Here is a 144,179-nt window from a genome sequence, read left to right on the forward strand (position 1 = left end):
TGTGGGAACGGCGCTGTCTGCTTCCTGCAGATATCTGTTCCGGGTCGGCAGACCTGTGCTGATCTAGTATTGATGGCCTATCCCAAGGACAGGGCATCAGTGGTTTACAACCTCCTTTAAATAGAAACCATACAAACTAATGCTCAGGTATATGCAGCAGTATATTAAAGGGACTGTCCGATCCTGGAGAAACAAAGATGGCCGCACTGCTTCTCTGGTTACCTGATGAACACTATGCATTAGTATATATCATTAGTCTGAGATACTACCCAGTACTTTGATTGGTCAGCTTGAAGCTGGAGATGTCCTATTCCTTGTCAGTGTTTTTAGACTACCAATACATACTGTACAGTGTGCATCAGGTAGTCAGAGAAGTGGTGCGGCCATCTTTGTCAGGACCGGAGGGTCACTTTAAACACTTTTGATACATTTCCGTTCTCGGATGTCTCCATCCTGAGTTAATGAGCATTACAATGTCTTCACTGCAAGGTAGAACCTTCATTACAGTTCATTTTCTGCTACGCTACAAGGTTGGAAACCATAAAGGAGTTGTATCAAAATTGAACTTTACCACTTATCACCTATCCTAAGGATAAAGTCTGACCCGTGAGGGGTTTTTCCACTGCGATTCCCCCTGATCCTGAGAACGGGCACCATGTCCCCTCTCTTCCTCATTGTGGGCTCACTGCTCCCTCTGTAGCAAGGAAATGGGTTGTGCATGTGCAGTACTACTCCACTTATCTTCAATGGGACTGCTGAAGATAGACAAGTGCTTGTAATCAGCTGTTTGCCAGACTCATTGAAATGTTTGGCGCCCGTGCATGTGTGACTACCACTTTATTCAATCTACATGTCGCTGTGGGTGGCTGCAGTGACCAGAAGAGTGGGACATGGGAACCTCGTCAGACTTTTATCACCTATCCCATGGAAATCAGAAGGAGTGCCGCGCTGCTCCTACTTTTTCTGATCAGGACCATAGTTGGGACATCCCTTCATACCCTGAGCAGGAAGCGTAGCGCTCCCATTGATTTCAATGGGAGTGAAGGTATTGCTCAGACAGTGATGTCTGTCCCTGCTGCACTGACAGCGTGTCGGACGATTAGCTGATGGGTGGGGGTTCCGAGGGGCGAACCCCCCCTGCCCCATCAACTACTGATGACCGTCCATCAGTTTAAAAAAGCTGGAATACCCCTTTTAATAGGACTAATTGCAAGGAAGTGGTCATTAGAACAGACCGCCATTTAGAATATCTGATCTGTACAATGTTTCAGGGCTAAACTAGCGGGTATATAGTGCCAATTTAAAAAGTCATAAGGCACCTTTTGACGTTGAAGTGTCCAAACTCCTCAGAAGGGTTATATCAATGTTTTATGGACTCCTTTTGACTATGAATGGAGGTGGGCTGAATGATGCCCGCCTGGTCCACCTGCATTCACGACTATCGCTGTAGGCCACCCAAAAGTCGTTCCATTTAAAGGGGCTTTGAGCGGAGACGTTCTTCATACGTGCCCTCTGACTTATTAATAGTAAGGCTGAATTCACACGTCTGTATGTGAGTTGCACCCAAAGAACTCTGGGGCAACTTACAACGGACACCCATCCATGTGCTGCCTGTTCTCCTCAGACATGTTAACATCGCATGTTTGATCTCATCCGCAAAAATGAATGAGGTGGGACATGCAGCGATTTTTCCAGCCAGATTAGAACATTTTCCATAGACTGAACATGGGTTACAATCATGAGATACGCTGTAGGCACCTTAAAGATCCCCTGCCGTGTATTCCTCTGTGTTACCTCTGTGTGATCGCAGCAACCAGTCTCTGCCCTAATAGGTGCAGATCATGGCTGAAGCGTAACTAAGACCGTTCCTGTTACAACCAATACCCAGTTTGCTAAACGAGGGCTTCTGACAAGTCTCCGCGGTTTTGTTCTTGGCTCGCCTCTAAGTGCAGACTTGACTATTTTTGTCTTTCAGCCTCTTAAAGGGGTTGTCCCGCGCCGAACCGGGTTTTTTTTTTTTTTCAATAGCCCCCCCCGTTCGTCGCGAGACAAACCCGATGCAGGGGTTAAAAAAGAAAACCGGATAGTGCTTACCTGAATCCCCGCGCTCCGGTGACTTCTTACTTACCTTGTGAAGATGGCCGCCGGGATCTTCACCCTCGGTGGACCGCAGGTCTTCTGTGCGGTCCATTGCCGATTCCAGCCTCCTGATTGGCTGGAATCGGCACACGTGACGGGGCGGAGCTACGAGGAGCCGCTCTCCGGCACGAGCGGCCCCATTCAGAAAAGAAGAAGACCGGACTGCGCAAGCGCTTCTAATCCGGCGATTAGACGCTGAAAATTAGACGGAACCATGGAGACGGGGACGCCAGCAACGGAGCAGGTAAGTGAATAATTTCTGTATGGCTCATAATTAATGCACAATGTACATTACAAAGTGCATTAATATGGCCATACAGAAGTGTATAACCCCACTTTGTTTCGTGGGACAACCCCTTTAATTTTCTGGAAATGTTTAACGTTAAACGGCAGTTTTTGTTCTGCACAATTGGAATGTGGTTTTTCTTTTCTGTTTTTGATCTGTAACTAATTCCACGTGTTGGAATAAATGTTTTATCAAGTATACTGCCCCGCAGCGTGATAATGGAGTCGTCACCCCCCCCCCCCCCCAGCTGGATTCGTACATCCAAGCAGCCAGGTGGTAGTCGGTGCACCTAGATATTCGCTACAGGTGTGTAAAGTGGAAATAAACTTTTTCAAAACTTTTGGCATATTATGGTAACATATCAAACATTTTGTAGTCGGCGGGTCCATGGTGCAGACGGATTTTTGCCCGTCAGCGGTTTATTTGACCCTACTGCACATTTGGCTGTTAGTGTGAGTGGTGTACGGCTCCGCAGGCTTTCTATGGAGCCTGTATATACTCTAATAGAAATAGCCGAACAGGCACAGTGCTAAATTGAATGCTTCTGCCTGTTCCTTTTAGCAATCAGTGGGAGTCTCAGCAGCTGGACGCTCACCGATAAAACCTCGCGCCACTCTGTCAAAGTTTGTAAGAAGTTTACTTTTTTAAAGCGACATTCCCATCTCAGATATTTATGGCATATCCACAGGATGCACCATGAATGTCGGAGAGATGTAACTCACTCTTTTGGGATTCGCACTTATTCTTTGAAAAAGGGGTCCACTGGCCGCTCTCCTGCTTCGCTGCCGCAGCGGTAGGGCAGCAACTGCCAGACTTGTCACTGAAATCTACGGGAGTGATGACTTCTGTTTCTGCGGCTCCTTATGGTCATCAGAGCTTTACCTGTAATAGAAGCTTCTCTCTAAGCCCTTGCCTACCGCTGTGTGATCTACTTGGCGCCGCTTATCTCTGACCTATCTGGCATCAGCTGTATTCATGCGGATCTTCCATGTCGGGCTGTAGATGTTGGCACGGATTTTGGTGTGAATCTGCACAAAAAAAACCAAAGTGCAGACTATGCTGTAGATATTAGCACAGATCCGCACCTAAATCCTCTGCCCGTTTCTCTGCCGATGCCCCCGGGTGCTGAAGTGACCTGCTTTTATCATAAAGGGAAGATCCCACTGGCTGATGCTAGATGGATAAATACAGATGGATAGATGTAGACACGGCTAACGCACGCAAGGGAGTCACACACATACGTACGGCCGGGGGACAGCAGCAGAAGCGTGGATTTCTATTGGCTAATAGAAATGTATTCTGCCTGACAACAATGTCAGGGATACATTTCTATTGGCCCAGTGTGCACGTGTAAAGCGCTTCCAGGCGAGCGTCACAGCCTCGCGCATGCACCGTTGCGCCATTGTCTCGCGCGGCTGCCTTCATTCTGCGCTTCCTGACAAGGCAATGTACGCATACGTGATTAGTGACGTATGCGTACATTGACCTGAAGGTAGCGCAATGTACACTACATGACCGGATGGAGGAAAATCGTGTGGCTGGAGGTCACGTGACCGAAGTGACAAGCGGCTCCAGGAGAAGATTTGGGAGAAGAAGAGGTAAGCAGGCTGCCTGGGGAGCAATAGGTAAGGATATAATTTTTTGTTTTTAATGACAGAACCCCTTTAACCCTTGGTATGCTGCAGCCAATCACGACATCAAGGCAGCTCGCCACAGAGAAGGGATTGCCTCGGTCACCCTGATGGCCTGGCGTGCCTTCTCCATGTCCTAATAGGCATACAGCCGATCTTATAGGCTGCCTGTCAGTTTGTGTCCACCAAGGCAGAGACGAAATACAAATACAGTTCAAGAATTCCGTACAAAGTGCTTGTGGAGTCCTCCGTACACAGAACTACATCTGCCAGCCGTCTGCTGCGACTTGTAGTCCCACACATTCGCTCCCACCTCCGTTTACTACCTTTTGATGCGATTCCAGCAGTTTGCCTCTACAAAGATGGCGGCTGCTGCACTTCCTTTTTCCGGTTTGTTGGGCGGAAGTGATGTCAGCGAGAAAGATGGCGGAGAGCAGGAGCGGGCCGCAATGGCCCCCCGAGACCGGAGCGCGATTGGCGGCAGTGCGGGTACCGCAGGGTTGGGCCTGTCTGCTTGGGATATTCTCTCTGCTCTTGTCTGTGGGGCCCGCGGGGGCCACAACACACTGGGTGGTGACCGAGGACGGCAAGATCCAGCAACAGGTAAGAGGGCACGATGACAGGAGGGGGGAAGGAGGAAAAGGGCACGCTGACAGGAGGGTGGAAGAGGGCAAAGGGCACGGTGAGAGGAGGATAAAAGAGGACACAGGGCACGATGACAGGAGGGTGGAAGGAGAGACACAGGGCACACTGACAGGATGTGGCATGGGGTACCTGACAGGTGAAAACGAGGACGAGGGAACTGACAGCAGGGCGAATAGGAGGGCACGCTGGCATTAGGTAGCAGGGGGCGCAGGTAGGGGCATAGGGGGCACCTCACAGGAGGTGAGGACAGCGGTGGTCTTGGGATGAGTGGGGGTCCCAGCGGTCAGACATCTGCCCCGTGCTGTGGACATCCTGTGGGGGGGATGTTTATAACGGGAAAGCGTCTTTCATTAAAAATAGAAAGTTGGTGCTCGTAGAATATCTGTTTGCCCGCTGGCCGGCGGCCTCCTGGGTGCGCCCATGCTGGCCGGCGTTGCATCAAGAAAATGACATGGGCATGTAACATAAAAGATGACCCGCAGCCGGACCCCCACCGCCACCAGTTGTGTCCGAGACCCTCAGCTGCACCGCGAATTGCAGAGCGCACAATAGGACAGTCATCCGTTGAAAATGCCTGGAATCCCCCTTTAAGGGATCCTCTGGAGAAAACTGATGCCCTGAGCCCCGCCAGCGGGACGGGATCATCATTTATGGCTGCAGTGTTTTCGGCCCCATTCTGGTGTCACATTAACCCCTTAGTGACCGGCCCATTTTGTGCCTTCAGGACCAAGCACTTTTCACAATCGCATTGCAAGAGCCACAACGCGTTGGCATCGCTGGATGAGGGCTTGGTTGCTTTTGGGGACAAATTGTATATTTTCCTGGCCGCACTCCGGGGGCCACATAATGTGCAGCAGGACTTTAATTTTTTTTTTGTTTGAACCCCCCACCATGATTTCTGCCGTTGTTCTTCGAGTTCTTTTCACGACGTTCACCATTCAGTAACAATAATATAATTTTCTTCTTCTGTCCGTGAAGCTCCGTCGGGGCTGCTCTGTGGGAAGAGTCGGACCTCAGACTGGTACCAATAAAACTATGTGGAATTTGGGAATTGGTTTTTATTGTTTTTTTTTTTTGGGAGGCGAACAAAAGAAAAATAGCAATTCTGGCGTTCGTTTTTAAAATGATTATTATGGTGTTCACCAAGGGAGAGAAATAACAAAATATTGCCTATTAGCTGCCGGTTCTTAAATCATTTTTTTTCATATATCCAGTTAAAGGTTTTTGTGGGAAAAAAAGTATATATATATTTTTTTTAAACTGTTTTTTTACTTAAACTTTATTGAATTTTTTTGACACTATATTTTAGTCCCTCTTGAGGACCAGAAGCTTGCTAGAAGCATTCTACAATGCCTATGACATTGGCCTATCACGTTTGCCTGGGTCTTTTAGGCTGAGTTACATGGCAGGCATGAAAGCCTTTGGTCAAGGCTCCGGCTGCCATATTGGTACCAGTTGGTACGTTGCGATTGCGTTATCCCTTCTCCTTGTCATCTGCTTACAATCTGTAGTTGCTATTGATTGTGGCATGTAGGGGGTTATACTACCAGGGTCTGAGGTTTCTCCATTCCTGGGTGTTGGAGCAGGAGCCTGGCTGTCAGTCAGTCAAGCTGCTACCATAAAAGTTGTATGTGCAGGTGTAGTAGCCCATTATCGACCGCTGTAAAAAGGTGTAATGCCATCACTAAGGGGTTAACGGCATGTTCACCATTGTACCTTCTGGGTAACTGCACCACCACTAGAGGGAGTGTGATGGCCCTTGGTTACACATGAGAAGAAGTAACACGTTGTCTATATCTGACCTCTCCTTAGTGGTGGCCGCAGGGGGTCAGAATATTATCACTTATGTCTATACTGATACAGTAGATGTGAACAGAGGTGAGTTATATACCTTCCCTATACATCACTAATTCCTGGGTCATCACCCAAGGGGTAACACCCGAGCAGCTCAGATTGTTTTACAAAAATTTGCACATTTGTTCTACAGGAGTGCAAAATTTCGTAAAAATCCTAGATGGCCGGATGTTACCCCATACGCGATTTGTGCTGGAATTACCCCTCTATAGTTCCTGCCTCGCAGCAGCTGCCGCCGTGTCTTTGGGGGATAATACACTTTATTAGATAGTTCTAGAATATTGGGCGGCACTGATCGCTCTCATCATGGCAGCCAAAAAAGGAGAAATCCAGACAAAAGACAAACACCGCCATGTAGATTATAGAATTCTTTATTTATTAGAAGAGCAATAAGCAACATTGTAATGAAATATTACCGGCCCTTTAATAAATGACACAATGATCACAGTGACTCTCAGGTTAGGACCGCTGGAGACCACAGACCTTCTGACCAGTCCACCGATGTCCTGAGATGAGAGCCGCCGGACCCAAAGATCCAGAGGAAGGCGAAAAATCCCCCCGGAGAGTTCTACCTCGGGGGGGGCAAAAAATTCCTTCCTGACCCCAAATGTGGCGATCGGCTATCACCCTGGATCCCATCTGTCCTGCTGCATATTGCTGTATAGATGTCTGTAGTTGATGCTGTAGAGATAAATACAACCTGCTCCGAAGAGCTTACAATCTAATGTATAACAGATTCCTGCTCCAAAGAGCTTACAATCTAATATATAATCGACATTCTGCCACAAGAGCTTACAATCTAATATATAATAGATGTCCTACTCCCAAGAGCTTACAATCTAATATATCAGATTCCTGCTCCAAAGAGCTTACAATCTAATATATAATCGACATTCTGCCACAAGAGCTTACAATCTAATATATAATAGATGTCCTACTCCCAAGAGCTTACAATCTAATATATAACAGATTCCTGCTCCAAAGAGCTTACAATCTAATATATAATCGACATTCTGCCACAAGAGCTTATAATCTAATATATAACAAATATCCTACTCCTTAAAGACCTTTCACACAAGACGAAATATTCCACAATAGTGCACCAAAATCTGCCCCCATCCTCATGAGGCCCTCTGTTGGTCTGCCTATGCTACACCCGTCCTCATGAGACTTTCTGTCGGTCTGCCCATGCCACTCCCGTCCTCATGAGGCTTTCTGTCGGTCTGCTCACTCCACTCCCCCCCCCCCCCCCCCCCCCCCCCCCCCGCTCTCATGAGGCCCTCTGTCGGTCTGCCCACTGACCCATGTCCTCATGAGGCCCTCTGTCGGTCTGCCCACGCCACCCCCGCCCTCATGAGGCCCTCTGTCGGTCTGCCCACGCCACCCCCCGCCCTCATGAGGCCCTCTGTCGGTCTGCCCACGCCACCCCCGCCCTCATGAGGCCCTCTGTCGGTCTGCCCACGCCACCCCCGCCCTCATGAGGCCCTCTGTCGGTCTGCCCACGCCACCCCCGCCCTCATGAGGCCCTCTGTCGGTCTGCCCACGCCACCCCCGCCCTCATGAGGCCCTCTGTCGGTCTGCCCACGCCACCCCCGCCCTCATGAGGCCCTCTGTCGGTCTGCCCACGCCACCCCCGCCCTCATGAGGCCCTCTGTCGGTCTGCCCACGCCACCCCCGCCCTCATGAGGCCCTCTGTCGATCTGCCCACGCCACCCCCGTCCTCATGAGGCCCTCTGTCGGTCTGCCCACGCCCCCCCCCCCGCCCTCTGTCGGTCTGCCCACGCCCCCCCCCCCCCCGCCCTCTGTCGGTCTGCCCACGCCCCCCCCCCCGCCCTCTGTCGGTCTGCCCACGACCCCCCCCCCCCACCCCCCCCGTCCTCATGAGGCCCTCTGTCGGTCTGCCCACGACACCCCCCCCCCCCCCGTCCTCATGAGGCCCTCTGTCGGTCTGCCCACGCCCCCCCCCCCCCCGTCCTCATGAGGCCCTCTGTCGGTCTGCCCACGCCCCCCCCCCCCTCCTCATGAGGCCCTCTGTCGGTCTGCAACCGCCACCCCTGCCCTCATGAGGCCCTCTGTCGGTCTGCCCACGCCACCCCCCCCCCTCATGAGGCCCTCTGTCGGTCTGCCCACGCCACCCCCCCCCTCATGAGGCCCTCTGTCGGTCTGCCCACGCCACCCCCGCCCTCATGAGGCCCTCTGTCGGTCTGCCCACGCCACCCCCGCCCTCATGAGGCCCTCTGTCGGTCTGCCCACGCCACCCCCGCCCTCATGAGGCCCTCTGTCGGTCTGCCCACGCCACCCCCGCCCTCATGAGGCCCTCTGTCGGTCTGCCCACGCCACCCCCGCCCTCATGAGGCCCTCTGTCGGTCTGCCCACGCCACCCCCGCCCTCATGAGGCCCTCTGTCGGTCTGCCCACGCCACCCCCGCCCTCATGAGGCCCTCTGTCGGTCTGCCCACGCCACCCCCCGCCCTCATGAGGCCCTCTGTCGGTCTGCCCACGCCACCCCTCGTCCTCATGAGGCCCTCTGTCGGTCTGCCCACGCCACCCCTCGTCCTCATGAGGCCCTCTGTCGGTCTGCCCACGCCCCCCCCTCGTCCTCATGAGGCCCTCTGTCGGTCTGCCCACGCCACCCCCGCCCTCATGAGGCCCTCTGTCGGTCTGCCCACGCCACCCCCGCCCTCATGAGGCCCTCTGTCGGTCTGCCCCCCCCCCCGTCCTAATGAGGCCCTCTGTCGGTCTGCCCACGCCACCCCCGCCCTCATGAGGCCCTCTGTCGGTCTGCCCACGCCCCCCCCCCGTCCTCATGAGGCCCTCTGTCGGTCTGCCCACGCCCCCCCCCGCCCTTATGAGGCCCTCTGTCGGTCTGCCCACGCCCCCCCCCCCGCCCTCATGAGGCCCTCTGTCGGTCTGCCCACGCCCCCCCCCCCCCGTCCTCATGAGGCCCTCTGTCGGTCTGCCCACGCCCCCCCCCCCCGTCCTCATGAGGCCCTCTGTCGGTCTGCCCACGCCCCCCCCCCGTCCTCATGAGGCCCTCTGTCGGTCTGCCCACGCCCCCCCCCTGTCCTCATGAGGCCCTCTGTCGGTCTGCCCACGCCCCCCCCCCCTCATGAGGCCCTCTGTCGGTCTGCCCACGCCCCCCCCCCTTGTCCTCATGAGGCCCTCTGTCGGTCTGCCCACGCCCCCCCCCCCGTCCTCAAGAGGCCCTCTGTCTGTCTGCCCACGCCCCCCCCCCCCCTGTCCTCATGAGGCCCTCTGTCGGTCTGCCCACGCCCCCCCCCCCCCGTCCTCATGAGGCCCTCTGACGGTCTGCCCACGCCCCCCCCCCCCCGTCCTCATGAGGCCCTCTGACGGTCTGCCCACGCCCCCCCCCCTGTCCTCATGAGGCCCTCTGTCGGTCTGCCCACGCCCCCCCCTTGTCCTCATGAGGCCCTCTGTCGGTCTGCCCACGCCCCCCCCCCCCCCTTGTCCTCATGAGGCCCTCTGTCGGTCTGCCCACGCCCCCCCCCCCCCCCGTCCTCAAGAGGCCCTCTGTCGGTCTGCCCACGCCCCCCCCCCCCTTGTCCTCATGAGGCCCTCTGTCGGTCTGCCCACGCCCCCCCCCCCTTGTCCTCATGAGGCCCTCTGTCTGTCTGCCCACGCCCCCCCCCCGTCCTCATGAGGCCCTCTGTCGGTCTGCCCACGCCCCCCCCCCCCCTGTCCTCATGAGGCCGTTGTTCTGTTATTGTTTGTTAATTTCAGACATAAATTATAGCAGATGTGGCGGGCCATAAGCAGCACCACATGATGCTAGGCCATGCTCAGTCTTTTAAAAAGCAGTGGGGCCAATAGAGGATATCAAAAAGTGACACATTTTGGTGCACAAGATGCCATGCGCCAAGTTTTGTGACTTTTACATGCCAGAAAACTAAAAGATTTCAATAAATCTGCCCCATTGGTCCAGATATGCACATTCTCCCCGCTACACCATGTGTGAACCGGGCCTCCGCACATAGGGAGGAGCTACATACCTGCAGCTCCCTTCTACAAACCTGCACCCCTCCCCTACGTACGTGTGCCCCCTTCTCTACTTCCTTGCACCCCTTCTCTACAAACCTGTACCCCCTCCCTTACATACCTGTGCAACCCTTCTCTACATACCTGTACCCCTCCTTTACATACCTGTGCAAGCCTTCTCTACATACCTGTACCCCTCCTTTACATACCTGTACCCCCCTTCTACATACCTGTGCCCCCTCCTCTTCTTCCTTGCACCCCTCCCTCTACATACCTGTACCCCCTTCTACAAACCTGTACCCCCTCCCCTACATACCTGTGCAACCCTTCTCTACATACCTGTACCCCTCCTTTACATACCTGTACCCCCCTTCTACATACCTGTGCCCCCTCCTCTTCTTCCTTGCACCCCTCCCTCTACATACCTGTACCCCCTACTACATACCTGTGCCCCCTCCTCTTCTTCCTTGCACCCCCTCCCCTACATACCTGTACCCCCTTCTACATACCTGTACCCCTCTTCTACATAGCTGTGCCCCCTCCTCTTCTTCCTTGCACCCCGCCCTTTACATACCTGTTCCCCCTCTTCTACATACCTGTGCCCCCTCCTCTACTTCCTTGCACCCCCTCCCCTACATACCTGTTCCCCCTCTTCTACATACCTGTGCCCCCTCCTCTTCTTCCTTGCACCCCTCCCTCTACATATCTGTACCCCCTTCTACAAACCTGTACCCCCTCCCCTACATACCTGTGCCCCCTCCTCTTCTTCCTTGCACCCCGTCCCCTACATACCTGTACCCCTCTTCTACATACCTGTGCCCCCTCCTCTACTTCCTTGCACCCCTTCTCTACATACCTGTACCCCTCTTCTACATTCCTGTGCCCCCTCCTCTTCTTCCTTGCACCCCGCCCTTTACATACCTGCACCTGTCCTCTTCAAGATGTCACCGTGAAGTGACACAAGGTGGTTCTGGTTAGAGCTTTGAACATTCTGAACCACTTGTGACATCATGTGATGCTTGTAATGTCATGTGATTTGTGATGTCATCATAACTGCTGCTGGTTTTCTGTGTATCCAGATAAAAGTATTAAAGCTGGGCTGAATGTATTGTCCTTATTGCAATTAACAGTCATTTTATCACCTACATGTATCCCTACAGAAGCCAATTATACACTTTTTCAAGGTTCTATATGTATGTATTGTATGCCGTTTCCATACTATTGACACCCCCACCTCCTAGTTACAGAACAAATCATCCAAGCGGGGTAACACTCCACCATCTCCGATTTTTAAACTTTGCACTTTGAAACTTTGCACATAGTTTGTTACTAGAATGTGTGCAAGAATTTCAGTTTTCAGAACCATCGGGATCCGGGGATCCCGACCAAATATTACCAAAAACACCTTAATATGCATCACATCATGAATGGGTGAGAAATCTGCTTTTGGACAGGCAATTTGTTCAGCTAAGCAATTATTAATTAATGTCCTCCTTGCTCGTGTATCTCTTCATTGAGTTTCGGCCAAGGTTCAATCGCTAGGCAGTTATATCACCTGCCAGTATCACTTACTATGCGTTGTTTTATTGGCAAAGGTCAATTCATTTTTTTTTTCTAAAAAAAAAAAAAAATTATATATATATATATATATATATATATATATATATATATATATATATATATATATATATATATATATATATATATATATAAATCATATCTATCTATATGATATCGCATATATTGAAGTTTCTTACCACAAAAATAAATTTTTTTTCCAGCTTTGACTCCAAAGTGGAAACAAAAATTGAAAAAAATTATCCTTGGGGGATATTAAACCAATATTACTTGTAGTGTTAGGGCTCATTCACATAGACGTAAGCATATTTTGATCTGTGGGTACGTTGCATATTACTCACATACGCACAAACTGAAAATCGCAGTCCCATTCACTTCTACGGCCGATTTCACTCCATAATATGGAATTTTTTTGGCAATTTTTTCACATGACTGAAAATTGCATGAAAAATATGCAGGTGAGAATGAAGCTATTGAAATCAATAGGTTATATTGACTTTATATTACGTGTACAATACGGATTGTAGTTATGCCCATATGAATGTCCTAAATCTTCATTGCACATCCTCCTACGTACAATGCTGTAAAGATATGAATTATAAAACATGATGGTTCTCGGTGGCATTCGGAAAATTGACACCCCTGTAGCTCTTGACCCTATTATCCCATTGGGTCTGATAATTAAGATTTGTATGTGCATTGTTGTAATGAACAAATGTTCACATTTCTTGAAAATCAGAGATAGATGAGGTAAAGCCCCCTGGTAAAAGCACCGAGTCATGACTAACTCCTAGGAGGACGTCACATTCTGTCATTTTCTTGGCAGGGGGTTTTTGTGGTTTGCCATTGCCTTTCCCAGCCATCTTTTACCCCACAAAGCTGCGTGCCCAGAGATAGTCAGGTGTTAACTCTTAGGTGCTTTGTCCTGGAATGACTGTACTATAATACTGCCCCCTATGTACAAGAACATAACTACTATAATACTGCTCCCTATATACAAAAATATAACTGCTATAATACTGCCCCCTATGTACAAGAATATAACTACTATAATACTGCCCCCTATGTACAAGAATATAACTACTATAATACTGCCCCCTATGTGCAAGAATATAACTACTATAATACTGATCCCTATGTACAAGAATATAACTACTATAATACTGCCCCCTCTGTACAAGAATATAACTACTATAATACTGCCCCCTCTGTACAAGAATATAACTACTATAATACTGCCCCCCCTATGTACGAAAATATAACTACTATAATACTGCCCCCTATGTACGAGAATATAACTACTATAATACTGCCCCCCCTATGTACGAAAATATAACTACTATAATACTGCCCCCTATGTACGAGAATATAACTACTATAATACTGCCCCCCCTATGTACAAGAATATAACTAATATAATACTGCCCCCTATGTACAAGAATATAACTACTATAATACTGCCCCCCCTATGTACGAAAATATAACTACTATAATACTGCCCCCTATGTACAAGAATATAACTACTATAATACTGCCCCCTATGTACAAGAATATAACTACTATAATACTGCCCCCTATGTACAGGAATATAACTACTATAATACTGCCCCCTATGTACAAGAATATAACTACTATAATACTGCCCCCTATGTACAGGAATATAACTACTATAATACTGCCCCCTATGTACAAGAATATAACTACTATAATACTGCCCCCTATGTACAAGAATATAACTACTATAATACAGCCCACTATGTACAAGAATATAACTACTATAATACTGCCCCCTATGTATAAGAATATAACTACTATAATACTGCCTCCTATGTACAAGAATATAACTACTATAATACTGTCTCCTATGTACAAGAATATAACTACTATAATACTGCCCCTATATACAAGAATATAACTACTATAATACAGCCCACTATGTACAAGAATATAACTACTATAATACTGCTCCTATGCACAAGAATATAACTACTATAATACTGCTCCTATGTACAAGAATATAACTACTATAATACTGTCCCCTATGTACAAGAATATAACTACTATAATACTGCTCCCCTATATACAAGAATATAACTACTATAATACTGCCCCCTATGTACAAGAATATAACTACTATAATACTGCCTCCTATGTACAAGAATATAACTACTATAATACTGCCCCTATGTACAAGAATATAACTACTATAATACTGCCCCAATGTACAAGAATATAACTACTATAATACTGCCCCCTATATACAAGAATACAACTACTATAATACTGCCTCCTATGTACAAGAATATAACTACTATAATACTGCCCCCTATGTACAAGAATATAACTACTATAATACTGCCCCCTATGTTCTATTTTAACACTAATCAGACACAGTTGTGGTCATGTACCATATAGATGTTGGTTCACAGCTCCATTTTTGCAGTACCGTTGTGGTCTCTTTGGGATGTTTCTTGTACGTGGAGTCCAAAATGTACGGATGGAACTAGACCTTCACCCTGCCTCTCGCTGAGGGTCACCTTCTGTGTTAGTATCACAGCCTTCGTGTCTTGCAGGTGGATTCACCCATGAACCTGAAGCACCCCCACGATTTAGTGATTCTTATGAGACAGGAGACCACTGTTGGCTACCTGAAGGAACTAGAGGTGACTATTCCCTTTATTTCTTGCAGTCTTCCCTTTACCGTTGCGTCTCGCATCTCACCTGTCCTTGTCTTATTCCTGCAGAAACACCTTGTAGCTCAGAAAATTCATATTGAGGAAAACGAAGACCGGGACACGGGGCTGGAGCAAAGACACTACAAGGATGACCCGGATTGTGTCCTGGCCAAAGTGCCTCTGGGTGACATGGACTTGTATGATGGCACGTACATGCCGCTGGAGGACAAAAATATCAAGTACTGTGTCTGCTGCTCTATTAACATTGTAATTTATTGTTGAAAGGTTGGGTGGTCTTACAGTGGTGGTACCAATGCCCTCCTTTGGCCTTTTTGCATGAGTTTGTGTACATTGCCTTAACCCTTTCCAATCCAATGTCGGGCCTGCCCCGACATCATCATTTCCCTCCACAGCTCCGATGTCGGGGCAGGCCCGACACTGCAGTGCAGGAGTGGATCTGCACCCGATCGTCAGACACATCAGGTGCAGATACACTCCTGCACTGGTCCTCATTGAGGACCCCCGAGGAGAAGGCAGAAAGGGTTTTTAACCCTTTCTGCCTTCTACTTTACACATTACATAGCGCTCAAGTAGCGCTATGTAATGCATAGAGATTCCGGCCGGCCGGCGATCATGTGACCGCCGGTGTTACCTGACCCCCGGCGGTCACATGAACTCCGAGCCGGGAGCCTGCACTGTGGTACCTGCTTACCTGACCGGCGTCTTGCGTGTTCTCCTTCTGTCTCCCGGCCCGGCGATCATGTGACCGCCAGGTGCCACCTGACCCCAGCGGTCACATGATCGCCGAGCCGGGAGGCAGAAGGAGAATGCGGAAGACGCTGGACAGGTAAGCAGGTCCCTCCACGGTGCAGTGAGCACCTGCACCCTCCTGAACTCTGTCAGTTCAGGAGGGTGCAGGGAAAATGTATTTTTTCTCACCCATTTTCCCCAGCTGCAATTTATTTGGAGCTGGGGAGAATGGGTGAGAAAAAATAAATGGATTGGAAAGGGTTAATCTCACTGGTATCTTGGTTTCCTGTAGTTACTAATGATACTTCCCTCTACCTGTACTAGCTTAGTTGTGAGCTTTTGCTTTCACAGAGCTGCAGTGTAAAGTAGGGAGGAAGGACAGAGCAGCAGCCTGGGCCTTTAATGAGACAGGAGGTCTGTTTTAGGCTACTATAGTCTTCCTTTACAACTAAATCTAGAGAGGGTTGCGATTGTTAATGCGATTTGGTTACTTCTCGCGATGTGACTTCAGCTGGACCCTCATAAAAATTCCCAGCCTGCTGGTTGCTGATTGTAAGTTACTTATCCAACACAGGATAGGTCATCAGTAGCTGATCAGCAGTGGTCTGCTACTGGTTGCCAATGAGCGGCCTGAAGAAGCCACAACACTCACGCTAGTGTCGCGGCCCCATCTCAATCATATGGCGTCACGTTCATTGGTCACCTGGCCTGAGAACACCTCAGTCCCATTCAAGTGAATGGGATTTAGCCGCTATACAATGAGCGCTGCTGTGCTGTCACTTCAGTCAGCTGATCGGTTTTAAAGGGTGGACCCTCACTTGTCAACTGTTGAAGACCTATTTCCTGGTAGCCGCCTAAATCCGTATGATAGATCTAATACCGTGTTTCCCCCAATATAAGACCTACCCTATAATAAGCCCTACCTTGGGAAGGAGGGGGAGGGAGACTTGAAATATGAGCCCTACCGTAAAAATAAGCCCTAGCTACACTAAACGGAAAAAAAGCAATACTTACCTAGCAAACTCCGTTCAGGTCCCTCCCGCTGGGCTGCGGCCGCTTTGACAGGCTTCCCTGCTGCCCTCAATGCCGACGGAGCATCACTTGTTGGTGACAGGGCTTGAATACCGGCGGGCGATGAACCAATCACAGCCATTCATTGAAATAAATCATTCAATGGCTATGATTGGTTCAGAAGCACCACCTCAGCCAATCAAAGCCAGCGCTCGATGAACCAATCAGAGGAATTGCTTACTGGAGGCGGATTATTCAAGCCCTGTTACCATAAAGAGATGCTACATCTGCATTGAGGACTATACGGAAGTCTGCCGGAGTGCCACAGCCCAGCGGGAGGGACCCGAACGTAGCCTGCTAGGTGTGTATAAGACACCCCCGAAAATAAGACCCTGTGTCTCTTTTTGGAGCACAAATTAATATAAGACAGGGTCTTATTTTCAGGAAAACACAATAGATATCAGAAGTTGGCTCAGCTTGGGCCTTGTAATTGTATACTCAAAAGTAGGCCTCAACACTTACCTCCTCTAGGCCTTGGAGAATGACAGGAAAGTTACAGGTAGTGAATGAACCTAACCTGAAACCATCAATGACTAAGCTAGGTGTGTGCGTGCCGTATATAAGTTTAGCACCTTCTACTAGCATGTCACCGATTGGCTATGTGTCTGGAATTATAGCTGAGCCGATTTAATTAACCCATACTGTACTATGTGGGTAAGAAGCAGCCGCCACCTATACATAGAAGATACAGTGGGTAATACACTAATAGACATCATGAAATTGCTGTAAAAACGCTACAACATGTCACTCATAAAGGGGAACTCATTTAGTGGTAATAAGTCCCAGTTAGCAAAAAATGTTTAATGCGTGTTGCAGATCTTAAATTACAGGTCACTCCCAGCCAAAATACACCCTAAAATAGTCATGAGACTTGCGACAGCAAATTGCGCACATTTTTTGGTGGTGCGACTAAAGTCACCATTCAGCGATATGTTCACTTGCTCATGATTTGTGTGTGGGGACTCAAACTTATTTAGAAAAGAATCTGTCAGGAATGCGAAGTCCACACGTGGATTACTGCTGCGGATGTGCTGGCATTTCCGCACAAGAGATAGCCTCGTTGTCCGTCAGTTGGACTAATCCTTGGCTCTTTCATAAAGGACCATTTACACGCAAAGATCTTTTAAAGGATTGAACGTTTTATCGATCATTTTGCATAAAGTGTTAATGGACACTAATGTCCATTAACACTTTATCATCTTCATTTGCATGTTAAAGGGCCTCTGAGAGCTGTTTGCAGAGCCAAGCATGTGGGCTGGGCTCTGCACACAGCTGCATTGTTCTCGTCAGGGCTGCCGGCAGAACACAATGTAATCTCTCGGGTTCCACTGAGAACACAGCATATGGTCTATTGAGAGATATAATTTTTCTCTCTGCAACTGAAAGATGGATTTTAAGCTCACCTTAAAATCATCATTCAGATAAAAAATGCACGATGCCCGCGTTTACACGCAATGATTATCGCTCATTTGTTTGAACGAATTTTGAGTGATAATGCGTGTAAATGGACCTTAAGGAATCTTCAAGAAGCATGAACATGCTTATTAGTCTTGCAGATGACTCTTTCCTCATGGCGAGATCAAAATTCTGAGCAGAGTTTTCTGTGAAGCATGTGAGCAGGGAATAAAAGGGGGGGAGGCGTGGCTTGAGTAACCAAAGCCCTAACAATTATAATTAATAATTTTTTACTTTCTAACAATTGTCTTTTTAATTGTCCATTTTCCAGATCTGAGCTTTCTGTCAGTGAATAGATAAAATATATATTGTTCAGACCCTCGCCGGTCTTGAGAATAGAAAACTTGGCCCCCAACTCTGGTGTATAGAACTTCACTCCCCCATTAATGTCTATGAGACGGCTGAGGGCGCTCGCTTCTTGGTGCTCTGAGTACCTCCTATAGACATCAGTGTTGAATGAAGGCACCTTGCAAGATTGGCTTTTAAACGGCTACCATTTAACTGCTGTGATACCCAGTGAGCGTCGGCTGCTTTAACATGCATCGGCCACAATCAGATCTAGCTCCAATCGCAGCCATTTAACTACTTGGATGCTGCGGTCAAGGCTGACTGCAGCAGCTAAGCAGCTAGTGGAGGGGATTGTAATGGGTGCACCCTTCAGCGCCCAGATCCCCCACCTCCCCCCTGCCAACACAATTGTGTGGTGCCGATGAATCCACACGGCAGCTTAGAGCCCAATGGAGGCTCACAGATTTTCCATGTATTGAAGACGGCAACCGATGAGGGGATAACTTGCTTTCTTGGGCAATCCTTTTATAGTAAGGGCTAATTTCCACGGACGGATTTCTGCCGCGTTTCACGCAGCTGTTAGGTTCTATTGAACCTAATAGCTTTTTCCCTTGCAATGTTCACGCTGCGGGATTCTACAGCGGAATTCCGCAGCGTGAAAGAAATCGCGGCATGTTCTATTTAACGCGGAAAAACGCACAGCCGGCTTCCATTGTAGTAAGTGGAAGCCGTCCGTCACGTGATACTTCCGCTGTAAGCACACTGGAAGTATCGCGTGATTACGCATCACCGCCCATCGCCGGCGCGTCTTCCACTGCACATGCGCGCCGGCCTGCCGGACAGGACTCTCCTGGCAGATCCGAAGAGGTGAGTATGGGGTCTTTGTGGGGCGCCATGTCGGACTCCGCTCCGATATCCTGCTGGCGGAGTCTGACACGGCCGTGGGTAGGAGGCCTAAGTGTGGAATAAACTTTTACTTTGTTTTTAACCAAATGTAACTATGTTATTTATTTTTGAAATGTTTCTTGATCCTCTCGTTTTAATTCACAGCTCAGAGGATTACGTGGACATACATAGTCCGCTACCCCCAGACCTGAAGCAGCCAGACTGCACCCGGATCCTAGAGCTTCCGTTCAGCATTCACGCTTTTCAGCACCTTCGGGTACAAACTCTTAACATTTTGACATTGGATCATTAGTGACATTGGGCCTCATGTATAAGAAGTAGTGCAGACGTAAAGGTGAGCAGCACCTCATAGGCCCTACAGAGCTGCCTGCAGCCGTAGAGCTAGAAGTTATCATTAAAGGGGTTGTCAGTTAAAGGGGTTGTCAGTTAAAGGGGTTGTCAGTTAAGTTTTTTTTCATTGTATTGGAAAACGTTCTGTAACTTTCTCCTGAAGAAAAGGTAAATTAATGTTACACTTTTTTCTACATCTCCGTTTGCTGTCAGTGGCATTTTTGCTACATTCAGAGACTGAGAACTTTTTGGGATATTGATTAAGAAAAACAAATAAAAAAAGGAGACAATCCATGAGATAAAGTTATGTCCTATTCAAAGCATAGGGACTAAAGGCCCATTTACACAAAGCGATGATCGCTCAAAAACACTAAAAAGCGACTGTTTGAACGATAATCGTCTAAACCCGCGCCCATCGTGCACTGCTAGCTGATCGTTAAATTTAGTCCAACCTAAAAATCGTTGTTCAGCCTTATCAGCAGTTCTCCGCGGGGAGTGCTAATAGCATTGTTTCCCACTGGAGAACAAAAGAACTGAAAGCAGATAAGAGCCCCCAGGCTATTAACTGCTTTCAGCTAAGGCTTTATTTGCACACTTAATTGCCTTTAAGTAGCTGAGTAGCTACTTAAAAGTTTATGCAAAATGATCGCTTAAAGCTGTCACTCAAACTACCGTTTGAGCGACCTTCGAGCGATCATCGCTCCGTGTAAATGGGTCTTAACTTGCTGATCGGTGGGGGATCTCACCACTGAGACCACCACTAAACCCAAGAATGGTCGTCCAGTGTGTCCAGGGATTTGGTGTGGTGTTACATTGATGTCAGTGGGACAGCTGGAGATAACCGAGCACTTGACTTATTTCCAGCAGTTCCACTGAAATGATTGAATCAGCAGCACACATATGTGACTGCCGCTCCTTTAGTGCCAGACACATTGGACCCCCGTCCTCAGGATCAGTGGGGGTCCCAGCAGTCAGAATCCCCCTCCCCTCATCCTGCAAGTTATTCATTATCCTGTGGGTAAGGGATAATTTGCTTCTGTGAGAGAACCGCTTTATGAATATCCACTCTTGGAAAGCATCATGTTTTTGTGTAACCCAAATAGACTCAGATTCCCATGCTGATTGATTTATAGTCTCAGTATTTTAGAGGTTGTGACTTCATTCCACTGATACAAGGCTCTAAATCCCCCGCATGGTCATAGGGGCAGATCAGATTTACTCATCGTGTCTCTTATTTAGACAACATAAATTTACTAAACTTAAAAGAGCCACGAACTTTTCAGACAACTTCTGCTCATCTACTAGCTTGTGTTAAGGCCCATTTACACGCAACGATTATCGCTCAAAATTTGTTCAAACGACCGAAAATTAGCGACGATCGTTACATGTAACTGCACAATGCCTTCGTTTACATCTAACGATTATCGCTCATTTTCATCCATTTGAACGAATTTTGAGCGATAGTCGTTGCATATAAAAGGGCCTTAAGTGATTACAATGTCAGAGCAAAAGAATCATTTATTTCTTATATATGCTCTACTACCCTGTTGTACCGCCTCTAGCTTGGATACAAGATGTGATACGGGCAGGCATGGAGACTCTAGTACCCTGTTGTACCGCCTCTAGCTTGGATACAAGATATGATACAGACAGGCATGGAGGCTCTAGTACCCTGTTGTACAACTTCTAGCTTGGATACAAGATGTGATACGGGGGGCATGGAGGCTCTAGTACTCTGTTGTACCACCTTTAGCTTGTATACAAGATGTGATGTGGGCAGGCATGGAGACTCTAGTACCCTGTTGTACCACCTCTAGCTTGGATACAAGATGTGATACGGGGGGCATGGAGACTCTAGTACCCTGTTGTACCACCTCTAGCTTGGATACAAGATGTGATACGGGGGGCATGGAGGCTCTAGTACCCTGTTGTACCACCTCTAGCTTGTATACAAGATGTGATGTGGGCAGGCATGGAGACTCTAGTACCCTGTTGTACCGCCTCTAGCTTGGATACAAGATGTGATACGGAGGGCATGGAGGCTCTAGTACCCTGTTGTACAACTTCTAGCTTGGATACAAGATGTGATACAGGCGGGCATGGAGGCTCTAGTACCCTGTTGTACTGCCCCTAGCTTGTATACAAGATGTGATACGGGCAGGCATGGAGGCTCTAGTACCCTGTTGTACTGCCCCTAGCTTGGATACAAGATGTGATACAGGCGGGCATGGAGGCTCTAGTACCCTGTTGTACCGCCTCTAGCTTGGATACAAGATGTGATACAGTTGGGCATGGTGGCTCTAGTACCCTGTTGTACCGCCTCTAGCTTGGATACAAGATGTGATACAGGCAGGCATGGAGGCTCTAGTACCCTGTTGTACCACCTCTAGCTTGTATACAAGATGTGATACAGGTGGGCATAGAGGCTCTAGTACCCTGTTGTACCGCCTCTAGCTTGGATACAAGATGTGATACGGGCAGACATGGTGGCTCTAGTACCCTGTTGTACCTCCTCTAGCTTGGATACAAGATGTGATACGGGCGGGCATGGAGGCTCTAGTACCCTGTTGTACCGCCTCTAGCTTGCATACAAGATGTGATACAGGCGGGCATGGAGGCTCTAGTACCCTGTTGTACCGCCTCTAGCTTGGATACAAGATGTGATACGGGCAGACATGGAGGCTCTAGTACCCTGTTGTACCGCCTCTAGCTTGGATACAAGATGTGATACGGGCAGACATGGAGGCTCTAGTACCCTGTTGTACCACCTCTAGCTTGGATACAAGATTCCATATGGTATTTCTGCATCCATAAAATAACTGCACAGCACTGAACTCCGCTTGTTTTAGTCACCCCGTCTCCAAGAACATTTTTTGTAAAAAGCGATCAATAAGCTGCATGCACTCCAGCACGGTGCCAGTAGAAACTACCCGGACGGCCTCACACAGCTATATTGACAGAAAAGTAGGGGAAAAAAAAGCTACCGGTTTGAAGGATGGCGGCCGAAAATAAATTTGTTTTCAGTTATTTTATTTTTAAAGAAGTGCAGCAAATAAAGAGTTAGAGGGATCTGGTATCGCCATAACCCTACTGACCCACAGAGTAAAGTTGTCGTTTTTTTTCTGCAGTGTGTAAGCCATAAACCCCCCCCCCCACCCAAAGATGGCGACATTGCGTTTTTTTTCCATTATATTCCACTTAGAATTTCCTTACGTTTTCCAGTACATTCTATGGTACTTTAATTGGAAAATACAACTTGGATATTTTAAGAAATCGGCGCAAAATATTGGCTGAAAACCGCACAGTGTGAAAAAGTGAACCAGACAAGACTAGAAAAGTGAAAGTTGATCCTGATTTGTTGCAATGAGCGCCCCTAGTGTTATCTGTGAGGCCCTCGTGTGTCTGCCATCATCTTCATTGAAGTAATGATTTTCTTGATCTCTCTCTGTAGGGTATTCAGGAAAGGAAGAACCTTTCTGCGCCGCTGCTACCTAAAGAAGATCCTGTGTTCAGCTCCCTGTCCCAGAAGATGGGGAAGAATGTGGATGACATTGGTCACCGACTACATGAGGCCCTTGTGAAGGTATGGAACAGACTGTGTAAGTATATATGAAGCTTTATATACCTGCACCAGCGTCCGCCCAACCTGCGGCGCTCCAGCCGTTGGAAGACTACAACTCCCAGCATGATCCTGACCGCGGCTCGGACTTTATAAATCTACTGACAGATTCCCTTTAAAATCAAACACAAATCTCCTGATGAGAGAGATTAAAAAAGTCAATGCAATTATTTAACAATTGATAAACTTTATTAACCCCTTAATGATGCGGCCCTTTTTTTCCTTCACCCTTCTAAAAAATCATAACTCCTTTATTTATCCATCGGCGTCGCTGTATGAGGGCTTGTTGTTTTTTGCGGGACAAGTTGTATTTTGCAATGGTATTATGTAATGTACCCTACAATGTACTAAAAATGTAAAAAATGTTTAAGTGGAGTAAAATGAAAAAAAAACACGTCATTCCGCCATCTTTCAGTGCGTCTGGTTTTTACGGCACACAAACTGCAACAAAAGTGACATGATAACTTTATTCTATGGGTCAGTACGATTGCTACGATACCAAACTTGTATAGGTTTTTTTTTGTTTTTTTTTTTTGCTGTACTACTTGGGTTTTTTGGGTTTTTTTTTTTAAAGAGATTTCATTTTTTAAAATTATCTTCTGCCACCATCTTCTGCGCGCAACAACTTTTTTTATTTCTCCGTTGACACAGTTGTGCGAGGGCATATTTTTTGCGGGACGTCCTGTAGTTTACGTTGGTGCCATTTCGGAATACATACAACTTTTTGATCGCTTTTTATTGCATTTTTTTCTGGGAGACAGGGTGACCAATAAAGCGCATTTCTGGCGTTCTTTATTTTTTTTTCTGTATGATGTTCACCGTGCCGGGAAAATAATGTGCTACTTTGATAGATTGGACTTTTACGGAGGGAGCGATACCAAATATGTATTTTTGTTTTATTATTTAGATTCTCTTACTGTATATATGGCAAAAGCGGGGTTTTTTGAACATTTATTTTTAATAATTAATAAAACTTTATTCTGATTTTTTTAATTTATTTATTTTTAGTTCCCCTAGGGGACAACAACCAGCGATGCTATGATCGCTCCTGCAGTAGGATGTAAAGCCATAGCATTACATCATACTGTTATCCGGCAGGCGGTCTATCAAGCCACCCCACGGGGATGTCTTGATAGGCATTCTGCCAAGACAGCCCTGTGGATCTCATCACGGGGGCCCTGTACGTGACCCTTGAACATCGTTCGGTGTTTTTTTTAATGACTCTGATCAGCCGCACAGCTGATCGGAGCTATTGCCGCAGGGTGTGGGCTGTAATAAACAAGTGATGCCCGCACTGTATGAAGAGATCGCCAGGCGATCTCTCTTCATACATATCCTGACGCTACATAACGTAAATGTATATCTATCCTGTGATAGACCCCTCAGTAGCTAGATATGGCCTGGCAGTGGTATCCACGTTTAAATATCTTGGGATAAATATAACCCGAAACCACAACAAAGCCTTGGAAGAAAACATTAACCCTCTATTTGAAACCATTAGACACAAACTTAAACAATGGTCCAGGCTGCCCCTATCAGTTGCAGGACGCATTAACCTAGTCAAAATGGCTATACAGCCGAAATGCCTATATATACTACAGCACATGCCTACGATAGTCCCCAAACGGTACTTCCATTCCCTAAACTCCCACATCTCCTCATTTATTTGGGGCTCATCGAGACCCAAACTAAGTCTAATGTCACTGCAGAGACCCAAGAACCAGGCTGGAATGTCCCTCCCAGACCTCAGACTATATTATCTAGCTGGCCAGCTTCGTAATATCCGTCCGTGGTTCCAAAACACAGGAAAACCCACCACAGACCAATACCTTGAACATCAAGTGAAGGGCGGCAATCTGTTGGCGTATCTGGAGTTCCCTGATTGTTCAAACCCCTCAGATTTATTGCCAATCCACAGACTGGCGCTGAGTGTATGGAGAGAAACAAAATCTATCCAGAGATTCGATGATACGGTATCCGATCTACCTCTCTGGAACAATCCAGGCCTGGCGGCTTTGCAGTCAGTCCCAGACCCCCAATACTGGAGGAGTCTGGGGGTCATCTCGCTGAGAGATGTATACACAGACGGTATACTCCCTACATTCACTCAGCTGCGCGACTCAACACAATCCCCACACCTCCAGCTGTTCAGATTTTTTCAACTCAGGCACGCACTGACCACTCCGTTCCCCCCCAATTCTACTCAGATATCCAATTTCCCTACCATCGGAATCCTTAAATCTCAGGGCCCCAAGGGCTTGATTTCGGCACTCTATACACATTTGCTTTCAGCCAAAATAAGCCACAACCCGCTTCCAGTCTTTAATAAATGGACCCTCGCTATCCCATCTCTTACAACTGATGATTGGACAGACATCATGGAATCCCACCTGTCTGTCTCTCCTGCCGTGAATAATAAACTGATCCAACTTTATATAATCCATCAAGCTTATCTCACCCCTAGCCGATTACACAAAATGGGCAACATCCCATCAAACTCATGCCACAGATGCCACCAACCCGGGGCGAATTTCTGGCATCTAATCTGGGATTGCCCACCAATAAACAACTTCTGGTCTGACATTACAGCCTTTACAAACTCACTTTTACTATCCCCATTTACTATATCAATGGATCCCAGGATAATTCTATTTGGTTTACTGCCGGAAGATCAATGGCCCAAATATACACGCATCTTTCTCAAGAAAATACTGTTCCTGGCCCGCAAGGTGGTGGTACTGCACTGGATGGCTGCAGATCCACCCCTACTAACACAATGGATAAAATTAATAAATGATGTCACTCCATTTGAAAAAATTATCTATAAGAACAGGGGATGCCCGGGTAGGTTTCAGGAGATCTGGGGCCTTTGGCTCATCAACCGACAAACTTTATCAGCAACCTGAGCTTTATCCAGACTCTTATCCTTCCCCTCCCCCATCTACACTCCGCATGTCCCTTATCCCTACCCACATTCCATTTGTATCTCTGATATATCCCCCTTGTCTTTTTCATAAGGCATTGAGCGACTGCCCGGCGCGGGCTTTCCAATACTCCCTCCCCCCCTTACTGTTATTCAACTGTTCAGTAAGCAACCAAGTAAAATTAAACAAAAAAGCAATATTTTAATGACCAGTTTATGTAGGTGCAGAACAAATTTAGTTGTATTTGTACGCACATATATTATTCACAAAAGAAATACTCAATGCTATGTACAATGCTTTTATCTAAACAAATGTGCTCTGTACCGTGATTCTGTATTCTGTTAAATAAAACAAAGTTAAAAAAAAATGTATATCTATAGCGGGAAGGGGTTCAAGGGAACCTGTCGAGTCCATTGTTCTGCACTCTCTGGACAACGCAGTGTAATGGCAGACATGCTGGTTTCAGTAGTCTATCACATGTGGATCCATTTTTTTTTTCTTTGAATTTCCATGTTGAAAGGGTTGTCCAGGGTTAGAAAAACATGGCTGCTTTCTCATAAACACAGCGCCACCCTTGTCCATAGGGTTGTGTGTGGTATTGCAGCTCAGCTGCATTGAAGTGATTAGGGGCTGAGTTTCAGTAACAGACACAACCCTATGGACAAGGGAGACACTGAGTTTGGAAGAAGCAGCCATGTTTTTCTAACCCTGGACAACCCCTTTAAAACTTTTCAGTTTGTGGCCAGTGCTGCCAGAGAAGAGTGCAATGATATTGACACTCCCTGCAGCCGCTGATTGACAGGTCCCTCTCTATTACTGTGCACACAGAGAAACCTGTCAATCAGTGGCTGGAGGTTGATAGGAGTGTGCGTTTCATTGGACTCCTCTCAGGCGATGCTCGCTGAGCACTACAGAGTTTAGTTTGTGTATATTGAAGAACTGCACTGATTTACATAAGGGACAGACTGCTAAAAGCGGCGCGTCTGTCACTACACTTTGTTGCCCCCAGAGAGGGAAGCATAAAGGACCTTACAGGTTCCCTTTAACTACAAGTCCCAAAGGTTAGGGGAAGAATATCTGATTGCTTAGGCTTCGATCCCCCATAAGCCTGACAGGTGGGATCAGTAAACTTGGCACTCTTCCTGTCTCATAGAAGTGAAAGGACTGGTAATCACACATGCGCATCACAGCCCCATCCAAATGGAGAACTCGGGGTGTGCAGACGTGAATGCTATGTATCCCAGCGGTTGGACCCCCAGCGATCAGGCATTTCTCCCCTATTCTTCTTGTGTATTGTGTGCATCCCCCTCCTTCACCTCTATAGAAACCTTTAGTGCGCAAATACGTAGAAAGATAAAGCATGGTCTGTCTTTTTTTGCGCGACCGAAATACGGACACTAAAATACGCGTATATGAACAAACCCAATAAAATCAATGGTTCTATTCTCTGTGTATAGCGCACACAAATACATCCGTGTGAAGCCGGCCCGAGGGATGAGTGTCATTGCTGGGAAAACCTCTTTAACCACATTTGAAATATACTCACAACATAATTGCCGATCAGTGGAACTGTTTTGGGGTTTTTTTCTTTTGCATTTTTGTTTTTTTTTTGCAAAAATAAAAATGTATATAAATTGACTGCTCGTGTGTATATACCGAAAACTGCCACCTATGTAAAGTCCAGCTTGTCCTGCAAAAAACAAAGCCCCATACAGCTATGGCGAACAAAAACGTTAGAAAGTATGACTGCCGGTACACAGAAAGGTAAAATAAATTACTGTTTGTCTCGGTCATCAAGGAGTTAATGTTCTATAGAATACATGTCCGTGCCGCTTGTTACTATAAACTACAGGAAGTGGTCATGGTAATCATTGCTTCTTACTGTATATTTTGCAGAATACAACTTCCTGGGTCCTTTATAACTTGGCGTCGTTCTACTGGAGGATAAAGAACGAGCCGTTTCACGTGGTTGAATGCGCCATGAGAGCACTGCACTTTTCTTCAAGGTAAGCCAGATTTCATGCTGGTTGATATTGAAACTGTAGGAAAAAATGTTCCAGTGTTAGGTGTATATTTTACTAAAGCTTCCATCGGTAATCATACTACTAACGAGGACCTGTCCGTCCGTGAGTGAGTGAGTGGGTTTGTAAGTGACTTACATGCTCCGCCCCTGATCGCATGACGATTATGTGATCAGGGGCGGAGCATTTAAGCCATTCACTTAGGATGAGTGTCACTGTCGTGATCAGGGAAGGAGCATGACAGTGACATCATCACAGGTCCTTCATCTCTAGTGCTGTGTTGCCTCTGATTACTGCTGTATGGGATGAACAATGTATGTAGCAGTGCTGTGTGTGAGGTGCATGTAGCACAGCTGGGTGGTGCAGTGCGCCACCAGAAGCGCGGATACTATAATTTCCTAATAATTACTAGTATAAGTCTCGCACAAATATGAACCCCATTCTTTTGAATGTGGTCATACACGCTTCGTACAAATCGTGGCATGTCCTGTATCTGGACGTGTCTTCGCATCTCCCATTGTTTTCAATGGAGCCGGTGATGGCATCACATGCTGTGACAGCAGCTGAAAACAGCGTTCTGACAGAGTTTCTGAACAGGAAAAAAAGGAATCATTCACTTGTATTGTGAAATGGACACATTTTGGTGTCCGTTTTACAAGGTTTCCGTTTGTTTGCAGTTTTATTTGGAGTAAAGAATAACGTATTGGGGGCCGTGGCCAAGCCCGGCGTGTAGAAGGACTCGCTGTGTTGAGGGAAATACAGAGGATTAAAAGCCATTATCTTTACATGTAATTTTATGCAAAATTGTCAGAGGTTCGTTCAGTCGTTCGGCCGTTATAGCGAATCATTGTGTGTAAAAGGGCCTTTACAGAGAGGAACACGACAGGGGTGCTTATCGTCCCGGCTTCATTTTGCAGTAGTATTAGAGCCCCCGGCAGTAGCTACTAGGCAGCATGAAGGTATTAAAGGGTTTCAATATGGGGATCAGATGGAAAAAGTGGCACTTTATACCTGGTATTATTTATGGGGGATACTGGCCCTTTCTTGGAGAATGTTAGGACCCTGATAGATCATTTTGGGCTACTTTCTGGGTTTAATATAAATTGGAATAAATGCACCCATTTACCAGTGGATCCACTGCAGGCTCCGCCGACTGTGTCTGGGAGACTGATCCCAAAGGTCTCCCAAGTCGAAGTATTTGGGATTGGTGGTGTCCGCATCGCCCCAGGACTACGAGATCCTTAAAGGGGCTGTCCCGCGCCGAAACTTTTTTTTTTTTTTTCAATAGCCCCCCCGTTCGGCGCGAGACAAACCCGATGCAGGGGTTTAAAAAAAAAAAACGGATAGTACTTACCCGAATCCCCGCGCTCCGGTGACTTCTTACTTACCTTGCGAAGATGGCCGCCGGGATCTTCACCCTCGGTGGACCGCAGGTCTTCTGTGCGGTCCATTGCCGATTCCAGCCTCCTGATCGGCTGGAATCGGCACACGTGACGGGGCGGAGCTATGGGGAGGAGCAGCTCTCTGGCACGAGCGGCCCCATTCAGAAGGGAGAAGACCGGACTGCGCAAGCGCGTCTAATCGGGAGATTAGACGCTGAAAATTAGACGGCACCATGGAGACGGGGACGCCAGCAACGGAACAGGTAAGTGAATAACTTCTGTATGGCTCATAATTAATGCACGATGTACATTACAAAGTGCATTAATATGGCCATACAGAAGTGTATACCCCCACTTGCTTTCGCGGGACAACCCCTTTAATGTTCATCCTCTGTTACTAACCTTTAAACAAAAGATGGCGGTGTGGTGTAAGTTGACGCTCTTGGTGATTGGCCGAACAAAACTCAAAATAATGATCTCAATGCCTCAATTACCAAACCTGCTGCACAATTCTCCAGCGTGGATGTATTTTATCATATAGATGCCCTATTTAGAGACCTGGTATGGCGTGAGAAATCTTGCCCAATGTAGCATTTCAGGGGTTGGGGTGTATAAGGAGTGCTTAGATCTGTCCTCGGGCACATGGCAGGTTTGAACCCTTGTTATCAGCATTAGAGGTCAGTAAATTTAGTAACTGCCCACACGCAATCTAACTCAGAAAGTATGGGATAAGGTAAAAGTTGTGTGGTATAGTGGGCTGTGCGGAATATCCGGTGCGATAGGTCGGAGAATGCAAACTTACCTTAGTGTAATGCTTGCTGGGTTTGACACTTGGGGGGAGGGGGGGGGGCGGCTATGTACGAACACCAATTATTTTCCTCTGGTGGGGGTTTAAGTCTTTTGAGCAGTTCCAAGACTATTATCAGCTACCCCACAGGATTTCACCAATAGCTACAGCTCCGTCATGCCTTCTCTATATATTGTAGAAGGTCTGATCTGCGGGTTCAGGGCAATGCTGCCATAGATGTGCCATCTGCAATCATCTGCTCTCTCCTTCAGGACTGTTTGCCCAAATATCCTTTGTTGCTTAAAACTACATTGGAGGAGGACGTGGGACCTACGTATCACTGGTGAGCAACGGATGGGCATGTTGGAAGCTGGTCTTACTAAGTGGGGGCAAACGCCTATCACAATTATTCCTTCTCCATGGAGTCTACAGAACACTCGGTTTTCGATGTATGTGCCGACTCTCGCTGTCAGGTGGAGCAGGCAGAGATATATATGTTGTGGACTTGGACGTGTTTTGCTAGTTACTGGCGTACTATTGTAGAAACCATCAGCAGAATATTTGAAGTTGCTTATCGCCCTGGATCCTGTAACACGTATCACACGCTTCGGACAGGCTCACATCAGCGTGTGGGCTGCAAGATATACGGGCACGGCACGCAACGAGTACACAATAGTGTTTAGCGTCCATAATGCGCGCCAAGATAGAACGCACTGTCAGTCCTTAGACCGTCAATTGATGAATACAGAAAGACGGCTGTAGGATGACTTCTATATCAGGCAAGTAAGTTAATAGCCCTGCACTGGTTATCTGATCCCACCCCCCCCTTAGGTCAGGCTCACACGGCCGTATGTGGATTCCAGCTGTGAGCCCGGCCGTGACCCTGCTTATGGCGGCGTAATGTACTGCGTATGATCACATACTGACGCAGGCGGTCTTGCACAGTACACCCTTTCTTTATAATACATATATATTTCCTGCGCCGTCGCTTAGCGATGCCACAGGCAGCCGCAGCCCATATGCAGTGTAATTGCATGGGAACTGCGGGTATATCCGCGGGCAAAGACCATAAAGGGGAACTGTATCGTGAATTCCGCGGCAAAATAGTACATGCTGCGTTCTATTTTCCGCGAGCAGATTACACAATTCCGACCCGGTAATGTGAGCAGAATTGTAATCCAATGCATTTGGCTGATCAGCGGATTACCGTGAATCATACAATCGCGGAATCCGCAATTCAAATCCGGTCGTGTGCGACGCCCCCTATGGGAATGTGTCAATAAAGTGAATGCTACTCTTGTGTTGGAAAAAAAGAACACCCCTCCCCTCCTCCCCAACAAATTTGAGAAACTCGTGGCCCCCGTGGCTGGACTCTCCCGGTATGGCCTCACTTTCCTTGCTTCCCATGAGGGGTCTTCCTCACCTATTGACGAGGCTTTTCAATGGGGGTTACGGTTACCTGGGGGTTTGTTCAGACTCTCTGGTGGGGTTCAGGGGTCTGCATGTCACATTGCACAAGGCGATTTCCTAGTATTGTTTCTAAATAGCGTTTTGTGAAAATCTTTGGATATGTGCCGCTTGTACCGACCGAGCGGAAGATAGGTCCATTTTTGCCAAAGAGCTGGACCACAATCCACCACCCGTCTGTTGGGGTTTTTGATTTATTTGTACTTTTAGTGGAAAATTAGTAAATATCTGATTTTTAAAAAAAGTGGTTGATTGCGCTATTCTATACTCCAAATAAAGCGGAAACAAGCGGAGACCAAAGAGGTGCCGTTACACAATAACAGCGAATGGTTCTTTGTGTTTCCATTCGGGGATTCCTTCGCTGTTTTCCGCTGCTGTCGCAGAACCCCCAAGCGTATTACACTGTGTACGATAACGCTATATGAACGCCTCCTTAGGCCTCCTTCACACATAAACGCAGTAAAGTGCCGCGATTTAAATTGTGGCGCTTCGCCGCCTTTCGTTGCGGCCGACGCTGGCTTTTAGCGCTCCTTATCATTGATGAGGAGCGCTAAATGCCCAAAAATAGAACAGACTCTGCTGGTCTCCTGCGTCCCAGCCGGATCTTCTTTCTTCTGCACGGTGGATGTGCAGTGCTTTTTTTTTTTTAATCTCCTGCTTGCCCGTGCCATGGATTGGATGGCTTCCATTGTTTGCTTCCATCCATGTGTGAATCTGGAGAAAATTGAAAATGCTGCGATTTTAATTTTTTTCCCCTGCACCCTGGGGAAAAATGATATCCGCATGCTTTTAATTGTTTTGTGGACCTACTGCATCCCTATGGGTGACTGGATTTGCAGCGCGAGTACCGCAAATCAAATCCGCCCGTGGACATTGGGCCTTACTGCGCTGTCTGGGTGTAGTTACATGCCCTGTCCTCTAGTGGTCCCCTGGAGCGTGACGTTCATGATCATTTTTCCTATTTACCTGCCTGTGCAGATGAACTTGGAAAAACCAAGCTGTGGCCGCGAATTCTTCCCGTTTGCGTAGGGTTTTGCTTACGCTCAGTTCACACCCGCGTTAAGGCTTCTGTCAATTCTGTTTCTCTGTTCCATTTTTTAGCGACGCAAATAACGCTGCCGGCTGCGCTGTTTGATCTGTTAAGAAAAACGGAAAACAAAAAACAGAAGCAAGCGGAAGCTTCCCGTTTTTTAAAAAACCCCATTGAAATCATTGGGGGAAAAACTGATTAGTTTTTTTTCCATATGAATTCAGTTTCTGTGCTCCAAAAATGGAACAGAGAAACAGGATTCTGTCTGAAGTCCTAACGCAGATGTGAACTGAGCCCTAGTGGCGGGTCAGGCTACTGCACCTAAAAGGTCCTAGTCCTGTTTGCAGGATATCCTATGGTAAGAACACCTGGGGCACTGACCATAATTACATCACCCGTGTGAGGGCCTAAACACATAGCCGTGATTACATCATGTTTTGCGGGCGTGAAAACCATGGCCGCAAATGAAACCATTGATTACAATGGTTTCGTGTTGACTAACGCGATTCTTGTTCATGCACGAATACGCTCCATAGCTTTGATCACTCGTCGGCTTAATCCCCAATACTTTGGAAATCCAGAAAACATGACCTGTTGGGGTGGCGAGAGGACTGGCGTTGGGAAGCGCTGCAGTAGGGGAATAATGTCCGCTGACAGCACTAAAGCCCATCTGAAAAGATCAAGGACTCGACAGACCTCAGTTATTGCATAAGTGATGTGATGGCGGCTCGCGCATGGTCGTATTATGGTTGTCCCTCTCTTACAGGCACAACAAAGATATTGCACTACTGAACATGGCGAATGTCCTGCACCGAGCGCATTTCTCTGCCGACGCTGCTATTCTAGTTCATTCGGCGCTGGATGTGTCTCCGGGGCTGGATGTGTCTATGGACTCCCTGGTTAGTCACTACACCCTGGGAAATATATATGCAGTGAGTATTTTTGGGTTTCTCTGTCAACGATGTCTTGTCATGTTTTGATCGGCCCCATTGAAATGAATGGAGCAGCGCTGCTCATGTGCAACTACCGTTCCATTCAGTCTCCATGCACCCACATTGCTGGAGAGGGGAACAAAGAACCCCCGTTCTTGGGATTGGTGGGGGCTCGGCAGTGAGACCCCCCCACCCGTCAGACTTTTATCACCTATCCTCTGGATTGATGATAAAGGTTGATTTTAGCAATACCCCTTTAACATTTTATGAGGTGTTGGATACTTAGACTGTCTTTGTTGTAGATGCTGGGAGAGTATAACCACTCTGTATTGTGCTACGACCGAGTCCTAGAATCACGGCCTTTCTTCTATGAGGCTGACAAAAGGAAGAAGGCTGTCTTGTGCCAGCAAAAGCTGGAGCAGAAGTTGGAGGCACAACACAGGTGAGTGGCTACTCTATAATACTAATAAGGATCTGTGTATAAGGGTGCGTTCACGTGTCGCTGATTTGCTGCAAATTTTGGTGCAGATCTACAGCAGATTTCAATCATTCAATTAAAAGGGTTAAAACTGCTGCCGATCTGCACCAAAATCTGGAATAATATCTGCAGCAAATTAGCAAATTGTGAATGCACCCTTTAGGAATTGTATGTGTTGCATTGGCTCTTCCACTATCCATCTGATCGCAGGTCCCTTCAGAGGACTCTGAATGAGCTGAAGGAATATCAGAAGCAGCATGATCATTACCTGAGACAGCAGGAGGTTCTGGAGAAGCATAAGCTGATCCAGGAGGAGCAGATCCTCAGGAACATCATCCACGAGACTCAAATGGCTAAGGAGGCTCAGCTAGGTAAAGCTTCTTTCAATGTCTTTCTGGGAAAATGTAAGAACTACATGACCTTAGATGTCAGCACAAGGTGAGAACATTGTCCTTGCATGAGAACGGTTCCTAGGAAGGAGTGATGGGTGGAGTGATGGAAGAAAGAAAGGAATTGGGGCATGGCTGTATTGTGGGAGAGCAAGGTTGGTGTTGGGCTGTCCTGCCGGTAGTGTAGGGTCAGGGCTCAGCCAGTCCGTCCGGTAGGGTTGAGTCAAGACTCAGCCCATCCCGTTGGAGGGGAAGGGTCTGCGCTCAGCCCATCCCGTCGGCGGGGAAGGGTCTGCGCTCAGCCCATCCCGTCGGCGGGGAAGGGTCTGCGCTCAGCCCATCCCGTCGGCGGGGAAGGGTCTGCGCTCAGCCCATGCCGTCGGTGGGGAAGGGTCTGCGCTCAGCCCATGCTGTCGGTGGGGAAGGGTCTGCGCTCAGCCCATGCTGTCGGTGGGCAAGGGTCGGCGCTCAGCCCCTCCCGTCGGAGGGCAAGGGTCGGCGCTCAGCCCCTCCCGTCGGAGGGCAAGGGTCGGCGCTCAGCCCCTCCCGTCGGAGGGCAAGGGTCGGCGCTCAGCCCCTCCCGTCGGAGGGCAAGGGTCGGCGCTCAGCCCCTCCCGTCGGAGGGCAAGGGTCGGCGCTCAGCCCCTCCCGTCGGAGGGCAAGGGTCGGCGCTCAGCCCCTCCCGTCGGAGGGCAAGGGTCTGCGCTCAGCCCCTCCCGTCGGAGGGCAAGGGTCGGCGCTCAGCCCCTCCCGTCGGAGGGCTAGGGTCGGCGCATAGTCATTAAAACAGGTTGCCATACATATTAAATACATGTCAGCCAATCTTCAAAAAAGGTCCTGCGCTCTCGGAGCGCTAGTGACACACAAAGAAATTTTCACGTCTGATCCTGACTGACGACGTGCTTTTGCATCATCCAGGACACTTCAAGGAGGGGGCTTCTGTCACCTACACACCCCACTCCTCCTAAGTAAGTGTCATTTGGCTATTGATCCGCTGATACTACACTGTGTTCTACACTCTTTCACGATCACTCAGAGAGCGCAGGACCTTTTTTTGATGGTTGTGGTTTATGTCTCCTTTTTCATCTGGGGGAGCTCTTCTTTTTGAGAACCCCCCCCCCCCTAGTGTTTCTTCAGCTCTCCTTTTGAAGACAAGAGGATTGGAGTGACCTAAGTGAAGATTTTGCAGAATTAATTGTTGCTTCCCATTGCTACTACCACACTCCGGGAATACATACTGATTGTACCCCCATGTTGTTAGACCCCTGAGGCGCTCTCTATATTTTGTTCTGCATGGGAGTATGCCGACTGTCCCCTGATTTAGGGATAGAATTAAGTGATAATAAAAGTGTGTTTGCGGCGGACGGTGAAGTGTTTAGGACTCTGTCAACCTGGTATTTCATGACTTCTCTTATTGCCCCATCTGAAATTAGTCCTTTTTTTCCTTCTAATGCGAGCCGTAAGCTTTGTTATTTCATCAACACAGGAAACCATCAGATTTGCCAGATCGGTAGCCGTAAGCACAGTCTGCACTGCCCGTGGGATCTACCAGTACGTTACCACCGAGGAGATATTTTTGAAAATGTGGATCATGTGTTGGTAAGTTGGGGGTGGGGACTGCAGAACAATGGGCTGAAATCGTCTGCGCTAAAAAAAAAAAAATAGTCAAATGTTTCAGCTTTTTACATGTTTTTCAGTATTTTGCTTTCTCCTTTCTTTTCTCATTTTTTTCAGTTTGGTGATGACACTTCCTCAGCACTGATGACATCGATCAATTTAGACCTCCAGGCAAATCAGAGTATTTTGCTGCAGCGCTCCCCAGTGTCACGTTCTGCAATAAAAGTTTGGGGCTTGGATGCGGCCTCGTTTCATGTAAGTTGCATCATAGCAGTTCTGTCCTTTTGGAGGGCAATTGTCACTAACGTGCAATAATAAAAGTGCACTTCCAACTAATTTATAATAGTTGGAGCTCGCTTTTACTGTTTTCTGCTCCAATTTTGTATGTCCAGGACTATTTTTGCTGACACAGCAATTTCAATGTTGAGAAAAATATTTTTTTCTTTCAGCAAGAAACAGACAGTCTATGGCCCAAGAAGACAGATTGTGCCAAAAGGTTTCCAACGGTGCCTCCACCTGAAGAGCTTCCAAAATACTACCTACCTCCCGGGCAGCCCGGTCTGAGGCAAGTGATGAAGGGTTGTCACTGTACATTATTCAAAATAATAATGGTAACACTTAGCGTAGTTTCACACTGGCGATCGTGATATCGCCGCCAGAAAATCGCAGCAATATCTCAACTTTGCTCAGGAGATGTCTGAGCGTCAGGGCTGCTTTTTTTCTCGCAAAAACATATTGTGAAAAGATCATAAATGTGAAGGAAACCATTGAAAAGCATGGGCTTCATAATTCTGCATCCTCACATGATCGTGCGAAAATCATGCGATTTTTTATCGCCCGTGTAAAATCAGCCTTAGGCTTCTATTACATGGCAGTGCTCCTCCTTGTGAAATACAGACAGAGAATCCCCTCGTCTTGGGGATTGTACTGCTGAGTACTGGTGCTGGCTGCAATCAGCGGAGCTCCACGTGTGTTTCACAGCCGACAGACGCTCTGTGTAAGAGCACCATTAGGCATCATAGTGTAATTCTAAGCCACTTACACTTCAGCGATACCAGTTGGCCAAGTTAGGAAGCAGAAGAGATCATGAATTCATTTCACCTGCTTTGGTGCAAATGAAGTCACAACAGATGCACTGAAGAGGAACAGCAAGACCCCCCCAAAATAGAAATGGAGACAGTTCTTCTCTGCTTCTCCTTCCTGACTGATTCTTCTCTAGTTTTGCTGGTGTCCTTGTCACTACTGGAACATAAGACACTACCTGCACCCAATCAAATTATACGGTAGTCCTGCTCCTCCAGGATGGTAGATCGTTGCTTTCTACTAGCACAGTCTGAAGAGCATAGAGCAGACACAAGGACTTGGCTCTCCTTGTGTAGCTGGACAGGGCCATAGAAGGGCATCAAACTGGCACCAGAACCGGAGGAACACTAGGAACGCTGTCAGAGACCTACAGGTTTACCTCCAGAGGGCTACTTACCAAACTGTCAGAAATGGCCTCCATGAGGGCCTCATGTCCTGTAGTGGGACCCGTGATCACAGCCCAGCATCTTATCATTCATCAGAGGCCAACCAATGGTTTCATGTGACAGACGTGAAAGAGTCTGGAGACACTGTGATGAACCTTATGTCGCCTGCACCATCATCCAGTATGACGGGTTTGGCAGTGGGTCAGCGATGGTCTAAGGAAGTATATCCTTGGATAGCCAACCTGATAGCTAACTGTACCCTGACTGCTGTTAGGTAGCAGGATGAAAGCCTCAGACCTTACACTTGTTCATTGGGCCCTGGGTTTCTCCTGCAGCAGGACAATTCCAATTCTTTCTGTTCAGTTGTGTCCGCCTCTTGGATACTCTGTAGGCCAGTCCTCTTCATACTTCTCTATTCTCTACGGCTGCTTTCAATTGCTTGATGTTCATTCCTGTGTCCTTCATGGTGTCCAGCCAACGTGTCTTGTCTTCCCTGTTTCCTTTTACTACTGAGCATTCCAAGTAGCATCTCTTTTTCCAGAGAATTCACGTTCATCGCGTGTTCATAGTAAGTCAGCCTCATGTGTCCAGTATGCCCGTCCATATCACATCTTGTATCCAAGCTAGAGGTGGTACAACATGGTACTAGAGCCTCCATGTCAGCCTGTATCATCACATCTTGTATCCAAGCTAGAGGTGGTACAACAGGGTACTAGAGCTTCCATGCCCATCCATATCACATCTTGTATCCAAGCTAGAGGCGGTACAACAGGGCACTAGAGCCTCCATGTCAGCCTGTATCATCACATCTTGTATCCAAGCTAGAGGTGGTACAACATGGTACTAGAGCCTCCATGCCCTCCCGCATCACATCTTGTATCCAAGCTAGAGGCGGTACAGCCGGCTACTAGAGCCTCCATGCCCACCCGTATCATATCTTGTATCCTACTGGTAGCTACAGACTGTACAACAGGGTACTAGAGCTTCCATGCCCATCCATATCACATCTTGTATCCAAGCTAGAGGTGGTACAACAGGGTACTAGAGCCTCCATGCCCACCTGTATCACATCTTGTACAGCCTCTAGCTTGGATACAACAGGGTACTAGAGCCTCCCTACAAGGAGTCACTTCTCCACAGTAAATGAATGGGACTGAGTGGCTCATAGGCCACATGGTGAATTAACAAGATGTCAGTAGCCTGGGAGGAGGACGCAGCGCTCACCTGGGTGCCACAGTCTCTCCAAACAGTTGACCAGCGGGGGTCCTGAGTGGCGGACACCCATCTATTGGATGTTGATGACCTATCCTGAGGAGAATATTAGAATTCCAGAAAACTCCATTTAATGGCCTTTGATATAAACTTTATTTGTGGGATATCCCCTTTAAGGAAGAATTCCTTAGCAGTTTCGGACACGTGTCAAGATTTCACAGGTAGCGCATCACGGATCTGTGCCGTCCTGAAATATTTGTCTTGATGTTCCCTCTCCTCTAGTGTCAGCCCAGCTGTCCTGAAGCAGATAGATACAGGGAGTGACCTGCACACGCCGGACTGCACTTCCCTTCCAGAAATGCGCAAGAACGAGAGTCTCCAGCGACTGCTAATGGAGGTGGAAGGGCGACTGGACCTGCAGCAGCTGAAGCCAGACAGACATGCACAGCAGGTATATGCAAATGTCTTATTGCTGTATACATGGCCGCTCTCATAGCTACAGAACAGCATCTCAGGCGTCCGTGTTCTTCCCTTCCAGGCCCTACAGTCTCTCCTCAATAACCTCAGCATTTCAGAAGATGAACTGAAGCTTTCTTTATATCATTCTTTTGCTCAGGTTTGTAGAATTATGATGTTTTACAGTAATGGCATCTTTATTGCATTGGGAAAAATTGAAAAAATGCAGTAGATTCCCCCCCCCCCCCCCCCCCGAAAAAAAAAACAAAGCAAAACAGTGCCACACCTGTCCACAGGTTGTGTGTGGTATTGCATCATTGTAGTATAGCTTCATTCACTTCAATAGAACCCAGATGCAGTACCAGAAAACACTCATAAACAGGTGAGCGTTGTCATCAGTATATTACAGCTGGCATTCTGCTGCTATGGGAGGGACCAAGTATAATGCAGATTCCAGCCTTTTAACCCATTAGATGATACATTCAATAGGGGCCGCAGCACTTAAAGGCGGGGTATATTACCTACCGTTCTCATAGAATGGTAGAGTTGGAAGGGACCTCCAGGGTTATCGGGTCCAACTTCCCTGCTCAGTGCAGGATTCACTAAGTTATTCTCTGCTGATGTCACTAATCCACTGGCTTAAGATCCTGTATGCAATCATCCAAGATGGCAGATGTAATTTTTGAGCTACCTAGTGCACACTGTTCACTGCTCTCTGATTGGGCAGCACTGATCATGTGAGCTGTGCTAGCCAATTAGAGAGCAGATATAGTGCATTGGTAGTCTAACACTAACAGTGCACTGTGTGGGGCTTAGGTAACCCGAAGACTGCGTCGGCCATCTCGAATGGCTGAAAAACAGGACCCAGAACAGGACCCCACTGTGGATCAGAGGGGCATCAGCACGGAAGACCAACAGTAGGTAGTATTACCGCCTCCTCCAGTCCCAGGACAGCATTTTGTCTTGAAATCAGAGAGTTGCTTTATAGGGGTTGTCCAAGGTTAGAAAAACATGGTTGCTTTTTTCCAAACACAGTGCCACCCTTGTGGGTGGGTTGTGTCTAGTATTGCAGCTCAGCTCCCATTCAATTCAGTGGAGCTGACACACACAACGGTACGGACAAGAATGGTGCTGTTTTGGGGAGAGAGCAGCCATGTTTCTAAAATCCTGGACAATCTCTAAGTAGTTTACAGACTGTCGCTCCCACAATCTAATCATGGAGTGATGATGGGTTTTCATGGCTGTTGAGATACTAAAGAAGGATAAGCCATCAATATATGATTGTTGAGGCCTAACCCTCTGGAATCCCACCAATCAGCCGAGCAAAGGCAAAGAGTGCCTTCTATACAGTACACTACACAGCGACACCCATACAAGTGTGGCTGAACCTGGTACTGTAGCTCAGTGGCAGACACTTGTAGCAGGCCCAGTATAGTGCCAACATATACTGCAGCGATTGTCGACAATCACATCAGTCCGCACTGGGGCTCACAGCCTAAATTTTGAATCTTAGATAGACACAGGTTGCCGGTTCATAGGAACTGATGAATCAGTATGGAGTATAGGAGGAAACCAGATTGTGGTGCTCCAGCAAACGCTGCTGCCCCTTCTTTTTACTGATGGCTGTGGGTCCCAAGGGTCAGACCTCCACCAATACTATAAGTGCAGGCCATCACTTGAACATCCTGGAAACCCATTTAATGATGCACCAGATCTGCTGATCCACTGTCTATATGTGACAAGTAACGGTTCTCTCTTTCCCGATGCATATTATAAGGAACCTAGTTTAACATGTTGGTTATTTTTTAGCCCGCCGGCCCTGTGTGGTCTGTCCTGAATGAGGCGGCTCTGTATTGGCGGGCCATAGGAAACTATACACAAGCCATCACTTGCCTGCGCCGAGCATTGAACTTGGCTCCTACTCAGAACCAACATATCCCACTGGTGAATCTGGCCAACCTACTAATGCACCACGGGTTTCACCTGGATGCCAGCAAATTACTGGTACAAGCAAGGACCTTAGATCGCTCTGAGGTGAGTGCCACAGAACATGTAGAGGTATATGTCCTCTTTGGACGGTTAGTCCTATAGTCTGTAAGGCTGTGGCAGTTTATAGGAAAATGAGTTATCTTGCAGTGTGGTAATTAGCCTTGCAGCACACTATCATTAGGGCGCTAATACATGAGCGCAGCTAACGCTCGGGTAATAGCGTTAATTTCCTACCTGCACCTGTGCCGCTGGTGCTCCTGTTAAAGCACCCCTACATCTAAACCTAGCCTTAAAGGGGTTGTCCCGCGCCGAAACGGGGTTTTGTTTTTTTTAACCCACCCCCCCCCCCCCCCCCGTTCGGCGCGAGACAACCCAGATGCAGGGGTTAAAAAAACAAACCGCTCAGCGCTTACCTGAATCCCGGCGGTCCGGCGTGTTCATACTTACCTGCTGAAGATGGCCGCCGGGGTCTGCTCCCTCCGTGGACCGCAGCTCTTCTGTGCGGTCCATTGCCGATTCCAGCCTCCTGATTGGCTGGAATCGGCACGTGACGGGGCGGAGCTACACGGAGCCGGCATTCTGCACGAGCTGCTCCATTGAAGAGAGCAGAAGACCCGGACTGCGCAAGCGCGGCTAATTTGGCCATCGGAGGGCGAAAATTAGTCGGCTCCATGGGAACGAGGACGCCAGCAACGGAGCAGGTAAGTAAAAAACTTTTTATAACTTCTGTATGGCTCATAATTAATGCACAATGTACATTACAAAGTGCATTAATATGGCCATACAGAAGTGTATAGACCCACTTGCTGCCGCGGGACAACCCCTTTAATAAAAAGTAATTCATTAGAAAGGTGAAACACCCCTTTTTAAAGGGGTTGTCCAGTTGTAGACTATTGGTAGCCTGTGCTCAGGTTAGGCCACCAATAGTAAATCAGAAGGGGAGGGTCTGTCACCTGTGCCCCCCACTGATCAGCTGTTACCACTCTGGTGTTCTTTGTGCACTGAGCTGATTTCTGCTGCTCCTACTATAGTTTGCCTGCATTACCATACCTGGCCACTGTAGTGAGAACGGAGCTGTCTGCTTCCTGCAGAAATCATCTCAAGGCACAAGTGCATTAGCCTGGTGAACAGCTGATCGTGGCAATCCCAGGCAGTGGACCCTTGTTGATTTACTACCGATGGTCTATTCTGCCGATAGGCCCTCAATAGTTTATAATTGGACAACCCCTTAACACCCGGAGTGTTCTGGTTCTGTGAATGTGGTGTTTTATTGGCCTTTTTATTTATTTATAGAGATTTTTCCCTAGTTTTATTAGGGGGAAAGTTTCCAAAAACTAAAAAAAATCTGTTTTAATTTATAGTTCTTTAGATTAGTTGATAAGTGACTTATGCAAATAAGTACTGGAATATAATCCTTCACAGCATCACTAATTGGATTGGTAGCTTCCCTGTAAGTCAATATTACGTCCTGCGTGTGCGGACTTTATAGGGAGCCAATCCTGCTCCTTACGAGCCGGGTGCCAGCTGTCTCTGAGATCAGACATCTGCCTGCAACAGCCACAGTCAGCGATAACGGTAATCGCAGCTGTTAACCCTCTAAATGCTGCTTTCAGTTCTGGTAACGGCATTTAAATACCCTGACCGTTATTCAATGGTCCTGGGGTTCTGTTCGGTTTCCATGACCTTCTAAAGGCCCTCCGGACTGCCATGAATAAATCCTTATCAATCTGTCACGCCTCCATAGACTCCCTGTCAAAGTGCAGGAAAATAGAATACCGTGGAATTACGCAATATTTTATGAGTGATCAAACAACCACAAATTCAAGTCCGCTATGAGAACTTTAATCAAACTTTTTTTTAATTAATTATTGTAAAAAAAATTTTTAAAAATTCAAAAAAACAAAAGGTTCCCATATTTATAATAAAAAACCCACAAAAGCATATTTGGTATTAGCGTGTCTGTAAAAGTCCGATCTATCTACACATACATTTGGTATCGTTGTAATAGTACTTTACTACAGTATACAGTTGTCATGTCATCTTTGCCGCAATGTTACAACGTGAAAACAAGACCCCCCCGACCCCCCCAAAGATTGCGGAATTGCGTGTTTTTTCCATTTCACTCCTCTTAGAAATATTTAAAAGTTTTTCAGTGCATTATATGTACTGTACGTTAAATAGTAACATTGTAAAATTCAACTTATCCCTCCAAAAACAAGCCCCCAAGCAGCTGTCAATAGGGAAAATAAGACGTAGGATTTCTTTTAAAAGTAAGTAGGAAAAAACAAAAATGGATAAGAGAAAAAAAAAGGCTGTGTCCTTAAGAGGTTAAAAGGCCTAGGGATATATCCAAACCAGAATATCCGTGTAAGGGCTTATTCAGACGACCGTATATCGGCCGCGTATTCACGCCGAGCCGATATACGGGGTCCCTCTCTGTAGGGGGAGGAGGCTGGAAGAGCCAGGAGCAGTGCACTGAGCTCCCCCCCCCCCCCCCCCCCTCTCCACTAACTCTCCACCCCCTCTCCGCCCCTCTGTACTATTTGCAATGAGGGGAGGCGGGATGGGTGCGGAGCTAATTCCTTGAACTTAGCCCCACCCTCATCCCGCCTCCTCTCATTGTAAATAGTGCAGAGGGGCGGAGAGGGGGCGGGAGCTCAGAGCACTGCTCCGGGCTCTTCCAGCCTCCTCCCCCTGCAGAGAGAGACGCCGTATATCGGCTCGGCGTGAATACCCGGCCAATATACGGTCATCTGAAGCCGCCCTAAGACAGCTGTTTTGTGGTTCTTGCCCCTCATCACTGGTTGGCTGGGTGCTATGGCATCACTGTTGCTCCAGGGTAATGAGTTTCCTTGTGGAGAGCACCACGAGGGTGTAGGAAATGTTATAGGTCTATTATATGCTGATAGTGCCTTTCAAGATGTGTAAGCTGCCCGTGCCATAGGCACTAATATATCCCCATACCATCAGAGATGGAGGCATTTGAACTGTTCGTTAATAAGAAGTTGGATGGTCCCTCTCTTCCTGAGTCCACAGGACTCTGACTGATCATCTAATTGGGTGTCCGCTGTCAGCACAGCACACAGTAGTCAAATTGGAAGCAGACCTTTCACCCCCTGTATAGGGGCCAGCACTTTTAATTGCAGGTGCAGCTATCATTGATTTTAATGAGAGCTGCACCTGCAGCCCTGTGGCCTGTCCTATTAGAATGTCTGCAGGAATGTCATATACTGCAATACTTCAGTATTGCAGTATATGTTATAAGCGATCAAACAAATAATAAAGTTGAAAAAAAGTGTTCTCAATATTGTAAAAAAAATTAATATTAAACTCTTAACCCAACCCCCCCCCCCCACACCCTTTTCCCGCATTTCTAATTTTAAAAAATCTAAACAAATAAAACTTCCTAAATTCATTTGGTAGCACCACATCCATAAGGCCTCATGTCCACAGGCACGCGTGGACTCCCGAGTGCAGAATCCTGCAGCGGAATCCACCCGTGCCTGCAGCAATGGGCATTTTACTCACCTGTCCGGCTGCAGTATGGGTCTTCTCCATCCAAGCCGGATCTTCTTTCTTCTGCCCAGCGAATGTGTGCCAGCATGCCATGCGCAGTGATTTTTTTTCCCCTTGAAATGTCCGGCTTTCCCGCAGATCTCTGGACACCATCAGAATTTAGCTTTTTTTTTGGTCACCTCGTCTCCAAGAAAAAAAAATAAAAAAATTGTATGTACCCCAAAATGGTAACAATAGAAACCGCAGGTCATCCCACAGAAAAAACAACTCCTCATGTAACCCCATCAGCGGAGAGATAAACATGTTATGGCCGTCAGAAGACGGCGACAGAAAATATATATATTTTTAAAGGTACTTCATTTTTTAAAAGTAGGACAGTAACAAAAACGTAATAAACTTGCTGTCGTCTTATTCGTACCGACCCGGAGAATAAAGTGATGTTTATTCTTGCAACAGTGTGTGACTGGAAACGCTGCCACGTTTACTTCTCGGCTGAACGATTATTTTAAGGTGAGCTTAAAAGCCATCGTTAAGCCGGAGAGAAGATAACGGTCCGCACGCTGTGTTTTCCACAGGAGTCGGAGATTACATTGTATTTTGCCGACAGCCCGTGCGAAAAGAAAGGAGCTGTGTTCAGAGCTCAGACCTTATGCTTGGCTCTTCAAACAGCTCCTGGAGGCCCTTTCACATGCAAATGAAGCTGATAAAGTTTTAATAGACATTAGTGTCCATTAACACTTTAAGGAAAATGATCGCTAAAACTGTCAATCTTTCAATCGTTTACGTGTAAATGGGCCATAAGAACAATCGGATCTGTCAGCGGGATTTAAACCTACTTCTTGTTGGCTTCTCAGAAGCAGCAGCAGAGTTTTCTCTTTCTAGACTAGAAACTGCAGACAAAATAGGGAAAACGTCATAAATGTGAGGATTTCTTGCTGCTGGACTACTGACTATACTGCGCACAAATGTCTGCACATGTGACTGATGCTTCCTGTTTTACGTTCAGCCTCTGGTATTGCTCAGCCTGGGCAACGCTTACCTGTCCCTGAAGAACCTGTCCGGGGCTCTACAAGTCTTCCGTGCCGTGTTGGATTTGAACCGAGGATGCCCAGAGTGTAGAGACAGCCTGCAAATGATCCGGTGCCTACAGCTGTACCCACTGCTGTATAACGTCACCTCCTCCGTGTGCAGCGGTAAGTATACAGCCAGCGCGGCTACAAACAGATCAGCGTTAGCCCCGTAGTCTTCCATGTCTTGCTGATTTATGGTCGACACAAGTAAATGCTTCAAAAAGGAATTGATGACTTCATATGTTTGTGCTTAACTTGGCAATGGGCAAAATGTTTTGGAGGTGGAGGGGTGATATGTAATAAATGTGAGGTATTGCATATAAATCTACCTAAAGGAGTCGTATCACTATTACACAGTGCCCCCTCTGGTGTAGCCGATCTACTACTGCGTCCGCTTTGGTGTCACAAAACTGCTACAGCGCTCCTTTCTAGTGTAATGCACCTGCTGTGGCACCCCTTTCCGGTGTAGCGTACATGTTAGGCCCCTCCTTTCCGGTGTAGCGTACATGTTAGGCCCCTCGTTTCCGGTGTAGCGTACATGGTGGGCCCCTCGTTTCCGGTGTAGCGTACATGGTGGGCCCCTCGTTTCCGGTGTAGCGTACATGGTAGGCCCCTCCTTTCCGGTGTAACGTACATGGTAGGCCCCTCCTTACCGGTGTAACGTACATGGTAGGCTCCTCCTTACCGGTGTACCGTACATGGTAGGCCCCTCCTTTCCGGTGTACCGTACATGGTAGGCCCCTCCTTTCCGGTGTACCGTACATGGTAGGCCCCTCCTTTTCGGGTGTAACGTACATGGTAGGCCCCTCCTTTACGGTGTACCGTACATGGTAGGCCCCTCCTTTCCGGTGTAACGTACATGGTAGGCCCCTCCTTTCCGGTGTAACGTACATGGTAGGCCCCTCCTTTCCGGTGTAACGTACATGGTAGGCTCCTCCTTTCCGGTGTAACGTACATGGTAGGCCCCTCCTTTCCGGTGTAACGTACATGGTAGGCCCCTCCTTTCCGGTGTAACGTACATGGTAGGCCCCTCCTTTCCGGTGTAACGTACATGGTAGGCCCCTCCTTTCCGGTGTAACGTACATGGTAGGCCCCTCCTTTCCGGTGTAACGTACATGGTAGGCCCCTCCTTTCCGGTGTAACGTACATGGTAGGCCCCTCCATTCGGGTGTAACGTACATGGTAGGCCCCTCCTTTCCGGTGTAACGTACATGGTAGGCCCCTCCCTTCCGGTGTAACGTACATGGTAGGCCCCTCCTTTCCCGGTGTAACGTACATGGTAGGCCCCTCCTTTCCCGCTGTAACGTACATGGTAGGCCCCTCCTTTCCCGCTGTAACGTACATGGTAGGCCCCTCCTTTCCCGCTGTAACGTACATGGTAGGCCCCTCCTTTCCCGGTGTAACGTACATGGTAGGCCCCTCCTTTCCCGGTGTAACGTACATGGTAGGCCCCTCCTTTCCCGGTGTAACGTACATGGTAGGCCCCCTCCTTTCCCGCTGTAACGTACATGGTAGGCCCCCTCCTTTCCCGCTGTAACGTACATGGTAGGCCCCCTCCTTTCCCGCTGTAACGTACATGGTAGGCCCCCTCCTTTCCCGCTGTAACGTACATGTTGGGCCCCTCCTTTCTCGGTGTAATATATCTATTTAGATGCACCCCTGTTCCTTGAGTACTAGACCTGTGAGGCAGTACCCCCTTCCTTCTTGGGTTAATGTATCTGTTGTGGCGTTTCTCCACCCTCCACCCCTCGACATGGCGCATCTCAGTGTTCTATAGGTTCCTTCTCAGAACGTCTAATTGGAGGAATTTATGATGTTATATGTGCCGGTTTGCTGACATAAAACAGTCACAAATTTAGACTGTTTTTATTTTTTGTCACTATTAAAGCAGCCGGATCTTTGGAGAGGGGGGGGCACGATGTCAGGTCTTACCCTCGGACGTTGGAGGGATAGTTATGGATCCTAAAGCTGGATATCTTGTTAATATACTAGAAATGTCAATGTTGGAGCTGGCGATCCACTGATACTCGTGGGTCCGACTTTTGACCCCTGGTATTATAGCTGCCGCTGGTCATACTGTTCCTGTGCAGCACATAGTAGTAGAAGATGATGATGGTCAGCGACAGGCGACCAAATAATACATAGACAGGCCCTAACAGAAGTGAGCGAGCACACAGGAAGGGGTTGTTGTGTTCGGTCTACCATAGTTGGTCCACCTGATAATTATGTGACAATGCTGTTATGTTGTGTATTGTTTGTGTGTTCCTCATGTTCTTGGTGCAGTTTCCAAGCGGAAACACCCCCTGGTGGCTGCATGTGGATTTGCCCCATTGATTGTGGGTAAATCAGCACATCATGCTGCATGAAATCTCGAGCAGAGCTCAGCCTAGAGTATACTGTCTAGAGCACAGGTGTCAAACACAAGGCCCGTGGGCCGAATCCGGCCTGCTGCCTCATTTTATGTGGCCCGCGGCGTGTCGACGGCCGCTCACCACTGTAGAGTTTACCGGCTGGGGTGCCGCAGCTCCCCGCTGGTAATCACGCTGGCAGTGCTGATCCCGGCGCACACTCTGACGTCAGTGTGCAGCCGGGATCCTCCTCCCCTGAGTACCCTGCACCTCAGTTTCGCAGGAGGAACCATGCCGGGTGCACACACTGACGTCAGTGTGTAACTGAGCTCAGCGCGAGCAGAGGGGGAGCGGCGCTAAAAGCAAGGAGGAGGTAAGTATATGGGTTTGGGGGAACTATTATTACTGAGGGGGGTTATTACTGACGAGGATTATATTATTATTGAGGGGGATTAATATTGCTATGGGCTTAATATTACTGAAGGGGGATAATATTACTGAAGGGGCTTAATATTACTGAAGGGGCTTAATATTACTGAAGGGGCTTAATATTACTGAAGGGGCTTAATATTACTGAAGGGGGTGTTAATATTACTGAAGGGGGTGTTAATATTACTGAAGGGGGTGTTAATATTACTGAAGGGGGTGTTAATATTACTGAAGGGGGTGTTAATATTACTGAAGGGGGTGTTAATATTACTGAAGGGGGTGTTAATATTACTGAAGGGGGTGTTAATATTACTGAAGGGGGTGTTAATATTGTTGAGGGGGATATTATTGCTGAGGGGGATATTACTGTGGGGCTCGCTATTACTACTGGGGCCACTGTGGGCGTCATTATTACTAATTTGGCCACTATAAGGGTCGCTATTACTAACTGGGCCATTGTGGGGGTCGCTATTACTAAATGGCCCACTATGGGGGTCACTATTTTTACAGGGGCCACTATGAGGGTCACTATTTTTACTGGGGCCACTATCAGAGTCACTATGGCTACTGCGACCACTATAGAGGTCATTATTGCTACTGAGGCCACTATAGGGGACACTATTACTACTGCGACCACGATGGGGGTCACTATTAGGGCTTGTTCACACGGGCGTAATCATATTTCGGTCACACAAATATGCTGCGTATTTGCACAATTAAAAATCGCTTACGCCTGCATATTTGGGCACGCAAAAAAGAAGGCAGATTGGCGCACTGAAATGGTGCGCAAATATGCAGTGAATACACAGGTTTCCTGCGCATTCACCACATATTTGCGCGGCCCGTTCACTTCAATGGCCTATCGGGGGCGCAGTACACAACAAAATAGGTCATGCTGTGTGAAAATATACATCATGTGAATGGACTCATTGAAATCAATGGCTTCTATTCACTGCATAGTATGTACGCAAATCCGCTTGTGTGAACGAGCCCTTACTACACTGTCTTACAACCGGCCCTTCGAAGGTCACCATAAGCCTGATGTGGCCCTTGGTGAAAATGAGTTTGACACCCCTGATCTAGAGCAAGAATCAAATTAAGTATTTATATCTATGTGTGTGCGCGGCATCCTTTCTACTAATGTCTCATCGACTTCAACTGGTATTTCCCTCCATTCATTCTGCAAACATCTGGCAAGTTTTACCAAGATGGACACTCTTCATATTTCATGACCTGATGTTGCAGTTTGTCCCAGTAGGGTTCAGGTCGGACTCTGTACAGCCGGTCCAATCGTGGTACATCCATATCCTCAAACCAATGTAAAACCACGTTGGATGTGTGACCAGGCACGTTGTCTTGTTGGAAGTATGGCCGACCATTCCCAGAGTATTGCTACATTGTCAGCAGCACATTATTGTCTAGAATGTCTGGGTCATCTCCGTGTTCATGGTTCTGGTTACCACAATCAATGGACCGAGACCATGCCATGTAACACATCCCCAGACCATAACAGAACCTTCGCCGTACCTAACTGTTGGCACAGCACACTCAGGTAAAAGCCGTTCCCCAGGATCCTCCACACCCAGGTACCTCCATCTGATGTGAAGATGGAGTAGTGCGATTCATCACTCCATATCGCTTCCATCGCTCAACTGTCCAATGATGATGCTCCTCGCATCTTCTTTGAGAGAACTCACCAGATGTTTGCAGGATGGATGGAGGGAAATACCAGCTGAATCATATCAAATGTTAGTAGAGTAATGTGGTGCTCTCACATCAGCCCATACCTGAAATGCAGCGCAGGCCGCGCCCTGAAGTTCCCTAAGTGTTAGCCAGTAGAGGGCGCACATGCACGCCTCCGCTCCATTCACTTCAGTAGAACTGCCAGAGATGGCCTAGTCCGCTATCTCCGGCGCTCCAAATGAAGTGAATGTGAGCGTAGATGCGCCTGTGCAACCTCCACAGTCCCACGCTTCGAGACGTGGCTGGTGCTGCATTTTAGGTATGGGCTATCCCTTTAAGGGGTTGTCCAGGGTTAGTAAAAGATGAATGCTTTCCGCCAAGCACAGCGCCACCCTTGTCCGTGGGTTGTGTGGTATTGCAACTCAGCTCCATTGAAGTCAATGGGAGCTGTAATACCATGCACAACCCACAAACAAGGGTGGCGCTGTGTTTTTCTAACCCTTTTAAACTGCTGCAATACTAGGTAGAGCTGCATGTACAAGGGTGGATTATGGATTGATCTGGTTCTTTAAGGATGCTTTGGGGACACCAGTTTGTAGACCTTATATTAATATCCACAACAAAGCTGGTTATTGCAGCTGTCAGCCGCGTGGAACTACAAGTCTCAGCACGGCCTATTAGCAAGGGAATCCTGGGACTTGCAGTTGCTTAGCGCTGGTGTCTTTTACATTGTCCTCTCTGCACTCTCCTTCATCATCCTCTCCGACTCGTGATCTCTGCTGGAAGCGGCGCTATCTGAGGCCATTATTAATATTCCGGGCACGGCCGGCCTCTCTATATGTAGCGGCACAACGCCATGTGTGAGAGGCATCAGTAATCACATTTTCTAGTCTCTCTTATCTGCAAACGGGGTTGGAGAGTTAAATTTAGCTCAGTGTTTGGGCCCGGAGAGCGGAGGGAAGTCACTTCTGCTTTCACGTCACCAATTGAGCCTCAGCCAGTGACAGAAGGGGATATGAAAGGAGCGGCACAGGGGAGTCGCAGTCATTCCATATAAAATAAGCAGAACCCCATTAATTATTGAGCAGACTATTTATAGCGCCGCTCCGTTAGTGCGGCGGCTGGATGTAAGGCGTATACACCCCCCCCACCCCGGTGATGGAAATGGATAGTCTGATTCAGTCGTCACATAGACAAACATGTCATAGCTGGGGAGATGGCACATAAAGGATAAACCCAGGGGGCATCTCAGGACAGCCATGCTTCTATGCTGAGGTGTGGCTGATAACTGCCGCCTGTTACATCGGAACATACACCTCTTCTAAGTCGTACATAGGGGGCAGTATTCTAGTAGTTACATTCTTGTACATGATCCGTTCAGTCCCACCCGAACCTTCGGTCATTCTATGGATCAATGTTCTCCACGTGTTTCTGTATTTCACAGCTTCTTTCAGTTCCGCCATTGACACGTTGGTGGTGGCCTTGATTGTATCTGGCCATCTTGTTCTTTGTGGTCCTGATCTTCTCTTCCCACTGACCTTGCCGAGCATCAGTACTGTTTCCAGTGAGTTAGCGCACATCACGGGGCCAAAAAGAGAGCCGCTGTTTGATGATTTTGCCCTCTAGTGATGTTTTCGGTTTGACGCGATCTAACACTACCTTGTTCGTGGTCATGGTGGACCAAGGTATCCGTAGCGTTGTCCAGCACCAGAGCTCATCAATTTTCTTCTGTCGGTGTTCCTGAGCGTCCAACTTTCGCAGCCGTACGTCGTTATGGGAAAGACGATTGCATTGACCGGTCTGGTGTTTGTTGCGATGCTAATATCCTTGCTTTTCCAGATCTTTCCCATTCCTTGCATCGCATTCCTACCAAGTGTAATCCGTCTCTTGATGTCCAGGTTGGTCCAGGTTTCCCGTTGCAATCGATTTTTGGATCCAAGGAAGATGAAATCTTGGACCGACTCCACTTCTTCGTTGTTGGTGTTTATGTTCCCTGTACCGTTGCCCACCGCGGTCATGACTTTGGTTTTTCTGCTGCTGAGGTATAATCCCATGCGTTCGCTTTTCTTTTGCCCTCGTTGGATAAGGTATTCTAGGTCCCTCTCACTTTCCGCAAGCGGGGTGGTGGCATCCACATATCGGAAGGTTGTTGACATTTCTGCCACCGATTCTGACTCTGATTTCTGATTCGTCCAGATTGCATCGTCTCATGATTGTTTCTGCGCACGGATTGGAAACGGCTGGTGATAGAATGCAGCCTCGCCGTACGCCTTTCTCAGTTCCGAACCAATCCGTGTCTCCATAAGCCGTCCTGACTGTTGCTTCTTGGTTGTTGTAAAGCGACCCCATAAGCTGTTCAGTATGTTCTGGGACGCTCATTTACTTCAGACACTTCCAAAGCTTGTCATGTTCGACACAGTCCCATGCCTTGCTGCAGTCGATGAAACACATGTACACGTCCTTAATACTCATGGGTCTTCTCCATGATCCAGCACAGGTTCCTGATTTGGTCTCTGGTGCCACCACCTTTGCGGAAGCCAGCTTGAATGTCCGGCAGTTCCCGTTCAACAAATGTCGCAACGTGTTTTTGGATGATCTTTAAAAGAGTTTAGCTGGCGTGAGGTATGAGGGCGATGGGGCGGTAGTTCGAACATTCTAAAGCATCACCTTTTTTTGGAAGTGTGATGAAGACCGATCTTGTCCCTACTTTGGGCCATGACTTGGAGCTCCAGATCTTCTGACATAGGTCAGTTAGGATCTTGACTGGCACTGGTTTGAGCAGTTCGGCTGTTTGGTAGTTGTTTCAGGGCCCATGTGACTTCTTCCTCCAGAATGCCCGGTTCTTGTACTACTTGACGTACGTGATCCAACGGCTTGTCTGTGATCTCCTGCATACAGCTCTGCCGTATATATTCTCGCCACCTACACTTGATTTGATCTTCTTGTAATAATTTGCCATCCCGGTCTTTGATGGTTGTTGCCTTGTGTGGTGCGATCAGTGCGCGGTTCTTCATATGGGTGAAGAGAGCTCGGTTGTGGCCGAGCTAGTTTGCATCTTTCCGTTTCGCACTTTTGGGCATTCCAGTAGCGCTCCTTGTCTCATCTGACTTTTCTTTGAAATTCCGCATTTTGCTGTTTGAATTCACTGATGGTGCCCGCTGCTTTAGCTGCTCAGGGCTTGTTGGCGATTCTCATGCATTCAATCCGATAGCCAATGTGGTCATTTTGCAGATTTTTTGAAAGTGATGATTTGTTCCGCTGTATTCAGTGTGATGGATTTGATTTCCTCCCTTAATTCGTCAGGGTCTTTACCGGTGGTGCTCAGCGCTTCAAATCGGTTATTCACTTCGACCTCTTACCGTGAAGGGATGTTGTCTACATCAAAACACCGTATTGTTGGTGATCTCGTGATGTTGCTGAATCTGAGATTTATTATTGCAGCGAAGAGCTGATGTACATAGGGGGCAGTATTATACTAGTTATATTCTTGTACATAGGAGGCAGTATTATAGTAGTTATATTCTTGTACATAGGGGCAGTATTATAGTAGTTATATTCTTGTACCTAGGGGGCAGTATTATAGTAGTTATATTCTTGTACATAGGAGAGCAGTATTATAGTAGTTATATTCTTGTACATAGGGCAGTATTATAGTATTTATATTCTTGTACATGGGAGGCAGTATTATAGTAGTTACATTCTTGTACATAGGAGGCAGTATTATAGTAGTTATATTCTTGTACATAGGGGGTAGTATTATAGTAGTTATATTCTTGTACATAGGGGCAGTATTATAGTAGTTATATTCTTGTACATAGGGCAGTATTATAGTATTTATATTCTTGTACATAGGAGCAGTATTATAGTAGTTATATTCTTGTACATAGGGCAGTATTATAGTATTTATATTCTTGTACATGGGAGGCAGTATTATAGTAGTTACATTCTTGTACATAGGAGGCAGTATTATAGTAGTTATATTCTTGTACATAGGGGCAGTATTATAGTAGTTATATTCTTGTACATAGGGGGCAGTATTATAGTAGTTATATTCTTGTACATAGGGAGCAGTATTATAGTAGTTATATTCTTGTACATAGGGGCAGTATTATAGTAGTTATATTCTTGTACATAGGGGGCGGTATTATAGCAGTTATATTCTTGTACATAGGGGGCAGTATTATAGTAGCTATATTCTTGTACATAGGGGGCAGTATTATAGTAGTTATATTCTTGTACATAGGAGGCAGTATTATAGTAGTTATATTCTTGTACATAGGAGGCAGTATTATAGTAGTTATATTCTTGTACATAGGGGGTAGTATTATAGTAGTTATATTCTTGTACATAGGGGCAGTATTATAGTAGTTATATTCTTGTACATAGGGGCAGTATTATAGTAGTTATATTCTTGTACATAGGGGGCAGTATTATAGTAGTTATATTCTTGTACATAGGGGGAAGTATTATAGTAGTTATATTCTTGTACATAGGGGCAGTATTATAGTAGTTATATTCTTGTACATGGAGGCAGTATTATAGTAGTTATATTCTTGTACGTAGGGGCAGTATTATAGTAGTTATATTCTTGTATATAGGGGACAGTATTATAGTAGTTATATTCTTGTACATAGAGGCAGTATTATAGTAGTTATATTCTTGTACATAGGAGGCAGTATTATAGTAGTTATATTCTTGTACATAGGGGCAGTATTATAGTGGTCATATTCTTGTACATAGGGGGCAGTATTATAGTAGTTATATTCTTGTACATAGGAGACAGTATTATAGTAGTTATATTCTTGTACATAGGAGGCAGTATTATAGTAGTTATATTCTTGTACATAGGGGGCAGTATTATAGTAGTTATATTCTTGTACATAGGGGGCAGTATTATAGTAGTTATATTCTTGTACATAGGGGGCAGTATTATAGTAGTTATATTCTTGTACATAGGGGGCAGTATTATAGTAGTTATATTCTTGTAATTAGGGGACAATATTATAGTAGTTATATTCTTGTACATAGGGGGCAGTATTATAGTAGTTATATTCTTGTACACATGGGGCAGTATTATAGTAGTTATATTCTTGTACATGGAGGCAGTATTATAGTAGTTATATTCTTGTACGTAGGGGCAGTATTATAGTAGTTATATTCTTGTATATAGGGGACAGTATTATAGTAGTTATATTCTTGTACATAGAGGCAGTATTATAGTAGTTATATTCTTGTACATAGGAGGCAGTATTATAGTAGTTATATTCTTGTACATAGGGGCAGTATTATAGTGGTCATATTCTTGTACATAGGGGGCAGTATTATAGTAGTTATATTCTTGTACATAGGAGACAGTATTATAGTAGTTATATTCTTGTACATAGGAGGCAGTATTATAGTAGTTATATTCTTGTACATAGGGGGCAGTATTATAGTAGTTATATTCTTGTACATAGGGGGCAGTATTATAGTAGTTTTATCCTTGTACATAGGGGCAGTATTATAGTAGTTATATTCTTGTACATAGGGGGCAGTATTATAGTAGTTATATTCTTGTACATAAGGGCAGTATTATAGTAGTTTTATCCTTGTACATAGGGGCAGTATTATAGTAGTTATATGCTTGTACATAGGGGGCAGTATTATAGTACTTATATTATTGTACATAGGAGACAGTATTATAGTAGTTATATTCTTGTACATGGAGGCAGTATTATAGTAGTTATATTCTTGTACATAGAGGGCAGTATTATAGTAGTTATATTCTTGTACATAGGGGGCAGTATTATAGTAGTTATATTCTTGTACATAGGGGGCAGTATTATAGTAGTTATATTCTTGTACATAGGGGGCAGTATTATAGTAGTTATATTCTTGTAATTAGGGGACAATATTATAGTAGTTATATTCTTGTACATAGGGGGCAGTATTATAGTAGTTATATTCTTGTACACATGGGGCAGTATTATAGTAGTTATATTCTTGTACATTGGAGGCAGTATTATAGTAGTTATATTCTTGTACATAGGGGGCAGTATTATAGTAGTTATATTCTTGTACATAGGAGCAGTATTATAGTAGTTATAGTCTTGTACATAGAGGGCAGTATTATAGTAGTTATATTCTTGTACATAGGTGGCAGTATTATACTAGTTATATTCTTGTACATACGGGGCAGTATTATAGTAGTTATATTCCTGTACATAGGGGGGCAGTATTATAGTAGTTATATTCTTGTACATAGGGGGCAGTATTATAGTAGTTATATTCTTGTACATAGAGGGCAGTATTATAGTAGTTATATTCTTGTACACAGGAGGCAGTATTATAGTAGTTATATTCTTGTACATAGAGGGCAGTATTACAGTAGTTATATTCTTGTACACAGGAGGCAGTATTATAGTAGTTATATTCTTGTACATAGGGGGCAGTATTATAGTAGCTATATTCTTGTACATTGGAGGCAGTATTATAGTAGTTATATTCTTGTACATAGGAGGCAGTATTATAGTAGTTATATTCTTGTACATAGGAGGCAGTATTATAGTAGTTATATTCTTGTACATAGGAGGCAGTATTATAGTAGTTATATTCTTGTACATTGGAGGCAGTATTATAGTAGTTATATTCTTGTACATAGAGGGCAGTATTATAGTAGTTATATTCTTGTACATAGAGGGCAGTATTATAGTAGTTATATTCTTGTACATAGGAGGCAGTATTATAGTAGTTGTATTCTTGTACATAGGAGGCAGCATTATAGTAGTTGTATTCTTGTACATAGGGGGCAGTATTATAGTAGTTATATTCCTGTACATAGGGGGCAGTATTATAGTAGTTATATTCTTGTACATAGGGGGCAGTATTATAGTAGTTATATTCTTGTACATAGGGGGCAGTATTATAGTAGTTATATTCTTGTACATAGGGAGCAGTATTATAGTAGTTATATTCTTGTACATAGGGAGCAGTATTATAGTAGTTATATTCTTGTACATAGGGGGCAGTATTATAGTAGTTATATTCTTGTACATAGGGGGCAGTATTATAGTAGTTATATTCTTGTACATAGGGGGCAGTATTATAGTAGTTATATACTTGTACATAGAGGGCAGTAATAAAGTAGATATGTTCTTGTACATGAAGGGTGGTATTCTAAATATATTTTCTTACTTAGGGGTGAGTATTATAGTAAGTATAGCATTGGACAGGTTCCTCAGTCAGCGGTGTAGAAGACTGGAGACCTTGAATTAGAAACCCGTAATTCTGTTGTGTGACGTTAATGTGTCAAGTGACTGGGAAAGTATCATGAACGTACAGTTTTCAGTAATACGTGAGGTTCGGCATTGGCAGAGCTGTCGGCTGAACGCGCCAGGCTTGTGACATCACAGAAGGTTTTATCGTAAAGTCTGGTCTGATGATGAGCAGGAGAGACGTAAATTGTCATTAAACAGCTTCAATGCACTAAAAACATTAGCGTTTACTTGATGTGAACTCCAGGCTAATTTTAGTCTCCAAGGCAGGAGCAGGAATAGCGCGTCACCGCTCTCATGAATTACACATCTTCTGCCTCCTAGCTGGTTGTTACATGGAAGTGTAAGACTGATTGTCGTTAATAGGGGAGCCGAGGCTGCGTCGTCCTACACCGGTTAGTGACGAATATCCCTCTCCGCACAACGTTTAATGGCTTTAGATCACAAGCCTCTTGTAATCCATTATGTATTATGGTTATTAGAGACTCTACAAGGAGAAACAGCGTTTATTAGTGAAGTTCACGCCGTTGACAAACATTAAAAAAAAATATACAAATTTAGGTTTTGCTCATTACGGGATTACAGGATGGTAGAACGCGGCTACAAAAAACATCTGATCGTTAATGTTCGGGAACATACAGGGGATGTGAGTCTTGCTATAGCATCGGTCCACGGTTTTGGGGCTGGCCCATGTGTATAGCGCCAACTTATTTCGTAGCACTTTCAGGTAATTTATTTATTACCCCCCCACCAAGCTGGGTGCTCATTTTACCGACCTCAGAAGGATGGAGGCTGCTGAGTCAACCTTGAGCCGGCTACCTGAGCCACTCGGGGATTGGTTCAGGTAGCACTTGCAACCTGCAGGTTGTGAGCGGGAGCTTAGCAGTCTGCGCCACACGATCAGCAGTATACCCGCAAATGCCGGACGGTACCAGTCGGACCCCAGTCACTATAATGGGGTCCGTCTAGTTCCATTTATGTCCATCAGCATCTTCCAGGACGCAATAATGCAGTATTTTCCCCCGGATTTTAACAAAACCTTCAGCGCATATGTGGGCGAGACCTTGGGGTTTATTCGCACGGGCACCATTTTTTTCAGTCCTAAAAAATTGGACCGATTCCTTTTTTTTTTTCTTCCTATGTGCGTGATCTTTCACGTGATTTTTATACATTTCTGTGATTTTATGCAAGATTTTAATCCGTTTTGCTTTCTATATTTATGCACGTTTTTAAAAAAAAAACACAAGATGGGTTCTGCAGGCTTTTTTTTATTGTTACCATGGTTACATGCAATAAAAATGGATTGCAATTGCCTCAAATGACTGCATGGGGTTTTTTTTTTTTGAAAATCGCAAGGTAAGACATGCTGCCATTTTTTTCTCTCGTCTTTTTTTGCTCAGGTTGTTCATCCAATCAGAACAAAATGCACGTCTGAATATAACCATTTACAATAATATGCTTCATTTTCGTCCGATTTTAGTCCAATTTTTACGAACAGAAAATTAAACGTAATTTGTGAATATCCCCTGAGCGCTCCTTCACACGCGTGTATACGTATTTGCTGTTTGGCGCACTGAACCAATGGCCGCAAATACAGTAGCAAATGCAGCTGAAACGATGGCAAGCGGCTGCGATGTCACCTGTAGAACGTCTATATTATGGACCCGTGTTACAGGTGTGCTACAATGAACCCAGCCGTACGGTGTATTCTCATCCTGGACATGAATGGCGTAACCACAGGATATAGCAGAAATGTCTGATAGATTTCGGTCCCACTTGTGAGACCCACGCCTGTCTCTAGAGTGGGGGTCTTCCGACCCTGTCCCGTCCAATGAGATGACTTCTGGTCTCCTCATCCGGCCTACAATTGATTGCAGATGTGACCGGAATTAGTCAAACTCTCTGCGCTACGCTGTACCGCGACTCCCATTGATGGCACACCTTGTGAGAATACACCTTTAGGACTTTGCAGTGACCCTGTCCGGTGACTTTACTCTCCTGGTTGGTTGGCAGGCTGGTTACACTCGGCTGCATCTGCGGCCCTTTGTTTTGCAATGACCCATAGGAGCCATTTTTAGTAGCGCTTGATGAGAAAACGGGGAAGATGGAGAGCTCTGTATATGCAGGAGTATCCACCGGCTTGAGGTGCCCATATCTCGCAGGCTACAGTGAGGCTGGCTGCCTAATGTGTATGGGGGGGGGTCTGGACTCTCCCCTGACATGGGAGCAGGTTGGATATCAGACAATTCTTACATAACCTTTAATAATTCTGTCATATCTTCATAAGTGTTATATGTTCAAGTTATTCTGACCCTTTTTTATACAATGGGAGTCTATTGGGCAACGTATGCGACTATATGGGATATCATTTCCTACATAAGGACACTATGGTGGAATGCGTCAGGAGATTATTCCCAGTTTATACTCCAAAAACAGTGTGAACACACTAATAAAATAGGACCCGTGCGGGACCCCCTTCAGATGGCATATAGTACAGTTCAATACTAGTCTCTCTCCACACATGTAAGATTGGGTAGGGGAACGAAATTTAGGAAATCAACCGTTTTCATTGAGTGTGTGTATATATTAAAGGCATTTTCCTGGAATTTGATACTAACGACCTATCATTATTAGATCTGTGAGGTCTGACCTGCACGGATCACATTCTGTATTATGCTCCAGAGCTGCATTCACTATTCTGCTGGTGGAGTCACTGTGTACATACATTACTTATTTTATACTGATCCTGAGTTACATCCTGTATTATACTCCAGAGCTGCACTCACTATTCTGCTGGTGGAGTCACTGTGTACATACATTACTTATCCTGTACTGATCCTGAATGACATCCTGTATTATCCTCCGGAGCTGCACTCACTATTCTGCTGGTGGAATCACTGTGTACATACATTACTTATCCTGTACTGATCCTGAGTTACATCCTGTATTATACTCCAGAGCTGCGCTCACTACTCTACTGGTGGAGTCACTGTGGACATACATTACTTATCCTGTACTGCTTCTGAGTTACATCCTGTATTATACTCCAGAGCTGCACTCACTATTCTGCTGGTGGAGTTACTGTGTACATACATTACTTATCCTGTACTGATCCTGAGTTACATCCTGTATTATACTCCAGAGCTGCACTCACTATTCTGCTGGTGGAGTTACTGTGTACATACATTACTCATCCTGTACAGATCCTGAGTTACATCCTGTATTATACCCCAGAGCTGCACTCACTACTCTACTGGTGGAGTCACTGTGGACATACATTACTTATCCTGTACTGCTTCTGAGTTACATCCTGTATTATACTCTAGAGCTGTACTCACTATTCTGCTGGTGGAGTCTCTATGTACATACATTACTTATCCTGTACTGATCCTGAGTTACATCCTGTATTATACTGCACAGCTGCACTCACTATTCTGCTGGTGGAGTCACTGTGTACATACATTACTTATCCTGTACTGATCCAGAGCTGCACTCACTATTCTGCTGGTGGAGTCACTGTGTACATACATTACTTATCCTGTAGTGATCCTCAGTTATATCCTGTATTATACTCCAGAGCTGCACTCACTATTCTGCTGGTGGAGTCACTGTGTACATACATTACTTATCCTGTACTGATCCTGAGTTACATCCTGCATTATACTGCAGAGCTGCACTCACTATTCTGCTGGTGGAGTCACTGTGTACATACATTACTTATCCTGTACAGATCCTGAGTTACATCCTGTATTATACTCCAGAGCTGCACTCACTATTCTGCAGGTTTTGGAGCTGAAGGCTGCTGTTCTTCTGCTTGTTCAGTGTCTGCACAGAAGTTGCTCTGGTGATTTTTGAACTTTACATTAGGAAGGCTTACAGGACTCTAATGCATTGTATTGTGCGTCTGTCACGGCGGGAGTGTTGTATTATCTGCTCTGTCGCAGGAGGCGGAGCTGATATAATACATGATGGTCTTTGTTGATGGCGATCACTATTTTTGCATTGCGCGTTACTTTTGATGAGTTAGCTTCTTGGGGAAGTGATTTTTCTCAATAAATGTGCTTTCACGCTTAACGATTTATCGTTTGGCTTGTTTATGCAGGCAGAAAAATCGCTGGCTCGCTAAATCGTTCACGTTTACCGCATCAGAAAACGACCGGACGATCGGTGTTTACTCAACAGTTAGGCTGGGTTCACGCGGGGCGAAATTGCCGCGTGGATCTTCCGCATGGGAATGCTGTATGCATTCTTAAGCATTAGTCTATAGAGCAAAGTGGATGAAATCTCATCCACCTGCTGCAGACGAGCCGCGCGGAAACGGATATGCGGCGCTGAATTGAAATCCGCAACTGTATCGCTGTTTCCGCTGTCTTCTCTCTGCGGGAAGAGATTTCCGTAGCGGAATACAGGCAGACAGGCCAGCGCCGGTCTAAAGCTGCCTTTCCGCTGCGGAAATCTTGCAGAATTTCCGTGCTGTTTAGCAAGATTTCCGCAGGATTTCTATCCTGACGAGACGAGCCAACGATGATTTTCATGCACGCACTTAAGCAAACTCTAACGTAGCTTCTGCGGCGAGTAGCAGTCGTGCTTTGCTGCTGCCGAGGGGATGATTGGGACGGCGGCGGTCACATGATTAGTACATAGCCGCATCCGGCACCGAGTCATGTAAGGACGCATAATCGTCTCTTGGCTTCCTGCCACTTGTCATCTCCTTCCAGAGTCCTGTGAGTGACTGGTGGCGGACGTAGCGTGCTACGTCACCGTAAGACCTGCGAGCACCTCGCCGTCTGCTGACGAACTTTATGCTGTCTTTTAGTGCTTGTTACTAAATAACTCGGCGCCTTTCCTCATCCGCAGACGTTCATCCTGCGCTGTCGGAAAAATCTGCTAATGTAAAAGTCGTGAAGGATGAGAAGTCTCGTGGGGCGGCTGTAGATGTCATTGTAGTGTCCTGCTACCAATGCTATACCGTACAGCTAGATCATTCAGAACTTCCATAGACTTCAATGGGAAGCAGCGCAGTAATGCCCCAGCAGTAGAGATGAGCGAGCATACTCGCTAAGGGCAATTACTCGATCGAGCATTGCCCTTCGCGAGTACCTGCCCGCTCAGAAGAAAAGGTTCGGCTGCCGGCGCGGGCGAGAGGTGAGTTGTGGCAGTGAGCGGGGGGGGGGGGGGGGGGGAGGGGAGGGAGAGAGAGAGAGATCTCCCCTCCGTTCCTCCCTGCTCTTCCCCGCCGCCGGCAGCCGAATCTTTTCTTCCGAGCGGGCAGGTACTCGCTAAGGACAATGCTCGATCGAGTAATTGCCCTTAGCGAGTATGCTCGCTCATCTCTTCTCAACAGATATCTAGGCCTTGCTCAGGGTATTGGGGGATAGGGGATGTGTAGCTATTCATTTAGTACTTGTTGCCGCCTCTTTGAGCCCCCATCCCCTTCGGCTTAATGAACGTGTTCTAAATCCACGGATCTTGCATTTTGTGTATTTCAGGGCACTGCCACTCTCCAGATAAGGGAGAGAACACACACAAATACTTCCATAGTTACACACAAGAGGAGGAAAAAACTTTCCTGGAGGAGAAGACCGACTCCACAACCAGCTCCACATTGCATCTAGAAAGTAAGCATTTACATGGGGAGGGCGCTACAAGCGTATACGTATCTGAATGTTAGGGGAGGTACTCGAATACAAGCCATATTCTACTTAAAGGGGCTTTCTGGGACTACTTTATTCTTGATCTATCCTCACGATAGGTCATCGGTAGTTGACTGGCATGGGTCTGCAATCAGGATCCCCACTGATCAGCTGATTGAGTGACGCTGTGCCTTCAGTCCATAAAAGGTCTGTATAGCGTCATGCACTATATAGTGGCTGTGCCTGGTATTGCAGCTCAATTCCCTTCACTTGAATGGGCCTGAGCTGTTCGTAGGCCATGTGACCAATGGATGTGACATCTCTGTCCCTAACACTCACTAAAACACCGCAGCCTCTTCAGTCATAGAACTCGAGAGGCGACCCCCGCAGATCAACTATTAATGAACTCCCCTAAGCAGAGGTCATTAAAGGTCTGGTCCTTGAAAACTCCTTTAAGGGTGTTGGTGTGGATTTTACACAGCAAGCTCTGCAACAAAAGCTGCGCCATGCATCGGTGTGGATTTTGCAGCGTAATTAAATCTACTGCGGATCTGTGCCCCAAAATCCACAATACAAAATATGCTGCAGATTTTGGCGCCTATTTGCCCCAATATATGCTACGTGTGAACGCACCCTTAAGGAACGCGCCAGTAGAAGCGGATACAATGGAGCGGATTTACTAGTCTTTTCCTGACACTTGCTTACATGCTTTGTACCACATTTATGTTATAGAAAGTTTTAGACATTTTGTTCGGCCGTCCAAAAAAGGGGTGTGGCTTCCTGAAAAGGGGCCAAGTGCTAAATACACCAAAAATGTAGCGTGAAGTTGTCCAACGAATATGTGGTATAAAGTTATGCTAGATGCACCATGTTTACCATCCAGCACGGGGCGCTGTGATAAATCCGCTGTATTTTAAGACTAAGGGCGCTTTTAGACGGAATATTTATCGTTCAGAAAATCGTTCAAACAAGTGGAAATGAACGGCAATCATTTGGTCTAAACGCGAGCCAACGACTGATCGACAAACAAGAATTGCAGACATAAAAACTATACTTATGTTTAACCCCTTAGTGACGGCCCCATAGTCTTTTTACGACCCACAGTGCGGGCGTCAGCTGTTTATTACAGCTGACACCCATGGGCAATAGCTGCAATCGGCCGTAATTCTGACAGCAGCATTTAAATCCCCCGACCGATGTTTGGGGGTCCCGTACGGCATCCCCCACGGTGAGATCGGGGGGGCCGTGCAGGTGTCCTGGCAGCCAGGGGCCTTCTGCAAGGCCCCATGGCTGTCTTGGCAGACTGCCCATCAAGCCGTCCCCGTGGGGTGGCTTGGTAGGCAGCCTGTCAGAATGCAGTATGATGTAATGCTATAGCATTACATCATACTGCAGGAGCGATCAAAGCATCTTTGATTGTGGTCCCCCCAGGGGACTAAAAGAAAGTGTAAAAATAAAAACAATAAAGTTTTATTAATTATTTTTTTTTAAAAGGTTAAAAAAAAAAACCCTTTTGCCATTTTTGCAATAAAAGAATTTAAATAATAAAGCAAAAATACGTGTTTTGGTATTGCTGCTTCTGTAAAAGTCTGATCTATCAAAATAATGCATTATTTACCCCGCATGGTGAACAACATCCAGAAAAAAAAAATAAAGAGCGCCAGAAATGCGCTTTTTTGGGTCACCCTATCTCCAAGAAAAAAATATAATAAGTGATCAAAAAGTTGTTTGTATTCAAAAATGGTGCCAACAGAAGCGTCAGGACGTACCACACAAAATGAGCCCTCACACAACTGCGTTGACAGAAAAATAAAAAAAGTTGTTGCGCGCAGAAAATGGAGACAGAAAATAATTTTAAAAAATTAAACATTTTTGAAAAAAAATACAAGTAGAACTACAAAAAAAAAACATGCAAGTTTGGTATCGTAGTAATCGTACCGACCCATAGAATAAAGTTATCTTGTCATTATTGTTGCAGTTTGTGCGCTGTAGAAACAAGACGCACCGAAAGATGGTGAAATGTCGTTTTTTTCATTGCTCTCCACTTAGAATTTTTAACGTTTTTCAGTACATTATATGGTACATTAAATAGCACCATTGAAAAATACAACTTGTCCTGCAAACAACAAGCCCTCATACAGCGACGTCGATGGATAAATGAAGGAGTTACGATTTTTTAAAAGGGAGGAGGAAAAAGCAAAAATGGGAAAAAAAGCTCCGTCAGTAAGGGGTAACAGCGCTCGTTCAGTGTTTCACACAGCGAATGTGAAAGACTAAACAATTCTCATTGAAGGAGTCAACAATTAATCTGTCTAAACCGGCTGCATGAGAACTAGCGATGACGTCACCGGCTCATTCGCTCACGCAAACGAGAATCGTCCAGTCTAAAAGCACCCCTTGTTTGCCTCGTCTATCGCGCAGCATTAGTTAATCTTTCCCCCAGTGTGTTGCGGCTCAGTGACACTAGAGTATTTTCAGTCCTTGAGTCTACAACAAGCGAGACCGACAGCCCAATATGCACTTCTCTTAATAAGACCTACCCCAAAAATAAACACTACCCCTATTTTCAAAGGGGGCTTGATATATAAGCCCTACCCCCAAAATAAGCCCTAGCTACACTACACAAAAAAGAAATAGCAGTACATTACTTAGCAGGCTTGTCCAGGTCCCTCCCACTGCTCTTAAGAGTTCTGGCACGCTTGCTTGCAGTCCTCAGCCACTAACATAAGATTGCTTCCTTGTAACGGGGTTCGTAAACCCCGCCTCCATGAAGCAATAGCTCTGATTGGCTCAGCTGCGGCGCTCAAGAACCAATCAGTGCAGCGCTCGATGAACCAATGCGATGGCTGTAATTGGTTCTTGCAATGCAGCATTGATTTGCTGAGCTGCGGCGCTCGAGAACCAATCAGAGCCATCACTTCCTTGAGGCGGGGTTTATGAACCCGGTTAGCAGGAAGTGATCTTCTTTCGGCTGAGGAATGCCGGAGACCAGCAGGAGGGACTTGGGCCATGCCTGCTAGGTAAGTATAATAAGATATCCCCCGAAAATAAGACCTGGTGACAGTCATTTTCTTGCATAAATGTACGGTTGGTGCAGCATACTCTGCGCTGCGGATTTGGGTGCAGATCTGCACCAAAATCTAGAATCGGTTTCTGGAGGCAATATTCACATTGAACGTTCCGCTGTGGATTCTGCTGTGTGAACCTACTGTACGGGTGCGTTCGCACGGGGAGGATTGTGGTGTGGATCGGCATCAAAATCCACAGCAAATGGTGCGGGTTTTGATGTGGCTTTTGACACAGATCTGCAGCAGATTTGACCCATTCAATTGAAGTAATGAACTCTGCTGCAGATCCGCATTGTAATCCGCACCAACTGTGCAGATTTGGTGTGGATTCGGCACCAGTTCTGCTGCCTGTGGACGTACCCCATCACAGTTTTATGCTTCCCCCTCTACATCCAGATGTGATTATGGCCGAAACCAACAACACAGAGGATTCGACACCAGAGGCCCCGATATCCGATGAGATGTTGGCCCTGGTGGATGAGTTTGAAAACTCGTGGCCCCTTGAAGCTTTCGAGGGGGCCCTGGAGCTGAAAGGTCGACGTATGGACCTTCAGGGAATTAGAGTCCTGAAGAAAGGGACTCAAGATGGTCAGTCGGGGTCTTGCTTTGGAGATTGTGATGATGACGAGGAGGCTGAATGGGTACGTTCTACATGTAATGATAGGCGGTGGCAATGACATTTCTCTGTTCCATTCTGACTTTATTTTTCCTGTCTCGGCTTTACCCATTAATGACGTGTTTCTTTTCCATCTTTTAAGATTACTTTTCAGGTAAAGCGCGTAAAGAAGCCAAAGGCAGATGGCTCTACTGCTGCAGATCTCTCAGAGGCAATTGGAGAAGACGTCATTGATGGCGATAATGATGACTTTCAAGCTGCACTTGAAATCAGCGGGCCAAAAATACCTTCTCCCGGTCCTCAAGGTAAACCTGCGTATCTGGGTGGCCTTGTCCTCAGGGGGTTTTGGGTTGTTGAAGACATTACTATTACAAGCGAATTGCGTTATGCAATCTTCCATGGTCCTACAACAATGTTCTATTATTGGGGCAATTATCCCCTTAACGACCAGAGGGTTTCACTTCGTTCAGCTCTTTTATTTCTTGGTTACTAAAAGGCAAACAGCCCGCAGACTTCACCCACTTCAAAGTTATGCTCAAAACCTACAACCTCGCCCCCCACCATGCCAAACTAGTTTATTTCACCTCCCTCGTCTCCTCACTATCCCACAACCCCAATCGACTCTACGACACCTTCCACTCCCTCCTCAGCCCCAAAGAACAGCCCCCCCCCCCCCCCCCCCCCCCCGTGATGGACCTCAGGGCTGGAGAACTAGCCGCCTATTTTAAAGAAAAAATCAAAACCATCCGCATAGAAATCTCCAAACATTGCACGGCTAGCCCTGACTCCGGTCTCTCCAGCATTGCATCCATCACTCACCCACTATCTATACTAGAACCAACGACAAAGGAAGAGGTCTCCAGACTGCTCTCCACTGCTTGCCCTACTACCTGTGCTAGCGACCCTCTCCCCTCACACCTCCTCCGGTCCCTCTCCCCAGCTGTCATTACCCACCTGACCACCATCTTCAACCTGTCCCTGATGTATGACACTGTCGACCACGATCTCCTCCTTGCTATGCTTTGCTCCATCGGCTTAAAGGACACTGCTCTCTCCTAGTTCTCCTCCTACCTCTCTGACCGCTCCTTCAGCGTCTCCTTTGCTGGCTTTGTCTCCTCTCCACTCTCACTGTTGGGGTCCCCCAGGGCTCAGTCCTCGGCCCCCTTCTCTTCTTTATCTACATAGCCCCAATTGGACAAACCATCCGCAGATTTGGCCTCCACTACCACCTCTACACTGATGACACCCATCTACACACCTCTTCCAACGACATCTATGAACCATTCCTCCAAAACATCACCGACTGTCTTTCCGCTGTCTCAACACCATGTCCTCTCTTTTTCTCAAACTTAACCTCTGAAAAAGTGACCACCTTGTTTTCCACCATCAACCAGCTGACCTCCCCCAACATCTCAATATCAGCTGGTACCACCATAACCCCCAGGCAGTACACCCGCTGCCTTGGGGTCACACTGGACTCCAACCTCCACTTTACCCCCATAGCCAATCTCTGGCTCAAAACTGCCACCTGCACCTCAGGAATATTGCTATAATCTGACTTCTCCTTACTATGGACACGCTAAAGACACTTGTCGCCCTCATCCATTCCCGCAGAATTTCCGCCCGTGGAAGCTGCCATAGGATTGCGTTAGAAAACACAATCCTATGCAGACGGCCGCGATTTGTCCACTCGAAATCAAATGTCACTCCCTGGCCGCTGGCTTCGCTCTGCGCATGCGCCGGCTGGCCGGCAGCTGGCACATCACAGAGCCGGAGCCACGGGAGTAGGTGAGTACCACGCTGGTCCCTGCAGGCGCTCGGGTCGGGTCCCGCTGCGAGAATTCTCGCAGCGGGATCTGACCCGGCTGTCTGCAGGCGGCCTTACAATCGGCCCTTTGAAGGTCACCATAAGCCTGATGTGACCCTCGGTGAAAATGAGTTTGACACTCCTGGTCTAGACAATGCTCTGTGAGCTAAATACAAAAGTAGCAGCTACGCAATTCTCTCTGCAAGTTTGCTACAATGTGTCAGTTTAGTTAACCATCGGGATCCTCATCTTGGATTTCTCTTCTTTATCATTTGACTCTTAAATTTTAACCCTTCAGGCAGGAGACCTGATTACCGTAGCCTTGGATGGCCAAGTCCCGACGAGTGCCTAAAACTGCGCCGTGTTGAACTGTCTACTGTGGCCAGTACCTGGTTGGCGGTATCGGCTAAAAATATAGAGTAAGTACACAGGTTTATCGGGAAAGTATACTTTTATTCTCTGTGTATTACGCCCGCTCCTCATCGTTATATCTTGTCCTTGTAGTATTACAGAACATGTGGACTTTGCCACACAGCTGCAGGAACCTGGCGTAGAGCCTCTCTGCAATGCCAACCTGCCACCCAGTATGCACACACTGGATCACCTGTATGGGGTAGCAAATAGAGCTGCCATACACTACACAGGAGAGAGCCAACTGAAGGAGGTAAGTGCTCTACACTCTTGTTCTTCACAACGGTCTCGCTGTCGGGGGAGTTTGGTAATAATTTGCTTGTTCTGCAGGTTTTACAAAACCTTGGTAAAGACAAGTACCCACCTCAGTCGCTGGAGCAGGTGGGCACCAGAATAATGAAGGTGCTGGAAAAGGTGAGTCTGGAGAGGCTTGTATACAGTTGTCTAAGGGCTCGTTCACACGGCTGTATGCGTACAACGCTGTGGGTCTCCCTGCAGTGTTGTACACATTTGCCAGCCGTACACTCTGCCGACAGGAAACGGCAGAGACCACGTATAGGCTGTGAATGCACTGCGAATGGCCACGTACCACTCACGCATGGACATGCACAGTGGGACTCGCGCATATGGAAACGCTGCCCATATGCAATGCATTACATATGGACACCATATCATATGTTGCTCATACTAGGTATAGGGCTCACGCTGCGTCCGAATGCAGAAAAATGGGGCAATTTTTTGGGGGGTCTCGGACCATCGATCCTAGAGAGAAATCGCTCATGTGAATAACATCATCGAAATCAATTAGTCATTTTCTAATGCAATATCAGACCATATCGCAAGCAGTCAGATATCGCATGTGAAAATTGCTCGTGTGAGGGCTCCTGCGCACTGACGAGAGCGATACTGGGCCGTGATTCCCGTCCCGATATCGCCCTTGCAATCCTTATGAAAACCCCTGGATGAAAGGCATTTTCACATGGAAACCGTCTCACATCACTGCGGGGGTTCCCTTCATCCCTGCCGTGGCAGGAGATTGCGATGTTCTCCCATTGGTTTCAATGGGGTTGGCGCTGCTGCCGCCTATCCCATTGAAAACATGCAGAAGCCCCTGGATGCGACAGCATCACATCCCTGTGGGGGATCGCGATCTTCTCCCATTGCTTTCAATAGGGCCATGCTACTGCCACTGACCCCATTGAAAGCAATGGGTGAGATCGCAAAAACAAAGTGAAGACCTCGCAAATAAGAATGAAACTATTGGTTTCATAATCATGCAGTTTAACTGTCTTTCGCATCGCGAGACAATCGAGCTATTTTCTCGCCAGTGTAAAGAAGCCCTGAAAGGGACATGACTTAGATGGTCAATTCACGGCCAGCATGAAGATTGGACAGGTGACCACATAACAGGGAGGTATATATTATATTTTGAAATGTAGCGACATTTTGGAACAAACCTAGTATGGAAGCCTCCGGGAATGAGGAAGCCTGGTGCCCTGACTTCTATCTGCTTGGATCGGGTAGGTTGACGAGCATATAGAAGTCCAACGTAGAGACCTCTGTGGGCGCTGCGGCCTCTTCTCAGGCCCATGATGTCACGTTCATCAGTTATATGACCTGAGAGCACCAAGTCAATGGGACTGAGCTGCAATACAGGGCATGGCATTGTGCATGGATGCACTGAAGTGACAGCAGCGCTCATCCCAGTGTTGTTGAACATTGGGCGTCCCAAGCAGCCCCCCCACTGACCTGATATTACTCCCTTTTCTATTCATCCCTATTCACTTTGTTGTGATGATCTATGGAGGTCCCAGGGGTCGGACCCCCAAAGGTCACATATCTGGCCTGTGCCGAAGATAGTCCATAAATATTCGAGTCCCTTTAAACCTGTTTCTAAGGGTTCATATTCAATTAGTAAATATTTCTTGGTTCTCTGTCCTCCTACACAGATAAGTTGCCTTCCTGTCCCACGCACGGTAGGGAAATTAGATAGTAAGCTTCTGGGACAAGTGTCAATTAGACATGCAAACCAGACATGAGGGAAATGTATCATTTCATTATTTCCATGCATTGAAAAGTATGCAATTCAGCATGAATGTATTTATGGGGTCAGCAATCGCCCACTTGCTATCATTTTCTTTCTCATCCATGAGACTTAATTATTATGATGTCCAGTAGAGGGCGCTGTATTCTCATCAGGTGTGGATGTGATTGGACACACGCATCTATATATATACATATACTCATTTCTCATACTGTCTGCTTTGGTCAATGTGTCCGATTCCCTCATCTGTAAACCTGTATTATAATGTGAGCCTGAAGCGCTGCGGAATACGTTGGCGCTATACAAATAGATTATTATTATATTCGTGTACCGGCCTCACTTTTCTTGTGTTTTCTGTTTTTGTAGAATCAGACATCGTGGGTATTATCCAGCATGGCGGCTTTATACTGGAGAGTTAAAGGCCAAGGGAAGAAAGCCATAGACTGCTTACGTCAGGCGCTACACTACGCACCACATCGCATGAAGGTCAGCCATCGCACTGCCCATTCTGCCCATCTGATTGGGTTGGTGTTAGTGGGTCTGTCTATGGCTCAGTATCTCTGTATGTCGTGTCTTTGCCTTTAGGGTCCTGTTAAACTGCAGGCGGAGAAAGGCCAGTTGTGGCCGGCGCTTGGACTCGTCCTAGTGATTAAACAGACAGGCGCTGGCCGCTCGGGCAGCGAGAAAATTGCATCACATGTTGTTTCAATAGGAAATATTTAAAAATTGCGTTGCACTTGCGTGTACTTGTCGCGAGCGGGATGCGATTTTTAACTCACCAGTAGCAAATAATGGGCGGGTTTTCTGCAGTATCGCAGTTTTTCCGTGTCACAGCACCAGTGTGACAGAAGAATCACACGTTTAAATAGACCCACCTAATATAATAGTTTCTATTTTCATGCCAGTTTTATGCATCTCGAAACCCACAAATCCCACATGTCTATGGGCACAAAAAGAAAACATTTGATACTAAACACTTATATATAATTTTTTTTTTTTTTTAAATTACAGACTTTTTAATTTTTTGTTATCTTTTACTCCAATAAAGGGGTTAATGTTTTCCATCTCTATTTTGCACTTATTATGTAAGTGGGCTGCTGTTCGGGCAACTCCTATACGGACCCTTTTACATGGGATGACGTGTCGGCACTAAGCGCCTAGCAGTTCGCCAAGCAATGATTGCCCCTGTGCTTTTACACAGGAATGATCATCACTAAGTGAATGAAGGCGGAGCGGGCAGGAGATCATTCCGTCCGGCAGCCTCCACTCACAGTAAAGAGGCAATCGTTCTGCCTGTTTTCTGCTCCCAACAATTGCCAGGCTGACCCGGTAATTAGCGCTATTACACAAGCTTTAACGGCGCTCATGTAAATAGCGCCGTATAACTGCCAAGTAACTTAAAAGGGCCACTCCAGCAAAACATTTTTCTATGCCTGCCCCCCTCACCTGATTGCCTGTCACACATTGGAGGTCTGCTCTGCATATTGCAGACACTTCCCTGCAGTGCAGTCCCCTGTCTGATACTTATTAGGCACCATCTTGAGGCAGAATTGTTTTACTTTCAGTTTCACATCTATCCCATGATGCATCAGCACAGTATTAGTTCAGTATCCTTTCTGGGGATACAATTTCATTATTGTTACCTTCAGTTTCCTTCTTAATAAGCTGCAAAGCATAATTATACGGCTATGAGGATGAGCTGTGATCTCCTTTATTATAACTGTGTCACAGGAGCTGTGTTATCATCATTAGTAACTGTGACAGGAGTGTCTGGATTCCCCTCTGTGCAGTTTCTGTGGTAGGGTCCATGTAACAGCATCACATAAACTGAGAAATTGACTAGAAACGGAACACATAACCCCAAGTAGATCTGAGCTGGTCAGAACTGAGATCACATGACCTTCCGAGGAGGAGGAGGAGGAGGAGGCCAGGAGCGTCAAACAGAATGGAATAACTAATCAAAGTAACACTGGATCACTTATATATACTGGAGGGATAGCTGCATAAAGAATGTATTAAAAAATCACCAGGGTGACCCTTTAATCTTCAGGGTCACCAATCTGTCCAGTCAGGGAGTAGAAGCGATTGTGAATCAATTTCACCTGCTTTGGTGCAAATGAAAGTGACAACAGAAGCGCCGGAGAGGAACAGCAAGACCCCCCACCCCCCCAAAAAGGGACTGGAGACAATTCCTCTCCTTCCTGGCTGACTCTTCTGTAGTACCGTGTTTTGCTGGAGTCCTTGTCACTACGGGTACATGAGGGGCTACCGGCACCCAATCTGTTTGTACCGGTAGACCTGGTCCTCCAAGATGGCTCATTCATACGTGCCGCCACAAGAAGGTCTGCTGAGTCTCCAGCACGGTCTCAGGAGCATGGGGAAGATACCAGGATGTGGGCATTACACGAGGAGGGCTGGACCAGGCGTAAAGGGCATCAACCCGGCATCAGGACCAGAGGAGCGATGCCAGAGCCGTAGGAAATGACCTCTAGCCGCTACTACTGACCAAACCGTCATACAACGCCTCCATCACCGCCCGACATCCTGTAGTAGAAACTGCTCACAGCCCAGCAGCGTGCAGCTCTACTGGCATTCGCTGGGGTACACCAGAATTGGCAGTTCCGCCATTGGCACTTTATTCTCTTCATAGATCAGTTTCACACCGAGAAAGAGTCTGGAGATGATGGAGATCATTGAGATCTGATGTGTGACTTAAGTGTTCCATTAATATTTTTTTGGGGGGAAAGAGGGTCAGTGTGTAGGTTAAAACTCACAAATAGTCACTAGCTGCAGCTAATGAAACTGGAATAAGCAATACCGTAGAGCTGCTGCAGGATAGAATAGGAGCCGGTGGAAAAAAGAGCCAAGTGACGTGTAGGAGGGGAACGAGCCGGACCACATACTGGTTTCCAGTGAGGTCTGGAAAAGAGCGGATGGTCAATAAAAGTCAATTTTAAAAAATGGAGCATGAAAAAAAACGGACATGCTTCATTTTCATGCGGGTCTCCCGCAGGCTTCTATTAAAGCCTATGGAAGCCGTCCGGATCCGCGGGAGACCTAAAATAAGAATAACTTACCCGCAGCGGACTGGGCACGTTCTCTTCTTCACGGCCGGATCTTCTTTCTTCGGCCCGGCGGATGTGCCCGGTGCATGCACGCAGCCGACGTGCCGAGCACATCTGCCGGACGAAGAAAGAAGATCCGGCTGTGAAGAGGAGAAGATCTGCTGGTCCACTGCGGGTGAGTTAATTCTTATTTCCCAGGTCGTCTCCACGACAGCACCACCTGAGATCGCCTTCCTACTGATAGGACAGGAACACACTGAGAGGTTAAAATCTCCCCCCTGTCCCCCCTTCCTCAGTGTTTTCCTGTCCTGCCAGGAGGCAGGATCACCGAGAGGGGCTGGTGGAGACGCCAGCCTGAAATCCTTACCGGCGGATCGGAGGGCAGTGGTCCAGCCTGCCCTCCCTTCCTGCAGAACGACTCCCGGGACGCCACATGGGGTGGTTCCCCCGGGCCAGGTTCCTCCCGTGGCGGCCCATGGGGGGTTCAAAGCGGGTCCCAGCTCTCCTCGGACGCCGGCTTAGGACCGAGCGCGGCGGTTCCTGCTTCCCCTTAACGAGCACGGAGGGGGGCGGGGCGCCGCGGCACGTGACGAGCACGATGACGTCATCGCGGCGGGCTCGGCCGGAGCGCGGAGGGGGCGGGGCTAAAAATTAAAGGCGCCAAACTCAAAAAAATCAAAAGGAACCTGAGAGAAGATGGCGCAGATCAACTAAAAGCCACTCTGTGAGTATATGGCTTTTGCCCCAAAAGTGTCTGCAGCACCAGCGTTAAGACATGAGTGCTCCAGCACCAGAGGTTGCAGAATGTTCAGCCGCAGCAACCGTAAGTAGCCAGTGGGGCAAATTAAGGTATGCATATTCAGTGTGTTATGTGTGAATGTTGCATCCTTATATGCAAAAAATTTTCTCGTTTATCTGCCAGGAGGATAAAAAGGATGCCCCTCCCAGATCCAAGGCGAAAAAATGCGCAGAATGTGGCGCAAGACTGCCAGCTTCGCATGTGAGGTCTTTATGCAAAACATGCGTAGCCAAATTAGTCAAGGAGGAATCGGGGGGATTCCTCGAGGACGTCAGGAAGCTTGTCCGAGAGGAAGTACGGTCAGCCCTGACGACTCCAAAAACGCCACCAACGGCATCAGGGGCGAAACGCCGGAGGAAGGCGTATAGCCCAGAGGAGCACTCAGACTCTGAGGAGAGTTCAGAATCAGAACCAGAAGAGCTGGTGCTCGAGGAGTCCTCAGAAGAAGAGGACTATAAAAAATACCTCTTCCATAGAGAACATCTAACAGAGCTTATTAAATCCGTTAGAGCGACGTTAAAGATGGAAGAACCCAAGGAACCCCGCACCATACAAGATGAGGTCTTTGGGGGATTGGGGGAGAGGCGAAAACATACCTTCCCAGTCCACAACAATATATCCAAATTGATATATAAAGAGTGGAAAAAACCCGACACGGGATCCTTCTCCTCTAAGGGAGTTAAGAGACGCTACCCGTTTGAGAAGGGGGTATGCTCAAGCTGGGAAGAAATACCCAGAGTGGACGTCCCAGTGGCTAAGGTGGCGAAAAGGACAACCTTGCCCTTTGAAGACGCCACACAACTGAAAGACCCAATGGATCGGAAGGCAGAGGGCCTATTAAGAAGATCCTGGGAGGCAGCCGCCAGTACACTCAGACCAGGGGTCGCAGCCACGTGTGTCGCTAGAACCCTGGGGGTATGGCTAGAGCCGCTGGAGCTGCATATTTCAAATAAAACACCGAGGGAGCAAATTATAGATTCCCTCCCCATACTGAAAATGGCCACTAATTTTTTGGCAGACGCAGCGGCGGAGTCAGTAAAACTCTCGGCCAAAACAACGGCCCTAACCAACTCTGCCAGGAGAGTTCTGTGGCTGAAGTCATGGTCAGGAGACCTGGCTTCAAAAAGCAAATTATGTTCGCTCCCTTTTCACGGCCAGTTCCTCTTCGGTCCGGATCTGGACAAGGTCCTAGAAAAGGCATCAGACAAAAAGAAAGGATTCCCTGAAGAGAAACAATATAAAGAGAAGACCTTCTTCCGGGCCCCAGCCCAGCAGCAGGAACCATACAGAGGCAAGGGCAAGACGGGCCGCTGGAGTTACCCCAAGGGAGGCAGAGGGAGGAATTTCCTCTTTAACCCGCACCAGGGGGATCCGGCCAAGCAGAAGCCCTGACGCCATCCCAGTGGGGGCGAGGCTGCAGGGCTTCGCGGATCGGTGGGCCTCAGTGTGCAGGAGCCCATGGATCCCGCAGATCCTGCAGCAGGGATACAGAATCGAACTAGTATCCCTCCCCAGGAGAAGATATGTCACTACCAGAGGCCCAGCGCAACAGCTGCACCCGCTCCAGCAGGCGGTTCGGGACCTACAACAGCTAAAAGCAGTAGTGTCCCTTGTGCCACAGAGGGAAGAGACCTGGGGGCATTACTCCAGACTCTTCCTAATAGAAAAACCAGGGGGGGGGGGCACACGCATGATAATAAATCCAAAACCCCTGAACATCTTTGTCAAATACCGAAAGTTCAGGATGGAGTCAATCACGTCAGCAATGAGGTTGATCCCCAAGGGAGCCTATATGGCTTCGATCGACTTGAAGGACGCCTATTTCCATGTACCTATCCACAAGGACTCACAAAAATACCTAAGATTCGCGATAGAGATGGGCAAGAGGACAAGACATCTCCAATTCAGAGGCCTGCCCTTCAGAATCTCCTCTGCACCCCGCATTTTCACGAAGATCATGGCGGAGGTTGCAGCCTACCTAAGGCAGAGGTCGATCCTCATAGTCCCCTACCTGGACGACATCTTAATTATAGCTGAGTCTAGAGAACTCCTGACAGAAAACCTGGCGACGGTACTCAACCTACTACAATTTCTAGGATGGCTAATAAATTGGGAGAAGTCCAGCCTAGACCCCAGCAGGGAGAAGGTGTTTCTAGGCATAACACTAGATTCAGAAGCTCAATGCTCCTTTCTCCCCAAGTCAAAAGCGCACAAGATCCGACAGATGGTAGAAGCCTTCCTTCAAAGACGGTCATGCTCAATCCGGGAGGCTATGTCCCTCCTGGGAAGCCTAACATCGTGCATCCTGGGGTGGCATGGGCTCAGGCGCACACCAGATCTCTGCAAGCTGCAGTTCTCGCGGCATGGGACGGCAAGCAAACCTCGCTAGAGAGAAGAATGCAGATAAGGAACTCAGTAAAGGTATCCTTACGCTGGTGGACTTCCCCAGGGAATCTGCGAAGGGGAGTCCACTGGACACAGAACCCGGCCACGCAGGTCACGACCGACGCAAGCTCCTGGGGATGGGGGGTGCACGTCGGAGACAAGCTCCTACAGGGTCCATGGCCGCAGGGAATGAAATACCAGTCCTCGAATTACAGAGAGCTGCAGGCGATCTGGAAGGCCCTCCAGCAACTGGGGGACGAGGTAAGAAACCAGCACATAAGGGTGCTATCGGACAATGTCACGGCAGTCGCCCATATTCGGCATCAGGGAGGCACGAGGTCACCAGCCCTACAAAGCATCTCACAGAGAATCTTTCGCTGGGCAGAAGGCCGCATCCTCTCATTATCGGCGGTACACCTGAAGGGATCCCTGAATCAAAGGGCAGATTTCCTCAGCCGAAGGCGTATAGACCCAGGGGAATAGTCTCTATCCCAGGCGGCATTCCGGGTAATAACGGACAGGTGGGGTCTCCCGCAACTGGACCTGTTCGCATCCAGACGCAACGCCAAAGTAGAGAACTTCTTCTCCCTCAGACCGGAGGACCGGCCAGCAGCAGTGGACGCCCTGAGCCAGGACTGGGGAGGAGAACTGGTGTACGCGTTTCCCCCAATTCCACTAATCCCAAGGGTACTGCAGCACTTCAGGTCACAGGCATGCACCCTGATACTAGTGGCTCCCATCTGGCAAAGGAGGAGCTGGTTCAGCCTTCTAAAGAACCTGAGCATCCAGGAGCCTGTCACCCTTCCTGCTCACGCGAGTCTTCTAACACAGGGGCCTCTGAATCATCCCAATATAAGCAGACTCCACTTGACAGCCTGGATACTGAAGAATCCATACTAAGAGGCAGAGGATTCTCAGACAAGGTAGTCAGGACCCTATTGGCAAGTAGGAAAGAGACAACAAACCGCATCTACCAAAAGATCTGGAAGAGGTTTACCTCTTGGAGACAGGAAAAGGACTCCTCGAGTAGCGGTGCTGACATCCCATTAATCCTGGCCTTCCTGCAGGAGGGGCTGGACATGGGCCTCTCCCCGAGCACCCTAAGGGTCCAGACGGCAGCCCTTAGTGCCCTTTTTGATACTAAGCTAGCGGGGGATAGGTGGATCAGTAGATTCCTGATGGCGGCAGATAGGTTGCAACCTAGACCTACTAATATATGTCCAGACTGGAACTTAAACCTGGTCCTGGGGGCTATGTCGGCAGAACCCGTGCGAATCCTACAGGACCCTGGGGAAAGAGGCCCCCGCGACTCTTTAAAGCCCATTCCACGAGGGCAGTAGCGACCTCATGGGCCGAGCATAGCTCGGCTTCCGTGGAACAAATATGCAAGGCAGCAGTGTGGAAGAAGCCACACACTTTTGTCAAACATTAGAGGGTAAAAGTGCTACTTGATGAGGACATAACCTTCGGTCGTAAGGTCCTCTCGGCGGCAGTCCCACCCTAAAAAATAGCTTTAGTTGGTACATCTCAGGTGGTGCTGTCGTGGAGACGGGTGAAAAAAGGGGGAAAAGGGTGATTATACCTACCCGATAATCGGGTTTCCAGGAGTCTCCACGACAGCACCCGTACATTCCCTCCCGAAAGAAAAAAAAAAATTATATATATATATATATATATATAATAATAAATAAAATTTTGCATATACCAGATAGGTAAAGAAATTTAAGTTAGTTCCTACCCTGGCAGTTTCGTTAAAATACATTGAGGAAGGGGGGTGGGGGGGGAGAGAGATTTTAACCTCTCAGTGTGTTCCTGTCCTATCAGGAGGAAGGCGATCTCAAGTGGTGCTGTCGTGGAGACTCCTGGAAACCCGATTATCGGGTAGGTATAATCACCCTTTTTAAGCGCTCATGTCCGCGGGGCAGAAGGGACCCGCTACGGATTCTCCATGTAGAATCCGTAGGGGGCCTGATGTCCCCGTGGACATGAGGCCTTGCCTCATGTCCACTAGAAAAATACAATCCCGCAGATTTCTGCAGCAGATTCCGCGCGGATTTGCTTTCAATGGTATTTTTTTCATGCAGGTATCCCCACCTATAGACAGCAATGTGGCCGATCCGCGCGGAATCCGCACTAAAATGGAGCATGCTGCGATTTTTCCGCACGTGAAAAACGCAAATCAATTAAAATGCCATCCGCGGGTGCAAAATTCTATTTAATTGACCTGCAGTTGGCCAATGATTTCCTATGGGCAAAATTTCACCCGTGGAATCTGCAATTCAATTTTGCTAGTGGACATGAGGCCTTACTGCACCCCCCGCAGGGAAAAGGAGACGGAGTGGAGCCATTGGTGCGCAAGTGCGCTGATGCACCATTCAGGACTATGGAGATAACCTCATAAATCTCACCGCCACATGGCTCTGGGATATGGTAACCGTTGTAATAGTCTACAGGGGTAATAAGTTCATGTGATGATATAGCAATTGTAAGCAAATTGAGAGGTGCCAATCCTAGAAGATTAAGCCACTTTGCCCAGAGTTTGCCATACTTGTGCCCCGCTTGTCGTTTGAGATATATATACCCTTTTCCATAGACAGCAGCCAGTTCACTTTTGCTTTAATTCCCCAACCGTCAGAGGTTCTTCATAGAGCTGCTGCTTAGCCATCAATCTTCTGGCCACACAAAGCATCCTGGCGATAACCAGCTGCTCTACCTGCAAGTTGCTAACATACCAGCACACAGAGCAAGGCCGCCGCGTCCCGACAGATGTATCCTGTCAACTTATTTATCTCGGCGAGCTATTGAGTTCCCAGTGTAGATGTAAATTGTGTACATCCCTTTATATCGCTGGTCTTCCACCACACTTGATGCATAAGCAACAATGGGAACGTGCCGCGCATCACGTCTACAGGCGCTTCCTGAACCTCAAGGAGCTTTGTGACTTGCAGGTGAAAAGCCTTCATCACTCCGACTCCTCCGACTCCCAGCCCAGAAGGTGCCGCAGTTGAGCCGCTAAGTAATTCGTTTTAGGGTTGGGAAGAGCCAATCCACCTTCTTCCTTTGCAAGATGAAGTACCTCCAACTCTATGCGAGGACGCCAAACGAGGTCTCTTACAAGCCTGCTTACCCTATAATAGACGTGCTGGACTATCCAAAGTTGGGAGTTATGCAATAAATAAAGTAACTGCGGCATCCAGATCATTTTGACCAGGTTTGCTCTGCCTATTACTGACATTTACAGCACAATGCTGGCTGCTGCTTGAACCGGCAAAGGATCGCTTCAAGGTTTGCCGACAGAGAAGTAGATCTGAATACTTAACCTGTTTCTCAGCAGACTCCTTGCTCCAGTCATGATTGTGCGCTCCGGCCATGGCTTCTTGCGTGCTGGCACCAGCTTAGATTTCCTGGCCGCTACCCTCTATTTCCTGGCGCTTGATGAACCAATCACAGCCATTCAGTGATGTCATTCACTGAATGGCTATGAATAATCGTCTGCCGGCTCTGATTGGCTGGCGCTCGATCCAATCACTGTGCTCGCTTGATGGAGGTGGGGTATTCAAAGCCACATTACCAAGAAGCGAATCCTCTGTCAGCGCTGTGAGGACTACACTGCAGCCTGCTGCAGCGCCGGGGAGGCCAGCGAGAGGGACTTAGACGCCGGTGGCTAAGAGAGTATAAGATACCCCCGAAAATAAGACACTGTGCCCCTTTTCGGGCAAAAATTGATTAGGCTTTAGGTGTCTCGATTTGCATTATTAGCTTTACTGAACGATGATGTCATACAAGGTGACGATTGGCCGTCTAGTAACGAAGCAGCCTGAAAAATGTTATTTTTGTCTTTCAGGACGTCCCGCTTATAAGCTTAGCAAACATCTTCCACAATGCTAAGTTATGGAACGACGCCATCATTGTGGCTACTATGGCGGTGGAAATAGCTCCTCACTTTGTGGTGAACCATTTCACACTGGCGAATGTATATGTAGCAATGGTGAGTCTAACCAGAAGGACTATGTTGGGCTTTGTTGTCATCCTTGTGGTCAGATACTGGAACTTCCTTTGTGACAGCAGGGTGTATTATTTGTCTACGTGGGGTGTATGAGGGTCCTGATAGGGTTATTGCTCTAATATATATTCCAAGTGTGGGTTAGGTCAACCAATGGGACAGAATTATTTTCTTAAAGGGGTTGTCTATATTATACAAAGTGCCTCTTAACGGATCCCAGTAGTGTAAAATAACAGCTGATACCGCTTCTCCTTCCCGCTTCTGGTCTCCTGGCCAATGTCATCTTTACAGGCTGCTGTCAGCCTGAGCCGTCCCCAAACCCGCTGCTGCAGCCAATGACAGTGCTCAGTGATGATCACAGAGCGCTGTCACTGGCTGCAGCAGTAGGTCTATGGGACTTGATAGGCTGACTGCAGCCTGTAAACAACAACACAGCAAAGACTGGAGCGAGTGGTGGGGGACAAGTAGGGAGCGGTAAGTCAGTGGTGGGGGACAAGTAGGGAGCGGTGAGTCGGTGGTGGGGGACAAGTAGGGAGCGGTGAGTCGGTGGTGGGGGACAAGTAGGGAGCGGTGAGTCGGTGGTGGGGGACAAGTAGGGAGCGGTGAGTCGGTGGTGGGGGACAAGTAGGGAGCGGTGAGTCGGTGGTGGGGGACAAGTAGGGAGCGGTGAGTCGGTGGTGGGGGACAAGTAGGGAGTGGTGACTATCAGCTATTATTTTACACTACTGGTAACCCATTAAGAGGCATTTTGTATAACTTGGACAACCCCTTTAAGTAGGTCATTGATGTCTATGGGGATCATAGCAGCTAGAACAGTTGCAGGATGTCTACAGTTTCATTATTGGGCTTTGCTAATGACTCTCTGTAGGAGAATGCACCATGTTGGGGGATCAGGATCACTTTTGTTCCAGTAGATGACTACAGCCAAATAAAAATGGCCGTGTGTTTTTCCAGGATCTCATTGTTGACTAAGGCCCAGTTGCACCAGACTTGGTCAAACTGCGATCAGCTCTTGAACTTGGCTTAAGGAGTAGGTGCTTCACCAACACTTTTTGACCTAAGATTTGCAAACCCAAGTCACTTGATCTGCAATCAAAGGTTGAACCTAGAAGAAATGTATCGCGCACAGTGATTGGTGACTGTAGTCATGTGATCCTCTCAGCATTCATAGCGATCTTCCCAGCATAGTCCTAGTGAAAACATGACCACTAGAAGTAGCAAACCCAGGAACAGCCTATCAGCTTATCACCCGAGTCCACCGTCTTGGAGTTTGGCTGCTAAACTAAGTTCAACTAGCTTGATCTGCCAAAATCGGGGGATCAGATTGAACCTAGATTTGAAGCACGGGCTAAACGGTGTTGGTGCAACGTTTGTCCACTTGGCCTAAAATCAACTCATGTTGATCTCAGATCAAAACTTTGGCCCTGAAACACATATTGTCGCTAACCCTGTGCCTCTCTTTGTCCCTAGGAGGAGTTTGAGAAAGCAATGAGGTGGTACGAGTCCACGTTGGAACTCCAGCCAGAATTTGCTCCTGCCAAGGACAGAATCCGCGCCATTCAATGTCATTTGCTAATGAAGAAGGGAAGACGTAGCCCATAATCCTCCTTTACCTATAATTCTAAGGTTTTTTTTGTTTTTTAATGATCATTTTATCAAAAAAATAAGCTCTGCGTTACAATAAGGGCCAATGGAGAAGGTTTATTCGCTTGTTACAAAAGAAAACCGCTGCTGAATGGGTGAGGGGGGTCTCCTCTGGGATGATGTGAGGAGGAGAGGGAGGTGGGGGGGGGTTCATCCAAATTATTCCATACTGTCACTTGTACTTATGGGCTGGAATCCTCCAACATGCTAGACTCTGGGGAGAGATCTGATGTGGACTTTTTCTTAAATTACACTTATTTTTTAATCTTAATCATTTAAGATTAAATCATTATCCAGTTCCAAACTATTGATGACACAGTTTCACTAAAGGCCATCAGTAGTTGATCGACAGAAGTCCGCCCACGGGACCTACAGCAGTCTGCAGTTCGCGGGCCACTTTGATGAAAAAAAAAAAGTTTTTACATAGCCTTTAATAAAGCCAGACCTCCGAGACCCCAGCTGATCTCCAGAATAGGACTCCCTTGTCCCCCACCCTCCTCACTGTGGGGTCACTGTACCTCCCGCGGTGAGGGGGAGCCTGTATGAAGTGCTGATGGGGGATCAAATGTCTTTTGCCATCTTGAATAAGTTAACATATCAGCTTTAAGGCGCGTTCACATGTAGCTGACTAGTCATGGGTTTGGGTGCCGCTCTGAACTTGCATCAAAATCTGTAGCAAATCAGCAACGTGTGATCCCACCCTAGAGGATAGTGGGGGAAAAAACATAAATGTCTCATATGGCATTGTGCCTCCATCTCAGGCCGGGCGTCCAGACATTGTGTGCAGTGTAGTCATCCTAAATACCTGACAGGTGGGAGGAGTTTTCGAATGTTGGCTGAACATTTAACACTTGGGGTGACTAAGGGTCCTTTTACACGGAGCATTCAATCTTTGGAAGGAGCAAACAATGACTGAGTCGCTTTCAAACAATGTCCCTTTACACGTGCAGATAATCGTTAGCATTTTTTTGTCACTTTGCTCGTTGGTCTGTCCGGAGTATATACACTGGACGATTAATGGTTCATAGTTACACCGTATGCTAGGCTGAGGAAAGACAAACGTCCATCCAGCTCCGCCTGTTTCCAACCCCTCCCTCACCCATGTTGATCCAGAGGAAGGCAAAAAAAACAACCAATGAGGTAGAAGCCAATTTACCCCATTTTGAGAGGAAAAATTCCTTCCCGACTCCATAATGGTAGTCAAATTAATCCCTGGATCAACATTCTTCAGAGAAAAGCTCATTCCGAACTCCAAGTCCGGCAGTCGAAAGTTCCCTGGAGCAGCAGCCCTTCAGGTTATTTAATGACTATATCTTGTAATATCCTTCCCCTCTAGAAAGACATCTAGTCCTCTCTTAAACTGCTCTATGGATTTTGCCATCACCACATCCTCAGGCAGAGAGTTCCACAGTCTCACTGCTCTTACAGTAAAGAACCCCTTTCTATGTCGGTGATGAAACCTGCTTTCCTCTAGACGTAGCGGATGCCCTCTTGTTACCGTCGCAATCCTGGGAGAGATCCCTGTATTGTCCCCTCATGTACTTATACATAGTTATTTGGTCGCCCCTTAGCCGTCTTTTTTCCAGGGTAAATAATCCCAGTTTTGATGCCTCTCTGGGTATTCCAGTCCCTTCATTCCATCTATTAGTTTAGTTGCCCTTCTTTGAACCCCCTCCAGCACTGTAACATCCTTCCTGAGCACCGGTGAGCAGAACTATGCACAGTATTCCATGTGAGGCCTGACAAGTGCCTTATATAGTGGGAGGATAATGTTCCTGTCCCTCGCCCCTATACCTCTTGTAATGCACCCCAAGACTTTATTTGCTTTTGCAGCAGCTGATTGGCATTGATTGCTCCAGTTAAGTCCACAATCCACTAATACCCCCAGGTCCTTTTCCATATCACTTTCCCCTAGCTGTACCCCATTTAGGGTATATTGGTGACATCCGTTTCTCCTGCCCATGTGCAGAACCTTACATATATCAGTATTGAACTTCATTTGCCATTTTCCCACCCAAGCCCCCAGCTTATCTGGGTCCGTTTGCAGCCGCACATTGCCCTCCGTTGCATTACCTGTAGGTTTGGAGCTGTCCGTTGGGGGAGTTTCTGCAAAATATTGCCCATCCCACCTCAGCAGTCCCACTCTTTGGGTGTAATACAACCTGTGGTCATATGTATTTCCGTTCTTTCGTAGAAGGTTTCATGGCATGAGAAACTCACCCCGCCAAAAGGTCCCCTCCCCCTTCCTGGTCTGTGAATAACTGAAGCATCGCATTTTTTACGAATCGACTGGCATATGACGAACAATGATTTTTTATATGAAAAAATGAATGACGAGCGATAAGTGAACGAATGATCATTCATTGCTCGGGCTTTGTGTTTACATTGAACGATTAGCCTTCATTTTTGCACAATTGATCAATCAGTTGAACAAGAAGCGTTCCGTGTAAAGGGGCCCTTAATTCCATTTTAAAGGAACTCTGAAGGTGAAAGAATACTGGCATTCTCTATGATCTCTTCCGTAATTCCTGCTTGTAGCAATCCAAAGGGTAAAATAAGAAGTTGTATGTTTAGTGGATGCGTTCACTCCATCTCCCCCTCCTTCTGCGTTGACTACAAGATTAATAGGTTTTGCAAAATAGCCTCAGGACGGTCTATTTCTGGCTGGGAGATGGCAGAAATCCCCCCCTACTGCTCTGACTACAGCTGGCAACAATAAAAAAAAAACAAAGCCCCGTCCCTTTAATTTAGCCCCGCCCTTTTCAACACTTCAGCTAAGGAAGGGTACATAAGCGCCGGACAGCCGTCCTAATGATTGGCACTGTGTTATTACATTGTATCGATAATCACTCAGTGAATGGAGGTGGAGCGCGCCGGAGATCTCTTCCGTCTGCGCCCCCCCCCACCCCTCCATTCAGAGTAAACAGGCAGTCTTTCCAAGATAAACGACTGCCTGTTCACACGGGCCAATAGTCATTGGTGCTCAGGTGAGCTAAAAAGCAAGCGATTCTCGCTCACTTGACTTGTTGGGTTCCCTACTGGCACTGGACGACTGTCGCCTGAAATCGCTCTTTTGGCCGATCACTTGGGCGACTGTCAGTCCATGTAAAAGTACCTTAAGGGTGGCTTTACACGGAACAACTCAAACGGGCGATAGTTGTCCCTGACGGTATCCGTAGTCGCTGGTTGCTTTATTTAAGGTCACTGAAACAAAGCGACTAATAAGCAACTTCTCGCTCAGGCATCAAAGACGGCCCGGTCCAACTTAATGGAAGTGGGCGACTGGAAGCGATCTCTGGCGCGCTCTGCCTCCATGGAAGCACAGGAGCGACAGTCCTGTATAAAGTTATCCTAGAGATGCCTGTACGTGTTATGTGCCCGCCATGGGTGGCGTAGACGCTTTAGCGCCAATCACTGGATCGCACCTGTACTTGCCATCGTTTCCAGTTGCGACAGAAGGTGCAGCCCTGTAATTATATCTTATTCAGACGGGCGTATTTTCTGCCCGTGCGCGGTCTGTGTATTTCATGGACCGCACACGGACCCCTTATAGTATTTGAGGCTTATTACATGCGGAGTGTTTGCACAGACTTGTGGTCCGCATGATAAAGTGCGGCATGTCCTGTTTTCATTCGTACCGCAGCGAGAATAGGACTTCCACTATACCCGCAAGTTGGGCGGCACACGGATGGGCGGCTGTTTGATGCGAGTGGCGCCCAAGATTCTTGCACACAACTCGCATTCGGCCATGAGAATGAGGCCTTAGTGGTGTGACGCCCCATTCTAGACACCCTAAAGCAGTGTTCCCCAACTCCAGTCCTCAGGGACCACCAACAGGTCATGTTTTCAGGATTTCCTCAGTGTTGCACAGGTGATATAATTATTGTCGGTGCCTCAGACATTGCCACAGGTGTTCATACCATAGGATATCCTAAAAACATGACCTGTTGGGGGTCCCTGAGGACTGGAGTTGGGGACCCCTGCCCTAAAGGCCCGGCTCTCTCTGACCGATTTCTACGGCTTATGTCTGGAGCTTTCAGAGCCGATGCTGAACGAAAGACTGGATTCACTCTGGGGGGGAATTTAAAGCGGACCTGGAGGAACAAAGATGGCCGCACCGTCCTCTGACTACCTGATGCGCACTGTGTATAGCGTTCATCGGTAGTCTTAAGACATTGCTCTGATTGGTCAGTGCTGATCATGTGGGCTGCACTAGTTAATCAGAGCAGGTGTAGTGTCATGGACTAATGATGCAAACTAATGTACAGAGTGCGGCAAATAGTCAGAGAAGCGGTGCGGCCATCTTTGTTTCTCCAGGCTTGGAGGGTCGCTTTAGGAAGGGCTCTTAACAACTGTCTCGTATGAAAATTTGCGGCTTTTTGACCTTTTTTTTTTTAACTATTTTTTTAACCTTTCTCAGAAGGGGCGGAGCCACCGACTGCATGACTTATTTACTATAATTTGGTCTTGGTAAATGTTCCGTCTTTATTTTTCCCTCGGTCATTTTCAGAAAACCCCTTTAAAGGGATAGTCCCATTTCTAGCTGTTTTGCCCCAGGAAGCGCAGTGGTCTGGGTAAGTACTACAGCGAATTCGGCAGCAGAAACAGCGATACAATTGACATGCTGCAACACTGAATTCTGCACCGCATGTCAATGGCTAGGGGGGTATTCCAGGCATTATACCCCAAAAGGTAGGATCAGTGATTGATCGAAGGGAGTCTGTTATTTGGGACCGCTGATCTCAGCCCCCGCACTGACTGCAGCTGCCCAGATGTTGACAACCTTGTCCGCATTGGGGTCGGAGCCAGAAGTGTAATAGAAGGCTTCACTCCCATTGAAATAAATGGAAGCCATACCTTCTATATAGCACTTCCAACTCCAATGTGGATGTCTAATCCCGCTACAGTGAGCGCGGGCATGAGAATAGCTGATGACCAGGGGTCCTGAGCGGCAGACCCCCACAGATCAACTACTGATGACCTTTCCTGAGGATAGGCTATAAGTAATGTCTGAAGTACCCCTTTAAAAAGGTCAATATAAGATAGCAGTCCCATGCCCTCCACTATGAACCTATGATTAGATCTGGCCGGAGCCAGCCTGCTTTTTGACTGTTTCCATTTAGCAACTAGAGTTTTTTTTTCTACACTGCACACAATATAAAAACAAAACAAAAAAAAGTGACGAAATGTCAAACATGGGTTACTAAGGCATACGAAATATTACAAACTCGTTCTTCATTTGCTCCCATTGCCAGCAGAGGCGGAGCGTCACTCTCGTTGTGGGGATTACGCTTCTTGTATCGGTCTTTCTACCAACAGTTTATGTCTTAGGGGGTGTCGTCCTATTCAAGTCTATGGGATTGCTGAAGGGGCACCATAGTTCTAGGGAGTAATGGGGTCCCACTTCACTGAAGCCCCTCCCCGCAATAACTGAAGTCGTTTGAGGGTTTTATAAAGCCGGAGGTCCAGTGATACATGAACAGACAATCCATTCACTCCTGACAGATGGGAATTTATTTTAGTTAAATTATATATATTCACCTATTCAAAAATTGTTTAGCGATTAAATTGAATTGAAAATTTCCAATCAAGTGTCCAGCGCCCTCCTGCCACCTGAGCCGATCCTGTGATCATACAGGAGGAGGGCTCGCTCTGCCATATCTTTTGCTGATTATACCGGGTTCTTCGCAGCTCGGCAGTGATTCCTGTACAGGGCACATACTTACTCAAATAAAATTCCTCTAATACGAGTTGTTTGGGCTTTTTTCTTTGTATCTGCTTTTATCTGTTGTGACCTGAGATTTCATCCAGTTCGCTGGACATTAGGATGCACTGGGAAAGTCGATTTGTCTGGTTTGAGAGCTACGTAAAAGTAGAATCACTGTGTACATGCAATACATTACTGATCCGAAGTTATATCTTGAATTATACTCCAGAGCTGCACTCACTGTTCTGCTGGTGGTGGAGTCACTGTGTACATACATTACTTATCCTGTACTGATCCTGAGTTACATCCTGTATTATACTCCAGAGCTGCACTCACTATTCTGCTGGTGGTGGAGTCACTGTGTACATACATTACTTATCCTGTACTGATCCTGAGTTACATCCTGTATTATACTCCAGAGCTGCACTCACTATTCTGCTGGTGGAGTCACTGTGTACATACATTACTTATTCTGTACTGATCCCGAGTTACATCCAGTATTATACTCCAGAGCTGCACTCACTATTCTGCTGGTGGAGTCACTGTGTGCATACATTACTTATCCTGTACTGATCCCGAGTTACATCCTGTATTATACTCCAGAGCTGCACTCACTATTCTGCTGGCGGAGTCACTGTGTACATACATTACTTATCCTGTACTGATCCTGTATTATACTCCAGAGCTGCACTCACTATTCTGCTGGTGGAGTCACTGTGTGCATACATTACTTATCCTGTACTGATCCCGAGTTACATCCTGTATTATACTCCAGAGCTGCACTCACTATTCTGCTGGCGGAGTCACTGTGTACATACATTACTTATCCTGTACTGATCCTGAGTGACATCCTGTATTATACTCCAGAGCTGCACTCACTATTCTGCTGGTGGGGTCACTGTATACATACATTACTTATCCTGTACTGGTCCTGAGTGATATCCTGTATTATACCCCAGAGCTGCACTCACTATTCTGCTGGTGGAGTCACTGTGTACATACATTACTTATCCTGTACTGATCCTGAGTTACATCCTGTATTATACTCCAGAGCTGCACTCACTGTTCTACTGGTGGAGTCACTGTGTACATACATTACTTATTCTGTAGTGATCCTGAGTTACATCCTGTATTATACTCCAGAGCTGCACTCACTATTCTGCTGGTGGAGTCACTGTGTACATACATTACTTATCCTATACTGATCCTGAGTTCCATCCTGTATTATACTCCAGAGCTGCACTCACTATTCTGCTGGTGGAGTCACTGTGTACATACATTACTTATTCTGTAGTGATCCTGAGTTCCATCCTGTATTATACTTCAGAGCTGAACTCACTATTCTGCTGGTGGAGTCCCTATGTACATTGTATTTGCGATGTCCATGTTGTTGGTACTGTCTGGTAATGAATATCCGGCACTCATTCCATAAGACCTTGGATTTGTGCGTCTGCGTTTCCCGTCTCTTATCGTCTGGCGTCCGCGCTGCATTATGACAATGGAACCTTTAATCAACGTTCACCTGAATTTCTTACAATTGCAATCGAGCGTTTCCTCACAAACCCCCAACACATCTCAAGGTCACATTTTCATGCGTCACTGATGAAAATAACAAAACTAAAAAATCCTCTGCTGATGTGATGCTTTGTGCGTAATACAGGCTACCGGACCACTAAACCTGCGGCCTATATTATTAACCCTTTCTAGGCAGCTGAAGGTTGTTTTTCATTCTCTAGCTGTTGTGTGCTTCAATGGGATGGGTGACAGGAAAACCAGAACAAGCACCCATTCTCCCATGATTGTTACCTTGCCCCATATCTCCACATGTTAAAACCCTGACCAGCCTGCACCTCTATTGAACTTAAAGGGGTTGTCTAGTTGTAAAACATTGATGGCCTGTTCTCAGAACAGGTCATCAATAGAGATAAGTGGGGTCTGTTGTCCAGAACCCCCACCGATGAGTTGTTCACTGGACCTGTGCATTCATTTACTGAGCTGATTTCTGCAGGAAGCAGACAGCTCCATTCTTACTGCAGGGGCCAGGCTTGGTGTTGTAGGCCAAGTTGCCATTCATTTCAGTGGGAACTTGGACTGCAGTACTAAGCTTGGCCACTGCAGTGGGAACAGAGCTGTTTGCTTCATACAGAAATTAGCTCAGTAAAGAAGTTCACCGGCCTGGTGAACAGCTGAATGGTGGGGGGGTCTGGTCGACAAATCCCCATTGATCTACTATTGATGACTAGTTCTAAGAATAGTTTACAACAATAGTAAACAACCCCTTTAATGCAAATGTCTGCTTAAATGCAGCCATATTACAGCTCTCAAGAACTGGCACATCATTAAAGGGGTATCCAGGATTAGAAAAACATGGCTGCATGATTCAAAAAACAGCACCACACCTGTTTACAGGTCAAGTGCAGAACTGCAGTGCAGCCCCATCCACTTTAATAGAGCTGAGCTGCAATACTGCACACAACCTGTCAACAGGAGTGGCGCAGTTTCTGGAAGAAAACAGCTACATTTTTCTAAACCTGAACAATCCCTTTCCCCAGGGTGCGTCATACATGTATGGCGCATGTCAGGTGTCACTGTATAGAGGGCACTCAGGAGCTGAGCCTACTCCATACACAACGGGTTTAAGACAGCTGACACTTGGCTGCAACAACTGTGATTGGCGATAACTCCAGTGACAGCTGCTAACCCTTTAAATGTCGCTGTCAATTCTGACAGTGGCATTTAAAATGTCCTGATTGGGATTTAGATGTTCAGAATGAGTTTGGGGGTGTCATGGTGGTCTGGGGCTATGATCGTTGGCCTATTAAGACGTGCCTTTGGCACATCTTTATAGAGCACCAGTCAAAATACAGTAAAATATAATGCTATAGTATTGCAGTTAGAGATGAGCGAGCACCAAAATGCTCGGGTGCTCGTTACTCGAGACGAACTTTTCGTGATGCTCGAGGGTTCGTTTCGAGTAACAAACCCCATTGAAGTCAATGGGCGACCCGAGCATTTTTGTATATCGCCGATGCTCGCTAAGGTTTTCATTTGTGAAAATCTGGGCAATTCAAGAAAGTGATGGGAACGACACAGCAACGGATAGGGCAGGCGAGGGGCTACATGTTGGGCTGCATCTCAAGTTCCCAGGTCCCACTATTAAACCACAATACCGGCAAGAGTGGGCCCCCCCCCCCTTCCCAACAACTTTTACTTCTGAAAAGCCCTCATTAGCATGGCATACCTTAGCTAAGCACCACACTACCTACAACAAAGCACAATCACTGCCTGCATGACACTCCACTGCCACTTCTCCTGGGTTACATGCTGCCCAACCCCCCCCCCCCCCCCCCCCACGACCCAGTGTCCACAGCGCACACCAAATTGTCCCTGCACAGCCTTCAGCTGCCCTCATGCCACGCCACACTCATGTCTATTTATAAGTGCGTCTGCCAGAGGAACCGCAGGCACACACTGCAGAGGGTTGGCACGGCTAGGCAGCGACCCTCTTTAAAAGTGGTGGGGCGATAGCCCACAATGCTGTACATAAGCAATGAGAAATCCAATCCTGTGCCACCTCCATCAGGAGCTGCACACGTGGGCATAGCAATGGGGAACCTATGTGCCACACACTATTCATTCTGTCAAGGTGTCTGCATGCCCCAGTCAGACCGCGTTTTTTTTATAAATAGTCACAGGCAGGTACAACTGGGAATCCCCAACTCCGCAATGGGAATTCCCTGTGCACCCACAGCATGGGTGGCTCCCTGGAACCCACCCGCTGTACATAAATGTATCCCATTGCAGTGCCCTGGACAGCAGAGCTAACGTCAGATGAAATGCAGGTGGGCTTCGGCCCACACTGCATGCCCCAGTCAGACTGGGGTTCTTTAGAAGTGGACACAGATGCATTTATAATTCCCTGTGGACCCACAGCATGGGTGGGTGCCAGGAAGCCACCGGCGGTACATAAAAATATCCCATTGCATTGCCCATCACTAGAGATGAGCGAACGTACTCGTCCGAGCTTGATATTCGTGCGAATATTAGGGTGTTCGGGATGCTCGTTACTCTTAACGAGCACCACGCGATGTTCGGGTTACTTTCACTTTCATCTCTGAGACGTTAGCGCGCTTTTCTGGCCAATTGAAAGACAGGGAAGGCATTACAACTTCCCCCTGTGACGTTCAAGCCCTATACCACCCCCCCTGCTGTGAGTGGCTGGGGAGATCAGATGGTACCCGAGTATAAAAGTCGGCCCCTCCCGCGGCTCGCCTCAGATGCCTTGTGAGTTAGCTGAGGGACAGTGCTGCTACTGGTGCTGCTGTAGGGAGAGTGTTAGGAGTGAGTGTAGGCTTCAAGAACCCCAACGGTCCTTCTCAGGGCCACATCTATCCGTGTGCAGTACTGTGGAGGGTGCTGTTAGCAGTGTTGCACAATTTTGTTTTTTTTCAAAATCAGCAGTCTGCAGAGCATTGCACCTTGCAGTAATACTACAGGGACAGAAGTGGTGGTTAGGTAGGGAGAGTGTTAGGAGTGAGTGTAGGCTTCAAGAACCCCAACGGTCCTTCTTAGGGCCACATCTATCCGTGTGCAGTACTGTGCAGGCTGCTGTTAGCAGTGTTCCATATTTTTTTCTTTTCAAAATCGGCTGTCTGCAGAGCATTGCGCCTTGCAGTAATACTACAGGGAGAGAATTGTGTAGGCAGGGCCAGAAGACATATATTATTGATTGAATATAGTCAGTGGGCCCTCCGTTTCCAAAAAAGGGAAAAATTGTATTTGTTCTGCAGTCTTGCGCCAATTTATTTCCTGCCTGGGAAAAGTAACCGCTGTGCTGCACTTCATATAACTGCATTTCTGTGGAACACATCTTATCTGATTGAATATAGTCAGTGGGCCCTCCGTTTCCCAAAAAGGGAAAAATTGTATTTGTCCTGCAGGCTTGCGCCAATTTATTTGCTGCCTGTGAAAAGTCTCCGCTGTGCTGCACTTCATATAACTGCATTTCTGTGCAACACATATCTTATCTGATTGAATATAGTCAGTGGGCCCTCCGTTTCCCAAAAAGGGAAAAATTGTATTTGTCCTGCAGGCTTGCGCCAATTTATTTGCTGCCTGGGAAATCACTGGTAATACAGCATGCTGAGGGGTAGGGGTAAGCCTAGAGGACGTGGACGTGGACGTGGCCGAGGACGCGTAGGCCCAAGTGAGGGTGTGGGCACAGGGCGAGCTCCTGATCAAGGTGTATCGCAGCCGACTGCTGCGCGATTAGGAGAGAGGCACGTTTCTGGCATCCCCACATTCATCGCCCAATTAATGGGTCCACGCGGGAGACCTTTATTAGAAAATGAGCAGTGTGAGCAGGTCCTGTCGTGGATGGCAGAAAGTGCTTCGAGCAAGCTATCATCCACCCACAGTTCTGCGCCGTCCAGTGCTGCAAATCCAAATCCTCTGGCTGCTACTCCTCCTTCCTCCCAGCCTCCTCACTCCACTACAATGACACATGCTCAGGAGCGGGCAGACTCCCAGGAACTGTTCTCGGGCCCCTGCTCAGATTGGGCAGCAGTGGTTCCTCTCCAAGCAGAGGAGTTTATCGTCACTGATGCCCAACCATTCGAAAGTTCCCGGGGTTCGGGGGATGAGGCTGGGGACTTCCGGCAACTGTCTCAAGACCTTTCAGTGGGTGAGGAGGACGATGACGATGAGACACAGTTGTCTTGCAGTGAGGTAGTAGTAAGGGCAGTAAGTCCAGGGGAGCAGCGCACAGAGGATTCGGAGGAAGAGCAGCAGGACGATGAGGTGACTGACCCCACCTGGTGTGCAATGCCTACACAGGACAGGTCTTCAGAGGGGGAGGCACGGGCAGCAGCAGGGCAGGTTGCAAGAGGCAGTGCGGTGTCCAGGGCTAGAGGCAGGGCCAGACTGAATAATCCACCAAGTGTTTCCCAAAGCACACCCTCGCGCCATGCCACCCTGCAGAGGCCGAGGTGCTTTAAGGTCTGGCAGTTTTTCACAGAGACGCCTGACGACCGACGAACAGTGGTGTGCAACCTTTGTCGCGCCAAGATCAGCCGGGGAGCCATCACCAACAGCCTCACCACCACCAGCATGCGCAGACATATGATGGCCAAGCACCCCACAAGGTGGGACGAAGGCCGTTACAGGCACTACCGCCTCCTGGCCTGCACCCACACCCTCACCTCCGCTGTCCTCGGCCCCATCCACCAATGTCTCGCACCGCACCGTCCAGCCGTCGCTAGCGCAAGTGTTTGAGCGCAAGCGCAAGTACGCCGCCACGCACCCGCACGCTCAAGCGTTAACCGTCCACATAGCCAAATTTATCAGCCTTGAGATGCTGCCGTATAGGGTTGTGGAAACGGAGGCTTTCAAAAGTATGATGGCGGCGGCGGCCCCGCGCTACTCAGTTCCCAGTCGCCACTACTTTTCCCGATGTGCCGTCCCAGCCCTGCACGACCACGTCTCCCGCAACATTGTACGCGCCCTCACCAACGCGGTTACTGCCAAGGTCCACTTAACAACGGACACGTGGACAAGCACAGGCGGGCAGGGCCACTACATCTCCCTGACGGCACATTGGGTGAATTTAGTGGAGGCTGGGACAGAGTCAGAGCCTGGGACCGCTCACATCCTACCCACCCCCAGAATTGCGGGCCCCAGCTCGCTGGTGGTATCTGCGGCGGTGTATGCTTCCTCCACTAAACCACCCTCCTCCTCCTCCTCCTCCAACGCAACCTCTGTCTCGCAATCAAGATGTGTCAGCAGCAGCAGCACGTCGCCAGCAGTCGGTGTCGCGCGGCGTGGCAGCACAGCGGTGGGCAAGCGTCAGCAGGCCGTGCTGAAACTACTCAGCTTAGGATATAAGAGGCACATGGCCCACGAACTGCTGCAGGGTCTGACAGAGCAGACCGACCGCTGGCTTGCGCCGCTGAGCCTCCAACCGGGCATGGTCGTGTGTGACAACGGCCGTAACCTGGTGGTGGCTCTGCAGCTCGGCAGCCTCACGCACGTGCCATGCCTGGCCCACGTCTTTAATTTGGTGTTTCAGTGCTTTCTGAAAAGCTACCCACGCTTGTCAGACCTGCTTGGAAAGGTGCGCCAGCTCTGCGCACATTTCCGCAAGTCCCACACGGACGCTGCCACCCTGCGCACCCTGCAACATCGCTTTAATCTGCCAGTGCACCGACTGCTGTGCGACGTGCCCACACACGCTCCACATGTTGGCCAGGCTCTATGAGCAGCGTAGAGCTATAGTGGAATACCAACTCCAACATGGGCGGCGCAGTGGGAGTCAGCCTCCTCAATTATTTTCAGAAGAGTGGGCCTGGTTGGCAGACATCTGCCAGGTCCTTGGAAACTTTGAGCAGTCTACCCAGGTGGTGAGCGGCGATGCTGCAATCATTAACGTCACCATTCCTCTGCTATGCATCTTGAGAAGTTCCCTGCAAAGCATAAAGGCAGATGCTTTGCGCTCGGAAACGGAGGCGGGGGAAGACAGTATGTCGCTGGATAGTCAGAGCACCCTCCTGTCTATATCTCAGCGCGTTCAGGAGGAGGAGGAGGAGCATGAGGAGGATGAGGAGGAGGGGGAAGAGACAGCTTGGCCCACTGCTGACGGTACCCCTGCTGCTTGCCTGTCATCCTTTCAGCGTGTATGGCCTGAGGAGGAGGAGGAGGAGGAGGATCCTGAAAGTGATCTTCCTAGTGAAGACAGCCATGTGTTGCGTACAGGTACCCTGGCACACATGGCTGACTTCATGTTAGGATGCCTTTCTCGTGACCCTCGCGTTACACGCATTCTGTCCACTACGGATTACTGGGTGTACACACTGCTCGACCCACGGTATAAGGAGAACCTTTCCACTCTCATTCCCGAAGAGGAAAGGGGTTCGAGAGTGTTGCTATACCACAGGACCCTGGCGGACAAGCTGATGGTAATATTCCCCTCCGACAGCGCTAGTGGCAGAAGGCGCAGTTCCGAGGGCCAGGTAGCAGGGGAGGTGCGGAGATCGAGCAGCATGTACAGCACAGGCAGTGCAACAGTCTTTAAGGGCCTGGACAGCTTTATGGCTCCCCAGCAAGACTGTGTCACCGCTCCCCAGTCAAGGCTGAGTCGGCGGGAGCACTGTAAAAGGATGGTGAGGGAGTACGTAGCCGATCGCACGACCGTCCTCCGTGACGCCTCTGCCACCTACAACTACTGGGTGTCGAAGCTGGACACGTGGCCTGAACTAGCGCTGTATGCCCTGGAGGTGCTTGCTTGTCCTGCGGCTAGCGTCTTGTCGGAGAGGGTGTTTAGTGCGGTGGGGGAATCATCACAGATAAGCGTACCCGCCTGTCAACCGACAGTGCCGACAGGCTTACACTCATCAAGATGAACAAAGCCTGGATTTCCCCAGACTTCTCTTCTCCACCAGCGGACAGCAGCGATACCTAAGCAATACGTAGGCTGCACCCGCGGATGGAAGCATCGTTCTCTCTCACCATCCAAAACGGGGACATTTCTGCTTCATCAATCTGTGTCTAATATTCCTCCTCCTCCTGCTCCTCCTCCTGAAACCTCACATAATCACGCAGAACGGGCAATTTTTCTTAGGGCCACAAGGCTAGCTCATATAATTTTTCTACAAAATTTTTATACGTTTCAATGCTATTAAAAGCGTTGGAACTTTAACTTGAACCAATTTTTCGTTACACTGGGCTGCCTCCAGGCCTAGTTACCACTTAAGCCACATTAACCAAAGCGATTAATGGGTTTCACCTGCCATCTTGGTTGGGCATGGGCAATTTTTCTGATGTACATTAGTACTGTTGATACAGCAATTTTTGTGGGCCCTCGCCTACAGTGTAATCAAATAAATTTTTAGCCCACCTGCATTACAGCTGACGTGACGTTACATCAGCTGTGTTGGGCACTGCAATGGGATATTTTTATGTACCGCCGGTGGCTTCCTGGCACCCACCCATGCTGTGGGTCCACAGAGAATTATAAATGCATCTGTTTCCACTTCTAAAGAACCCCAGTCTGACTGGGGCATGCAGTGTGGGCAGAAGCCCACCTGCATTTAGCACGACATTACTACCTCAGCTGTGTTGGGCAATGCAATGGGATATTTTTGTGTACCGCCGGTGGGTTCCAGGGAGCCACCCATGCTGTCGGTCGACAGGGACTTCACAATAGGGAGTTGTACCTGCCTGTGTCTATGAATTAAAAAAGCCCGGTCTGACTGGGGCATGCAGACACCTTGACAGAATGAATAGTGTGTGGCACATAGGTTCCCCATTGCTATGCCCACGTGTGCAGCTCCAGATGGAGGTGGCACAGGATTGGATTTCTCATTGCTTCTGTACAGCATTGTGGGCTATCGCCCCACCACTTTTAAAGAGGGTCGCTGCCTAGCCGTGTCAACCCTCTGCAGTGTGTGCCTGCTTTTCCTGTGGCAGACGCACTTATAAATAGACATGAGGGTGGTGTGGCATGAGGGCAGCTGAAGGCTGCGCAGGGACACTTTGGTGTGCGCTGTGGGGGGGGGGGGGGGGGGGGGTTGGTCAGCATGTAACCCAGGAGAAGTGGCAGCGGAGTGTCATGCAGGCAGTGATTGTGCTTTGTTGGAGGTAGTGTGGTGCTTAGCAAAGGTATGCATTGCTAATGAGGGCTTTTCAGAAGTAAAAGTTGTTGGGAGGGGGGGGGGGCCCACTCTTGCCGGTATTGTGGCTTAATAGTGGGACCTGGGAACTTGAGATGCAGCCCAACATGTAGCCCCTCGCCTGCCCTATCCGTTGCTGTGTCGTTCCCATCACTTTCTTGAATTGCCCAGATTTTCACACATAGAAACCTTAGCAAGCATCGGCGAAATACAAAAATGCCCGGGTCGCCCATTGACTTCAATGGGGTTCGTTACTCGAAACGAACCCTCGAGCATCGCGAAAATTTCGGCCCGAGTAACGAGCACCCGAGCATTTTGGTGCTCACTCATCTCTACCCATCACAGCTGAGGTAATAATGTCATGTTTAATGCAGGTGGGCTTCGGCCCACACTGCATGCCCCAGTCAGACTGGGGTTCTTTAGAAGTGGACACAGATGCATTTACAACTCCCTGTGGACCCACAGCATGGGTGGCTCCCTGGAACCCACCGGCGGTACATAAAAATATCCCATTGCAGTGCCCAACACAGCTGATGTAATGTCAGCTGTAATGCAGGTGGGCTAAAAATTAATTGGATTACACTGTAGACGAGGGCCCCCAAAAATTGGTGTATCAACAGTACTAATGTACATCAGAAAAATTGCCCATGCCCAACCAAGAGGGCAGGTGAAACCCATTAATCGCTTTGGTTAATGTGGCTTAATTGGTAACTAGGCCTGGAGGCAGCCCAGTTAAAATAAAAATTGGTTGAGGTGAAAGTTTCAACGCTTTAATGAGCATTGAAATGTATAAAAATTGTTTACTAAAATTATATGACTGAGCCTTGTGGGCCTAAGAAAAATTGCACGTTCAACGTGATTATGTGAGGTTTCAGGAGGAGGAGCAGGAGGAGGAGGAATATTATACACAGATTGATGAAGCGAAAAGGTCCCCGTTTTTGATGGGGATACAGAACGATGCTTCCATCCGCGGGTGCAGCCTACGTATTGCTTAGGTATCGCTGCTGTCCGCTGGTGGAGAAGAGAAGTCTGGGGAAATCCAGGCTTTGTTCATCTTGATGAGTGTAAGCCTGTCGGCACTGTCGGTTGACAGGTGGGTACGCTTATCTGTGATGATTCCCCCAGCTGCACTAAACACCCTCTCCGACAAGACGCTAGCCGCAGGACAAGCAAGCACCTCCAGGGCATACAGCGCGAGTTCAGGCCACGTGTCCAGCTTCGACACCCAGTAGTTGTAGGGGGACGGTCGTGCGATCGGCTACGTACTCCCTCACCATCCTTTTACAGTGCTCCCGCCGACTCAGCCGTGACTGGGGAGCGGTGACACAGTCTTGCTGGGGAGCCATAAAGCAGTCAAGGGCCTTAAAGAGTGTTGCCCTGCCTGGGCTGTACATGCTGCCTGATCTCCGCGCCTCCCCTGCTACCTTGCCCTCGGAACTGCGCCTTCTGCCACTAGCGCTGTCGTATGGGAATTTTACCATCAGTTTGTCCGCCAGGGTCCTGTGGTATAGCAACACTCTCGAACCCCTTTCCTCTTCGGGTATGAGAGTGGAAAGGTTCTCCTTATACCGTGGGTCGAGCAGTGTGTACACCCAGTAATCCGTAGTGGCCAGAATGCGTGTAACGCGAGGGTCACGAGAAAGGCATCCTAACATGAAGTCAGCCATGTGTGCCAGGGTACCTGTACGCAACACATGACTGTCACTAGGAAGATCACTTTCAGGATCCTCCTCCTCCTCCTCAGGCCATACACGCTGAAAGGATGACAGGCCAGCAGCATGTGTACCCTCACCAGTGGGCCAAGCTGTCTCTTCCCCCTCCTCCTCATCTTCCTCCTCCTCCTCCTCCTCACCGCGCTGAGATATAGACAGGAGGGTGCTCTGACTATCCAGCGACATACTGTCTTCCCCCGGCTCTGTTTCCGAGCGCAAAGCGTCTGCCTTTATGCTTTGCAGGGAACTTCTCAAGACGCATAGCAGAGGAATGGTGACGCTAATGATTGCAGCATCGCCGCTCACCACCTGGGTAGACTCCTCAAACTTTCCAAGGACCTGGCAGATGTCTGCCAACCAGGCCCACTCTTCTGAAAATAATTGAGGAGGCTGACTCCCACTGCGCCGCCCATGTTTGAGTTGGTATTCCACTATAGCTCTACGCTGCTCATAGAGCCTGGCCAACATGTGGAGTGTAGAGTTCCACCGTGTGGGCACGTCGCACAGCAGTCGGTGCACTGGTAGATTAAACCGATGTTGCAGGGTGCGCAGGGTGGCAGCGTCCGTGTGGGACTTGCGGAAATGTGCGCAAAGCCGGCGCAGCTTTCCGAGCAGGTCTGACAAGCGTGGGTAGCTTTTCAGAAAGCGCTGAACCACCAAATTAAAGACGTGGGCCAGGCATGGCACGTGCGTGAGGCTGTCGAGCTGCAGAGCTGCCACCAGGTTACGGCCGTTGTTACACACGACCATGCCCGGTTGGAGGCTCAGCGGCGCAAGCCAGCGGTCGGTCTGCTCTGTCAGACCCTGCAGCAGTTCGTGGGCCGTGTGCCTCTTATCTCCTAAGCTGAGTAGTTTCAGCACGGCCTGCTGACGCTTGCCCACCGCTGTGCTGCCACGGCGCGTGACACCGACTGCTGGCGACGTGCTGCTGCTGCTGACACATCTTGATTGCGAGACAGAGGTTGCGTTGGAGGAGGAGGAGGAGGAGGAGGGTGCTTTAGTGGAGGAAGCATACACCGCCGCAGATACCACCACCGAGCTGTGGCCCGCAATTCTGGGGGTGGGTAGGACGTGAGCGGTCCCAGGCTCTGACTCTGTCCCAGCCTCCACTAAATTCACCCAATGTGCCGTCAGGGAGATATAGTGGCCCTGCCCGCCTGTGCTTGTCCACGTGTCCGTTGTTAAGTGGACCTTGGCAGTAACCGCGTTGGTGAGGGCGCGTACAATGTTGCGGGAGACGTGGTCGTGCAGGGCTGGGACGGCACATCGGGAAAAATAGTGGCGACTGGGAACTGAGTAGCGCGGGGCCGCCGCCGCCATCATACTTTTGAAGGACTCCGTTTCCACAACCCTATACGGCAGCATCTCCAGGCTGATAAATTTGGCTACGTGCACGTTTAACGCTTGAGCGTGCGGGTGCGTGGTGGCGTACTTGTGCTTGCGCTCAAACACTTGTGCTAGCGACGGCTGGACGGTGCGCTGAGAGACATTGGTGGATGGGGCCGAGGACAGCGGAGGTGAGGGTGTGGGTGCAGGCCAGGAGACGGTAGTGCCTGTGTCCTCAGAGCGGGGTTGGATCTCAGTGGCAGGTCGGGGCACAGGGGGAGAGGCAGCGGTGCAAACCGGAGGCGGTGAACTGCCTTCGTCTCACCTTGTGGGGTGCTTGGCCATCATATGTCTGTGCATGCTGGTGGTGGTGAGGCTGGTGGTGGTGGCTCCCCGGCTGATCTTGGCGCGACAAAGGTTGCACACCACTGCTCGTCGGTCGTCTGCACTCTCAGTGAAAAACTGCCAGACCTTTGAGCACCTCGGCCTCTGCAGGGTGGCATGGCGCGAGGGGGCGCTTTGGGAAACAGTTGGTGGATTATTCGGTCTGACCCTGCCTCTACTACCCCTGGCCACCGCACTGCCTCTTGCAACCTGCCCTGCTGCTGCCCTTACCTTCCCCTCTGAAGACCTGTCCTCAGTAGGCGTAGCAAACCAGGTGGGGTCAGTCACCTCATTGTCCTGCTGCTCTTCCTCTGAATCCTCGGTGCGCTCCTCCCTCGGACTTACTGCCCTTACTACTACCTCACTGATAGACCACTGTGTCTCATCGTCATCGGCCTCCTCACCCACTGAAAGGTCTTGAGACAGTTGCCGGAAGTCCCCAGCCTCATCCCCCGGACCCCGGGAATTTTGCAATGGTTGGGCATCAGTCACGATAAACTCCTCTGGTGGGAGAGGAACCACTGCTGCCCAATCTGAGCAGGGGCCCGAGAACAGTTCCTGGGAGTCTGCCCGCTCCTCAGAATGTCTCATTTTCATGGAGTGAGGAGGCTGGGAGGAAGGAGGAGCAGCAGCCAGAGGATTCTGAGTTGCAGCAGTGGACGGCGCAGAACTGTGGGTGGACGATAGGTTGCTGGAAGCACTTTCTGCCATCCACGACAGGACCTGCTCACACTGCTCATTTTCTAATAAAGGTCTACCGCGTGGACCCATTAAATGTGCTATGAATGTGGGGACGCCAGAAACGTGCCTCTCTCCTAATCCCGCAGCAGTCGGCTGCGATACACCTGGATCAGGAGCTCGGCCTGTGCCCACACCCGGACTAGGGCCTCCGCGTCCTCGGCCGCGCCCACGTCCTCTAGGCCTACCCCTACCCCTCAGCATGCTGTATTACCAGTAATGCAGAAACAGAACGCTGTAATTAAATGTGCCGCTTATTGGCCTGTGGTTGGAGGCTGACTTCGTTTACGGAACGCCAGGAAATAATTTGGCGCAAGCCTGCTGTAACACTTAGCTGGCTGCGTATGATTTTGTTGAAGTACTACACCCAGCACACACGGACCCAGAACACTGAGCACAGTGACAGGCAGGCCAAATAGATTTTTTGCCCAATATTTTTTTTTAAAAGGACCACTGCGTATATTCAATCAATAATATATGTCTTCTGGCCCTGCCTACACACTTCTGTCCCTGGAGTATTACTCCAGGGCGCAATGCTCTGCATGGCCGATATACCAAAAAAAAAAAAAAGTGCAACACTGCAAAAAGCAGCCTCCACACTACTGCACACGGTTAGATGTGGCCCTAAGAAGGACCGTTGGGGTTCTTGAAGCCTACAATAACTCCTAACGCTCTCCCTGCCTCCACAATTCTGTCCCTGGAGTATTACTGCAGGGCGCAATGCTCTGCACGGCCGATATACCAAAAAAAAAAAAAAGTGCAACACTGCAAAAAGCAGCCTCCACACTACTGCACACGGTTAGATGTGGCCCTAAGAAGGACCGTTGGGGTTCTTGAAGCCTACACTAACTCCTAACACTCTCCCTACAGCAGCTCCAACACGATAGCACTGTCCCTGATCTCTGTCACAATGCATCTGTGGCGAGCCGCGGGAGGGGCCGATTTTTATACTCGGGTGACACCTGATCTCGCCAGCCACTCACTGCAGGGGGGTGGTATAGGGCTTGAACATCGCAGGGGGAAGTTGTAATGCCTTCCCTGTCTTTCAATTGGCCAGAAAAGCACGCTAACGTCTCAGAGATTAAAGTGAAAGTAACCCGAACATCGCGTGGTACTCGTCACGAGTAACGAGCATCCTGAACACGCTAATACTCGAACGAGTATCAAGCTCGGACGAGTACGTTCGCTCATCTCTAATTGCAGTATACTGTATAAGCAATCCAATGATCACAGGTTCAATTCTCCTGTAACAATAAAAAAATGAGATTTCTTTAATTATAAAAAAACTTTTCCCATTTGTCGCATCAAAAATAAATAAATAAACATTGGTATCGCTGCATCTGTGAACATCCAATTTATAAAAAAAGAATACATTATTAATCCTGCGTGGTGAACGCAGTTAGAAAAAAAATCTACGCAATTCCAGAATTGCTCATTTTAGTCACTCTGTCTCCCAAAAAAAAAATGAATAAAAGGTAATCAAAAAGTTGGATGTAGCCCAAAATGGTGCCGCTATGTTAGCAGAAAAAAAGAAAGTTACGATTTTTAGAAAGTAGAAAGAATCATTAAAATACAAAAAGGGCTGCAGCAGGAAGGGGTTAACGTCTAAACGATGGAGCCAATTTCATCAGTACAATCACAGGTTTAAATGTGTCAACACTCAAGCATCTTACAGTTTATGGAGGACCGGAGATATACGAAGAATAGATTCAAATTAATGCTCGTTCACAGAGCCACGTAGTTACTGCCAAGAGCGGGGTCTGATGTCACCTTACAGGGGCAGGAAAGCCTTTCCCTAAACCTAAGGGGGCGCACAATCAATACTGAACCACGTCCAAGGGTATTCGCATCTGAGACATTTATAGTATATGCCATAATAAGCACTTGCAGGACTCTCGCCTATTGGTAGAATGGGGGTCACCTTCCCCCCTTAAACAAGTTCTAAGGGTGTATTGTGTAGCAATGTCTGGTTCCCCTCCCTATATATTAGCACAAGTACTGAGGGTGCACTGGCAGGCTGCACAGTGCACCCCTAGTACTTGTCCTAATATATAGGGAGGGGAACCAGACATTGCTACACAATACACCCTTAGTACTTGTCCTAAAACATAGGGGACCCAGACATGACTACACAGTGCATCCTTAGTATGTGTCCTAATATATAGGGACCCAGACATAGCTACACAGTGCACCCTTAGTATGTGTCCTAATATATAGGGACCCAGACATGGCTACACAGTGCACCCTTAGTACTTGTCCTAATATATAGGGGACCCAGACATGACTACACAGTGCACCCTTAGTACTTGTCCTAATATATATGGGGACCCAGGCATGACTACACAGTGCACCCTTAGTACTTGTCCTAATATATAGGACCCAGACAGGACTACACAGCGCACCCTTAGTACTTGTCCTAATATATAGGACCCAGACAGGACTACACAGTGCATCCTTAGTATGTGTCCTAATATATAGGGAGGGGAACCAGACATTGCTACACAATACACCCTTAGTACTTGTCCTAAAACATAGGGGACCCAGACATGACTACACAGTGCATCCTTAGTATGTGTCCTAATATATAGGGACCCAGACATGGCTACACAGTGCACCCTTAGTACTTGTCCTAATATATAGGACCCAGACAAGGCTACACAGTGCACCCTTAGTACTTGTCCTAATATATAGGGGACCCAGACAGGACTACACAGTGCATCCTTAGTATGTGTCCTAATATATAGTTGGACCCAGACAGGACTACACAGTGCATCCTTAGTATGTGTCCTAATATATAGGGACCCAGACATGGCTACACAGTGCACCCTTAGTACTTGTCCTAATATATAGGGACCCAGACATGACTACACAGTGCACCCTTAGTACTTGTCCTAATATATAGGGACCCAGACATGACTAGACAGAGTACTGGTACTATTGTATTATGTCTCTACCACAATAATGGGTGGAGACCTAGGGTGATAGATAAGGGCTAGCGTACGCCCCGAAAGGTCTTGATTGGCTGCCTGCTGCAAGGTCCTAGCAGCGTAGGGATTTACTTATGACTGGGATGGAGGTTTAGGGTTAGTTTCAGCCTTCTTCTCCCTGGATTAGACGCGCTTGCCCTGAAGGGGCCGCTCCGGCGTGCTCACGCCGCACAGGTCTTCTGGCACAGAAGACCTCTGCGGCGCGAGCACGCTGGAACCGGACAGAAGAGTGCAGACTGTGCAAGCGCGTCTAATCCAGGCAGAAGGCGGCTTTGGTCGACGCCATGGAGACGGGGACACCAACACCGGAGGGGGTAAGTGTATAACTTCTGTATGGCCAATATTTAATGCACAATGTATATTACAAAGTGCATTAATATGGCCATACAGAAGTGTATAGACCCACTTGCTGCCGCGGAAAAACCCCTTTAACTGTAAATCCTTCAATGATAAATGGAACTATTTACAGCAAATATTGTAAGCCTTACACAGATACTAACCCTCCATCGCAGAAAAAAAATGACCCCACGCTGCGAGTACATTGCCACCCATCTAACATGATAACCGTTAGTACTTGTCCTAATATATAGGGACCCAGACATGGCTACACAGAGCACCCTCAGTACTTGTCCTAATATATAGGGGGCCCAGACATGGCTACACAGTGCAGCCTTAGTACTTGTCCTAATATATAGGGGACCAGACATGGCTACACAGAGCACCCTTAGTACTTGCCCTAATATATAGGGGACCCAGACATGGCTACACAGTGCAGCCTTAGTACTTGTCCTAATATATAGGGACCCAGACATGGCTACACAGTGCAGCCTTAGTACTTGTCCTAATATATAGGGGACCCAGACATGGCTACACAGTGCACCCTTAGTACTTCTCCTAATATATAGGGACTCAGACATAGCTACACAGTGCATCCTTAGTACTTGTCCTAATATATAGGGGACCCAGACATGGCTACACAGTGCAGCCTTAGTACTTGTCCTAATATATAGGGAACCCAGACATGGCTACACAGTGCACCCTTAGTACTTCTCCTAATATATAGGGACTCAGACATAGCTACACAGTGCATCCTTAGTACTTGTCCTAATATATAGGGGACCCAGACATGGCTACACAGTGCACCCTTAGTACTTGTCCTAATATATAGGGGACCCAGACATGACTACACAGTGCACCCTTAGTAGTGTCCTAATATATAGTTGGACCCAGACATGGCTACACAGTGCACCCTTAGTACTTGTCCTAATATATAGGGGACTCAGACATGACTACACAGTGCACCCTTAGCACTTGTCCTAATATATAGGGGACCGAGACATGGCTACACGGAACACCCTTAGTACTTGTCCTAATATATAGGGGACCCAGACATTGCTACACAGTGCACCCTTAGTACTTGTCCTAATATATAGGGGACCCAGACATGACTACACAGGGCACCCTTAGTACTTATACTAATATATAGGGACCCAGACATGACTACACAGTGCACCCTTAGTACTTGTCCTAATATATAGGGACCCAGACATGGCTACACAGTGCATCCTTAGTACTTGTCCTAATATATAGGGACCCAGACATGGCTACACAGTGCAGCCTTAGTACTTGTCCTAATATATAGGGACCCAGACATGGCTACACAGTGCAGCCTTAGTACTTGTCCTAATATATAGGGGACCCAGACATGGCTACACAGTGCACCCTTAGTACTTCTCCTAATATATAGGGACTCAGACATAGCTACACAGTGCATCCTTAGTACTTGTCCTAATATATAGGGGACCCAGACATGGCTACACAGTGCAGCCTTAGTACTTGTCCTAATATATAGGGAACCCAGACATGGCTACACAGTGCACCCTTAGTACTTCTCCTAATATATAGGGACTCAGACATAGCTACACAGTGCATCCTTAGTACTTGTCCTAATATATAGGGGACCCAGACATGGCTACACAGTGCACCCTTAGTACTTGTCCTAATATATAGGGGACCCAGACATGACTACACAGTGCACCCTTAGTAGTGTCCTAATATATAGTTGGACCCAGACATGGCTACACAGTGCACCCTTAGTACTTGTCCTAATATATAGGGGACTCAGACATGACTACACAGTGCACCCTTAGCACTTGTCCTAATATATAGGGGACCGAGACATGGCTACACGGAACACCCTTAGTACTTGTCCTAATATATAGGGGACCCAGACATTGCTACACAGTGCACCCTTAGTACTTGTCCTAATATATAGGGGACCCAGACATGACTACACAGGGCACCCTTAGTACTTATACTAATATATAGGGACCCAGACATGACTACACAGTGCACCCTTAGTACTTGTCCTAATATATAGGGACCCAGACATGGCTACACAGTGCATCCTTAGTACTTGTCCTAATATATAGGGACCCAGACATGGCTACACAGTGCATCCTTAGTACTTGTCCTAATATATAGGGACCCAGACATGGCTACACAGTGCACCCTTAGTACTTGTCCTAATATATAGGGACCCAGACATGGCTACACAGTGCATCCTTAGTACTTGTCCTAATATATAGGGACCCAGACATGGCTACACAGTGCATCCTTAGTACTTGTCCTAATATATAGGGACCCAGACATGGCTACACAGTGCACCCTTAGTACTTGTCCTAATATATAGGGGACTCAGACATGACTACACAGTGCACCCTTAGCACTTGTCCTAATATATAGGGGACCGAGACATGGCTACACGGAACACCCTTAGTACTTGTCCTAATATATAGGGGACCCAGACATTGCTACACAGTGCACCCTTAGTACTTGTCCTAATATATAGGGGACCCAGACATGACTACACAGGGCACCCTTAGTACTTATACTAATATATAGGGACCCAGACATGACTACACAGTGCACCCTTAGTACTTGTCCTAATATATAGGGACCCAGACATGGCTACACAGTGCATCCTTAGTACTTGTCCTAATATATAGGGACCCAGACATGGCTACACAGCGCATCCTTAGTACTTGTCCTAATATATAGGGACCCAGACATGGCTACACAGTGCACCCTTAGTACTTGTCCTAATATATAGGGACCAGACATGGCTACACAGTGCACCCTCAGTACTTGTCCTAATATATAGGGGACCCAGACATGACTACGCAGTGCACCCTTAGTACTTGTCCTAATATATAGGAGACCAGACATAGCTACACAGGACACCCTTAGTAGTTGTCCTAATATATAGGGACCCAGACAAAGCTACACAGTACACCACTAGTACTTTCCCTAATATATAGTTGGACCCAGACATGGCTACACAGTGCACCCTTAGTACGTGTCCTAATATATAGGGGACCCAGACAAGACTACACAGTGCACCCTTAGTACTTGTTCTAATATATAGGGACCAGACATGGCTACACAGTGCACCACTAGTACTTGTCCTAATATATAGGGGACCCAGAAATGGCTACGCAGTGCAGCCTTAGTACTTGTCCTAATATATAGGGACCCAGACATGGCTACACAGTGCACCATTAGTACTTGTCCTAATATATAGGGGACCCAGACATGGCTACACAGTGCACCCTTAGTACTTGTCCTAATATATAGGGGACCCAGACATGACTACACAGTGCACCCTTAGTACTTGTCCTAATATATATGGGGACCCAGGCATGACTACACAGTGCACCCTTAGTACTTGTCCTAATATATAGGACCCAGACAGGACTACACAGCGCACCCTTAGTACTTGTCCTAATATATAGGACCCAGACAGGACTACACAGTGCATCCTTAGTATGTGTCCTAATATATAGGGAGGGGAACCAGACATTGCTACACAATACACCCTTAGTACTTGTCCTAAAACATAGGGGACCCAGACATGACTACACAGTGCATCCTTAGTATGTGTCCTAATATATAGGGACCCAGACATGGCTACACAGTGCACCCTTAGTACTTGTCCTAATATATAGGACCCAGACAAGGCTACACAGTGCACCCTTAGTACTTGTCCTAATATATAGGGGACCCAGACAGGACTACACAGTGCATCCTTAGTATGTGTCCTAATATATAGTTGGACCCAGACAGGACTACACAGTGCATCCTTAGTATGTGTCCTAATATATAGGGACCCAGACATGGCTACACAGTGCACCCTTAGTACTTGTCCTAATATATAGGGACCCAGACATGACTACACAGTGCACCCTTAGTACTTGTCCTAATATATAGGGACCCAGACATGACTAGACAGAGTACTGGTACTATTGTATTATGTCTCTACCACAATAATGGGTGGAGACCTAGGGTGATAGATAAGGGCTAGCGTACGCCCCGAAAGGTCTTGATTGGCTGCCTGCTGCAAGGTCCTAGCAGCGTAGGGATTTACTTATGACTGGGATGGAGGTTTAGGGTTAGTTTCAGCCTTCTTCTCCCTGGATTAGACGCGCTTGCCCTGAAGGGGCCGCTCCGGCGTGCTCACGCCGCACAGGTCTTCTGGCACAGAAGACCTCTGCGGCGCGAGCACGCTGGAACCGGACAGAAGAGTGCAGACTGTGCAAGCGCGTCTAATCCAGGCAGAAGGCGGCTTTGGTCGACGCCATGGAGACGGGGACACCAACACCGGAGGGGGTAAGTGTATAACTTCTGTATGGCCAATATTTAATGCACAATGTATATTACAAAGTGCATTAATATGGCCATACAGAAGTGTATAACCCCACTTGCTGCCGCGGAAAAACCCCTTTAACTGTAAATCCTTCAATGATAAATGGAACTATTTACAGCAAATATTGTAAGCCTTACACAGATACTAACCCTCCATCGCAGAAAAAAAATGACCCCACGCTGCGAGTACATTGCCACCCATCTAACATGATAACCGTTAGTACTTGTCCTAATATATAGGGACCCAGACATGGCTACACAGAGCACCCTCAGTACTTGTCCTAATATATAGGGGGCCCAGACATGGCTACACAGTGCAGCCTTAGTACTTGTCCTAATATATAGGGGACCAGACATGGCTACACAGAGCACCCTTAGTACTTGCCCTAATATATAGGGGACCCAGACATGGCTACACAGTGCAGCCTTAGTACTTGTCCTAATATATAGGGACCCAGACATGGCTACACAGTGCAGCCTTAGTACTTGTCCTAATATATAGGGGACCCAGACATGGCTACACAGTGCACCCTTAGTACTTCTCCTAATATATAGGGACTCAGACATAGCTACACAGTGCATCCTTAGTACTTGTCCTAATATATAGGGGACCCAGACATGGCTACACAGTGCAGCCTTAGTACTTGTCCTAATATATAGGGAACCCAGACATGGCTACACAGTGCACCCTTAGTACTTCTCCTAATATATAGGGACTCAGACATAGCTACACAGTGCATCCTTAGTACTTGTCCTAATATATAGGGGACCCAGACATGGCTACACAGTGCACCCTTAGTACTTGTCCTAATATATAGGGGACCCAGACATGACTACACAGTGCACCCTTAGTAGTGTCCTAATATATAGTTGGACCCAGACATGGCTACACAGTGCACCCTTAGTACTTGTCCTAATATATAGGGGACTCAGACATGACTACACAGTGCACCCTTAGCACTTGTCCTAATATATAGGGGACCGAGACATGGCTACACGGAACACCCTTAGTACTTGTCCTAATATATAGGGGACCCAGACATTGCTACACAGTGCACCCTTAGTACTTGTCCTAATATATAGGGGACCCAGACATGACTACACAGGGCACCCTTAGTACTTATACTAATATATAGGGACCCAGACATGACTACACAGTGCACCCTTAGTACTTGTCCTAATATATAGGGACCCAGACATGGCTACACAGTGCATCCTTAGTACTTGTCCTAATATATAGGGACCCAGACATGGCTACACAGTGCAGCCTTAGTACTTGTCCTAATATATAGGGACCCAGACATGGCTACACAGTGCAGCCTTAGTACTTGTCCTAATATATAGGGGACCCAGACATGGCTACACAGTGCACCCTTAGTACTTCTCCTAATATATAGGGACTCAGACATAGCTACACAGTGCATCCTTAGTACTTGTCCTAATATATAGGGGACCCAGACATGGCTACACAGTGCAGCCTTAGTACTTGTCCTAATATATAGGGAACCCAGACATGGCTACACAGTGCACCCTTAGTACTTCTCCTAATATATAGGGACTCAGACATAGCTACACAGTGCATCCTTAGTACTTGTCCTAATATATAGGGGACCCAGACATGGCTACACAGTGCACCCTTAGTACTTGTCCTAATATATAGGGGACCCAGACATGACTACACAGTGCACCCTTAGTAGTGTCCTAATATATAGTTGGACCCAGACATGGCTACACAGTGCACCCTTAGTACTTGTCCTAATATATAGGGGACTCAGACATGACTACACAGTGCACCCTTAGCACTTGTCCTAATATATAGGGGACCGAGACATGGCTACACGGAACACCCTTAGTACTTGTCCTAATATATAGGGGACCCAGACATTGCTACACAGTGCACCCTTAGTACTTGTCCTAATATATAGGGGACCCAGACATGACTACACAGGGCACCCTTAGTACTTATACTAATATATAGGGACCCAGACATGACTACACAGTGCACCCTTAGTACTTGTCCTAATATATAGGGACCCAGACATGGCTACACAGTGCATCCTTAGTACTTGTCCTAATATATAGGGACCCAGACATGGCTACACAGTGCATCCTTAGTACTTGTCCTAATATATAGGGACCCAGACATGGCTACACAGTGCACCCTTAGTACTTGTCCTAATATATAGGGACCCAGACATGGCTACACAGTGCATCCTTAGTACTTGTCCTAATATATAGGGACCCAGACATGGCTACACAGTGCATCCTTAGTACTTGTCCTAATATATAGGGACCCAGACATGGCTACACAGTGCACCCTTAGTACTTGTCCTAATATATAGGGGACTCAGACATGACTACACAGTGCACCCTTAGCACTTGTCCTAATATATAGGGGACCGAGACATGGCTACACGGAACACCCTTAGTACTTGTCCTAATATATAGGGGACCCAGACATTGCTACACAGTGCACCCTTAGTACTTGTCCTAATATATAGGGGACCCAGACATGACTACACAGGGCACCCTTAGTACTTATACTAATATATAGGGACCCAGACATGACTACACAGTGCACCCTTAGTACTTGTCCTAATATATAGGGACCCAGACATGGCTACACAGTGCATCCTTAGTACTTGTCCTAATATATAGGGACCCAGACATGGCTACACAGCGCATCCTTAGTACTTGTCCTAATATATAGGGACCCAGACATGGCTACACAGTGCACCCTTAGTACTTGTCCTAATATATAGGGACCAGACATGGCTACACAGTGCACCCTCAGTACTTGTCCTAATATATAGGGGACCCAGACATGACTACGCAGTGCACCCTTAGTACTTGTCCTAATATATAGGAGACCAGACATAGCTACACAGGACACCCTTAGTAGTTGTCCTAATATATAGGGACCCAGACAAAGCTACACAGTACACCACTAGTACTTTCCCTAATATATAGTTGGACCCAGACATGGCTACACAGTGCACCCTTAGTACGTGTCCTAATATATAGGGGACCCAGACAAGACTACACAGTGCACCCTTAGTACTTGTTCTAATATATAGGGACCAGACATGGCTACACAGTGCACCACTAGTACTTGTCCTAATATATAGGGGACCCAGAAATGGCTACGCAGTGCAGCCTTAGTACTTGTCCTAATATATAGGGACCCAGACATGGCTACACAGTGCACCATTAGTACTTGTCCTAATATATAGGGGACCCAGACATGGCTACACAGTGCACCCTTAGTACTTGTCCTAATATATAGGAGATCCAGACATGGCTACACAGTGCACCCTTAGTACTTGTCCAAATATATAGGGACCCAGACATAGCTATATAGTACACCCCTAGTACTTGTCCTAATAGATAGGTACCCAGACATGGCTACACAGTGCACCGTTGGTAGTTGTCCTAATATATAGGGGCCCAGACATGACTACACAGTGCAACGTTAGTACTTGTCCTAATATATAGGGGGCCCAGACATGACTATACAGTGCACCCTTAGTACTTGTCCAAATATATAGGGACCCAGACATAGCTATATAGTACACCCCTAGTACTTGTCCTAATAGATAGGTACCCAGACATGGCTACACAGTGCACCGTTGGTAGTTGTCCTAATATATAGGGGCCCAGACATGACTACACAGTGCATCCTTAGTACTTGTCCTAATATATAGGAGATCCAGACATGGCTACACAGTGCACCTGTAGTACTTGTTCTAATATATAGGGACCCAGACATAGCTTTACAGTACATCCCTAGTACTTGTCCTAATATATAGGGACCCAGACATGGCTACACAGTGCACCCTTAGTACTTGCCCTAATATATAGTTGGACCCAGACATGGCTACACAGTGCACCCTTAGTACTTGTCCTAATATATAGTTGGACCCAGACATGGCTACACAGTGCACCGTTGGTAGTTGTCCTAATATATAGGGACCCAGACATGACTACACAGTGCAGCCTTAGTACTTGTCCTAATATATAGTTGGACCCAGACATGGCTACACAGTGCACCCTTAGTACTTGCCCTAATATATAGTTGGACCCAGACATGGCTACACAGTGCACCCTTAGTACTTGTCCTAATATATAGTTGGACCCAGACATGGCTACACAGTGCACCCTTAGTACTTGTCCTAATATATAGAAGATCCAGACATGGCTACACAGTGCACCCTTAGTACCTGTCCTAATATATAGTTGGACCCAGACATGGCTACACAGTGCACCCTTAGTACCTGTCCTAATATATAGTTGGACCCAGACATGGCTACACAGTGCACCCTTAGTACCTGTCCTAATATATAGTTGGACCCAGACATGACTACACAGTGCACCCTTAGTACTTGTCCTAATATATAGTTGGACCCAGACATGACTACACAGTGCACCCTTAGTACTTGCCCAAATATATAGGGGGCCCAGACATGGCTACACAGTGCACCCTTAGTACTTGTCCTAATATATAGGGACCCAGACATGGCTACACAGGGCACCCTTAGTACTTGTCCTAATATATAGGGGGCCCAGACATGGCTACACAGTGCACCCTTAGTACTTGTCCTAATATATAGGGACCCAGACATGGCTACACAGTGCACCCTTAGTACTTGTCCTAATATATAGGGGGCCCAGACATGACTACACAGTGCACCCTTAGTACTTGTCCTAATATATAGTAGACCCAGACATGGCTACACAGTGCATCCTTAGTACTAGTCCTAATATATAGGGACCCAGATATGACTACACAGTGCACCCTTAGTACTTGCCCTAATGTATAGTTGGACCCAGACATGGCTACACAGTGCACCATTAGTACTTGCCCTAATATATAGTTGGACCCAGACATGGCTACACAGTGCACCCTTTGTACTTGCCCTAATATATAGTTGGAACCAGACATGATTACACAGGGCACCCTTAGTACTTGTCCTAATATATAATTGGACCCAGACATGGCTACACAGTGCACCCTTAGTACTTGCCCTAATATATAGTTGGACCCAGACATGACTACACAGTGCACCGTTGGTAGTTGTCCTAATATATAGGGACCCAGACATGACTACACAGTGCAACGTTAGTACTTGTCCTAATATATAGGGGGCCCAGACATGACTATACAGTACACCCCTAGTACTTGCCCTAATGTATAGTTGGACCCAGACATGGCTACACAGTGCACCCTTAGTACTTGTCCTAATATATAGGGACCAGACATGGCTACCCAGTGCACCCTTAGTACTTGTCCTAATATAGAGGGACCAGACATGGCTACACAGTGCATCCTTAGTACTTGTCCTTATATATAGGTACCCAGACATGGCTACACAGTGCACCCTTAGTACTTGTCCTAATATATAGGGGACCAGACATGGCTACCCAGTGCACCCTTAGTACTTGTCCTAATATAGAGGGACCAGACATGGCTACACAGCGCACCCTTAGTACTTGTCCTTATATATAGGTACCCAGACATGGCTACACAGTGCACCCTTAGTACTTGTCCTAATATAAAGGGGACCAGACATGGCTACACAGTGCACCCTTAGTACTTGCCCTAATATATAGTTGGACCCAGACATGACTACACAGTGCACCCTTAGTACTTGTCCTAATATATAGGGGACCAGACATGGCTACACAGTGCACCCTTAGTTCTTGCCCTAATATATAGCTGGACCCAGACATGACTACACAGGGCACCCTTAGTACTTTCCCTAATATATAGGGGACCAGACATGGCTACACAGTGCATCCTTAGTACTTGTTCTATTATATAGGAGATCCAGATATGGCTACACAGTGCACCCTTAGTACTTGTTCTAATATATAGGGGACCAGACATGACTACACAGGGCAACCTTAGTACTTGTCCTAATATATAGGGGACCAGACATGGCTACACAGAGCACCCTTAGTACTTGTCCTAATATATAGGGGACCATACATGGCTACATAGTACACCCCTAGTACTTGCCCTAATATATAGTTGGACCCAGACATGGCTACACAGTGCACCCTTAGTACTTGTCCTAATATATAGGACCCAGACATGGCTACACAGTGCACCCTTAGTACTTGTCCTAATATATAGGGGACCAGACATGACTACACAGTGCACCCTTAGTACTTGTCCTAATATATAGGGGACCAGACATGGCTACACAGTGCACCCTTAGTTCTTGTCCTAATATATAGGAACCCAGACATGGCTACACAGTACACCCTTAGTACTTGTCCTAATATATAGGGGACCAGACATGGCTACACAGTGCATCCTTAGTACTTGCCCTAATATATAGGGACCAGACATGGCTACCCAGTGCATCCTTAGTACTTGTCCTAATATATAGGGACCCAGATATCACTACACAGTGCATCCTTAGTACTTGCCCTAATATATAGTTGGACCCAGACATGGCTACACAGTGCACCCTTTGTACTTGCCCTAATATATAGTTGGAACCAGACATGATTACACAGGGCACCCTTAGTACTTGTCCTAATATATAGTTGGACCCAGACATGGCTACACAGTGCACCGTTGGTAGTTGTCCTAATATATAGGGACCCAGACATGACTACACAGTGCAACGTTAGTACTTGTCCTAATATATAGGGGGCCCAGACATGACTATACAGTACACCCCTAGTACTTGCCCTAATGTATAGTTGGACCCAGACATGGCTACACAGTGCACCCTTAGTACTTGTCCTAATATATAGGGACCAGACATGGCTACCCAGTGCACCCTTAGTACTTGTCCTAATATATAGGGGACCAGACATGGCTACACAGTGCACCCTTAGTACTTGTCCTAATATATAGTTGGACCCAGACATGACTACACAGGGCACCCTTAGTACTTGTCCTAATATATAGGGGACCAGACATGGCTACACAGTGCACCCTTAGTTCTTGCCCTAATATATAGTTGGACCCAGACATGACTACACAGGGCACCCTTAGTACTTTCCCTAATATATAGGGTACCAGACATGGCTACACAGTGCACCCTTAGTACTTGTCCTAATATATAGGGGACCAGACATGACTACACAGGGCAACCTTAGTACTTGTCCTAATATATAGGGGACCAGACATGACTACACAGGGCAACCTTAGTACTTGTCCTAATATATAGGGGACCAGACATGGCTACACAGTGCACCCTTAGTACTTGTCCTAATATATAGGGGACCATACATGGCTACACAATACACCCCTAGTACTTGCCCTAATATATAGTTGGACCCAGACATGGCTACACAGTGCACCCTTAGTACTTGTCCTAATATATAGGGGACCCAGACATGACTACACAGTGCACCCTTAGTACTTGTCCTAATATATAGGGGACCAGACATGGCTACACAGTGCACCCTTAGTTCTTGTCCTAATATATAGGGAACCCAGACATGGCTACACAGTACACCCTTAGTACTTGTCCTAATATATAGGGGACCAGACATGGCTACACAGTGCATCCTTAGTACTTGCCCTAATATATTGTTGGACCCAGACATGGCTACACAGTGCACCCTTAGTACTTGTCCTAATATATAGGGACCAGACATGGCTACACAGTGCATCCTTAGTACTTGTCCTAATATATAGGAGATCCAGACATGGCTACACAGTGCACCCTTAGTACTTGTCCTAATATATTGGGGACCAGACATGGCTACACAATGCATCCTTAGTACTTGTCCTAATATATAGGGGACCCAGACATGACTACACAGTACACCCTTAGTACTTGCCCTAATATATAGTTGGACCCAGACATGACTACACAGTGCACCCTTAGGCCTTAGTCAGATGGGCGTTTTTAGCCGCGATTTGCGCATGCGCATGCGTCCGGCGATTTTATAAAACCATTGCTTTACAATGGTATCGGACACATGAGCGCTTTTTATGCGCTCGTCCGATAAATTATAGAACAGAAATCGCAGATCGCACCTATCTGCGATCTGCGATTCCTGTTCTCTTCTCTATATGCGCTCAATGGGGTCGGCGGCAGCAGCGCCGACCCCATTGAGAACATATAGAACACAAATCATTCTTCTCTGCCACAGCTGTAATAGCTGTGGCAGAGAAGAACGATGTTTGCCCATTGAATTCAATGGAGCCAGCAATACAGCTGCCTCCATTGAAAGCAATGGGCTGCCGGCGAGCGCAGGATGAATTGTCGGGAAGGGGTTAAATATATAAGCCCTTCCCTGCAATTCATCCTGAAAAGTGTTAAAATAAAAAATATATACATACTCACCTGCTCCCGGCAGCCGGAGTTCCGTGCGGCCGTACTGCAGTGGGTGTGAAGGGGGTGTGAGTCAGACATGTCCCCTGATTGGCTCAGCGCTGAGCCAATCAGGGGGCAGGTCTGACTCACACCCCCTTCACACCCACTGCAGGCCGGCCGCACGGAACTCCGGCTGCCGGGAGCAGGTAAGTATATATATATTCTTTATTTTAACACTTTTCTGGATGAATTGCAGGGAAGGGCTTATATATTTAAGCCCTTCCCGACAATTCATCCCACACTCGCCCGCAGCGCATTGCTTTCAATGGAGCGGGCTGTATTGCCGCTCCATTGAATGCAATGCGCTGGACAGCTCCGGCCCGTTTCTAATGAAACACGGCTAGGAGCAGAGTTTCGGGCGATTTTCGGGCACCGGTCACGCGATTTGCGGATGCGCATCCGTCATGCGATCCGCAAATCGCGCGAAAAAACGCTCGACTGACTAAGGCCTTAGTACTTGTCCTAATATATAGGGGACCAGACATGACTACACAGTGCACCCTTAGTACTTGTCCTAATATATAGTTGGACCCAGACATGACTACACAGTGCACCATTAGTACTTGTCCGAATATGTAGGGGACCGAGACATGGCTACACGGGACACCCTTAGTACTTGTCCGAATATATAGGGGACTGAGACATGGCTACACGGAACACCCTTAGTACTTGTCCGAATATATAGGGGACCGAGACATGGCTACACGGAACACCCTTAGTACTTGTCCGAATATATAGTGGACCGAGACATGACTACACAATGTGTCCTTAGTACTTTGCAAACTACTAACGACCACTTGTCTGTAGTGTGTGAGTGCTTCTGCTGATCTGACCCTGCTGATGTTATTGCTCCGCCCCCTGGTAGTGTTATGCTCCGCCAACTGGTGCCACCATCGAAGGTCCTACAACATATAAAAAACATAGAGTCTGACCAACAGAAGAACAACAATATAGGGAACCAGACATGACTACATAGTGCGTCCATAGTACTTGCCCTAATATATAGTTGGACCCAGACATGGCTACACAGTGCACCCTTAGTACTTGCCCTAATATATAGTTGGACCAAGACATGGCTACACAGTGCGTCCTTAGTACTTGCCCTAATATATAGTTGGACCCAGACATGGCTACACAGTGCACCCTTAGTACTTGCCCTAATATATAGTTGGACCAAGACATGGCTACACAGTGCGTCCTTAGTACTTGCCCTAATATATAGTTGGACCCAGACATGGCTACACAGTGCACCCTTAGTACTTGCCCTAATATATAGTTGGACCCAGACATGGCTACACAGGGCACCCTTAGTACTTGTCCTAATATATAGTTGGAACCAAACGTGGTTATACAGTGCACCCTTAGTACTTGCCCTAATATATAGTTGGACCCAGACATGGCTACACAGTGCACCGTTGGTAGTTGTCCTAATATATAGGGACCCAGACATGACTACACAGTGCAACGTTAGTACTTGTCCTAATATATAGGGGGCCCAGACATGACTATACAGTACACCCCTAGTACTTGCCCTAATATATAGTTGGACCCAGACATGGCTACACAGTGCACCCATAGTACTTGACCTAATATATAGGGACCAGACATGGCTACCCAGTGCATCCTTAGTACTTGTCCTAATATATAGGGACCAGACATGGCTACCCAGTGCATCCTTAGTACTTGTCCTAATATATAGGGACCAGACATGGCTACCCAGTGCATCCTTAGTACTTGTCCTAATATATAAGGACCCAGACATGGCTACACAGTGCACCCTTAGTACTTGCCCTAATATATAGTTGGACCCAGACATGACTACACAGGGCACCATTAGTACTTGTCCTAATATATAGGGGACCAGACATGGCTACACAGTGCACCCTTAGTACTTGTCCTAATTATAGGGACCAGACATGACTACACAGGGCACCCTTAGTACTTGTCCTAATTATAGGGACCAGACATGACTACACAGGGCAACCTTAGTACTTGCCCTAATATATAGGGGACCAGACATGGCTACACAGTGCGTCCTTAGTACTTGTTCTATTATATAGGAGATCCAGATATGGCTACACAGTGCACCCTTAGTACTTGTCCTAATATATAGGGGACCATACATGGCTACACAGTACACCCCTAGTACTTGCCCTAATATATAGTTGGACCCAGACATGGCTACACAGTGCACCCTTAGTACTTGTCCTAATATATAGGGACCCAGACATGACTACACAGTGCACCCTTAGTTCTTGTCCTAATATATAGGGAACCCAGACATGGCTACACAGTACACCCTTAGTACTTGTCCTAATATATAGGGGACCCAGACATGACTACACAGTGCACCATTAGTACTTGTCCGAATATATAGGGGACCCAGACATGACTACACAGTGCACCATTAGTACTTGTCCGAATATTAAGGGGACCGAGACATGGCTACACAGGACACCCTTAGTACTTGTCCGAATATATAGGGGACCGAGACATGACTACACAGGGCACCCTTAGTACTTGTCCTAATATATAGGGGACCCAGACATGACTACACAGTGCACCCTTAGTACTTGTCGTAATATATAGGGACCAGACATGGCTACACAGTGCACCCTTAGTACTTGTCCTAATATATAGGGGACCCAGACATGTCTACACAGTGCACCCTTAGTACTTGTCCTAATATATAGGGGACCCAGACAAGGCTACACAGGGCACCCTTAGTACTTGCCCTAATATATAGGGGACACAGACGTGTCTACACAGTGCACCCTTAGTACTTGTCCTAATATATAGGAGACCAGACATGAGTACACAGTGCACCCTTAGTTCTTGTCCTAATATATAGGGGACCTAGACAAGGCTACAGAGTGCACCCTTAGTACTTGTTCTAATATATAGGGACCAGGCATGGCTACACAGGACACCCTTAGTACTTGTCCTAATATATAGGGGACCGAGAAATGGCTACACAGTGCATCCTTAGTACTTGCCCTAATATATAGGGACCCAGACGTGGCTACACAGTGCACCCTTAGTACTTGTCCTAATATATAGGGATCCAGACATGGCTACACAGTGCACCATTAGTACTTGTCCTAATATATAGGGATCCAGACATAGCTACACAGTGCACCCTTAGTACTTGTCCTAATATATAGGGGACCAGACATGACTACACAGTGCACCCTTAGTACTTGTCCTAATATATAGGGACCCAGACATGACTACACAGTGCACCCTTAGTACTTGTCCTAATATATAGGGACCCAGACATGACTACACAGCTCAGCCTTAGTACTTGTCCTAATATATAGGGATCCAGACATGGCTACACAGTGCACCCTTAGTACTTGCCCTAATATATAGTAGGACCCAGACATGGCTACACAGTGCACCCTTAGTACATGTCCTAATATATAGGGGACCAGACATGGCTACACAATGCATCCTTAGTAGAGATGAGCGAGCACTAAAATGCTCGGGTGCTCGTTACTTGGGACGAAATTATCGCGATGCTCGAGGGTTCGTTTCGAGTAACGAACCCCATTGAAGTCAATGGGCAACCCGAGCATTTTTGTATATCGCCGATGCTCGCTAAGGTTTTCATTTGTGAAAATCTGGGCAATTCAAGAAAGTGATGGGAACGACACAGCAACGGATAGGGCAGGCGAGGGGCTACATGTTGGGCTGCATCTCAAGTTCACAGGTCCCACTATTAAGCCACAATAGCGGCAAGAGTGCCCCCCCCCCCCTGCCAACAATTTTTACTTCTGAAAAGCCCTCATTAGCAATGCATACCTTAGCTAAGCACCGCACTACCTCCAACAAAGCACAATCACTGCCTGCATGACACTCCGCTGCCACTTCTCCTGGGTTACATGCTGGCCAACCCCCCCCCCCCCCTGCACGACCCAGTGTCCACAGCGCACACCAAACTGTCCCTGCGCAGCCTTCAGCTGCCCTCATGCCACGCCACACTCATGTCTATTTATAAGTGCGTCTGCCATGAGGAGGAACCGCAGGCACACACTGCAGAGGGTTGGCACGGCTAGGCAGCGACCCTCTTTAAAAGGGGCGGGGCGATAGCCCACAATGCTGTACAGAAGCAATGAGAAATCCAATCCTGTGGCACCGCCATCAGGAGCTGCACACGTGGGCATAGCAATGGGGAACCTATGTGCCACACACTATTCATTCTGTCAAGGTGTCTGCATGCCCCAGTCAGACCGCGTTTTTTTAATTCATAGACACAGGCAGGTACAACTCCCTATTGTGAAGTCCCTGTCGACCGACAGCATGGGTGGCTCCCTGGAACCCAGCGGCGGTACACAAAAATATCCCATTGCATTGCCCAACACAGCTGAGGTAGTAATGTCGTGCTAAATGCAGGTGGGCTTCTGCCCACACTGCATGCCCCAGTCAGACCGCGGTTTTTTATAAATAGTCACAGGCAGGTACAACTCCGCAATGGGAATTGCGTGTGCACCCACAGCATGGGTGGCTCCCTGGAACAATGTATCCCATTGCATTGCCCATCACAGCTGAGGTAATGTCGTGCTTAATGCAGGTGGGCTTCGGCCCACACTGCATGTCCCAGTCAGACTGGGGTTCTTTAGAAGTGGACACATGCAGTTACAACTCCCTGTGGACCCACGGCATGGGTGGCTCCCTGGAACCCACCGGCGGTACATAAATATATCCCATTGCATTGCCCAACACAGCTGATGTAACGTCAGCTGTAATGCAGGTGGGCTAAAAATTAATTTGATTACACTGTAGGCGAGGGCCCCCAAAAATTGGTGTACCAACAGTATAAATGTACCTGAGAAAAATTGCCCATGCCCAACCAAGAGGGCAGGTGAAACCTATTAATCGCTTTGGTTAATGTGGCTTAAGTGGTAACTAGGCCTGGAGGCAGCCCAGTTAAAATAAAAATTGGTTGAGGTGAAAGTTTCAACGCTTTAATGAGCATTGAAACGTATAAAAATTGTTTACTAAAATTATATGACTGAGCCTTGTGGGCCTAAGAAAAATTGCCCGTACGGCGTGATTACGTGAGGTTTCAGGAGGAGGAGCAGGAGGAGGAGGAGGAATATTATACACAGATTGATGAAGCTAAAAGGTCCACGTTTTTGATGGGGATACAGAAGGATGCTTCCATCCGCGGGTGCAGCCTACGTATTGCTTAGGTATCGCTGCTGTCCGCTGGTGGAGAAGAGAAGTCTGGGGAAATCCAGGCTTTGTTCATCTTGATGAGTGTAAGCCTGTCGGCACTGTCGGTTGACAGGCGGGTACGCTTATCTGTGATGATTCCCCCAGCCGCACTAAACACCCTCTCTGACAAGACGCTAGCCGCAGGACAAGCAAGCACCTCCAGGGCATACAGCGCGAGTTCAGGCCACATGTCCAGCTTCGACACCCAGTAGTTGTAGGGGGCAGAGGCGTCACGGAGGACGGTCGTGCGATCGGCTACGTACTCCCTCACCATCCTTTTACAGTGCTCCCGCCGACTCAGCCTTGACTGGGGAGCGGTGACACAGTCTTGCTGGGGAGCCAGAAAGCTGTCAAAGGCCTTAGAGAGTGTTCCCCTGCCTGTGCTGTACATGCTGCCTGATCTCCGCACCTCCCCTGCTACCTGGCCCTCGGAACTGCGCCTTCTGCCACTAGCGCTGTCGGAGGGGAATTTTACCATCAGCTTGTCCGCCAGGGTCCTGTGGTATAGCAACACTCTCGAACCCCTTTCCTCTTCGGGTATGAGAGTGGAAAGGTTCTCCTTATACCGTGGGTCGAGCAGTGTGTACACCCAGTAATCCGTAGTGGCCAGAATGCGTGTAACGCGAGGGTCACGAGAAAGGCATCCTAACATGAAGTCAGCCATGTGTGCCAGGGTACCTGTACGCAACACATGGCTGTCCTCACTAGGAAGATCACTTTCAGGATCCTCCTCCTCCTCCTCAGGCCATACACGCTGAAAGGATGACAGGCAAGCAGCATATGTACCCTCAGCAGTGGGCCAAGCTGTCTCTTCCCCCTCCTCCTCATCCTCCTCATGCTCCTCCTCCTCAACGCGCTGAGATATAGACAGGAGGGTTCTCTGACTATCCAGCGACATACTGTCTTCCCCCGCCTCTGTTTCCGAGCGCAAAGCGTCTGCCTTTATGCTTTGCAGGGAACTTCTCAAGAGGCATAGCAGAGGAATGGTAACGCTAATGATTGCAGCATTGCCGCTCACCATCTTGGTAGACTCCTCTAAGTTTCCAAGGACCTGGCAGATGTCTGCCAACCAGGCCCACTCTTCTGTAAAGAATTGAGGAGGCTGACTCCCACTGCGCCACCCATGTTGGAGTTGGTATTCCACTATAGCTCTACGCTGCTCATAGAGCCTGGCCAACATGTGGAGCGTAGAGTTCCACCGTGTGGGCACGTCGCACAGCAGTCGGTGCACTGGCAGATGAAACCGATGTTGCAGGGTGTGCAGGGTGGCAGCGTCCGTGTGGGACTTGCGGAAATGTGCGCAGAGCTGGCGCACCTTTCCGAGCAGGTCTGACAAGCGTGGGTAGCTTTTCAGAAAGCGCTGAACCACCAAATTAAAGACGTGGGCCAGGCATGGCACGTGCATGAGGCTGTCGAGCTGCAGAGCCGCCACCAGGTTACGGCCGTTGTCACACACGACCATGCCCGGTTGGAGGCTCAGCGGCGCAAGCCAGCGGTCGGTCTGCTCTGTCAGACCCTGCAGCAGTTCGTGGGCCGTGTGCCTCTTATCTCCTAAGCTGAGTAGTTTCAGCACGGCCTGCTGACGCTTGCCCACCGCTGTGCTGCCGTGCCGCGCGACACCGACTGCTGGCGATTTGCTGCTGCTGCTGACACATCTTGATTGCGAGACAGAGGTTACGTAGGAGGAGTAGGAGGGTGGTTTAGTGGAGGAAGCATACACCGCCGCAGATACCACCACCGAGCTGGGGCCCGCAATTCTGGGGGTGGGTAGGACGTAAGCGGTCCCAGGCTCTGACTCTGTCCCAGCCTCCACTAAATTCACCCAATGTGCCGTCAGGGAGATGTAGTGGCCCTGCCCGCCTGTGCTTGTCCACGTGTCCGTTGTTAAGTGGACCTTGCCAGTAACCGCGTTGGTGAGGGCGCGTGTACAATGTTGCGGGAGACGTGGTCGTGCAGGGCTGGGACGGCACATCGGGAAAAGTAGTCACGACTGGGAACTGAGTAGCGCGGGTCGGACGCCGCCATCATACTTTTGAAAGACTCCGTTTCCACAACCCTATACGGCAGCATCTCCAGGCTGATAAATTTGGCTATGTGCACGTTTAACACTTGAGCGTGCGGGTGCATGGTGGCGTACTTGCGCTTCCGCTCCAACACTTGCGCTAGCGACGGCTGGACGGTGCGCTGACAGACATTGGTGGATGGGGCCGAGGACAGCGGAGGTGAGGGTGTGGGTGCAGACCAGGAGACGGTAGTGCCTGTGTCCTGAGAGGGGGGTTGCATCTCAGTGGCAGGTTGGGGCACAGGGGGAGAGGCAGCGGTGCAAACCGGAGGCGGTGAACGGCCTTCGTCCCACCTTGTGGGGTGCTTGGCCATCATATGTCTGCGCATGCTGGTGGTGGTGAGGCTGGTGGTGGTGTCTCCCCGGCTGATCTTGGCGCGACAAAGGTTGCACACCACTGTTCGTCGGTCATCTGCACTCTCAGTGAAAAACTGCCAGACCTTTGAGCACCTCGGCCTCTGCAGGGTGGCATGGCGCGAGGGGGCGCTTTGGGAAACAGTTGGTGGATTATTCGGTCTGGCCCTGCCTCTACTACCCCTGGCCACCGCACTGCCTCTTGCAACCTGCCCTGCTGCTGCCCTTGCCTCCCCCTCTGAAGACCTGTCCTCAGTAGGTGTAGCAAACCAGGGGGGGTCAGTCACCTCATCGTCCTGCTGCTCTTCCTCCGAATCCTCTGTGCGCTCCTCCCTCGGACTTACTGCCCTTACTACTACCTCATAGATAGACAACTGTGTCTTATCGGCATCGTCCTCCTCACCCACTGAAAGGTCTTGAGACAGTTGCCGGAAGTCCCCAGCCTCATTCCCCGGACCCCAGGAACTTTCCAAAGGTTGGGCATCAGTCACGATAAACTCCTCTGGTGGGAGAGGAACCATTGCTGCCCAATCTGAGCAGGGGCCCGAGAACAGTTCCTGAGAGTCTTCCCGCTCCTGAGCATGTGTCATTGTAATGGAGTGAGGAGGCTGGGAGGAAGGAGGAGCAGCAGCCAGAGGATTCAGAGTTGCAGCAGTGGACGGTGTAGAACTCTGGGTGGACGATAGATTGCTGGACGCACTTTCTGCCATCCACGACAGGACCTGCTCACACTGCTCATTTTCTAATAAAGGTCTACCGCGTGGACCCATTAATTGTGAGATGAATGTGGGGACGCCAGAAACGTGCCTCTCTCCTAATCCCGCAGCAGTCGGCTGCGATACACCTGGATCAGGAGCTCGGCCTGTGCCCACACCCTGACTTGGGCCTCCGCGTCCTCGCCCGCATCCACGTCCTCTAGGCCTACCCCTACCCCTCAGCATGCTGTATTACCAGTAATGCAGAAACAGAACGCTGTAATTAAATGTGCTGCTTATTGGCCTGTGGTTGGAGGCTGACTTCGCTTACGGAACGCCAGGAAATAATTTGGCGCAAGCCTGCTGTAACACTTAGCTGGCTGCGTATGAATTAGGAGGACTACTACACCCAGCACAGACCCAGTACACTGAGGACAGTCACAGGCAGCCCAAATAGATTTTTTTCCCCAAATGTTTTTGCAAAGGCCCACTGCCTATATTCAATAAATATGTCTTCTGTCCCTGCCTAACCACCACTTCTGGCCCTGGAGTATTACTGCAGGGCGCAATGCTCTGCACGGCCGATATACCAAAAAAAAAAAAGTGCAACACTGCAAAAAGCAGCCTCCACACTACTGCACACGGTTATATGTGGCCCTAAGAAGGACCGTTGAGGTTCTTGAAGCCTAAAATACTCCTAACGCTCTCCCTATAGCAACTCCACCAAGACAGCACTTTCCCTAAAGTATGTCAGAATGCATCTGTGGCGAGCCGCGGGAGGGGCCGATTTTTATACTCGGGTGGCACCTGATCTCGCCAGCCACTCACAGCAGGGGGGTGGTATAGGGCTTGAACGTCGCAGGGGGAAGTTGTAATGCCTTCCCTGTCTTTCTATTGGCCAGAAAAGCGCGCTAACGTCTCAGAGATGAAAGTGAAAGTAACTCGAACATCGCGTGGTACTCGTCACGAGTAACGAGCATCTCGAACACGCTAATACTCGAACGAGCATCAAGCTCGGTCGAGTACGTTCGCTCATCTCTAATCCTTAGTACTTGCCCTAATATATAGTTGGACCCAAACATGACTACACAGGGCACCCTTAGTACTTGTCCTAATATATAGGGACCCAGACATGACTACACAGTGCACCCTTAGTACTTGTCCTAATATATAGGGGACCAGACATGGCTACACAGTGCACCCTTAGTACTTGTCCTAATATATAGGGGACCAGACATGGCTACACAGTGCATCCTTAGTACTTGTCCTAATATATAGGAGATCCAGACATGGCTACACAGTGCACCCTTAGTACTTGTCCTAATATATAGGGGGTCCAGACATGGCTACACAGGGCACCCTTAGTACTTGTCCTAATATATAGGAGATCCAGACATGGCTACACAGTGCACCATTAGTACTTGTCCTAATATATAGGAGATCCAGACATGACTACACAGGGCACCCTTAGTACTTGTCCTAATATATAGGGGACCATACATGGCTACACAGTACACCCCTAGTACTTGCCCTAATATATAGGGACCCAGACATGGCTACACAGTACACCCCTAGTACTTGCCCTAATATATAGGGACCCAGACATGGCTACACAGTGCACCCTTAGTACTTGTCCTAATATATAGGGGACCCAGACATGGCTACACAGTGCACCCTTAGTACTTGTCCTAATATATAGGACCCAGACATGGCTACACAGTGCACCCTTAGTACTTGTCCTAATATATAGGGGACCCAGACATTGCTACACAGTGCACCCTTAGTACTTGTCCTAATATATAGGACCCAGACATGGCTACCCAGTGCATCCTTAGTACTTGTCCTTATATATAGGGGACCAGACATGGCTACACAGTGCACCCTTAGTACTTGTCCTAATATATAGGGGACCCAGACAGGACTACACAGTGCATCCTTAGTATGTGTCCTAATATATAGTTGGACCCAGACAGGACTACACAGTGCATCCTTAGTATGTGTCCTAATATATAGGGACCCAGACATGGCTACACAGTGCAGCCTTAGTACTTATACTAATATATAGAGAAACCAGACATGACTACACAGTACACCCTTAGTACTTGCCCTAATATATAGTTGGACCCAGACATGACTACACAATGCACCCTTAGTACTTGTCCTAATATATAGGGGACCAGACATGGCTACACAGTGCACCCTTAGTACTTGTCCTAATATATAGGTTACCAGACATGGCTACACAGTGCACCCTTAGTACTTGTCCTAATATATAGGGACTCAGACATGACTACATAGTGCGTCCTTAGTATTTGCCCTAATTTATAGTTGGACCCAGACATGGCTACACAGCTCACTCTTAGTATTTGTCGTAATTGTCACGACTGGAGTCTGGGCAGGTGGAAATCCCTAGTCCTACCCGCAACCCCTGTCCCTACCTACTTGCCCCCCTAGGCTAGGCCCTAGAGCGAGAACTAGGCGACAGTCCCTAGGCTCACTGGGGATGCGGGGCAGGAGTCAGACTCACAGACAAATGCAGGAAAACAAACAAACACAAAGCAGGTCAGGCAATCCGGGTCGGAAACAGGAGAGAACGCGGTACAGGGGGTCAGGCGAAGTCAAAGTCAGGTCCAAAGCAAGCGAGTCAAACCAGGGCATCAATTCAAGGTAACGCGGGTGTAGCTGGAGACCAAGCATACACGCCTTTTGGGGCGCTCTGGAAGAGGTGGCTCACTCAAGTGGTTTTGAGGATGGATCCAAAGAATCACGCAAGGCTCTCCTGTTCTATATCTATTTGACGTCTTCCCCGGATTACAGCGTGGCACCTTCTGGTGGGTCCCCATCGCACATTTTATTGTCTCTTTAAACCACATTTTGAGTGACAGCCACAGAGTCTCTCTTTTGTTCTACCTCCCACAACGCTGCCCCTTTAATTACTACATCTGTCTATTGATTAGCAATCCATTGATTGATTAGTGATCGCTGTGATTGTTCTGCCATTTCAGCCCTTTCTCAGCTTTTTTTTTTCCTGTGGAATATGGCCTGCAGTTTCCTTGAATGTCCTGAAGGAGGCAGCCACGTCCCAAGTAATTTCTGCTTCTCAGTAATTCTCACTGGTGGGATCCCCTCTCAGTGTTTGCATTTCATGTGGATATAAATAGCTTTCACATTGTGTGAGGTGAGCGGACTAGTTAAGTGAATGCTGACGAGAAAAGGCCCCAACGCAGGTTACCTGGGGCCTTCGAAGTTAAAGTTCATGCAGCCACCCTCCTAAAGTGATATTATAGGAATTACTCCGATTATTTATAAGTGGATAGATGGATTCCAGCATTTAGAAAATATGATTAGAGGATGATGGGAAGTGTGGGATTCGCATTGTACATAGTGCAATCATCTATATAGTACTATGGTGACCAGTGCTGGCCTTCGGTTAGGTATTACCTAGCGCAGAATATTTTGGGCATCGCCCATAAGAAAAAAAATTTATATTTTACTGTAGGTCAGTTTGCCTTTATTCTGCTTGTGCAGAAAGCAAGATAGCAGCATGCCCAAACCGGAACAGCTCAGTGAATAAATACTATTCCAGATCCAACCTCATAGCATAAATACAGCACCAGAACCAAGCTCAGCACATAAATACAACCCCAGAACATACCTCATCTAATATAAAGAAGCAGCACACGTTGACGGCTTTGCATGACCTTTGGTGGATGATTTTGGCGTAATTAGATTTCTGACATCCTCACCACTGTTGTAAAATCATAAAATTTGAGTTTGACACATTGAGTGACCCGTCAGGCCAGGTCAAAGTTCCTATGTTAAGTCTGCAGCGCAGTTGTGCTTCAGTTAACAGCTCCGCTAGGGTGAGTACAGCATTGGTAAGTGACATTTATATCAAGTGCTTACCAGTTTGACTGTTGCCACGTCCCCAAAACGTGGAAGACCAAGCCGTGGATGGCAAACAGTTCAAGCCGAACCATCAGCTCAAAAGTTCTTAACACATTTACAACCATTTTTCTAAATATTTAATGTTCGCCTAGCGAACATCATGTCAATCTAGTAACATAAATACGGCATCAGAACTAGGCTCAGTACCAGAAATGATATCAGCACATAAATACAGTGCCAGGCCCAGGTTTAGCACATAAATACAGCACCAGAACCAAGCTCAGTACCAGAACCAATATCAGTACATAAAAACAGCACTAGAACCAAGGTTATTATAAACAGAACAGACAATCTTATAACTACTACTTGAAGACACTGATTATTGTACCGCTCTCCACCATGCTTCACTGCTGCCTGCAGACACTCATTATTGTACCACTCTCCACCATGCTTCACTGCTGCCTACAGACACTCATTATTGTACTGCTCTCCACCATGCTTCACTGCTGCCTGCAGACACTCATTATTGTACCGCTCTCCGACATGCTTCACTGATGCCTGCAGAAACTCATTTTTGTACCACTCTCCACCATGCTTCACTGCTGCCTGCAGACACTCATTATTATACCGCTCTCCACCATGCTTCACTGCTGCCTACAGACACTCATTATTGTACCGCTCTCCACCATGCTTCACTGCTGCCTGCAGACACTCATTATTATACCGCTCTCCACCATGCTTCACTGCTGCCTACAGACACTCATTATTGTACCGCTCTCCACCATGCTTCACTGCTGCCTACAGACACTCATTATTATACCGCTCTCCACCATGCTTCACTGCTGCCTACAGACACTTATTATTATACCGCTCTCCACCATGCTTCACTGCTGCCTGCTGATGCTCATTATTGTACCGCTCTCCACCATGCTTCACTGCTGCCTGCAGACACTAATTGTTGTACAACTCTCCCACATACTTCACTGTTGTTTCTAGACACTCATTATTGTATCACTCTCTAGCATGATTCACTGCTGATTGCAGACACTTATTATTGTACCGTTTACCAACATGCTTCACAGCTGCTTGCAGACACTCATTGTTATACCACTCTCCACTATGCTTCACTGTTACCTGCAGACACTCATTGTTATACCACTCTCCACTATGCTTCACTGTTACCTGCAGACACTCATTATTGTACCACTTTCCACCATGCTTCACTGCTGTCTGCAGACAATTATTATTGTACTGTTCTCCACCATGCTTCACTGCTGCGTGCAGACACGCATTATTATACCGCTCTCCACCATGCTTCACTGCTGCCTGCAGACACTCATTATTGCACAGCTCTCCAGAATGCTTCACTGCAGACATTGCAGACTCTCTACTATGCTTCACTGCTGTCTGCAGATAATCATCATTGTACCACTCTCCATTACGCTTCACTACAGCCTGCAGACAATAATTGTTGTATCACTCTCCACCATGCTTCACTGCTGCTTTCAGATACTCATCATTGTACCGCTCTCCACCATGCTTCAGTGCTGCCTGCAGATAATCGTTATCATACCGCTCTGCACCATGCTTCATTGCTGCCTAAAGACACTCATTATTGCACAGCTCTCAAGAATGCTTTACTGCAGCCCGCAGACACTCATTGTTGTATCGCTCTCCACCATGCTTCACTGTTGCCTGCAAAGACTCATTATTGTACCACTCTCCACCATGCTTCACATTTACCTGCAGATATTCATTATTATACCACTCTCGACCATGCTTTACTGCTGCCTGCAGACACTTATTATTGTACTGCTCTCCACCATGCTTCACTGCTGTCTGCAGACACTCATTATTATACCACTTTCCACCACGCTTTACTACGGCCTACAGACACTCATTATCATACCGCTTTCCACCATGCTTCAATGCTACCTTCAGACACTCATTGTTGTACCTCTCTCCACCATGCTTCACTGCTGCCTGCAGGTACGCATTATTGTACCACTCTCCACCATGCTTCACTACTGCTTGAAGACACTCATTATTCTACCGCTCTCCATCATGCTTCACTGTTACCTGCAGACACTCATTATTGAACCGCTCTCCACAATGCTTCACTGCTGCCTGCAGACACTCATTATTGTTCCACTCTCCATCATGCTTCACTGTTACCTGCAGACACTCATTATTGTACCGCTCTCCACAATGCTTCATGCTGCCTGCAGACACTCATTATTGTACCGCTCTCCCCATGCTTCACTGCTTCATGCAGACACTCATTGTTGTACCGCTCTCCACCATGCTTCACTGCTGTCTGCAGACACTCATTATTATACCACTTTCTACCATGCTTTACTATGGCCTACAGACACTCATTATCGTACCACTTTCCACCATGCTTCAATGCTACCTTCAGACACTCATTGTTGTACCTCTCTCCACCATGCTTCAGTGCTGCCTGCAGGTACGTATTATTGTACCACTCTCCACAATGCTTCACTGCTGCCTGCAGACACTCATTATTGTACGGCTCTCCACCATGCTTCACTGCTGCCTGCAGACACTCATTATTGTACGGCTCTCCACCATGCTTCACTGTTACCTGCAGACACTCATTATTGTACCGCTCTCCCCATGCTTCACTGCTTCATGCAGACACTCATTGTTGTACCGCTCTCCACCATGCTTCACTGCTGTCTGCAGACACTCATTATTATACCACTTTCTACCATGCTTTACTATGGCCTACAGACACTCATTATCGTACCACTTTCCACCATGCTTCAATGCTACCTTCAGACACTCATTGTTGTACCTCTCTCCACCATGCTTCACTGCTGCCTGCAGGTACGTATTATTGTACCACTCTCCACAATGCTTCACTGCTGCCTGCAGACACTCATTATTGTACCGCTCTCCACCATGCTTTACTGTTACCTGCAGACACTCATTATTGTACTGCTCCCCACCATGCTTCACTGTTACCTGCAAACACTCATTATTGAACCGCTCTCCACAATGCTTCACTGCTGCGTGCAGACACTCATTATTGTTCCACTCTCCATCATGCTTCAATGCTACCTTCAGGCACTCATTGTTGTACCTCTCTCCACCATGCTTCACTGCCGCCTGCAGGTACGCATTATTGTACCGCTCTCCACCATGCTTCACTGCTGCCTGCAGACAGTCATTACTGTACCGCTCTCCACAATGCTTCACTGCTGCGTGCTGACACTCATTATTGTTCCACTCTCCATCATGCTTCACTGTTACCTGCAGACACTCATTATTGAACCACTCTCCACAATGCTTCACTGCTGCATGCAGACACTCAATATTGTTCCACTCTCCATCATGCTTCACTGTTACCTGCAGACACTCATTATTGTACCGCTCTCCACAATGCTTCATGCTGCCTGCAGACACTCATTATTGTACCGCTCTCCCCATGCTTCACTGCTTAATGCAGACACTCATTGTTGTACCGCTCTCCACCATGCTTCACTGCTGTCTGCAGACACTCATTATTATACCACTTTCTACCATGCTTTACTACGGCCTACAGACACTCATTATCGTACCGCTTTCCACCATGCTTCAATGCTACCTTCAGACACTCATTGTTGTACCACTCTCCACCATGCTTCACTACTGCTTGAAGACACTCATTATTCTACCGCTCTCCACCATGCTTCACTGCTGCCTGCAGACACTCATTATTGTACCGCTCTCCACAATGCTTTACTGTTACCTGCAGACACTCATTATTGTACTGCTCCCCACCATGCTTCACTGTTACCTGCAGACACTCATTATTGAACCGCTCTCCACAATGCTTCACTGCTGCATGCAGACACTCAATATTGTTCCACTCTCCATCATGCTTCACTGTTACCTGCAGACACTCATTATTGTACCGCTCTCCACAATGCTTCATGCTGCCTGCAGACACTCATTATTGTACCGCTCTCCCCATGCTTCACTGCTTAATGCAGACACTCATTGTTGTACCGCTCTCCACCATGCTTCACTGCTGTCTGCAGACACTCATTATTATACCACTTTCTACCATGCTTTACTACGGCCTACAGACACTCATTATCGTACCGCTTTCCACCATGCTTCAATGCTACCTTCAGACACTCATTGTTGTACCACTCTCCACCATGCTTCACTACTGCTTGAAGACACTCATTATTCTACCGCTCTCCACCATGCTTCACTGCTGCCTGCAGACACTCATTATTGTACCGCTCTCCACAATGCTTTACTGTTACCTGCAGACACTCATTATTGTACTGCTCCCCACCATGCTTCACTGTTACCTGCAGACACTCATTATTGAACCGCTCTCCACAATGCTTCACTGCTGCCTGCAGACACTCATTATTGTTCCACTCTCCGTCATGCTTCACTGCTACCTGCAGACACTCATTATTGTACCGCTCTCCACAATGCTTCATGCTGCCTGCAGACACTCATTATTGTACTGCTCTTCACCATGCCTCACTGCTGCCTGCAGACACTCATTATTGTAATGCACTGCAGCTATGCGGTGAACAAACTACCTCGTCCAAAGCGCTTGCTGCCATTTTTCTGCATTTTGGCGCATAGTTGAGTCACTTGGCCTTGTTTCTATGTTGAAGGAATGGCGTTTTCTGGTTGCAATTCTTCCATGAAGACCATTTGTGGGCTGACTTCACCTAACATTAGATGGATATACTAGGGTCCTATTGGTTTCTGACAGCTCTGATCATTATAGGAAAGGGTTCTTTACAGTTATTTTAATCAAATTATGGATTTCACTATCCCAAGAGGTAGTAATAGCAGGGACAATGACAGCATGTAACCCTTTAGTACCGAAGCCTGCTTGCACCTTAAGGACCAACTAATTTTCTCTGGGTATTTTTTCATTGCTGCATTCCTAGAAGAGATGAGCGAGTATACTTGCTAAGGCACATTACTCGAGCGAGTAGTGCCTTAGCTGAGTATCCTCCCGCTCATCTCTAAAGATTTGGCTGTCGGCGCGGGTGACAGGTGAGTTGCGGCGGTGAGTAGGGGGGAGAGGGGGGGGAGAGAGGGAGAGAGGGATCTCACCTCTGTTCCTCCCCGCTCTCCCCCGCCGCTCCCCGCCGGCCCCCGAATCTTTAGAGACGAGCGGGGAGATACTCGACTAAGGCACTACTCGTTTGAGTAGTTAGCCTTAGCGAGTATACTTGCTCATCTCTAATTCCTAGAGCCATAATTTCTTAATTTTTCCGTTAACGTAGCCATATGAGGGCTTGTTTTTGTTTGTAGGACAAGTTTTATTTTTGAATAACTTCACTTTGGGGTACATATAATGTATTGTATAAACTTCTATTAATTTTTTTTAGGGCGATTGGGAAGAAAAAGAAACTCCAGCATAGTTTTCGGAGTTTGATTTTTACTGCATTCCTCATGCAGAATAAATAATGCGATGACTTTATTCTCTACATTGACATGATTCCGGCGATACCAAGTTTATAGAGTTTTTTATGTTTTGCTAATTTTATATAATTTTTTTTTTTTAAGATTTGCTCTTGTGTTGCCGCATTCTAAGAGCCGTAGTCCACAACCATGTTTTCATCATGTACCACGCGTGCGTTGTATGGCCGTGTGATATGCGGTATATGGAGTCAATGGACTTTCATTGCTCCATATACAGCGGCATGTGAACACTGAATATCGATACGCAAGAGAATAAATCCCAGCTTGCCCTATTTCTCTGTGTATGTACACAGTGTGAGCCCTATATCCCTGTATGGGCTGTGTATGATACCTGGCGTATGGGCAGTACTTTCAAAAAAATGTAAAAAAAATAATATCACAATGTGCATGTCCGTAAGCGTGAGATTCATGGCCCTGCGCAGTGCCATACGCAACCATATGCGGTTTCCACTGTCTCTCTGCCAGCAGCGTGTAAAGCTGGTAACATATAAAATGCTGCAGGGGGACCCGCAGCATTTTACGCGTAAGGCTGTGTGCATGAGCCCTAACAAAATCTGCAGTAAACTAGTTTTTTAATGTATTTTTTTCTCTATCACCGCATTCAGACACTCCTAACATTTTTTCCATTAGCAGTGCTATGTGAGGATTTTTTTGTGCAGGAGGGGTTGTACTTTTCAATGGTACTATTTGGTAATCAATTTTCCCCATGTTTTTTCTACATTTCTTTTCACAGTATGCACAGTGCAGGCTAAATAATGTAGTAACGTTTCTACGTGGGTCATTTCTTTTTGTGTGTTTTATTTTACAAACTAGAAAGGCGGAGGTGGGATTTTTACATTTTTAGCACTTTTTTAAACTTATTTTTGTCCCACACAGGGACTTGAAGACACTTGCCATCACTTTTGTGTGTTCTCATAATACACTGCAATACTTTAGTATTATAGTATACTATATACACCCAACCAATCGGGACCTTGTGATCACATCACAGGGGTCCGATGAGTGACAAACAGTGTCCCCTCCTTCTATCAGCCTTTTGCATGCCCAGATCGCACAGCTTAAAGAATGGGGATTGCAGTTTCTCTGGTCTCTACTGTTACTGCAGATGCCTGGCTATCATTTGACAACTGAGCTCCTGCTTCCTCTGGCATGGGAGGTCTGTGCCAGGCTTCTGATTCAGCACCGTAAAAAGCCGCATGTATCAGAATAAGGCCCCTTAACGACCACCATAAAAGGTGTATAGGCGGTTGTTAAGCGGCTAAAAAGGGTGAGATGCTTATCTAATAATTAATGGCATTCCATGTTATAAATGATTTAGCAAATAATGATGAAAATAGATCAAAAAAGGGTGAACTTGATGGAACTCTGCAATTTGTAAATATGTTATTCCAACATATGTAACTATGTTGCTAAAGTTGATCATACACCTTAGCAACAATTGGCATCATTTAAGGTGATACATTTGGATACATCTCCCCCTCCGCCCTTCTTTGTTGATCAAAGACAAGACTTGTTCTGGTCGGACTGTAATGGAAAAGATAGAGCAGAACATAACGAAAACACCGTCTACAAATATCCCCAGTCTCATCACTGCCAATTCCATTCACATCTCACTTAAAAATATTTGTTTTCTAGCTGCCATCTCTTATCATTCGGGTGAGGACGGCATCACGGGTGAAAACATCAACAGTGCGGAGTGGGTGTCAGAGGAGTACAACGGTGACCAATGCTGTTATTAATTGTGATTAGAATATCCAAGTCGCTGCAGCGTTCCCGTATCATTCAGCGTGGAGCGCCAGGGATCATAATATTTACTCGTAAGTTGGTGTTGATCATCTGTTGGGATGTTGACCCAGACATCTCCCGTCCACCCCTCCCCCGTCTCTTTCAACTCTTCGGAAATTGCTTGTTCTTGTTTAGCAGAAGTAATGAGAATGTTTGAGTGGCTGTTTGGTGTTTCGGGATGGAGTTTTCCTATGTTTGTTTTTCCACTGCCTCTTCCTAATGGTGACAATGGGAACGGAGGCTCGGGGCTATTTTTAGCCTCACGTGACTGAACCTTCTTAAAAATAGCCTGGTGTCTGGATATACCTGCAGGCAGAAAACCTGGCTGGAAGTATTTTCCGTGGTGACAGCTCATTTGTGTGTGACATCCTATAAACTTTTCTGCTCAACACCGTATATATGTAGTACTACGCGAAAATACGTAAAATGATGACATGACGTCGCAATTCAGAGAAGGTTAGGATTGGATGGCAACTTTAGTTGTGTGCCAAAAAGATGTGTCCAATTTGGCTAAAACGGGATGTTGCATTAAAGTCACATGACTGTTTTAGGGTACAATTTGGAATTTGCAACACCCATATACATCACTCACATGTTACAAGTGAGTGGTAGTCACATGCAAGTTACATTGAGATTGGCAGTCAGCAACCAAATATCAAGCAGGTTTGGACATTTTGTGACTGTGATGTCGTTGCGGCGTTCCATTCACTATCATTACTTGCAATGTCTCATTGCAACTTGTTGATCTTGGTGTTGTCTAACAAAGTTTTGTAGCCCTAACCTTAAATGAAACCTTTTGCAACTGCAACATAAAACAGTTTTGAAAAAACTGCAAAAATTGTAACTCATGAGTCCACTGCCATATTAACCTGTATAATAGTCCAGAGCTGCACTCACTGTTCTGCTGGTGGAGTCACTGTCTACATTCATTACTTATCCTGTACTGATCCTGAGTTACATCCTGTATTATACTCCAGAGCTGCACTCACTATTCTGCTGGTGGAGTCACTGTCTACATTACATTACTTATCCTGTACTGATCCTGAGTTACATCCTGTATTATACTCCAGAGCTGCACTCACTATTCTGCTGGTGGAGTCACTGTCTACATTACATTACTCATCCTGTACTGATCATGAGTTAAAACTGGTATTATATTACTGGCACCAAGAATGGACATCATATTAAAAGACACCCCCTATCTATATAAGGTCTCACAGCTCTCAATGCATATCCAAGGCAAAACCAAGCCACAAGGATGAAAGAACTGCCTGTAGAGCTCAGAGACAGGATTGTGTGGAGACATAGAAAGTTCTCAGGAGTGCAGCGACCTCCATAATTCATAAATGGAAGAAGTTTGGAACAACCAGGACTCTTCCTAGAGCTGCTGACCCACCAAACGAAGTATTCAGGGGAGAAGGGCCTTGATTGAAGAGGTGACCAAGAACTCAGTGGTCACTCTGGATGAATTACAAAGATCCTGTGTGCAGATGGGAGAAACGTCCAGAAGGTCAACCATCACTGCAGCACTCCACCAATCTGGGCTTCATTGCAGAGGGGCCAGAAAGAAGCCTCTCCTCTGTAAAAGACACATGAAAGCCGCCTGGAGTTACCAAAAATCACTTAAAGCCCATCAGACTGTGAGAAACAAGATTCCCTGGTCTGATAACACCAAGATGGAATTTTGTGACCTCAATTCTAAGAGTTAGGTCTAGAGAAACCCAGGTGCCACTCATCACCTGCCCAATACCATCCCTACAGTGAAGCCTGGTGGTGGAGCGTCATGCTGGGAGACAGGGAGATCGGTCAGGGTTGATGGAAAGCTGAATGAAGCAAAGTACACAGATAGTGAAATGTGATCCAGATCACATTCCAACAAGACCCTAAGCACACAGCCAAAAGTAGCCCAGGGACAACTCTGTGAATGTCCTTGGGTGGCCAACCAGAGCCCTGACTTGAACCCAATCAAACATCTCTGGAGAGAAGTGAAAATGGCTGTCCACAGACGGCCCCCATCCAACCTGACAGAGTATGAGAGGATCTGCAGAGAGGAATGGCAGAAAATCCCCAAATCCAGGTGTGTAAAACTTGTAGCGTCATATCCAAGAAAGCGGAGGCTGTAATCACTGCCAGAGGAGCTTCAGTACTGAGGATAGGGTGTGCATATATATGTTAATACAACATGTTAGTTTTTCATTAAAAAAAAAATACAAAGATTTCTACAATTCTTTTGTCACTTTGTCATTATGGGGTATTGAGTGCAAAATGATGGGGGGAACTTTTTTTTTTTTTAATTGCACAAGCAAAAATATAACAACATGTTAAGAAGTGAAAGAGTCTGAAGACTTTCCTAATTAGATGTCTGCAATGAGTCCTCCAGAACAGGATCCACTCTTTCCAATGGTCCTCCTCCTGGGTAATTGGGACACCTCTTTTCGATGACATCTAGAAGCAGCCCTGCATGTAGAAAGATGTCCAGAAATGTGAAATATATCTCAAAGATTACCTCGCTGGAAGAAGCATGGTTCATGTGTGAAGCCCCCCATAGTGAAGCTAATCAGCCTTTATGAGCTGGGTCAATGTAAATGTATGCATTGGAGGGAGAGTATTGCGCCATTCTAATTGTGCACCTCTTGTGTTTAGTATATGCTCGCTGTCCTCCAGTCAGGGACCCTTCTCTATTATGTAAGTGTGCCCTCATAGGAGGCATACATGTCCATGTCAGTTCTGGGACCTGCATCAGCTGCTGTCCATGGTGCTGAAATGACAGCACCACCACGGAGAGCTCCTACTACAGAGGCTGAGTTATATGGTGTCTGCATGCATTACATAAGTTGTTTCATTGGGCGCCTTCTAAATGGTTTCCAGTAGACTCTTATACCCGAGAAGCCTTTACGTGTAGTTTTAAAATCTGTCTTTATTAGAAGTGTCCTGTGATGGTAAGGTAATCATAGGGTGTTCTGCTGCTGGGGTGCCTACAGATCAGAAGTAAACTGTGGAGTAACATAGAAACAGCTGTTCATTAACCCTGCAGCACCTCCACAGGGTAAATGAAGTATTACACAATTCCCATTAAAATCAATTGGCTGTCTGTGTAATGCAGGACAGGTCAAGTCCTCCAGAGGGAGAGATACTCTATGTAGCATAGAGCAGATAGCACAACCAGATATGCAACCTGCTATGTGATACAACACACCCCAGCTACTGTAGGACTGTTACTAGGGGTCAGGTTCACATAGATTTCTCCTGTTGGGTCTATTTGACCAAAAATAATCCATTTTGATTGATCAAAATCTTTGAAAATATTAAAGAGATTTTGCCAAGATGCACAACTCCACTCAAAATGTGGGGGCGCGGGCAAACAGGGCCTGCTTTTGGTAACCCCAGCAATCAGGTGAAGAACGTGCAGCCAGCTACACATGTACCCTGCAGTGACTTCTCCTGTAGTATGAATGGCTGTCTTCTAATGGCAGAAGGTCCAACAAAATGGGACATTCTGGGTCATAGAGAGAGAGGGGTCCAGAGCAGGGGACATAGCTTGATGGTGTTCCTAAGACTCAAATAGCACATGTGAACGAGGGATACCATCTTGGCTCAACCCCTTCAAGGGATTTTGTTGGATATAGTATGGGTTATTCACATCAGCGTTAGAGGTTCAGTTCAAAACCTCTGTCACTGATTTCTGCTAAAAAAAAAACTGAAGCAGCACTATTTCATCCTGTCAAATTCGACAAAATGCTTTCCAGACAGAAAGTGAATGGACTGCGTTATAGTCAATAGAGTCCATTTGATTCTATCATATGACAGTTCTGTTTGGTGAGGGGTGGCCATTTTCCTGCTCCCCAAGTGGAATAGTCGTGGTGGTTGCATTGTGTATTTACCAGTCTGATGAGTTGTGACTGATAATTTGCTATGAGTGGAATTGTAGCAGACAAGCGATGATCATATTATTTATGGGGTACACGGGGCACTCCTTATCAGATGGCGATGTTAGCGATATAACAATGGGTGGATTACATAGGACTGCATGTTAACTGACTAGATTAAATTCAATTATCTTCATGCACAAACAATGCAGTTAAATAACATATTCAACTCTGCTACATCTACAGCATAAATGCAATGGAAACTATTAGGCGTAACATCTCTGAATGGCTCCTTATACAGGTAACAGCAAATCCCCCCACACACAATCTAATTCATAGATGCCAGGCTGAGTGCATTGAGATTTCTGATCACATGCATCACCGCATATCACGATCTTATCTCATCCCCTCAGCCCCCTCCCTGCCTGGATTCATTTAGAAGAAAGCTGGGGGTCCGCCCTGCCTTCTATAAATAGATCTGAGACTTCATATCTCCCAGAAATAATCCACACCATGTACAAGTCTCCCAGCCCTGCAGAAGGGGGCAGCTCATTGCTGCTCTGTGCACCCAGCCAGCCCCTATTTATGAATGTGCAAATTATTAATGACTTGGGCTTTGTGTTTCTGTCAATGAACCTAGGGGAGGGGGATACACAAGAATGAAAGAAGTTGATACACAAACCATGATGATGGTGTTGTGTCTATTAACTTCATCAGTGCTATGAGTAGAGGTTTAGGTAATTTTTTTGGATAGAAGGAGGATAGAAGTTCCTTGCTTGGTGCAATAGCCTGCAGGTGTTAGTGGGCAATGCATAGGATGCCTTACCTCAAATGAACCCACTTTAGTCTGGTGCAATACACTCTATACAAAGATTGCACAAGCTGCCCCCCAGCTATCAATTGATCAATATCTACTGAGCTTGCTCCAATGTATCATACATCCCAAAAACAGAAAATGCAACACAAAAGATCCGAGTTTCACTAAAGTAGATGTTATTTATAGAACAGGAGAGGAGATGGGGAGAGAGGGAGAAGGGAGAGAGGAGGGAGGAGAGAGGAGGATGAGTACCTACAGGAGCAGGGGTGCAGGCTGCAGGGATGAGGGGTGCAGCCTCTGGAAGGGTGTGAGGCTGCTGTGCACTGGGGGTGTTTGGGGGGCTTTGTCTGCAGGCTGTTGTCAGTGCAGCAGCAGCAGGAGAAGCAAATCACACTCCAGTCCTGAGCAGGATCCAGCCCGCAGCTTCTCTCTCACTGCTGAATTAATTTGATACTATTTTTGAAAGTCAGTGTTTCTAAGGGAGACCTAATGACGCAATGACGTCAATGCAGGTCAATAGCACACTGGTGGAGGAGAGACAGCCTGAGCCAGGGGAGAGACAGCAAGAGACTGCTGCAAATGGAGGGAGAGACAGGTGCAGAATGAAAGGCTGCTACAAGGAGAATGCAGCTAAGGGCAGAGAGCTGCAAGCATGCCAAAGACATAGACATAGCAATCACTGCAGAGAGACAGCTATGAAAGAGACATGCAACACGCTATGCCAAGCAAGAAGAGATAGTCAAGGGAGGAGACAGATGGACAGAAGGGTGACAAGAGTGTAGATAGTGAGAGCAGAGGCAAGGAGGTAGTAATAATCATGCAGAAAATAGACAGTCCAATATAAAGAAGAGACAGCAAGGAGATAGGGGAGCACTAAGTGTTATGGTAACTGCAGGGGGCGCTCTAACATGCCTTTGGTGCATAGAATGACATAGTCTTATTGAGGTTCTGGGGTCTTCAATAATTCTGCAACTACAACTCCCAGCATGTTACTATGGACAAGCTACCTTATCCTGATTGCTGTCCATAATATATGCCTGTATATATATATATATATATATATATATATATAGGATTCTCCAGCGCAGAATACAACTCCCAATGACGTGGGTGACATAAGGATAAGGTGCTGGGCGCTACTATAAGTAGCTCTCTGATAATAGTCTCCTAGGGGGCGCTGTCACTGACTTATAGAACTCTGCAATGAAGCCTCAAGTGTCTATGTATATATGCTATATAGTCAGTATTACGACTCCCCCTTTTAGTCCATGTTTACCCCCTCCCCAATACACACAGCCCCCCC

At 47.5% G+C, this 144,179-nt stretch overlaps 1 protein-coding gene across 1 annotated transcript; it reads left to right on the forward strand.

Moving 5' to 3' along the window:
• The first annotated feature begins 4,464 nt into the window (after positions 1-4,464).
• On the forward strand, positions 4,465-88,899 carry TTC17 (tetratricopeptide repeat domain 17). Its single transcript, XM_066583461.1, has 25 exons — positions 4,465-4,659; positions 14,702-14,791; positions 14,873-15,042; positions 19,418-19,529; positions 23,055-23,186; positions 28,043-28,152; positions 33,600-33,765; positions 34,068-34,207; positions 34,454-34,614; positions 36,119-36,231; positions 36,367-36,504; positions 36,699-36,814; positions 39,213-39,381; positions 39,469-39,546; positions 41,196-41,420; positions 45,898-46,084; positions 63,164-63,292; positions 66,772-67,016; positions 67,134-67,296; positions 69,097-69,217; positions 69,303-69,462; positions 69,540-69,623; positions 71,620-71,739; positions 81,347-81,490; positions 82,976-88,899. Exons 1-25 carry the CDS (start codon positions 4,465-4,467, stop codon positions 83,105-83,107), a joined length of 3,600 nt encoding a protein of 1,199 aa, XP_066439558.1. The 3' UTR covers positions 83,108-88,899.
• Positions 88,900-144,179: the final 55,280 nt, after the last annotated feature.

The sequence above is a fragment of the Eleutherodactylus coqui genome, chromosome 11, assembly GCF_035609145.1.
Source record: "Eleutherodactylus coqui strain aEleCoq1 chromosome 11, aEleCoq1.hap1, whole genome shotgun sequence".
NCBI classification, from domain to species: Eukaryota; Metazoa; Chordata; class Amphibia; order Anura; family Eleutherodactylidae; genus Eleutherodactylus; species Eleutherodactylus coqui.

Coding starts and splice junctions, on each gene's coding strand:
- TTC17 (XM_066583461.1), top strand. CDS start 4,465: ATGTCAGCGAGAAAGATGGCGGAGAGCAGGAGCGGGCCGCAATGGCCC. Junction 23,187..28,042: donor TACATGAGGCCCTTGTGAAG/GTATGGAACAGA, acceptor TATATTTTGCAG/AATACAACTTCCTGGGTCCT. Junction 34,615..36,118: donor GGCTAAGGAGGCTCAGCTAG/GTAAAGCTTCTT, acceptor TCATCAACACAG/GAAACCATCAGATTTGCCAG.